Consider the following 144,179-nt stretch of genomic DNA (forward strand, 5'->3'; position numbering starts at 1 on the left):
CGTTGGTCACAATAGGTAAAGAAAAGGGTTCCAAAACTACACTGAAGTAAAGCTTTTCAAAAGGTGCTTAATGATGGGAGATTCAACAAGTTCAACTCCAGTACTGAAAAGCAATTTGGGAATTCCGTCATGTAATCTACTGAGAAACCTATTGGGAAAATCCATTCTGTGGACTGTTATAATAATTCAGGAGCAAATAGTCATGTGAAAAAAGGGATCAATGAAAGAGCACAATGGAAGATGCACAAAAGAGAGGTCCTCCCAAACCAGTCCAGGCACCTTGTGACCCAAGCTAAACACAGCCTATGTCCCATAGATGGTAGCCCAGCAAGCGTCCTCAGAAAGCTCCAGTCACTTTTGTCAAACTCCAGCAGCTCATACTGATCACATGGTTTTTACCATTCACTGAATCTCTTAAAGGTCTCTTCTGCAGCAAAAGATGACAATGTCTGCTTGAAAAAAATTATTTTATTTTCTTTAAAAATACAGTACACAGCAGTGTGTTTCTTTCCCACCCTGTTACTGCTGGTTCACAAAGATAACATGATAAATTTAACCCCAATACTAGGCTGTTATAAATCCTGAGACTGACTCAGTTACATGCTGATTTACATAAGACAATATGCTGAAAAAGAATAATCTTTCTTTTAACATAAAAGAGTCTCTTCCTGAACTTATGAATCAGATATAAAATTTGCAGAATTACTGTGCTGCAATGAACCAACCAAGGATTTCCCTGAAATCCTCATTGTGAATAATTTTACGTAAGGTGGATTCTAAATTGCTATATCAAGAAGTGGAAACATACTAAGTATAATGAGCACATGAGATATGGTATGATTTACCAAACATATCCGATACTTGAATACAGTGTTTCTCAACCTCAGCGAAGATGTGTGCATTCCAACTCCCGGAATATCCCAGCCAACATGCTGGCTGGGGAATTCTGGGAGTTGAAGTCCACACATCTTAAAAGTTACCAAGTTAGAAACTGCTTTAATAGGTGGTGGTGGTGGTTGTAACACCTGTTGAACTTTCATAGTTAAAGGGCTCAATTCTTCCATTTGTATAAGCACTTCCATAAATGTGCTTGCTTCATTTAAATTATCCAGTCTTACATAATCTTTGGGAAATATCCATATGTCAGCTGCATATGCTCATTAATAGTACTTGGTATCACACATCCAGCAGTGTGGAATTTTTTATATCCCTAGAAAAGACAAGAAATGTAAACCACCTCAGTTGTGTACATGAGTGCCTGCATTCCCTGTTGGCAGTATGTTGCAAAGGTGTATTTTGAGCCAAGCGACGTGATCCGCAGAATCACTGATCTAAACATTCAGCAGAGCCAGGCTTCCTTCATTTCAGGTTGCAGGCAGGCATTCACTTAAATGAGTAAGAAAGAAAGGAATTGTAGCTATGTTGGTTGACTAGGGGGGAAAAATTCACACTTGAGACTTTTGTCAGGATTAACCCAAACGATGCAAGGGTTTGCAAGCTTTCAAGCCAGTGTGTTTTGCTAGCGGAGAAGACAGATTGGGAACGGGGGTTTTGTTTTTAGAGTTGGGAGGCACCATATTTGTTTCTGATACTAATTGCATTGCTAACAATTTAGTCTACAAACAGCAGTTTGAGATGGCGTCTATAACAGCTAGCGTAATCTTGGGATTTTCTCATTTCTTTTCCAGACTCTGCTTTCTGTAACATCCTATCTGAAGTTCAGGAGAACTCAAAAGCATGCATGTTTTTGTGCTGTTCTGTTCAGTCTTAATGCCGTTATTACCAAATTGATTGAAAAATCTTTCTTAAATAAAGAACCCTATGCATGTCAGGAATAATGTAGCAACTCTTTTTTGTGACATTTGTTTCTTGTATGCAGAGAGGTTTTAATTTACAAGAAATACAAATGATACTTGCACCCATATATATTCTGTGGTATCAGTATCAGGAAAAGCCGCATCATGATTTTGCTAACACTGTAGCTTTTTCCTCTTTTTTTTTTAATGCTTGGGGTAACATTTAACTGGCTGTGTTCTATTGAAGATAATGAAATTTGGGTGTGTTTCTGCTGGAACACACCCAAAAGTCTACATAATTTTGTAAATGTAAATTACATGGGTGATACCCTGCATTTCCCCCCACATCTTAGACTTCCACGGTGACTTAGGTATTATTATTTGATTTTTAATAACACTGGTGACACACTGTAAACATGTGTTGAACTTTATAATCATTGGGTCTTCAGGAGGAGGAGGAGGAGGAGGAGGAGGAATGCAGTTATACATTAGGCTTATTTTCCTTTCCCTCTTAATTCTGTCTGATGCTTTCCTGGCATATCCAATAAATTTCCTGAGATATAGAATAAATAATTGGAAAGATGGTAGTACTTTGGTTCAACTTTGTACCATTTTGAAGACCACTTTTCAAGAAACCTTCAAAAGACCTCTCACCACCTACAGAACCCAAACTAAAGCAGTTATAAAACACTGAATCTCCTGGCTGTCAAGCTGTAAAACAGCCTAGCTTAATTTTTCCTACTGTTTGAAACATCATGTGGAAATAACCTTATTTAGGAGCCTTTATCTCATTTTCAAGAGACACAAGCAAGTTTTAGCCATTCATATCATTCTATACATTGGAGTTAGATTAGGCTAGAGAATTTTCCATGTATTAGTAGAAGAGATGACTTTGGGATCTTGCCATGGTAAAATTCAATCTTCATTCATGTCAATAAAGCAGGGAACTGGTGTTACAGAACACCTGTTTGCAGCTATTGCACTAAAAGTGACCACTGCACCATGACCAGATATAAGGTGGTTCACAACAATGGAACTTCTTTTTTTCAGGGGTGGGGAGGAAGTGGGAGAAATGAAATGGAAGCAGATATATCAAGAGATGGTGTTCAAATTCTGAGTGTGGGCTACTAAAAGGTGAACCAATTCTCAAAAATCACACTCTTTTATATTATTTGAGGCCAATAGGATGCTTTCACTGTACATGATCTGTGACTTATTCTTGTCCCTACATCTAATGTAGCTACGGTAGAGACTATATAGATAGCCTAGGTCAGTGTTGTCCAAACTTGGCCACTTTAAGATGAGTGGACTTCAACTCCCAGAATTCCCCAGCCAGCCATGCTGGCTGGGGAATTCTGGGAGTTGAAGTCCACTCATCTTAAAGTGGCCAAGTTTGGACAACACTGTCCTAGGTGATGCAAACAAAACAATGCTGCACAACTCTAATTCATCTGCTGCTCAAAGAGGAACCCTTTGTTACAAGATAGGAATGTTTGGCATTCTTTTCACCTACCACCCTTCTCTTTTGCTCTGTGAATCTTCCTTCTCTGAAGTTTAAAAAACAATGGCGGTGATTGCTGTTTCAGCACTAAGCCGGGGAGGGGGGGAGATGTCACTAGCTGAAATAAAAACATACAGTGGGGCAAAAAAATATTTAGTCAGCCACCAATTGTGCAAGTTCTCCCACTTAAAAAGATGAGAGAGGCCTGTAATTTTCATCATAGGTATACCTCAACTATGAGAGACAAAATGGGGAAAAAAATCCAGAAAATCACATTGTCTGATTTTTAAAGAATTTATTTGCAAATCATGGTGGAAAATAAGTATTTGGTCACCTACAAACAAGCAAGATGTCTGGCTCTCACAGACCTGTAACTACTTCTTTAAGAGGCTCCTCTGTCCTCCACTTGTTACCTGTAGTAATGGCACCTGTTTGACCTTGTTATCAGTATAAAAGACACCTGTCCACAACCTCAAACAGTCACACTCCAAACTCCATTATGGCCAAGACCAAAGAGCTGTTGAAGGACACCAGAAACAAAATTGTAGACTTGCACCAGGCTGGGAAGACTGAATCTGCAATAGGCAAGCAGCTTGGTGTGAAGAAATCAACTGTGGGAGCAATAATTAGAAAATGGAAGACATACAAGACCACTGATAATCTCCCTCGATCTGGGGCTCCATGCAAGATCTCACCCCATGGGGTCAAAATGATCACAAGAACGGTGAGCAAAAATCTCAGAACTGGGCCTGCCTGAAGTTTGCTAGAGAGCATTTGGATGATCCAGAAGAGGATTGGGAGAATGTCATATGGTCAGATGAAACCAAAGTAAAACGTTTTGGTCTAAACTCAACTTGTTGTGTTTGGAGGAGAGAGAATGCTGAGTTGTATCCAAAGAACACCGTACCTACTGTGAAGCATGGGGGTGGAAACATCATGCTTTGGGGCTGTTTTTCTGCAAAGGGACCAGGACGACTGATCCGTGTAAAGGAAAGAATGAATGGGGCCATGTATCGTGAGATTTTGAGTGAACACCTCCTTCCATCAGCAAGGGCATTGAAGATGAAATGTGGCTGGGTCTTTCAGCATGACAATGATCCCAAACACATCGCCCGGGCAACGAAGGAGTGGCTTGGTAAGAAGCATTTCAAGGTCCTGGAGTGGCCTAGCCAGTCTCCAGATCTCAACCCCATGGAAAACCTTTGGAGGGAGTTGAAAGTCCGTGTTGCCCAGCGACAGCCCCAAAACATCACTGCTCTAGAGGAGATCTGCATGGAGGAATGGGCCAAAATATCAGCAACAGTGTGTGAAAACCTTGTGAAGACTTACAGAAAATGTTTGACCTCTGTCATTGCCAACAAAGGATATATAACAAAGTATTGAGATGAACTTTTGATATTGACCAAATACTTATTTTCCACCATGATTTACAAATAAATTCTTTAAAAATCAGACAATGTGATTTTCTGGATTTTTTCCCCCCATTTTGTCTCTCCTAGTTGAGGTATACCTATGATGAAAATTACAGGCCTCTCTCATCTTTTTAAGTGGGAGAACTTGCACAATTGGTGGTTGACTAAATACTTTTTTGCCCCACTGTATAGTCTCCTGCCCCCATTGGGAACAAAGAATATTCTATTTGTTGCTCCCAATATGTAAAGGACAGAATCAAAGGCTTTGAAACTACTTTTACAAATGTGTTTTCTAAGTCCCTGTAACCTTTAGGTACTATCAGTGAATAGCAATAATTTTATGTAATGAATGAGTAGGTATATGAATATGCTGGCGATAGGTTTGGAGCTATAACCCTTCAGTTAGTGATTGATAATAAAATAATAATCTATCCCAAGGTCTATATATTCTCATTTCTAATCCTAACTACAGGGTACATTGAAGACATTGAAGAACTACAAAATCAACTATTCAACCACATGAAGTCAGGAAAATATCGAAATAAATAATTTGTTTTAAAATAACAATAGAATACTTATTACAGTATAAATGGCATTTTTTTTCCTTCAAAAACAGAAGCACCAGTCTTAAGAAATGTGGTATGAGAAATATATAATATGAAGTGCCAGTGGCATTTGAGTTCTGGATATGATTGTTTTAGAAAAGTGTACATTGAAATCTGCTTAAATGGGAGTAAGTGTCATGCTGAATTTTAAAAACCCGATTTCCCTGGAATACAGTCTAATACTTACATGACCATGTTAGGAAATAAATATGCCAAAACAGGGGAAATGGTATGTTTATGTGCCATGCTTAGGTTCACTCTTCCCCCACCCACAGTCCCTAAATGGTACAATGCTTTTGATTGGAGTTGGAAAATATTCTTAACTCAGGCATATTCCTCATAGGTTGCTGTAAATTTTAATGCTGCTAGATCAGATTCTAAAACCAAATAAGTTTTTTTTTTTTAATACTGAAATTGTTTCAGTCATTACGAGTGAACTGTGAAAAGAGACGACGTCCAATGTAGTGAATAGACATCCATTTCTCCATCATGTGACTTCTGCAAAGGCTGTGATGTGGTTCTACAAAGATGAAAAGAAGAAAGCATGGGAGTCATTCATCTATAAAAATGAGATGTGCATTTTTCCACCTTCACCTACCACAGAAGATCCCACATTTTCAACTTTGATGGCACTCTGGAGATTCAACCATACATGTCTCTAGAAAATCTAAAATGCTTTACAGAATACTCCACATATGTTAAGGCAGAATTATAACTCAGTTATAACTCAATTTATTAATGATAAATTGACATGCGAACTAAAATATAAAAAGGGTCTGGTGAAAAGGAATGATTTTGATGTTATATGGGGTGAATTTCTGGAATATGTTTTTGTTAAAGGGAAAGGAGTAAAACCAGATCAATATATATCATCCTTTTGGAGAGGAGGGCTTATTAAAAATTATTAATAATAAAAATTCATGATAACAAAAAGTAAAGAGATAAGGAGGGTTATAAGTCCCACGGGTAATGGGTGCACGTAGAGATTAAGTTATATGTGTTTTATTTTGGTTGTTTGAATTATTTTACGTTTTTGTTATTACTGGTTTTGTGTTTTGTAGTTTGTATTTTAAAATTTTAAAAAATTTAAAAAAAGAATTATAACTCAGTTTATTATTGCTTTTGCAATAATACTCAATTCAGTCACCATTCTCAAATGACTGAGTTCTTCATGCACTTAAACTGAAGCCTAATTCTATAATCATTTTATAATAAGTAATTACAATATAAATTCTGAGAACAAACATGGAAAAATCTGATAAATCATACTATGTTTCACTGTTGATACTATTTTAATTCTGCATTTGTTCCTTATTTTTTTTCTTTAATAAAAAGCTTCATAACTTTTGAAAATGGTGTAACATGAAACAAAAGAAACTTAAATGAAAATTATAGTTACTATTAATGCAATAGAATGCAAAAAAGTCCTTTTTCATTAATTAAAATGTCTTTATTTAAGCTACTCTCCTCTGCTTCCTTCAACAGGATGCCTCTATATATCTCTTGTGTAATCACATTAATAGGCAAATACATGCATGTATACAAAATATGATCTTGCATCTGATAGTAATCGTCACATTAGCCTGAAGCCCATAATCCCTGATTTGCAATGAGTATGTGTGTATGGTTTACAATCTTGTTCTCAATGACAACTATAACATTAAAATTTATTTATGTATTTATATTTCGGATTTAGACACCGCCCATCTCACGAGGAAGTGACTCATGTTATTTGTTTTGTTAACTAGAGAGGCTGAAGTAATAATGAAATCCCCCTTAATTCTATTAAAATGAACAGGATGTCCCACTAATTACAACTGGACTTCAGTTATTATTTTTCTTTGATTGGGACAAGGGGCGCTATGACTTCAGTCTCCCTATGACAGAAATAGAGAGTAAATGTCTCGACTCTGGTGGGGTTACCCTTTGCTGTTTCTTGGCCCTAAGTTATTTCACCTCAATGTTATTTATGTTTATTTATTAAATTTATAAGGCTGCCCAACTCCATAACAGCTCTGTTTTGCCGGTATTTGTTACTGGAAAAAAAGAGAAGAGCTTGCTCTTTAAAAATACAGGAAGGTAATAGATCGCTCTTTATAAGGGCCAAGCATAAGCTTAGAAAGGCATAAAGCATAGTATGTGGCATGCAGGCAGGTAACTTTCATAACTGCTTAAACTACTAAATTCTGTGTGAACAGGGGATTTGATCTGAATTGGAATCCCTAGCAAGAGACTTTAACCTGTTGCTCTTTGATAGAATTCCAGTCCAGATCAGTGGACTCTAATGTACATTTATAAGAACATTCATAGAAATATCTACTAATTTCAATGAATCCTGTTTTCATAATGCAGATAAAGGCCCTATGGGAGCCAGAGATAAAGTCCTGATTAACCAACCTCCAGTGGGGATCCTAATTCATTTCTGGTCCCTGTATATTTTGGTGTAAAGAAAAAAAAAATCTGCTAGCTATGTCTCTGAATTGTGGTAAGCAATCTAGTGCTCTTCAAAGGTGTTGGGTGTTATTCCATAGCAGCAAAGCTATTAAAACATTTGAGGGGCACCAGATTTTATAATCTTGCTCTAAAGAAACATTTTATTTGATCATATGAGGCTGAACAGCAGCAGGAAAAAGCCCCTTTAGATCTCACGGAATCATATGGAATTGCGGGAGTGTGTGTGGGGGGGTGTCTTGTAAATCATTTAGTTCAGCTTTGTTCAGACTATGCTTGAAGACCTTCAGTGAATGATAGCCACTCATCTCAAATAACTGGTCCTCTGACTGAACAACTTCTACAGTTACTTGTAAAATCTATCCACTTCTGTAAGTTAGTCCTCATTAAATCACATCTTGCCCTTTAGAACTACACAGAATATATCTTTTCCCTCTTCCATGTGATAGCTCTTAGGTATCTGAAGAGTACTTCGAATAATCATTTCCATGGTTATTCCTGAGAAACACTGGTTATTGCTGTTTATTTATGAAAGATAAAAATCCCAATTAAAATGATAGCTTTTGAAATGTAAGTTTCATTCCACCTGGCAGGAGGGGAAAAAAAAATTCAAGATGGCACCTGCAACCTCGTGATTTTTTACATGTGCTGCACATATAAAAAAGACAGGGCTTCAATTTTGGCTATCTGGACTTTTGGGGGGGCATACCTTCTAACCTACGCTATATGCCTTCAACCACTCTTCCATGCTTGAAGCCCTATGTCTCAGTCTACAAAGAACTGTTTTGTGGACACCCATTTCAGGAAATCTGAAGACAACTACTGATCTAGGATTAAAATCCCCCAAAATGCTAATGTCCTTATCCTTAGGATTCCATTAATATCTAATAGTCTTAATTGTTTAGTCCTAAAAGGAGCATGCCTAAATGTTCCTGAACATGTAACACAATAGAGAGCAGTGTAAATGAGATGTAGATTTCTATTGTTTTAATTGGAGTTGATAGTGACCATAATGCTACCTGAACAATAGATCAGGCAGTATAAACCTTTTTCTGGTCATATACTTGACTTATTGATATATAAGCCAACAAGTACTGCAACAGACACAACCCTTATATAATGAAGTCACTGGAGTGGTGGATGGAATTTTCAGCCTGAGTTTTTCACTTTCAGAAGTTCAGAGATTGGGAGACCCCCTTATTTTTAAATCCATCTATTACATCTGTGGCCAGCATGTCCCTTTTTTTTTTTTTAAACGGATGAAAAACTGCATCTGTTACTTTCTTCTTGACAGTAAACTCTGTGCTACATTTTTGTGGAGCAGCCACTGGATTATGTTTTCTGAAGAACAGGAGGCTCCACTCTTGCATCAAATGCACACCTTTGAGAAATGGGGGAAGAAGTGCTGAGCAAAGCACTCAAAAGGGACACTGCAGTAAATACATTAATAGAAGCAAAGTACTCTTCCTCCTTAAATCTCCAAAAGGCTCAGTGCAGCTTCTTCAAGGGCTTTCCCAGGACATCGATGTATACATGGGTGTGCAGAGCTGTTTTGCTTCACAGAAAGTCCTGGGTGCAGACAACCTGGGAAAGCCCCTGAAGCAGCTGTTTTGAGCCTTCTGGAGAATGTAACTGCCTTTACTTCGAACAAAAGTGCTTTTTTGTACCAATGTGTTTTATGAAGCACCCTTTCAAATGCTTTGCACAGACCTATTGGGGAGATTCAAGGAATCCATTTTTAAGTCAGACATTCCTCATTCAACAACTGTGATGGGGGAATTCCAGATGTGCTACAAAGCCAATGACAAAAGTGGGCAGGAATGTAAAAATGTGTATATCTAGGGCACAAGGCAGAGCTTGTTGGAATCTTCTGAGTACAAAACCTTTAGCAGCGCCTTAAGATCTAGCACCCAGTCAGAGCAGACACACTGAAACCCATGCAAGGAAACAGGATACATTATCAAATTCCACAGTGAATGTTTGTTGGCACAAGCATTCATCATTAATGCACATCAATGTTGTGTTTGGTTTTGTGAAAAACAATGCATAAGTTTGTATTTTTGCAATATCAGAGGCAGTTACAAGTAAAAGCAACAGAAAAAAGCACGCACAGCATGGCAATAGTTATTTCCAACCAATATATCATTGGAGGTGATCCAGTGATCTACTGGCATTAAGAGCAAACCAGAAGAGGTCAAACCATGAAACACCACCATTTAAACAACAGAATGTATTAAGATTGAACCTTAAGTGCAGGTTTCTGTTAAAAAAAAGGGAGACCATACTTAGCAATATGGAAAATAATGATGATTCTTGCTGTTTTAAATAGCATGTCATTTGCTACATGAGCATTTCACTCATTTAAAGAACATTTTGACAACATCAGTAATTTATAATATAAATCTTCAGTAATGTACAATTTACTAATAATTTTGAATATGGGCAAGAACAGAAATACAGAATACAAGGTAAAATTACCTTGTATTTCTAATCACATTTCAGTCTATGCACTTGATTAAAATAACGTATTAAACTGTAGCTTTGACCCTACATATCATCTGTTTTTAAAACATTTTTCTCCTTACTACACAGAAGATAAATAGCAGCATAGCATACAGTACAAATGCAGATTCACAAACTTCTACTTCTCTGCCTGCACTGAAGGTTAAGGTATGTCCCTTGCAAGACAACATTTAAACACACCAGTGCGCTTGTTTGCGCACATAACTTTACTGCCTTATATGAAGATGTTCAAACTGGTCAATTCCTGTTATCCAAGAGAATAGCCTAAAGAGCTGTGCTTTAAAAGAGTGTTGTTGCAAAGGTTCTTCTTGGCCAAGATTAGCACCTTGGTTCTGCAATATGTACAATAATTGCATCACTTGAATCACATTAGGAAAACTTTCATTTTTCTTTCATCTTATCAGCATAGCTACTAACACGAAAGAGGTTTTTTAGTTTTAACTGAAATAAAGAGAATATATAGGCTACTCTCTCAGGGTCAGTATTGAAGAAGGACAGAAATATTTGACAAGAACAACAGTCTAAGAGCTATGTATAAGCAACACAATTATCTTGTACTTGGCTTGTAAAACATTTGTTTTCAGGAAAATAACAATAAAAACTGAATTTCACCTTTAAAAAATGCTGATAAAAAGATTTTTTACTGATTCATATGCACCAAGATCCAAATATGTCTGAGAATTACATGCTTCATCAGTATAACACATTTTAATTTTAAAACAACAGACTTGGTATGACTAAGATGGCACTCAGGGCTCCAAAGTCCCTGTGGACTTTTCCTTTAGCCATGCTGCCAGCCCCACCTGATCTTTTCCATACATGCATATAAATCCTCCTCCTCCTGAATCCATTCACTGCAGGATGAAAGCTTTTTCACTGAAGGTTACAGACTGTAATCTGTTATGCTGGTCCAGTGCAGGTTGGTAGACAAGTGTTTTTTAACTTCCTACTCTAGACCTGCATCTTGCAAAACTAATGTACCTTTATTTCCAAGAATTTCCCTGGATTAGGAAAAATCCCAAATCATATGTATGCCTTCAAGTCAACCTACAGATGAGAGCCAGTTTAGTATATCAGTTAAGGCATCAGGATAGAAACCGGGAGACTGTGAGTTCTAGTCCTACCTTAGGCACAAAGCCAGCTGGGTGACCACGGCCAGTCACCTCTCTCTCAGCCCTGGGAAGGAGACAATGGCCAACCACTTCCAAAATCTTGCCAAGAAAACTGCAGGGACTTACCAAGGCAGTCGCCAGGAGTCAACACTGACTAGAAAGCACAAAAAAAAAGGGGGGGGCTGAGAAAGAGTGACTGGCCCAAAGTCGCCCAGCTGGCTTTGTGCCTAAGGCAGGACTAAAACTCACAGTCTCCTGGTTTCCAGCCCAGTTCCTTTAATCACTACACCAAAGTGGCTTTCATTTAACTACTCAGAAAATTATAAAAGATGGGTGAATGTAGCCCACATGTTCAAGAAATATTAATTGTTAATCTTAAAGAGAGTGGAGGGTAGGGAACCAATAGGATTCTGATAAAGTTATACCTTACTATGCTGTGCTACTATATATTGTGAGATAAGACATATACACACACAAATATTATTATATATTATGTTACTTTATATTATATATTATTTCTATGCTGCAGCATCTCCCTGCTTGAGAACATTTTGTGAGAGAGGTCTCAAAATGTCAAAAATATTCACCAGCCCAAAAATATTGGTACCCCTGTATTAGACTGTTCATGTTGCTATGAGCTAGCTGCTCTATGAATTGAACCATGCTGAAAACCAAGATCATAAACTAATTCTGTCAATTCATACATGTCTATAATATACACTTTAGGGCAGATTTTGATGCCTGAGTCATTATTTTTTTATTTTTATGTCAGTTTATAGTTGCTGCTTTCGACACCATTGTTTTATTGTCTTTAAGCCAGCTAGAGCATCAGATGAGGCAGTATACAAATGGATGTTAAATAATAAATAGATAACCAAGTTAATACAGTGGTTTTATATCAGTTATAAACCAAACAACATACAATTAAGTACAGGTGGTCCTTGTTTAATGACCACTCATTAAGCGCCTGTTTGAACTTGTGATGACGCTGAATGAGTGGTAGTTATAACCAGTCCTCAAAGTTCTGGCCATCGCAGCACCTCCACATTCATGTGATCACAATCTGGAAGCTTGGCAACCAGCCCAGATTTCTGACCATCGCAACATCCCAAGGTCACCTGATCACAATTTGTGACCTTCCCTGCTGGATTCCCCATTGAAGCCCCGCACAATCCTCACTTAATGACGATAACCAGAGACCACCAAAACTGCTGTCACTAAGCAGTGCATTCACATAATGTCATGCGTTATAACCACATTGCTTAGCGACGGAAATTCTGGCCCCAATTACCATTGTTAAGCAAGGACTACCTGTAACAGCATACAGCATGCAAAGAAAACAAAGCTATATTGGAAAATGCAAAAACATATACTGAAATAAGAGCACAATCTCAGCTAAATGATGGTTTTCAGCTTGGCTAGAGATCTCAAATCATATCTTTTTCCAGTTCTTTGAGAAACAGCAGCACAGTTGAATGCATGTTTTCTAATAAATAAATCCATCCCACTCTGTTTCATGGGCAGTGGGCTTTCTCCCTAACACAAAAGTCAGGATTGTAGCCAAATGCATGCAGAGGTCTGCAACAGTATAAATGGCTGTTTAGGCAATCCACTATAGTTTCAGAGATATAACAATTTCTTCAAGGCAAAGTTGTTGCTTTTTTTTTTTTTTTAATAGGTGCTGTAGAGGACATAGAGAATGGCCTTGAAGGACAGTGGGAAGATCTGTTACCAAGGCAACGATCAGACAAGCATGGCTTAAGTCCATTCCAAGAAACAAAACTGAGAAAATGTCTCAGACAGGCCCCTCCCTAATCTATATGTAGATAAAGCGAGGGAGGAGGGAAACCCACTCAGACTTGCAAGGTCCTGCTACTATAGCTTACCTTACCATACCACCTTGTATGGTGGGTGGTATGGCGGGCCCCTTAAGTTGGAGGCCTGGAGGGGGGGGTACCTCGGGCGGTTTAGGGCAGGCATTCAGGTGGTGACGGGCATGGGGCGGTATGACAGGAGCCAGAGGGCAGGCCGTTTCAGGGGAAGACATCTCCGATGCATTATACCGGTGACATGTTCCGGCCCTCAGAGCTCAAGCCCAGACCCTGGTCAGCAGGCCTACAGAGGCCCGGGCTTTCGATTGTTGCTGCTGAACGCCAGGTCAGTCAATAATAGGGCCCCCCTTATTCACGACCTTATTGGGGAGGAGCAGGCTGACCTGGTGTGCATTACCAAGACCTGGCTGGCACCAGAGGGGGGAGTAGCCCCTTCGGAATTGTGTCCAGCTAGGTTTAGGGTTTGGCACCAGCCGAGACCCCAGGGCAGGGGAGGGGGAGTGGCAGTGGTCATCAGGGAATCCCTGCTGGCCTTCAGGGGTCCTGCTCCACAGGTTGCTGGTTGTGAGATCCTGTTTCTGAGGTTGGGCACACGGGATCAGTTGGGAGTGCTGCTAATGTACCAGCCTCCCTGCTGCATAGCATCCTCCCTGCCTGAGCTGCTGGAGGCCATCTCGGGGTTGGCAGTGGAGTTCCCCAGACTTATGGTCTTGGGGGACTTCAATCTGCCATCCCTGGGGTTGGCCTCGGAGGCAGCTCGGGAGTTCATGGCTACCATGGCAGCCATGGGCCTATCCCAAATCATCTGTGGCCTGACCCGGGACAGTGGTCACACTCCAGACATTGTTTTCTTGTCAGAGCAGTGGCAGCGTGATTTTATATTATCCCCCCTGTCATGGTCAGATCACTCCCTGGTGGCGGTGGGATTCTCCTATGCTGCCCCCCTCTGCAGGGAGGTGGGACCTATTCGAACGGTCTGCCCCCGGTGACTGATGGACCTACACAGGTTCCAAAGGGAGCTGGGGGTTGTTCCTGAGGCCTTGCTGCATGGCCCAGCAGAGACTCTGGCCGCAGTCTGGAACAAGGAGGCAGCTGGGGCCTTGGACAGGATCGTGCCTGTGCGTCCTCTCTTGGCCCATCACCCCCAGCACTCCCCATGGTTCAAGGAAGAGTTGAGGGAGCTGAAAAGGGCTAAGAGACGTCTAGAGCACCGCTGGCAGAAAATTAAAGACGAATCTGACCGAACAAGGGTTAGAGCCGCTATTAAGGCCTACCTAGTGGCGGTAAGGGCGGCAAAACATCAACATTTCTCCGCTCTTATTGCATCCTCAGAGTGTCGCCCTGCAGCCCTGTTTAGGGTCACTAGGTCCCTCCTGGGAAAAGGGGGGGGGCAGAGGACTATTTGCAGGGTTGTGCAGAGGAATTTGCTGAACACCTGATGGACAAAATCGCTCAGATCCGTTCTCACTTGGAAGCCAAGTGTGGAGCAGGTCCAGGGGAGTTGCCCAGGGAGCATTCTTACCCAGTTATCTGGGAACAGTTTGATCCTGTTGCCCCTGAGAAAGTGGACAGGGTCCTCGGGGCTGTCAGTGCGACTACCTGTGGTTTAGATCCTTGTCCCTCCTGGCTAATTAAAGCTACCAAGGAGGTGAACTTACGGTGGGTTCTGGCGGTGGTCAATTCATCCTTGCAGGAGGGGGTGTTTCCGAAGCCTTCCAAAGAGGCTTTGGTCTGCCCATTCCTCAAGAAACCGTCGCTAGACCCCACCCTTCTGGACATTTTCGTCCAGTCTCCCACCTCCCCTTTTTAGGGAAGATGGTGGAAAAGGTGGTCGCACAGCAGCTTCAGAGGATCCTGGAGGAAACGGATTATCTGGACCCCTATCAGTCAGGGTTCAGGCCTGGTTATGGGACAGAAACAGCATTGGTTGCACTTTTAGATGATCTCTGGCAAGAGCGGAATGGGGGGAGTGCATCTATCCTTGCTCTTCTTGACCTCTTTGTGGCTTTCGATACCATCGACCATGGTATCCTTTTGGGTCAGCTGCAGGAGTTGGGGCTGGGTGGCACAGTGTTGTGCTGGTTTAGCTCCTTTCTCCAAGGTCGAACCCAATCAGTGTTGATAGGGAGCAAGAGGTCCAGCCCCCGGCCCCTACTTTGTGGGGTGCCTCAGGGTTCGGTGCTTTCACCGCTCCTATTTAACATCTACATGAAACCGTTGGGTGAGATCATCTGGCACCATGGGATGAGGTAGCATACTGATGATACCCAATTATGCATCTCCATCCCAGGTGTCCTAAGTGACGCTATGACTGCCCTCTCACAGTGCCTGGAGGCTGTGGGGGCCTGGATGGGGGACAACAGGCTTTGACTGAACCCTGGTAAGACAGAGTGGCTGTGGGTACGGGGAGCCTCAAGATCTAGAAGTTTGTTGTCTTTGGTTCTTCACCAGGTCGCACTACCCCAGACAGACCCGGTGCGTAATCTGGAGGTCCTCCTGGACTCACAACTCCTGCTCGAAGAGCAGGTGGCAGTTGTGGCTAGGAGGGCCTTTGCACGACTTCGTGTTGTGCAGCAGTTATGTCCCTTCCTGGATCAGGAGGTCCTCCACATGGTCACTCATGCCATGGTCACCTCCGGGTTGGACTACTGTAACGCGCTCTACATGGGGCTACCCTTGAAGAGTATCCGGAGCTACAGCTGGTGCAAAATGTGGCCGCGTGGACAGTTCTCAATGCCCCTAGGAGGGCACATATAACACCACTGTTGCATGAGCTGCATTGGTTGCCAGTTTCTTTTCGGGTCCAATTCAAGGTGTTGGTCATCACCTTTAAAGTCCTTCATGGCACAGGACCAGGTTATCTGAGGAACCGCTTCGCCCCGGTTATTTCAGCCCGCCTCACTCGGTCCAGCAGAAGGAGCAGGTTGCAGACCCCACCAGTCAAGGAATTTCAATTGGTGGAGTCTAGGCAGAGGGCCTTTTCTGCTGTGGCTTCCGCCCCATGGAACATCTTGCCTCCCAAGGTCCGGTGTGCCCCCTCCCTCATGGCCTTCAGAAAAGGGGTTAAATCCTGGCTTTGCCAGAAGGCCTGGGGGCCGGATGGGGGCTCGCATCTGTGGAAATGGCTGGTGGGGTGATGGGTTTGGCTCCCCCCCCAGCATCTTGAAGGTTTTAAGGCTAAATTTATAGGGGGGGGGTTAGGACATTTTTAATGTATGTTTTTATTTTAATTATTTATGGATTTTAGCCATTGTTGGAGGGATTGGTGTTTTTTCCTTTTTTGTTATTGTGAGCCGCCCAGAGTCACCCGTTGGGGGAGATGGGTGGCATACAAGTTTAATAATAAATAAATAAATAAATAAATAAATAGCTGTTCTAATAAAAGTAATTTTAGACCTATATGGCATTGGTTTCTTAGTGTGGTCCACCCTACAGGGCTGACGGTTTTGCTATGGTTTTATGTGAAACGCTAAAATAATAATAAATAATAAAAGAAACATAGTTATTTCCAGTTTGAAACTGTTCCAAAATGTGTACAACTTCCTGTTTCAAATGTAAAATGACAGTTTCAAGCTTGAAGTGAGGCATTTTAACTTCAGAAAAGTTCAGATTTGAAATGTTTTTGCATACTATTCCCAGACTCCTAATATTTATACCAGCACTCCCTGTTCTCTCCATGTTCAAGAGAGTTTTTGCACAAGAAGCATTTAGACAAAAATGTCAATCATGATTTAAAATCAAGATTTCATTTCACTTGACTAACGATTTACAAAGCAGTGCCTCCTCCAGTTTCTTGTCACCCTAACTTTTTTCTTGTTCATCTTCTATTGTCCTGTGTCCATGACCTGGTGGAGAAGGGGGAAAAGCTCAACTCTTCAGATGTTAGATCTGGGGGGGAGGATACTGATCCTCATCAGGCTAGGTGCTATAGATATCTTATTGGGGCAGAATATGAGCTTCCAGAAAGAATTATTACTTGGCTTACAAGCTTCAACCTTTCTCCAACTTCCTACTCTTTACTAGCTTATTAACTAATTCACATTCACATATTTAGACCCTAAATAATTAGGAGGGAAGTCCTTGGGTAGAGAATACTGAAGCAAATTCTTCTTGGGAAGAAGAAAAAGGCTCCTTCCCACTCCTCACCTAGATTAGTCTTTAAATATAGATATAGATCTATAGATATAGACAACAGAGGGTATGCATGACCCTCATCACATATTTATCCACTCATTTATCCAATGTGGTGGTTAATCTGGCGTTCCTGGCATGCTCACCAACCAGAGTTTATTGACTGCATTTGCCTGGGATGAAGTGATCTATATATTCATAGAATGCCTTCATGTAAGAGGATGGTTTGAGCCAATCTTTCTTTGTATGACAACAAACTACACTGCTGAACACACTGGGCTTCTTCACAGGCACATGGAGCATGCAGTCAGATGGGGGCTGGACTAGAGTACAGGGGCTCCTGTATGCTTTGAACATGCTAATGTTTAATCGTTAAAATCTAGATTTTTCTCCCCAAATATTTTCTTTCCATTTTCCACATATATAGCCTTATCCGATTTTAGCTCCAACAAACATGGGGTTCTACACTAGGGCCAAACCAACACAAGAAGAAACGTTCATTTTCTTTAGGCTGAAGAGGATAGTTTGATATTTATCTCTTCCATACTAAAATTTATGATTTGCTCATATTGCCAGCTAGGCAGAGTTATAGCCTTTACATAAACTGTATTATCCAGGGTGCAGAATGAATTTGTAAACATTAAAAATAGAATGTAGATGAACTCGTCTGCTGTTCCCATGCTCCCCTGCCAGTTAACAGTTTTCTCCCTGCTCAGCTTTGACACTGAAAATCAGTGCAGTGCAGTGGTTGAGACGTAAAATTAGGATTGAGAAAACCCAGATTTGAATCCACTCTCAGCCACAGAAGCTCACTGAACCAGTTCCTATCTCTCAGCCTAGGCTATATTAAGGATTGTTGTGGGGAACATTTGGAGGAGCACGTATATCACTCTTGAGATCCTAGAAGAAAGATGGGATAGCAATCTAACAAATAATAATAATAACAACAATAATAACAACAGCAGCAGCAGCAGCAGCAACAGCAGCAGCAACAACAACAGAACTGAACTGGATTCTGGATAAAGTGCCTGATGAATAATACCTAAGTAGGGAAGGCAGACAATGAATTGGTTCCCCTTATCCATGCATTTTTTAAATGGAACATTTAGCTGTCCCACCAATGTTAATTTGAGGCAAACGAAAGCTTTTATTTTGACATCTCACAGGAAACTAACAAAATGGATTACACGAACGTTATACATCCATCAAGCAGATGCTTGCTTGAGCAAATGAGATGGTGACCCCCTTACAACAAAGGGTCAGAGAGGCTTATTCTGGGCTTCAAAAAGCATGATGAAGAATTCCAAAAGGAAATAGGTTGATTTGGAGATGAAACTGAATAGAATACATAAAGACAACGATTCATACTCTGCTGTAACTGCCATGGTTTTCAGTTACTAAATTGAGGGGGTTATGTGGAGTCCTTGATGCTCTCTGAGCTTGGTTGTTTGCTTGCAGATGTTTCATTACCTGGCTAGGTAGCACCATCAGTGCTAATGAGTGTGGGGTTTGTTCCCAGTTTATATACAACTGTCTTTCTATGACACCACTTCACAAAATTAACATCCCAGCCCTATACCTTTTACACACAGACACTCTCATACGTGCATGCAGGATGTCTACATCCACTATACACCAAGCACTCAACCCTGTCATACTGCCAGGGGTATTTTTGGATAGAAACCAAAGTGCATATCAGCGTTCAAAGCAATCACTAATTTTATGCAAATAGCCTCCTGCAAATACTGCTCAAACAGAAGACTTCTAGTTAAATGTACGGCTAGGATGTTTTACGGCACGCCTCACTATGTTAAGTGTAAATTTAAGGGTAAAGGGAAACAAGTTAAAGAGAGAGCCCATATTTCTAATCTGTGGTAAAATCGCATATATTTCTTTATCAGTTCTTTCCACGTAAGTTCCACGTCGTTCAAACAATTAAGTACATGCCCATATAAAATGTGCATTTGTTTTTACATGCAGTTTTTCCTATGTATGTATACAGCCACAAAACTATCACTGGGCAACCAATGTATCCCTTGGGCTGAGAAGTTCTGACAGAAAAAACAATTTTAATTAACTTAAAAATTGAAGAGAATGTTTCGGTCCCCTCTTCATAGTGTTGTGAGAGGAAGAAGGAAAGTGCGTAAGTCAACACTTATTACGGCTTGTGATAAACTGTGATTTAACACCACAAGTACAATTAGCCTCTTTTCTTTCAACAATGTACTGCATTTTCTTCATGGCCTCCTACAATCCCTGAGAAGGTATAAAAGTGTTCCTAGTCTTCTGTCAACCATAGTTTATGACGTGGACCTGAAGATTCACTTCTATTATTAAAATTGAGTAAGGCAGCCATTCTACCTCAGATTCACCACAGAAGTTATCAATTCATAATAGACATTACCTTTACTAAGGAGGTTTCTACCCGAGGGATGCTGATCATAGGCATTTGTGCCAGATTGTCCATGTGCGAATGTTCATTTTCTGGTTGTCTACCTCTAAAATTATTAACCACGCATACCACCTAGAAGGAGAAGGAAGTTGTTAGATACTATGAAACAATTATGACATCTAGGTCTCAAATATGATTTGATAGAAATACCATTAAAATTAAACTGAATGATTTTCAAAATATCTCCACACCAAAAAAGTCGTAATTTAATACACTGCTACTTTATGTAATTGTAAACCCAGTGTAGTTGAAGGGGAGGTTGCCATGTTATTCCTGGTACTTAAAACAATGTTTTTAAATACTTTGGTGATATTTCCAAACTAATATAGTTGCAGGGGTTGCAGCTTGATAGAATATGACCTTAAAATTTAATCACCTTCTTTAAATTAAAATGGAATCATGTCAGTGTAAGAGTTGATGCTGATGAGGCTGGAATCTCAGATTCTCATGACTGAGAAAGTCATTTTGTAAACAAGGGACAGATAACCTTGGAAAGAAGCAGCCCAGTGACTGCAGACTCAAAAATGCAGGAGAAAGAAGCCCAGGAGATCCACATCTACATGGAATGTGGGGATTCAAAATGGCAATGACTGTAATAAAAGAAGCTCTGGGTAAACTAGAGTCTTAAAAAAATTACTCTCTGAACAGAATAGGCTAACAGTAAAAAGCTCATAGATGGAATAACACAATATCATGTGATTGCTTAGGTAATAAACCTTGGGTAGGGTAATAAACAGTTGTGTTTATTGAAATGCATACAGCATATGATTTTATATATTTATTTAATTAGGTAGGGTTATAAATGCTTGTCATTCAGGCAAATGTATCCTGATGGATTAATGAAATGATGGATCTTTCCAAACAGGCAGACATAGAACAGGTAGAATAATGTGTAGCTTATACATACCAAAAACACAGCTATTGAAATACCGACTAGAAATCCTGCTATCACATCTGACCAATGATTTCGATATTCTGCTACTCTGTTGATACCAGTAAGAAATGCCATACACATTAAGCTCAAGCAAAGAACTGGTTTTGCCAGCCTGGTTCCTCTGGCCTTTATTGTGTGGGTGATGTACATCTAGGGACAAAAAAAAAAAAAAAAGGAAGCAAGGAAAATAAATGTTACATGATATCCATCAGTTTTCATTCAGTTATTAACAAATTTGAATCCCTCTCCCACTTTTGAAGAGTAATGATTTTAAAAATCACATAAAGTAACATTTATGCCATGATCCAAATAAGTTATTGATTTATTTTCTGGATTTATATCCTGCTTTTGGACTGAAATCATTTGCAATGGACATCCTGAAAATTACATAAAAGTTGGAAGAAAACAAAACCAGCCCAGGAATCAATGCCTGGTATCTTTATTTTCTTCTCTCATTCCTTTTTTCCCCCCTGGTCAAGACTGGTGATAAACAGTCCTATAGAAGACGGTACAGTCCATGATGGGCCAGAACCAGATGTGGTTTTCACATTCCTCATTTATATCCCTTAAAACTCCCCCCCTTCCAACAGTGCACTTGGTGGCACATTTCTCAGTGCATAGATAGAGATTAAGAGTTATTGCTGGACTCATTTCTATATAAGGCCAAAATGGTACCACACATATAACACACACAGAATTTTCTTGAAAGTTTCAACCACATAAACTAACAAGGAATTCTGAAGATGACAAGAAAAACTAATACTCCTTTTATATCTAATATATTTAAGCATTTTTAAAAATATTGGACAGCAAAGGGAACTCTACTACTTGCATTTTCATGTACCCTCAGTGCAATGAACATTAAGCAACCATGTTGTGTGCAGAGAAGTGCAACTGAAATAATTCCGTTAATTAAAAAATATATTTATGCTGGCTAAATATCTTGCAAGACATAATCTAGCTGGCAATCTTGTCACAGTTTGTGGCTACCACCTAACACTGCTGCATTTTAAAGTGAAATAAATGGATTGAGTGCTTAGAATTCTATTAAACCAGAACTTACTATTTTCTTCATTGTTTGGCAAAATATGTTCACTGTATGCAAGAATCAAAAACAAGCAACAAAATACTACAAGGTGCATGTTTGATGGTTCTGTTTCCAGTCACGAGATGAAACATATGTACAAAACTTGTCTTTCTTGCCCCTGATATATATTTTTTACACCCAGAGATACCTGATTCATTCTAATAAAAACCCAAGAAGACACCAATTTTATATCTGGTGAAATGAAAACAAGCTATAGATGTATTTAGTGTCTTAATAACAACAACAATATCTATATCATACTTAAAAACTAAACATGGAACAGAAATAAGGGAATATCAATTAAATTAGAATATACACAAAGCAGATATATTAAAAACCTAGGCAGCTCTCATTAAGGAAGTAATGGAATACCAAATAGATAACTGCTTTATAATAAAAAGAACAAACTTGATATATATAACCTACTAATAGTATATGCCTAATTAAATCAGGTAAAATTAAGCAATACACAAGCCACAAGTCCCTAGCATTGAAGGTAAATTAACAGAGAACTCTGGTGAAGAAATATTTAGCTTTTGTGGTGAAGATCCTGAATTCCTGAAAAAACCTGTTCGCCCAGGGGTGGCAGACAAAACATGCGATCAAACACTGCTTGTTCACCCACTTTTAAGGGTTTTTTTTTAAAAAAATGATCTGACACCTTATTAAAATATGTTTTACCAAGGATGTGCAAGATTTGGGGCATTTATTATGTAAATTGCTCCTGACCTATGTTAATGCTGGCTTAACTCTAAGCTGGCTTTAAAAAGTCCTGTCCAGACTGAGACTCTTTGACAACAGCTTGGAAGGTATTCAGTCCAGACCACTGGCTACCACATCTTCCCATTGAACAAATCCCCTGCTTCTATGTGCTTCCACCTTTCTGTATAGAAAAGCAATGACCCATTGTTTTCCTTCCTGGATATATATACTTTTATATGCGTGTGTGTGTATATGTATGTACTGTATGTACATTCACACACACACAAAGTTAAATTATATTTACAAGGCTAAAGCATGAAAGGTAGACGGCTTTTTCTCTCCAGATCCCAAACAGCTCCAAGGTTATTTGAAAGCTGAGGGTGAACGCCTTCTGTCTCAAGCCACTGAAAAACTGGTGAACTAGTAGAACTGCACTATTAGAAAAAAAAGGAGGAAAGGGGGAAGCTTGGAAAGAAAAGTGGTAATTAAAAAACCAAAACAAGTTCCTATTAAGTTTCAAACCAGCCACATTTGGGTTATAAAGCAAAAGGGCTGTTGATTATGCCAGTCTTCCTGTCAGGATAAAAGGGAGTTCTAAGACTGGCTCAGATGAAGAGGTGGTCCTTCCACTGCAAAGTAGCCAATCCCCTACAGAAGTTAAGGGGCAACAGATTGAAAGTGCTCTAGGAGAACTCAAGCCAATGCAGGGAGGGAAAGTGTACTTCTGAACCAGACCAGGGAAATGGGTGTGGAAGTTGCTTTCCAAGTGAGGGGGAGATCAATAGAGGGTGACATCCATTTCTACCCTCCAGAAATGGCTGCCAGCCACTTTGCCAAGGGGTTAAGAAGTCTGGATCTGCTAAGAATGAGAATTTGAAGCAAGGTCTTCCAGCTCCATGACTGACAGCAGTCATAATATACTCCTGAGATTACAGTTACTCACTAGTGGGCCAAGTAGCAAACCTGAAATACTAATAGAGACGCATTAATGTCCATTTCAGACCTGTTTCTTTTTTCCTATTTTGCTTGAGAAAAGGACATATCATTGGACCCAGTCCTTACAGCAACTTATTATTGCTTGCTATGCAGAGCAGTCCCAGCCCTTGTTCTTCAATATTTTTATCTTTATTGCAAGGCTGTTTTAAACATGTGCATGAGAAAGAGAGGGAGGGGGGAAAAAGTAATGAATGTTAAAATAAACATAACAATGTTAAAATTTCAGTCCTTTATAGAGCAGGACACCTAATCCCTTTGCTTATAACATTTATATAAGAAAAAGAGGAGAGAGAAAAATTAGGTGTATCTTGCTGGAAAATCTTGCAGCTCATCACCTGCTTATGAAATAAGGTTTTTTATGAACAGCAAGCTAACAAAAGTACTTCTGCCTAAAATTGCCAGAATAAATCAGTGGTTAAAAAAAGACTGCATCCTAAATCACACCCATCCGTCTTTCTCCCCTCATTTGGGAAGCAATGTGATTTTCACTTCACAGCTCTCCTTTCATCTGCTCTGTTCAAATTGCAGCAGACACTCTTCTCTGTAGTGTAAGTTCTCATATTAGGTTAGAATACAGATGAGTCAAGAAGGAATTCAGCTTCTACCTGTTTTCCATCCCCACGAGCATTAATACTGAGATACTAATAAACTCCCAAACTCCTTTGGAGATGGGTTCCTCAAGGCCTGTATTTAAGACTACTCCATACTTTAAGGAGCCATCATACCAGCTAAGATTCACCATGGTGTTCTGCAGCAAGGTAAACAAGTGTGAAAATAAATGTTTGTTCTTGAACATTCTCTGCATAAAGCTGAAACCCTTGGCTGATACGTGTTCTTGGTCGCTCAGGAATTACTGTCCGTGCCTTAAAGGAGAAAACAAATTTGCTACATAATGTGGGCTTGATACTCAATGACCTCTAGTAGAAGTAATGGAGAAGTAATCGCCACTCAATACAGGAAAGCAACACCAGGTGAAAGTGTCTTTTGCAGATGCTGACTATCCAGTTGTATGAGACCCTTCATACTTGCAAATAAGCAAAGGCTTATTTTCTCACTATTAAATTCTACTCTAAGGTTTGCTACATAGATGGGCCTGCAAACTGCAGAAAACAATCTCTAAAGGTTTGTCTGTCCTCAGTTTAACTACTTTTTAGTTTTATTGCAATTAAACTCACCTTCTATCTCTATGCATCTGATAAACAGTTCATCCAAAGAAATGGCAAGATAAGCTGCTTCACTTCTGTGCCCTAATTCATTCATCTCTCAAAATTCTAAGTTTAGTTCTCATCTAAATTATGATTGCATTTGATCTCCATATGTTTGTTCTAAGCACTGTTCATCTGTGATCACAGTTAATACTGTAAAAATGTTCCTTTATCTTTACATTTTATCAAATAATAGATAATGGTTGCTGTAATCCAAGAAAGATTTTGACAATGTCCAGTACCTCTCACCATTAGTTATGCTAACTGCAGCTGTCAGGATTTCTAGTTAGGCAGCTACTTTTCCCCACTTTGGGTTGGATGGACAAAATTTCTTTTTTAGAGAAAATACAATTATGATTAAATGATTCAGTGAACAAAACATTGGAACTTGAAGATGTCTGAGGGCTTCAGCTGGCCAGCCAGGCTCCATTATATTCTTCTCCTTTCCATTCTGCCTTCTTCCACAGTGTTTCATTTTTATTTTTTCCCCCCCCTAAAGATCTGGTCTGAATCAGCAGACTTACTCTCAGCGGTTTTGGTGGTTTTTGTTTTGCCCACATGACAAAGAAAAATGCTTTGGTTATTTTCCTGTTTAAAAATGCCTTTAAACCACGAGGTTCACCAGGTATGCTGATAACTCCCACAAGCACAAATCCATTCCAGCATATTTCCACAAAAAAATCATCTTTGTACTTTTGTGCACATTTTTGTGTGAAAATTCCTACCCATTTTTATACACAAATTTCGCAAAGAGACAAATGGTTGAGAGCACTTTTGATGCTAATCCTCTCTCTGAATGGAGAAAGATTTAAACAACTCAAAACTAAGTTCTCTGTGATCTTCTCATAAACACCTGGTTTGTCATTTTAGAAAAGATGCTGATCTAGATAGGACTATAATCTGCCCCAGGTCTTACCTTCTTATAAACTTCAACTAAATAATCTATAGAAAATGTCTCTCCTAATCTGTACAATATGTCAGAGTATAGCTTCCACCTCAGCTCTACATCTGGGATACACAGAGATTAAGTGTTTGTGTATTGCCAAAGCCTTGTCTTTTAGAAGTATAACTGTGTAGAATATGGATAGTTGAACACACCAAAATGTGGCAGTCCAGGATCCTGTGCAATCAGGGATCCAGATCACACAGAAAACTATATTCTCACCCTGTGAGTGTAAGTTCAGCTCCTACTAAAGAAGTCAGAGAAAGGGACAGAACAGACAGCACACAGCTCATAGGGCAACTCAGTGTGGACAATCTCATCTTCTGCACAGTTTAGCCAGCACATGTCTTTGAGAATACCAAAGGAACCCTATTGCCTACTTTGTCTAGTGATGGCTCTTTAGACTCTCACATTTTCATATCTTCTGCTACAGAATCTTTTATTTAGAGATGCCAGGCAATGAAGCTGACATTTTCTGTATGACAGTGATGTGATCTTCCACTGACATACAATCCCTCCTTTAAAGATTTGGTTTTCTATAATGCAGAGCAATAGAAGAGTTGAAAATCTGGCTGCAATCTAACTGCAAGTCAAAACTTTAGGTCAACATAGTTAAACAGATGTATTATTTTCACCTTTGATTTTGAAACAGTGTATATTAAAACAACTGAAAGAAAGAAGATACAGAAAGAATCAGAAAATTGGAATGTTCCAAAAATACTTTTCAACATTATAGAAACTGAATTATATTAGTGGGGAAACAGCTATTTAAATCTATTTCATTAATCAAGATGAATAATTTTGGCAGAAAACTAATCCAACTGAACAAGCCTTTTTTTATTTTATATTAGGCTAGTTTAAAATTATGGAAGATTGGAGAAATGATATGAGTGAAGAACCAACATTTTGGAGAGTTCTTATAAGTTAGATTTTCAGATAAAGTTACTGTGAGCTTCATTTCTGTGTGTGTTTCACATGTAGAACCCTCATTCTAGATATGTTATTCACTGATGGTACTAACTTCTACAATGTCACATCTTTCTTGAGTTAAGAAATAATCTGTCTCCATTATTGTTGCTGTTCTTAAACTTGATCTTTCTTGAATTTGTTTCTGATGTGTAGGCTACAGATAAATTGACAAAAACACCAGCAATGTGATATTGTGAATTTTTAGAAGGAAACCATTCACAGAAGGTTCCGAAAATCATAACTATTTTCAAAAATGGAATTCAAATGCAATTTCCTAGTAAAAATATGCATCACAAACTCAGGGGAGATTTGTTTTTAGATATGACTTTGGCAACAGGAATCAAGAATATTATTTTAAATTTTGGCACATTCAGATAAAAAGGCAGATTATTAAGAAACTGCAAATGCTGTTGCATTCTGGACCAGCTGTGGCTTCAAGAGCACATCCACATACAACATGTTTTAGCAATCCAGGCACAAGGTAAGCAAGGCATGAATGACTGTAAGTAGAGCTTCCTGATCCAGGAAGAGGTGCAAGTGGCACACAAGACTGATCTGTGCAAAGGTCTCCCTTGACACAGCTGCCACTCTTCTTTGACCTCCAAAATGTGCACTGATTCAATCTGGGGCAGTGCAACCCCATCCAAGCCCTAAGATGGAAGATCTCCAGATCCAAGTGGCCCAGAATTCCACAGCTACTTGGTCTTGCTAAGTTTGAGCCTAAGCCTGTTCTTCCCCATGCAGACCTCCACAGCCTCCAGGCACTGAGAGAGTATCTTAACAGCACTGCTTGACCAGCCTAAGACTGAGATATATAACTCCACACTAATGCTTTGCTGGACTTTGCCCAGAGGCTTCAGGTAGGTGTTAAATAGGAGTAGGAAGAGAATTGAGCCCTAAGGCATACCACAAAGCAATCAGAAAACAATCTGACTATGTCAGGGGACAAATATTAACACCTCTCAACTCCAGATCATGTCACTACTTCCCTGAGACAGAGATAAAATCCAGCATGTGACCCCAACTGTAAAACAGTTGATGATTGTGTTGCTGTGTTGATTATGTTGCTATGGTGGCCACGAGCTTCCAAGCCACTTCAGACTCCGTACCCAGGGAAGTCTCCAGGCTGGGAAATTCCACTGCCAACCTGTCTACACCATTGAGCAACTCAGGCTGGGAAGCCTCACCACAGCAGGCAGGCTTGGTACAGTAGAAGCAATCCCATTTATTCCCTAGGCCTAGTGTCACAAACAGAATCTCACATCCAGTTATCTGTGAGGCAGTGGCTCTGAAAGCCACAGGATTCTTCTGGGTGATAATAGCCACATTCCCACTATTGTTCTGGATTCACAGCAGGTGCCACATTTAAAACCCAGGTGGGCATATTTTCAAGAGGGGAACCCACATCTTCATCCAGATCTCAGCTGTACTCCCCAGGTCAGCCCTCTTATCCACAATAAGATCATGGATGAGGAAAGCCTTATTAAGCTGAGCTGGTATTTAACAACAACAGCCTGAGACCAGAGCCACTGAGGATCTGATGATCAGCCATTGGGGTTTAGTTCAGGGGGCTGGAAAGCAAAATCAGTACAAGTATAGCTTCCCCCAGAGTGACCTACCCCATCTTTTGCCATATTTCTCTTTGCCCATCACCACCAAGATGTTACTGCCTGCCCTTTCTCCCCACCCTCCTTCAGACCAAATCCCCTTTATCCCTGGCTTCTCCTCCTAATTTAGATATTGAGTTGCATGCCTGGATATTGCTGTCCTGATGGAAGGAAAAACATAAGCAGCCTTACTGGCAGACCTACACTTGATTAGTTTCTCAATTCCAGGCTAGAAGCTCACCGTTTCTCTTCTGAACGCCTAAATCTAGGTGATCCCAAGATCCCAACTAGATTATACTCAGTCTCACTAATCTTGAGCTCCCTGGTTTTTTTCTACACTTGAATGACCAAGGCCAGTTAAATTTTGCTACAGTTGAGTAAGATTTTAAAAAAATGTTTGGGGAAGAGGATTTACACAGATATTAATATTTCTCATTGATCTCTCCCTGCACTGGACATATTGTAAGAATATATATAAAGAACTCTCTTGATATCCCCTTGAGCCTCCATGGCTGGCAGTCAATTTACCCTTCATTTTCCCAAACCTCTTATTCCGTTCAACTAATAAGCTGGCAATTTTCTCTGGAAAATATATGAACTTGAATTGGGTGCTCCCTCAAGTACTGGTGACACAATCAGTCCAATATGATCCACTCATCCCATAGGATCATACCCATATTTCCCATTCATCCCCAACTGAGATAGACTCCCATGGTTCTGAAGAATTCAGCAGTATTGCTGGGTGGTTTCCATTCTGATTTGGTTGATCAATACTTTACTGCAGTAAGTGGCTCTTAGGGAAAGGTTATGATCTGGAAACTCACAAAGAATCTACAGTATTTTATGATGCCAGGTAGTGGCTTTCTTTTATTTTTTTTTAAATTTTCATCTTGTTAATTCATAATATCTTGTTCTATGCATAACACAGGAGAGGCTACACCAATTTTCATAGAATATACTTATGCAGAGTGAATTTGGTCGCTATGAACTAGCCATCAGTTACTGAAAATCAAAGGAATTTCCAAACGTGAATCTTAAGTTCAAGATTACATTAATGTACTTGGTGCATATAAAGATGGTAGTTAAATTTATCAAAGTGTGTGATAGGGTATAATTTTATTCTTATTTTTTTGGAGTAAGTTTCAGTAACTTTTATTTCTGAGTTGCATATACTAGCAGTGACATATACTCACTTAACTTGATTTAGGAGACACTAAAAACATTGATTCATAATTAATTTTCACTTAGATGTTTCAACTGCCACCACACTATGTTAACCAGATTGTCCTGGCCAGGACATGTTCACCTTTGATTTTGATCAAGATGTAATGAGTAGAGCCAAGGATAAGGCATTGTTGGAAACATCCTAGGAGAGAAGCATTCCTAGGATCTTACCTCCAAATACAGTAAATATTCAAAACCATCTTACAGCTTTGTAAGTGAAAAGGCAGATTTAAAATGAAGATCAAGTGACTGAATATAAGGCATCTTTGGTAGAAGCCGCAACGGCATCATGTCTATCATGATGCGATCACACAAATAATGCAAATTATGAATTTGTGTCATGACTTGTATGTTGTCGCTTCCCTCTCCTGCAGACACATCTCATCTCATCTCTTATACAGAACCTACACTTGGGCAAAGAAACAAGCCTTTCATACTCTCTATTTAAAAATAGTATCATATTGGTATCATTTAAAGGGTGGTTAGGCTACGTTAAATATGATATATTACATTATGTTATATATTTATAATGTATAATGTAACTTCTCCTTATAAATTTATGGTAGTTGACCATAATCATAACGCAGTATTTTAGACAAGAAAAAACTTATCTAAAAACAAACAAAAAAAAACAAAAAAAAAACCCAAAAAACAAAAAAAAAAGAAAAAAGAAAAAGCAATATGAAGATGACTGAGTGACTGGGAACAGTCAAGATAAAATGAGGGCTGTTAAAAAGACACTTAAAATATGACTGGGATTTGGGTCCATGGTAAGACAAGAAAGCACCACTTTCTTGTTGTCAAGCCTATCAACTACCTCCAGCTGACAATTCTCAGCTGCCACATCCAACTTTAATTTGTGCCTTTGAGTCAGTTTTTGACACCTAGTGACTGCCTGGACTAGTCCCTGCAATTTTCTTGGCAAGATTTCAGAAATGGTTTGCCCTTGCCTCCTTCCTAGGGCTGAGAGAAAGTGACTGGCACAAGGTCACCCAGCTGGGGCTAGAACTCATGCTCTCCTGCTTTCTAGATTGGTGCCTTAACCACTACAATCCAACTTTAGTGAATATGAATTCTCTCCCCTTGTATAAGGAAGGGCCTTGCACCTAACAGCCCCAGCCCCAGCTGCCAAATCTTAGCACTCTAAGATCATTTACACTGATGGATAAAAGAAGCAGAAAACTGTTGTTTCTTTCATGTTTTTGAGAGTCAACTGACCACTGTGTGTTTAATTAGAAAATCACCTCTTAAGGGAGGAAAGGAGGTTAAAGGGATGAAGAGTAAAAGAGTATCTTTTCTGTTACGTAAAATATTTTAAATGCTTGGAAAACCTTAGTAAAATATAGGTTAATTATATTCTTAATTAAAATGGATTAGAAAAGAAGGAATAAAAATACAACTGAAATTGGACTAGTTTTCCAGTTTAGCAGATATTGCAGGAACATCCATGTACCATGATACATAGAAAATGACCATTTTATCCAATGACATATTAAGGAATGAATGCACTATTTTTTCCCAAACATATTAACATCAGTTTATAAAATTGGAGAAAACTAATTAGTTTTCATAATATTATGATAATTTTTGATAAATGCCACTAGAGGTCAGAAAAATCTTGATGACTTATATCGGAAGATTGGAAATGACAAGTTATCTGCTGAAAAAAATGGCTTGTAAAATAAAAACTAGGAAAATGTTGTTTCCTAGCATGATGATTTAAATCAAGGCAACTTAAATGAGCAAGAAAAAAATGTTGTTATTATTATTATTTGGTCCTTTGAGTCATTGTTGACTCCTGGCGGCTGCCTGGAAAAGTCCCTGTAGTTTTCTTGGCAAGATTTCAGAAGTGCTTTGCTTCATCCTAGGGCTGAGAGAGAGTGACTGGCCCCAGGTCACCCAGCTTGTTTAGTACCTCCATAGGGAGAAAGAGCCAATTAATATGACCCATCCCAGGTATCTGATGGATTGAGAGGGTTTCTGGACATTTGGGGAATTTCCCAGTAACTTCTTTTCTTGGGTTCTATGCTGACCTCTGAAACACAGAGGTAACCAGATGTTAGATAGGATTATCCCTTAGTGACCTCTCCCTTCCTGCTGATCTCAAGCTATCCCCTGGTTTTCTGAGAAGTTCTGGGAAATGAAATGAACAAAGAGACATCTCAAGTGATACTAACAGAAAAACAGAAGTGAGTTTAACCAGACATAGGTATGGATTCAAATTGGAATCTTTCCTATGGTGGTAAGGGCAGTGAAGTGTGCTCACTTCTCCACCCTTACTGTGTCTGCAGAATGTCAGCTGGCTGCACTATTTAGAATGTCTTTTTACCATATAAAGGAAAGATGGACTGAAAGACCTATTCAGTATAAATCTGGCTGAACATTTCATGGATGAAATACCTCATATTAACTCTGACTTGAAAGCCAGGTGGACAAAATCCAATGAGGTAACAGAGACAATGTCTTGCAATGGTATCTGGGAAGTTCCTAAAGCTGCAGACTTTGAGGAAGTTGACAGGGTTCTCTGTGATATTAGCTCCACCACATGTGAACTAGGTAGTTCATAACAGAACAGATGATTCTGCAGATAGTCAGGTTCTAGATGGTTTAGAGCTTTAAAGATTAGTATTATGTATTATATATGAATTATGCCCGGTAAGTAATTTGTAGCCAGTGCAAATCAAGAATCATACGATCCTAGTATTCTATATCAGTTAGCAGCACCAAAAGTTTCCAGGCACTTTTCCAGGGCAGCCCTAGGTACTGTACATTGCAATAATAAAGATGGGGTTAATACTATATATGCAACTTAAACAATAAATGGCAATGACTTACTTTGTATATATGCAACTAAATACTATGTGAGATTATAATATTAATGCTAGATAGGAGTAGTATACATGAACACTACTTGGGGAAGAAGCCAAATTCAAATTATGGTCAATGACCATAGCTTTGCCTTTAAATTTCATGTGTAAATTTCATTAACACAACTCTTCGTTAAACAAAACTAGAATGGTGGCTGATTTTGCACTCATTCCAACCTTCATAATTCTTATGGAAGAAATGTTGTTGCACATACTGAAAAAGTCATGAATTTCCAAACACACAGCAGACAAGCCAATGACCCATTCCCTGTCTCTACTCTGCTCTTCCCTAGACTAATGAGAGTTTGGTGACCTGCAGAGTATAACTACCCTATGGTGTATTCAGATGTAGCCGTGCTACCTGGTCCCTCTTGCTCAGCTGGTTGGTGAAAAACATTCAAACAGCAGGAAAGAAGAGACTTGGCTGCAGAGTCCTTCTGCTCAGCTGATAGATGGGAACAGCTGAAAAATGAGACTCTACAGCCATGCCCCCTTTTTAGGGCAAATACTCTTCGGGTATTTTCCTTAATCAGGTGAGCATTTGGGATAACAATTCACAGGGCACTGTGAGGGAAGGAAGATAAGACTTTTTGCTTCTTTCAGTTGTAATTAAATTTTTCCCATCTTTCTTCCCTTCTTCTGCTACTATTAACCCTGAAACCCAGCATACTTGGGTTCCATGCAGGTTAAGGGAGGAGGCAGAAGAGATCTTGTGCCATCAGTGGGAGAGAAGCAAGAGGAAAAGGTAAAATGGGAACAGCTGGGACTGCACAAGCAACTGTGTTATCATAAAGTGGAAGCCACTCATTCCCTGCCTGAAATTTGGGAGCTAGTAGGAAGAATGGGGTTGCCGCTTTATTTCAAAGGGAGACAGAAAAGGGCTTTTAGAGAATAGCAATGGTAGAACTTGTAAATGGAGCTGATTTTGTTGCAGTTCTGTTCAGAACTAAACCCAAACATCTGGAACTTGATGTTGGCCCTTGATGCTGAAATAACTCCTTCTACCTATGCCAGCAATTCCATTCTCTCTCTCTTTTTAAAAAAATAATGTATATATTAAAACCTTCAAAGGAACAGAATACATAGCTACATAAAAGGGAAAAAAAGATAGAAAATGACATAGTGGATAAAGAATAAAATATCAATAAATAAATAGTTTACAATTATTATAAAACTTAAAATTCATTATTTCATTCAATATATAGAACTAAGTTCATTGTATCTTAAGAAATAACTAGAAATCTTATAAAACTCAAAGCATGATATTATTATTGCTATCACCACTATTTGTCACTGTTCAAAAAAACCCAGATGCATGTAATCATTTAATGAGAAAGAAAAAAAGGGGGGGGGAAGATAAAAATCAGTAAAAATATTGGGAGATGTCATCGTTTTAGATTCCATCTAGCAATTCCATTCTCTTATTCCCCTTGCTCTCAATTTCTTTCTCTTCCCTCTCTCTTTCACTCTTAGAACACACATACTGGCTACAATGAAAGATGCACAAAGAATGCAAGAATGGTTTTGGCTTTGGCCCTCCCCACCATCAATATGAAGTCCTCATAGCAGGAAAGGTGGCCCATAAAAGTAAAGAAAACCACAATGCTCTGTATTAGAAGAATGTATTGTATTTTTTCTTTCTACTTTAAATGTACAGATGAGAAAACACATGAGTGTGCAGCAAATATGAATATTATATAAATCATGAATGTGTCTCTAGGACAAGACATTTGGGCACCAGCACAATCTGAAAGGTGGTTTCCCAAGAATGGAGTTGACCTGTGATGACAGGCAGGCATCTCGGCCAATTAAAAGTTCTGAAGGGGAAGTCACTTCATTATTGTGCACTATATAAGATAGCTGCACACACTGGCTGCTTTGTGACTTAGCTGAAAACAGCTGTGAATACAAAAAAAGTCCATGCCTAAACATGTAAGACATGTCTGTCTATCTTAAATGTACAGTCCTATTTCCAAGGGGCACATGTGAAGGCATAGCATAGTGTGCTGTTTTGTGTGCTTTTATAGTTTTTTATTTGTAATTGTTTTTATGTATTTATTCTTTTTAATTGTTGTACGCTGCCCAGAGTCACTGTATGTGATATGGGTGGCTATATAAATATGTTAAATAAATAAATAAATAGTTTCTCAATGTTTCCCATGGGACCACCTCCATCTGTATTTGGATCGATAGCCCACCACCAGCTATTCATCACCCAGCCACACACACGCACTCAGAAAGTGGGAAAGGCAGCATGGCTGAAAGATTCATCATCTGAAATTGAGGGAGAAGGCAGTTCTGGCATCATTGTACTGATTAAACTGTAGCTGAGATGGTCCTGCAACGTCCCCCCCATATTTGAGACAAGGAGAATGTAGAAGGACTTTGCACAACTGGACAAAATATCAATTGCTTGGTGGTATAAGCCAATTAGTGTAACACCTTCTGCTGTTGTCAAAAATCACAGCCGTGGCAATATTTCATACTGAAGAGAAGCAGCTAATAGGGAAAGGAGTCCAATAATAATAATAATAATAATAACAACAACAACAACAACATCATCATCATCATCATCATCATCATCATCATCATCATCATCATCATCATCATCGTCATGGGTTTCAGAAAAGAAGCAAACCCAGTAGAAAAAGACCAGGTTATGTGTATATCTGCTCATGTCCCATCTGCTTTACTTCTCTTATGAATATGCAGGGAGACTGGGAGCAAGACTTTTAACTATCCCTCTGACAGCCTTGCAAGGTAGATTAGACAGGAAGCACAGCCAGATAACCTCATTCTCTTTATTGTAAGGTTACATTCACAGAATCTTGCAAGTCTGAAAGTACATTTCTCCCCCCCCACCCCCCCATCCCCTTTACAACCCAAGAAACTAGGGAGGGTCCCTTCTGAGCCACTTGACCATCCACATTCCTGCTGTGGGCTAAGTTGTCTTTAACCATTCCCATAAGTCAAGATGAGAGAATTATGAGACTTAAGATTAAAAAAGAAACTTATAAGTTAAGGGCATTTGTGGATGATTCGGTGTCAGTTTTGGAAGATCCACTAGAGGGAGTAGAAACATTAATGTGAAAATTAAAAGATTTTGGAATGTTAGCAGGCTGGAGATGATGGAATGGAATTATGAAGGCCACACTCAGGGAGGGAAACATCCTCTTTCGTCTCCTGAGGGGCGAGGAAGAGATAAGAGGATGAGGCTGGCACCTCCCTGAGGAATTCACTCTGTTTTCACTGGCTGACTGTGGGAACTAAGTTTCAGTCTGGGAAGATTCTTGCTAGAGGTCATAGCTAATAAACATTGCTGAACTGAATCTGCATGGTCTCCTGGAGTTCCTTGGGCTAGGCCTGACATCAATCTTCCCAGACTCATACTACCTTCCAGAAGAAGGAGTTACATCATGGCAATAGATCCACAGGGAGCTAATTTGACACTACAGTTATTGGCAGCAGCCCTACTACAGCATCAGCAGCAAGTGGATGCACAGATTAATAACCTGCAACCAGCTCAACAACTGTTGCGGGATCACTTAGCAAAGGCGAAAGAGGCGTACAAGAGGACTGTTGATACCCTCAGGCAGGCAGGTCCACTGATTTCAGTGGGGGACAAAGTGTGGTTGTCTGCTAAGTTTCTAGCTTCCAACAGGCCATCCAGAAAATTGAATGACCGGTTCGTCGGACCATACAAAGTCTTGCAGCAGGTGAATAACTTAGCCTTTCGATTGCAGCTGCCTTCATTGATGAAGGTCCATCCGGTTTTTCACCACTCCTTATTAGTTAAGGAGGCCCCACCAAGTCCCTTGAGAATGCACTCATCCCCACCCCCTCCGGTTGTGGTCGAAGGAGAGCAGGAATACGAGGTGGAGGCAATATTGGACTCTCACAGGAGAGGAAAGGGAATTCAATATTTGATTCATTGGAGGGGTTACCCCGAAGCAGACCGTTCTTGGGAGAATGCAAAGAACGTTCATGCCCCGGAGCTGGTCATTGACTTCCATAGGTGTTTCCCTAGCAAGCCGAAGCCTCGAGCGCTGCCCGGAACACCAGCAGTTAATCAGCAAGAAGAATGCTTGGTGGGGAATTTAAGGGAGGAGCAGACTCAAGCTGGCAGCCCACAGCCTTCTACTTCAGGTTTGCAGATGGTAGGAGGGAGGGGGGCTGATTCTGCTAATGTTGTAGCTGTTTTTCAGGACCCATCGGAAGGCTGTATGGAGGAGGCAGGAGGTACTGAAAGACCATCATCACCTGACATGTCGTCCCTCCTGCCTTTGCCAAGTTCTGCTGAGAACTCCAAGGGGGAGGATGAAGATGGAGGGAGGGGTGATGTGATGGAATGGAATTATGAAGGCCACACTCAGGGAGGGAAACATCCTCTTTCATCTCCTGAGGGGCGAGGAAGAGATAAGAGGATGAAGCTGGCACCTCCCTGAGGAATTCACTCTGTTTTCACTGGCTGACTGTGGGAACTAAGTTTCAGTCTGGGAAGATTCTTGCTAGAGGTCGTAGCTAATAAACATTGCTGAACTGAATCTGCATGGTCTCCTGGAATTCCTTGGGCTAGGCCTGACACTTTAAGATTAATAATCAGAAGACAAAAGATGTTCACAAAAATATGACATTAGAAAATCAAATAGAACTGATGGAGAAATCTGGTTTTAAGATTGAGAAATAAAATAAAATACTTGGGTATTACTATGACAAATATGAATTGTATATTATTTCAAAATAATTATGTTAAGACATGGAATGAAATTAAGAAGGACGTGTTAAGATGGAGAAATTAAAATTGTCACTGTTGGAGAGAATCTCTGTGATAAAAATTAATGTTTTGCCAAGAATGATGTTTTTGTTTCAGACAATACCTGTTTTGACAACTGATGTACCATTTAAACAATGGCAAAAAGATATATCTAAATTTATATGGCACGGGAAAAAAACACAAGTTAAATATAAAGTGTTACAAGATGCAAAGGTAAGAGAAGGAGGAGGTTTACTGGATTTGAAGTTGTATTTTGCAGCTTGTTGTTTGGTCTGGATGAAAGAATGGATGTTGTTGAGAAACAAGAGATTTTTAGAGTTAGACAGCTTGGATGGCATGGATATTTATGGTACAATAAAGTTAATGCGGATTTCAGAAATTGTTGTATTAGACATCCCATATTGAAAATATGGAATAGATATAAACCCAGGTTGTGCCCAAAAACACCTTTGTGTATCTCAGCTCAAGAAGCATATCACAGAAGAGAAACAGCAGGCAAAGACAAATGGTCGACGTACCAGGAATTACTGGAAAACTATCAAGGGGAATTTAAAATTAAATCAAGAGAGCAATTAATAGCAGAAGGATATAGTTGTCAATGGTCTTCCCATATACAGTTATTGAAAGATTCAAAATGAACAAAAAGATTTATGGAATAGAGCAAAGTAAGACAGAATTTGAAATACAATTGTGCACTGATGATGAACATGTAATTGCTAAAATGTATACATTTTGGTTGAAATTTGAAACAGAGGAAGAAGAGGTTAAAGAATGTATGATAAAGTGGACTAAGAATTTTGGTTATAACATACAGATATATCAATGGGAAAATATGTGGTTAAAACAGTTGAAATTTACATTACACTATCATCTTAAAGAGAATTTTTATAAAATGATGTATCGTTAGTACATGACACCAGCGAAATTATCTAGAATGTATAAAGGCATTTCAAATGTTCAAAATGTGAACAATGTGAAGGGACATTTTATCATGCTTGGTGTACATGTAAAAAAGCTTAAAAAAAACTGGATTCAAATACACACATTGATATAGGGATTTTAAAGATTAATATTCAATCGAAGCCAGAACTTTTCCTTTTAGGATTGATGGATACAGAGTTAGAAAAAACTCATAGATTATTATTTCAATATAGGATTATTGCGGCAAGACTATTATATGCACAAAGATGAAAAGATTCAACACTACTCTTTATGGAGGAATGGTTGGTGAAGTTGACAGACCTTGCTCAGATGGACAAACTAACTTCTTTGATTAAAGAAAAGACAATATCTACATTTACTGGTGACTGGAATCCCCTTATGGACCTTCTGTGTAAAAATGAAAAAAATGAACTTGTGATTTATGGCTTTATTAGACAGGATAGATTATAGAAAGATGAGAAGTATGATGTAACTTTAGAGAGATAAATTAAAATATAATTGTACTTATAACTGCTGTGAAAAATGTCGGAAGCCACTTCTTAGTATCTTTCTTTGGCTGTGTCTCTCCTCCCTGTCTCCCAAGGTCATTCCCACATACCATTACACCCTCTGGACCTCTGGCCTGGTGCTTCTGTCCTTATAATAATGATTACCATATTTTGGCTACAAAAATATGGATGGCTACCAGATGGCAGCAAAGAGATACAGGAAGCTCTAACTTTCAGCTACCATCTAGTAGTTGCCCAGATCTGGTAGCCCTACTTTTAACACTGTCAAACAAAAAGAAAGACAGTTGCTGCACCTTCCAATCTGTTGATTTACTAATCCTTTGTAAGAGGATGCAAATCCTCACTTTTTGAGAATGTTTGAAGTGGGGGTGTCTGTTAAGGACATTTTCACATAGAGATAACCGGACTGGGGGACATTAGCTGGCAGTGGGAGAAGCTGAAGCAAGAAGAGTATTTTTCTTTATCCCATTCTCTTCCTCTCCTTTTTTGTCACCCCATACTGTCACTTTTCTCTTTCCCGCTAAGCATCCTATGGAAGGAGGGACAGAGCCCTATTGCCAGGTTTTTGATCATTTTCTGATTCCTCTTTCTTCCTCTTTCATTATTTTTTCTTCTGCCAGAGGTATGAACTGATCAGTTTCCAAGATTCTTCCCTTATTTCCTTACATCTATTTCAGCTTTCCACTCCATTTACTCTCTCCTTGCTGCAGAAGCAGTTGTAAAGCCTGCAATGGCTATGCATGTAAAAGGGTAGATGGGTGGGAGGGATATAAGTTATGTGTATGAAATTGGACAACTTGAAAATCTGTAGGCCCTCAAATTACTAAACTGCATTGTTGGACAAGATCATTCAAGTTTAAAAAAATGTTGGCTGGGATGAAAACTTTGATAAGACACATTAGAGGGGAAAAAACCCAAAGACTGATCTAACTCAGATTTGATGAGGGCAAGATTCATATTTCAGATTGCTAAATGCATTTTGTTAGTGTATCAACTTACTGAAAGAAAGAGATTTAGAGCGTTCTTTATGTGAAACCAGATAGAGAAGTAACCTAAATGTAAGCAACAGTTCCATCTTTTCTAAGAAGTACTTGGTTAAAATAACAGTGTGAAACATTCTTCTTCAATGTGGAACCTCTCGATATATTGGCCTGTAGCTTCCAGGAATCCCACCCAGCATGGCCAGTGTACTGGATGGACTAAAGAGAACTGCAGCCCAATACATGTGAGGGCACCAGGTGGGGAAGGCTAGTGTAAAATAATAATAAAGTTTCACAAATAGGCAACACCCAAGCTGTTGGGAAAAGGCTGACTAGCAGGTGAAAAAAAAAGTTTCCATAGCAGCAGCCACCCACACTAAGCAGCCACAAAAAAGGGGAGAATCTATTGTTAATAAAACAATATGCTAAGATATTTTAAAAGTTTAAGAGTTAGAACAGATGCTGGAAACAGTTAAGAAGGACAAAGGCACATGAAACATAACATTAATCATATCTCTTAATCTGAAGGCCATATAGATTTGGGGGGAAAGCAGACAAAAGTCTGGGCAGGGAAGAGAAAGAGAAGGTGTGTATTTATTTTCACTACTATCACACTCATGGTACAAAAAGCTTCAGGGTGACTCATCCCATAACAGCTCTGAGATTAGCTAGGGTGAAAAAGTGAGTGGCCAAAGGTTTGAAATTTCAAGGCAGAGCTGGAGTCTGCTGCCAGATCTCCCAAGCTCATCCACTGTTGGGTGCTCACGTCCCCTTTGTACAGTTCCAGATTCTAGCAGACTCCAGATTCCTCTAAAAGGCTAAGAGGCCAGGCACACCCTATCTACTTCAACTCATATCAGTCTTCAAGTTCCCTGTTCTCTCCAAAGTATTTCTGGCAGCCCAGGAGAATTGATGACCAAGTGACTCTTCTCTCCCTACATATGTAGGACTACTAGCTGGTCTCACCCAACTTCCTATCATTTAAACAGACCATTTTTGTATGTTGCAACACTTTCCCTCTAGAACAGCATCCCTCTGGAGACTCAGAAGACCCCAACCCTATTTGTCTTTCATAAGGCATTGATGACCTGGCTGTCCCTCCAGGCATTTGAATGAGGAGGTTAAGTAAGCTCTGCTGGCTAGTATGATTCTGTTTGTTGACCTTGCACAATAGTTTAAATAAAATAAATGTGTATCTTTACCTAGCTCTCCAGTATTCCCATGAAGCCAAATACACGTTCTAAACAACCCCTGGTTTACTGTTTTGTTTCAGCTAGAGGTAGTGAGCAAAAATAGGATATTCACTTAACGTTTATAGGACCATTGTATATGATCAATGGGCCATGTCTGGCAGTAATTCAGGCCTACAGGAAGTATTTCATGTCACATTTGATGCAATTTTGTAACACTGTTAGCAATAACATAAAACTGGAACATCAGAAGCACTAAAGATATCAAAGAACAAATACAGTACAGCGCTTTTTGGAAAAATATCACATGAATTAAATAACTCTTCAAGCCATTCCAGTTTTCTTAAATATTAGAGAATACACTACTGAGAAAACAAAACCAAACAAAAAATCCTTGCCACTTTATCCTGTCCACCCATCTTAACATTTGGAATAATTAATTTATAAGGGGGATTTAGACCACAAAAGAATATATGATGAATCTGCTTTGTTAGATCTGACTCGTCATTCATTCTTACTTTTACTTGAACTCAGAAGAGGGAAAATATTTTCACTGTAACATTCTTCCTTAAATAACCAGTAGTAAAGACCTGTCGAGTATGAGGAAAATGGGTTGACAGGATAAAAGCAGTTGTAGCACAGTTAGATTAGTGGGACTGTAGTTCTGTGGACAGGGCCATACAGAAATTAATGCCATTTATTTAAAGACTGCATTGTTTGATGTTCTCTTCAATGAGAGAAACACATTTTGGGGAAGAGGAGTTCCCATCCTCCTGATGTTCAGGAAGTTATTAAAGACCTGGCTATTCTCTCAGGCTTTGGGGCAAGATGATGGTTGAGTCCCTAATAGATGGGGTTTTCTTTGTTTATAGGTTTGTCTTTGGGTCACTCATGGTTTCTTCTCTATTATGTTGTATTTTTCTTTCCTTTTTCAACTGTAAGGTGCCCAGAGTCATTAGAAGCCAGGGAGACTCTAAATAGTAGTATGTACAGTATGTATGTATGAATGAATGCCAGTAACTCTTTTCACTATCCACAGCAGGAGCAGATAGATTTTACTGGACTACAACTCTTACTACCTCTCACCACTGGTCATTGCAAAGGCTGATAGGAGTGTATTTTCTCCATCCTTGATTTATATAAAGGTGTTAGTTTAATTCAGATAAGATGGAAACACTTCTGATCTGGGTAAAGACCTATATAAATATAGAATGAGGGAACTTAGAAGTCCTTTTGGATTCAAAACTGTGGTGTGGAAACAAAACTTTGCTTCAACAACTTTGAATAACACATCACCTGTAAACTTATAACCAGGAAAGAGATCTATTCCCAGTTATGTGTGCATTATGCACTCTAGTAACATTAGACACTCTGCATATTTGGAAACATTGGCTGATACTCACTTGGGGATACACAGTAAGATTATGGTTCTCCAATTTTGTGCCAGTTGTACTGACTAGTGGTGTGTTTTCAGGGTCACTTCAAAATTCTGGAATAAACTTTAATCAAGAGCCCATGATACCTGAAGGACCACCTATACCCTTATTAACCTGCCATACATTTATTCTATTCATGCTGTTATTACTGAATATTTCAGTTTTAATGTGGCTTATTTTCATTAGTTCTTTAAACAAATTTAAGTATTATTTATGATTCTATGGACTTGAAATCAATGATTATGTGTTTTATATTAGCCACCTTAAGATATGAAAAATGGCTAAGCAATATATTGAATATATACTGTATGTGAATTACATTCACAGAGCTTTCAGTGCCACTCTGTTCCCTAGATTTGGAACAACTGAGCAGGAACAATCTAGTTTTATACAACAAAAATCGAATTGTAATTATCTACAATACAGATTTCAATTTGTTTGAACTAAGGAAGTAATATACTTCTGAAAGTACCTTTTAAAAGACAATTTGGTAGTCATGTACCAAATGACTACCAAATTTGGGGTTCAGTTGCAATACTGACTAGCATGGGAGATATAATTACTCATATATTTTAACTATCTGCTAAGGATGCTATAAATAAATCCTACATTGTAAATCCTGACTCGAACAGGGATTGGACTAGATTACCTTCATGCGTCTTCCAACTCTATGATTTTGTGAAAGTCTTTGGGAAGGGCAGAATTCAAGCCTAAAGTATGGGGTCTGTGATTGCCTACCTCTCATTCATTACACCCTAAGCCATGTAAAGAGCATATGAAAGTACTGTTCCATGTGCACAAACGTACTTCCATTTGTGGCACAGCCAAGAGAAAGGGATTGATCCAGACATCTGGCCTTTATGTATACTGGCCAGATAATACAGCAACTGTGATGAACTGAGTGAAGGGGTGAACCAGGACATGGATACATCACAATGTAAATGGACATCGAATTAGCCAACCAACATAATGTGCTGCAAATGAAGATGGTCTTGTGATGCAAGTAGGAATTAATATTATCCATCATTCACTCTAATATGGATATTACAAATAACTCTGTATCAGAGTTGTCATTAACTATCCCAAATAATTCTGATTGCTCTGTTGATAAGTATAAAGTGACTTCTAAGAGCCAAACTATTTTTCTTTGTTAAGACATTACCCGTTATCTTTCATTTTAACAGGGCATTAGATGTTGCTTTGATTTTACCTCCTGTCCTAAACTATCAAGTCAGGATAGCTTTTGTTTTTATTCTCTCTCTCAAAGGGGGGGGGGACTTTATGTGTAGACATAAAAGCATATGGATCATTCTAAATGTAGTCTGTGTTAACGTCACAGGTACTATAGTATTTCTTCCATTACATTCTCTGCAAATTGTTTTTTCTTTAAAAGGAATTCAAAACATTACAAAATCCACATCTATTGTCATCTATAACTTTCATTTCCCTTTACAACCTTCTCTAATAAATGTATTTTAATACAACTTTTAATATATGGCTTTTGTATGATTTTTGAACAGAGAACCACAGAAGCTAGCATGTACTATTTATCGCTTTTCAACCATGTTTTGGTTGTTTATGCCATTTCAATCCCAAAGTGGCCACTGCTTTTATATCCCTAAGTAATTATATATAGAGATACAGCTTTACATATTGATGTATGCATCTAATTTAATACGCAGATCTCTCTTTCTCTCTCTGGAATTATCATCTGCTAACTAATTCAGATGTATGATTTTCAACTTACAAACCTAAATGAAGCATGTATCAAACTAATGACGTGTAATCATGTTGCTCTGGATGTTTAAAAGACCCCCTGATGTCAACATCAATGTGGTCAAGTCAGCCTGCCAAGGCTGTTTTTCACTCATGCAGAAGAATTAGATGATAACTGGGACTCCACATAAAACCACATCAGCAGAAAAAAGGAAAAGATGTGTATCTTTCTTTCTGCTAACCAAGCGTGAGCATTAATGGGGCAGCAAGAAGAAAATTCTTTTTGACAGGATAAAATATTCCCCTGCTTAATTTGCAACAAATGCATGATCTTATCTCTCCTTATGTATTTTAGTCAATTATTTAAATTCATATGAAAAACTAATTCAAAAATGAACCTAGGTGCAATGATAAGTAATTTAAGCAAGATTTGCATGTTGTTATAATCACAGCAGATTTAATTACAAGTGATCCAGCATACTATGCCAAATCCAGTCCTTGAAATAAACTGAGTATTTTCTGCCTGCTTCTGGTATACAAGCCACAGACTTAAGATAACAGATACCTGCTACAGAGGGCTTATGCTCTGAAACAGGAACATCTACATTTGTCAGAATTGCACAGAATAGATCTGGCTGGAATTTCTTGAGCAAAGGATTGTTCTAATGCCAGGGATCTCAAAAGCTTTTATTACATGCACTCACTCTCCCTCAGCAAACGGTCACAGGCATCAAAGATTTTTTACTTTATATATCCAAGATATGACCTCCCATTCTATATCTTTACAGACTATATACCCATAGAAATTGAAATGAGAAAAACATTAGTAGCGAGTTTATTACCAACTGTGCATATTTTTATCAGTCTTTATTTATTATAGTTATATCCTGTGGTTCTTTCACCAAGCTTTTGCAGAAGTTTCCGAAATATTAGTTATTGACAAAATCAGACTTGTTTTACATCTGCAAGGTTGTTACAGCATGGATTTTCAGATCATACCCTTGGACTTAACATAGTCTTATTCATCCATTATTCTGCTTATAGTGAATTCAATAATGTAGCTGTTAGTGAAGCGTCAAGAGCTTCTCTGTATGAATTGTGACCTGTTCTGTCACACTATCAATCATTCTGATAGGCTGCCAAGGACTCCACAAATCTCCTGTAGAACTTCAGCCTTCCTTTCAACCTTGAGAATGCCCAGATAGGTGGGTCAGAATAATCTCAGCAGGCTCCTTCTCCTACTTCCAAGACTGCAAAGAAGTCTTCCTAAGCTGATACTTGATTGCCAACTTAGCCAACGTAGCGGTCAAACACCCACACACACCCACACACCAGTTCTTTACTCCTTTGGAATAGGAAAGAAAAATAACAAGTTTCCTTGCCTACAGTGCAGTTGAAAGGGTACACTTAAGCCAAAGTGTATCTTGTTTGCCCAGATTAAGTGAATGGCCTGATAGCCAGACCACCAAGATTAGATCCCACCAATGACAATAATTTGCTTAGATACCAATGCCAGCCAAAATCATAAATCCCAATTGTTAAAAAATAAAAAGTAAACAAGTGGCTTGATTAAAGATTTGTAGTTTACCTTTATGTAGAAATGTAAGAACAAAGGGAAGAACAATGATATTTATCCTTAACATTTTAACGAAAGTAAGGAACAGGATATGATAATACATGTAACTGAACTTTCAGTATTTTATATATACGCACACAGATATACACATAGCCTTTCACCACATTCACTTTGTCAGCTGACTGATCTGTTCATTGACAGGCTACCTTCTATCATGGTGGGGAAGCTTCTCTCCTCAACACTACAATGCTATCAGGCAGGCTGCCATGAAGTTGGGATGACTGTACTGTATCTGCAATAGGACACAGAGCCAACTGCAAGGGGCCACACACAGCCCATGAGTCAGATATGAGAAATGCTCAGCTCCACTATACCAGGATTTTTTAACAGTGGATAGAGAAATATTCACAGGAGATTCTTCCTTCTCTGGATATCAAGCACAGGGCTGGGTGAGATTGCGATCAAGGTGCCCTCTAGGTATGCTTCTTCCTTATCTTTATAACATTTATTGGATTCTTGCAGCAATGCTGTGCAACCCTCTGGAAGGATAACAATATGCAAAGCTTTGAAGCCACTTTCTGAACCTCCTTCACAAAGCAACATGGCTGTCTCCTTCAAAAAAAGCAAAATGAAATTGTTGCAATGTTTTTGAAGCCTCCCCTGCTATCTGCCTATTGTATGGGTTGGAGGAAGCTGTCAGGGAGAAACAAAGCACTCAGCGAGAAGAACATCACCTTGATGTCCCACCAGAGTGAGTAAGACTGCTTCAGTGCATCCTCAAGGCAAACAGCATTGCTTCTGTGCCTCGCTGAGCCCAACATCGCCTCCCCAATGCAAAGTGCCTCACTGAGACAAACAAAGGCCACTTTACACAGGGTTAATTATTACATATCATTTGAAGTTGAAACAGCAGGCAGTGCTATCAAAAAGTAATATTTAGCCCTTTGCAGCTGTTTGAGATTTTAAGTGGTAAGTGGAGTGGTATTGCCCTCATTCTCTTCTCCAAAGAGCATGCATTGGAAATTAAGATTTTAAAAGAGAAAACGTCATATGAAAAAAAAAAAACGTGGTCATTCGGCTCTTAAGACATCTTGAGTTACCTAAGCGATGAATCTGGAGAGCTGAACACTGAAAGAGCCATGCGTGAACCCAAAGTAGGGTCAAAGATTCTGTGGATGACATAAACTACAGAATGTGCAAACCCTGGAGGAGAGAAATACATAGCCATAATGTCAATCACATCACCATCCCCAGTCTGGAACATCTGCACAAGTGAAACCGACTTAAACTGTTCCAAAGTCAATATGCCTGATACAGGCCATTTCTTCACAAGTGACTTATATCATCATCTGGCCACTGCTGCACCTATGTAACAAGAATGAAGGCAGGTTTCCCACTGCTGCAATGATGGCTGGGCAAAGCTTGTGGGAATTGTCTACAACAAGTTGAAGTCAACTGGGGAAAAGGCCAACAACCTGAACACAATTGCCTGATTTACTTACAGCCACGTATGTTGCTGCATATATACTCAGAGCTGCTTCTTTGGATGGAAAAGTTTTTCGGGCTCTCATGATAAGATCAGGATTTCCAGAGCAAGCCTCTGCACCACTGATGAACTGTGTAAACTGCTGACATCCCAGAGCTGTGTAGTTGGGTTTGCAAAGTGCAAGGAAATGAGGCGCAAGATTCCCAGTTACTACTTGTCCAGCATTTACAAATATGTCTGTGGCAAAAAGTCCAAATGCATAAATGCCTAAAGAAAGGGAAGAAAAAGAAATAAGTAATTTGCTATTAGTACAATAAAATATTTTGCAAATAAGCATGGTGAAAGGGCTATTGCTAAGTGAAAATAAGAATACAGAACCTTGCCCTGTCATTCAACATATCAGTGCAGACATGCTAACCATAATCTTGATTTATTTTTATGCATGTTCTGTTTGTAACAGATAGAATCATTGCTCCTCTCTCTTCCAGATTCTCCTGCCACAGCAGTAGGCTGGTGAATCGGGGGAGGCTGATTCTTTACTGGCAGGACTCTGATCCTATGAAACTGTCTCTGCCCTACCCATGGCCCTGTGCCGTGAAGGACTATAGATGATAACTAGTGTCTGAAATCACATCCAGAATCTTACTGGTAGCCAATTCAGTTCATGGTACAGAAAAGTTATGTTGGCATACTGTGGTATGCACGCCCATAATTCCCTTAGCCACTGCATTCAGTACCAGCTGCAGCTTCCAAGTGATCTTCAGTCCACACATGAGGTGACCAAGCATGTGTGATTATCCTGGTCCAAATATCGGTGCAACTGGTATGCTAGATGAATTTGTACAAAGGCTTTCCTGGCCTCCTCTGAACAGTATCTGTGAGTCCAAAGAGACCCTCAAATTGTGCACCAGTCCCAAAGGGGGAAGCACAAGCATTCAGGATTAAAGATGGAACCCTTTATTTCTCTCCCCAGACTCAGGTGATCCAAATTCCCACAACTACTCAATCTTGCCATAGCTCAGCTTGCACCTGTACCTCCTCATCCATACCTGCACAGCCTCCAAACACTGGGATAAGACCCTGATAGCATGACCTGGTTGGCCTGAGATCGAGATATCATCAGTGTATTGATGATAGCTGATCCAAACTGTTGAATGGCCTCACCTGGTAGCCTCATGCAAATGTTAAACAGGAGGGGTGACAGCATCAAATCCTGAGACACCCCACATATCAGGGGTCTCTGGCTTGATTCTTCTCCCCCCCAACACTGCCTGGATCCAACTACAAAGGAAGGAGGAGAACTGCAATACTGCACCTTCCACTCATAATTCCCATAAATGGTCCAGAAGGGTACCATGGTTAATAATATTGAAAACCACTTAGAGATTAAGGTGAACCTGGATGGTTGCACTATGCCATCCCAGTTCCACCAGAGGTCAGTAACAAATGTAACCAATGCTATCTCAATACTATGTCCCAGTCTGAAACCCCACTGAAATGGGTCTAGATAATCTGTTTCCTCCAGAGTGCTCTGATGGCCACTTTCTCAACGTTCTCCCAGAAGGGGAAGGTTAGAAACTGTATGAAAACGGCCAGGACTGTCAAACCCAGCAGTCTCTAACTTTAATAAGGTAGAGAAGCTCTGGACTAGTTGCCAGCCTTAACTATCACCATGCCTGCACATTCTCTGGTAACAGTAAATAAAATATCAGTCATTTCTGGCACATTTAGCCAGTGTGCCACAAATGCAACCAAAATCCACATTTGCTTCAACCGTGGTCATGCTCTTCTATGTAAGCTGGGATCTCTACTCCAGAGACCACCTTGCTAGCCAACATATTGTTGCTTGAATCTCAGAAGTAGATGCAATGAACTGACACAAACTGTGAATGCTAGTTTTTCAGCAGCATCATTTTGGCTTCAATCCTATAAGCACTCAAGAGCAGGGTTTGCTATTAGAGGGAGTGATAAGAGTTAAGACTATAGTTTTACATTTATATGGGAGCCACAAGAACCCAGAAAAACATTCATTTGAATAGGAGGTTTATATAACTGAATTACACTCCCTAATGCATCAAAATTAGAAAGTAACACCCAATATTCTTACCAAGGAACCTGACAGTCCTGCGCACAAGTGGGTTTATATAGCAACAGTCTCCAGTTAATATTGTTTTTTCTTGGTTTTCAAAATCCCGTGTGGCCATCTGTAAGCAAAACACTGCAGTTTCTCCAACAATAATCTTGAAAGGAAACAATAAAAAGAAAAAGGAGGCATTAGATTCCATAAATACAAGGCAACACTAGAATACAGATAACATTTAAATCCATTCGCAGGGGAAAGATGCCATAAGGCTCATTTCATTTTCCAGAAAAGAACTAAAGCAAGACCAAAGCCTAACATTAGCCTTGAAAGGGGCTGTGCACAATACACAGAAAAGCTCAAGTTGTGAGATACTGGATTGTAAGTTACTCTCTGGGCCAGCCTTTCTCAACTGGGGTTCTATGGAACCCTGGCATTTCATGATAGACTGTGATTGAGAAAAATAAATGTTGCTTGAACTTTGTACACTGCATAATGCTAGCGCTTACAGTGGTGGGAATTTTTAGATACCATGACTCAGCTGCTCTGCTGTTGTTGTAAACATTGTAATGTGGATAGTGTAGGTTAGAAATGAATTGTACAGGTAGACCTTGCTTAGCAACTGCCTCATTCAGCAACTGTTTGAAGTTATGACAGTGCTGAAAAAATAACTTGATGAACAATGCCTGCATTTACGACCTTTGCAGTGTCCCTCATTCACTTGATTGCCATTACAGTCAGTATGCGTTGTCCTGTGCCTGACCTGTTGTTTTTCCTTTTTTCCCCCCTTGCAGAGTGGAGAAATTGGGGAGGAAAGGATTACAAGAGACTAAGCAGGCACACAATGGGGAATACACTTTGAAAGGAATGTGGCGGCACCAGCAACCCTGAGTATGCTTGGGGCTGGGAGCCACAAGCACACTATGCAAAGATCTCAGTGTATTCCCCATTGTATGCCTGCTTATTCTCTTATAATCCCCTCCTCTCCAATGAATGTAAATACAAACATTCGTTTTCCTTCTTGCTAATTATCCCAGCACCGGGGTGAGCATTCCAAAGGACATGGGAGTGGGGAAAAGGAAAGCACAGTCACGGTCATGTGATTTCCCAGTGAGCAACCACTTCACTTAGCAATGGAATTGTTGGTCTCAATTGTGGTTGCTAAATGAGGAGTACCTGTAAATGTGTCATGCCCCCAGTTGATGAGAGATCCTCAGAAGAGGAAGAAGACCAAAGCAGCTGGGAATAAGGCTGTGCAATGATTCAATTCCACTGAGATGTTTTAGCACATGGAGGAGCATGGTAGCAGCTGCACCTTTTCCTAGGATCACTCAGGTGTTGCAGGGAGGCTTCTGCTGCAGCTGCATGATTGTGGAAGCAAATACAGCTGCTTTAATGAGTCACTGCCAGATCTGTTTTCATGCTTCCGTGTGTTCTGGAGCATCTCTTCTCAGTTGAAATGCAAAGCACTGTGCAGACCCAATGGGGATAGTTCCAGGTCTAGATAGTCCACCAGCCCCAACTCTAGCCCTTGTGGCTGAAACCACAGTCTCATCGTCCAGCCCACAAGGACACCCCTGTCTTCATGTGAAGAGTGAAACAGCAGGAAAGCAAAGGAGTGCTCAGTTGCATTGAAGAGCAACTGGCATAAGCATATCTACTTAGGAGCAATCTGGTGCTGACACTCAGGACTGATCAGTGGCCACTGTGCTCACACAGGAATTGCAAACTTCCTCTATTTAAGACCCAGGTGAATGCAGTTTACTGTCAAAACAACTTATGCAACAGCCCACCTTGCACTTTCCTTTGAACTATGTAGTAGCTGACTCTTGATTATCTACTCTTGCTGTGAAGCTTCCTTGAAACCTTAACCCGTTTGACCCTGCCTTGCCCCATGAACTCTGGTTGCAACAGGGACATGCTTCCCTTTGAACTCAAACTATATTTGCAATTATGTCCATCCCTGCTGGGCTTAGGAGTCTAAAATTGTTAATTACCCAACTCTAGCTGGGATGGGGGTGAGGGAGAAAGTAGGTACTGCTTTATAAAAATCTAGGCACCTTACATTGCATGTTAATCTGTCCAAATGTGATCATTTTCTCTGGCAGCAACAAAAGGAAGGGAGGCACAACAGAAAGGCCACAACTTTAACTGTTGATATGAGATCTTTCACAGGCTGTGGATCTCCATTCCATCCTTGGCCAGCCTCTTAGCTGACTACTTAATCTTTCTGCAATCACCTGGCTAGGAAAATTCCAGGAGGAAACAGGAGAAGAGCACTGGCATAGCACGAACCAATCATGGGCTTCCTGGCCATCATCGGGAGTGGATGGATTGAGCGCCTTAGAGCCCTTGAACTGCTTGAGACCTCCCCTCTACTTTGGTCCCTTTCTGCACATCATTACCAATCTGCTTCCCACCATTACAGACTGGCCTAATTCCCCATATGCCAAGGCTGTTCCTTTCACCACCATCCCGGTGACGAAAGTGATTTTATAAAGGTGCACGTGTTAACATAAATACAACAAAGGATGAGTGGATAGAAAAGCACTGCACCTGACTAAGGATGAGGGGACCCTGTGAAGACTCCATTTAAATAATTTGGGGATAGATTTGAATGAAGACCAAATGCCCAAGTCCATCCCAGCAGCCCTGTCCTCCCCAAACTTGGTTTGGTTCTCCAAACAACTTCTTTTAGCACAGAGGGCCCTAGTCTCCTTACATTCAGACATTCATAGCCTGGATACCTGCCTGCTGCCTCTCACCAAGTAAAAAGAGATCTCTTAGTTAAGTCATGGTTCAGTATACCATTTGCTTGTTTTGCTCAAAAAAAAAAAAAAAATTATAGAAACTACTTTGGTGATATATTTGCCAGAGAGACTAGGAGAATGTCTATAAAGCATTCTGTTTTTCCCACATTACTGAACACTCGATATTTCTATGTGGCTAAAATAAGCATTAGGGATATTGACAGACATATGAAGTCATATCCAGGGAACTAACATCTCAAGACCAAAGTTAAGTTTCATTCCCAGTTAATGAGATTCACTCCCTGTATTTCCCTTTTTCCCAAAGAACAAGGTGTGACTCAGACAACCCTTTCTGATATTTCTTGCTTGCAATAAGGATGAGGAGCAACACTGAGAAAGTCATAAGTCTAAGCCTGCATAAGTCATAGAAAAAAATCAGAATTTTATATGAGGACAATACCTTTATTAGGTACAAACTTCAAGTTTTCCAGAACTCTTCATCAGGCAAGATGGTAAACCAAGCTAGTAAACAAAATAGTAAACAAATGGGCAGAGAGAGGAAAAGAACAACCATCACTGAAGCCATCATGTCTTCATTTAATTACACTCTTAAAAATTCATGTGGAAGGAGATTATTAGAGTCCACCTGATGGTGAGATCATTTTTGAATGTCACCCACATCTATCCCTGTTTTAAAGTGAAGAGGGTGATAAAGAACTATGTGGGAGTAGAGCAAAAAATGTTGATTGAACTGTCATGGCTACTGGCACTTTACAGATGCCATGGCAGAATGGAGGTGACAGCACAGAGTACAATGAGAGACAGCATCATTTCATCATGGATCTGTTATAGAAGAGGATATCATTGGCAGAACACTCTATGGGGCCCCACCATAACCAACCCACTGGTGTCCCTGAGGGGCAGTAATTGTAGCTACACACCACTGCTAGAAGACTACTGGAATAAAAGAAGAAAGGAATAATGCTCCCCTATTTCTGAAACGATATAATTAATGTTTCTTGGAACTTTATCCATCACACATCAGTGTAAAAAATAATCACTCTCAGACACTTGCAGAGAAATTTGAGAACTTCGGTTAGATATAGTGTAATACTTTTTTTATAGCATGTCAGTATAATGGGAATAATGCAACACTGAACATGATTAAAATAGAAGAATGTGACAATAAAACTCAATAGAGTAATACAGGTAAATGACTAAAAGGAATAAAATAGGTACCACACTGTACTTAAAAGTGAAAGCATTTTTTAAAAATGAAACCAACAGCTTAAAGAGATTTATAAAGGAAATTATTCTGAGGATACAGACAGTGGGCAGGGCAGTGTTTTTCAACCAGATGCCCTCTAGATGTGTTGGCCATGGTGGTAGGAATGTGCAAGTTAGAGTCCAACACATCTGAAGGGCACCAATTTCAAGAATCTTAAGTCTATCTGGCCTACAGGCTGCATGCAGCCCACCAAGCAGCCTTGTGTGGCCCGCTGGTGTTTTTAAAAAGTAAAAAATTCACCACCACCCCAAAAGACACACTGCCAAGTGCCTCCAAGCTTCATCACCACCACCAGCTCCAGCACTGCCTCTGCCCCACTAGCTGCAGAACAGCTGATCTGCATGCCAGGTATTCTTTTGCAGCCCGTGAGGATTTTTAATTTATCAATATGCCCCTTTCACCTCTACAAGTTGTGCAGGCTTGGTCTACAGCTGTGTTTCTCAACCTTAGCCATTTTAAGATGTGTGGACTTCAACTCCCAGAGTTCCGCAGCCAGCATGCTGGCTGGGGAACTCTGGGAGTTGAAGTCCACACACCTTAAAATGGCCAAGGTTGAGAAACACTGGTCTAGAATATTACATATTTATAGTATATTCCAAGCATACTGTACAATGTGGTGTTCTCAAAAAGAATCTAAACAGTTCTTTCTTGGCCTGTACTTTTCCTTCACTTTTCAGGTTTAAAAAGATTAGCTGATTTGTTTTTAAAATGTTCTGAATTAGATTCAGGTCACTTCTGCATGTGCATGCATGCACAGTTACTTTGCTTTGCTGGCTGTTCCAGCAGCAGCTTTCCCTCTGCTTACACATGATGTGCAGAGACCTGGAGAAAGCTTTTGATGCAGCTGTGCCAAGCCTTCCAGATGACACAGCTGCCTTGGCACTCAGAGGAAAAGCCATTCATTCATGCCAGCATGCTTTGCAAAGGGCTAACAGATAGATTGCTGGATCATCACATATGTAAAGCATCTTTACATTTATTGTGCAGTGCTATAAACTGTCCAGAAAGGACGGTGAACCCTGAGACAATTACACACTTTTCTATGTAAGCCAAGCTATCTAGAAACTATATATTTATGGTTGGTCGCATAGTCAGCCAGATGTTTAGACTGGATTTGACATTTCTATCCACCTATCGAGTCCTTCCCAAGGACCTGGGATAGACAGATGTTTAATAATGTTAAAGGTATCACCGCAGGATATAACACACACACATAAAAATAAAGAAATTGGGTAATACATGCTTCACTGACAGCAGATTAATATTCTGATTCATAATCCCAGTTATAGCCAGAAAAAAAATCCTCTGAATTCCTAACTAGTACATGCACACATTCAAAACCCAAAGGCTTTTGCTGCATATAAGTACAAAGAACCATTTAATTTTATAATCAGTTTACCTATATTTGGATAACTTCTTTTATCTCCTGTCTAACCTCAATGATTTGAAAGATGTAGCTTCTCTACTTGAAACCCTTCTATAGAATAGTATTCAAACAAGGTACATAAATTGGACTTAACCTGGAGGGAATGATAATCAAAATGATTTGACAGTAACAGCTTTGTTTGCCAATCCTAGATTTTCATAAAGAATAACTAAAGTATTATTTATTGTTACTTTGAACCTTTCACGTTACTATATAGTACAGAGATAAACATGTCCTCCATCAATACTACTCTGCCAACTAGACGACTTAGATTCTTTCCATGTTGGCATCATTTTTACCTCCTACTTCTCAGAAACAATTTCAAACCAATCTACCACTGACCTTGAAATGTAGAGTGAGATCATCAGTGGTGTCCACAAAGTGAGTTAGTACAGCATTGCATCCCCAAATCTGTTTCTTCTGTATGTGTACTGACACCCAAGCACAAAAGAGGTGAGGCTCAAATCACAATATCACACTGACACCTTGCACATTATGACACACACCCCATGGACACCCTTGAAGACAATGAAGCACCTTCCAGCTGACAATAGGAAGGTGGGGGGAAAAAAACCCAATATCCAACCCCTTCTTCACCCTCATCAAATCTGGAACTTTGCAAAACACCTGAGTGTTTTCAGTTGAGGGACACCAAAAGCAATAGCATGCTATTCCTGTGTTCAATGTGGGTCAGCCCAGGAGCTGAAAAACTGGGTAATGTAAGAGTTTCCATTAATGGGAAAGTGGCTGTCCTCAAAGCTAACCCGATCTGTAGCATACCCATTGCAAAACAGCTTCAGTGCAATTCTTGACAAACTGTAGCCAGAAATTAGACAGCAGCACATGAACACAGAGCCAATCTGGAGGCAGTGCAAACACTGCCTGCAGATAGGTATTTATGTATTTATTTATCACATTTCTATAGCCACCCATCTCACACAGTGACGCCAGGCAGCATACATAGTAAAAACAGTCCAAATACATAAAAACCATTAAAAACAACCAATTTAAATTTAAAAGATTAAAAACAAGATAAAAAACAAAATGGCAGAAAAGCATACAAAAGAGTGCATTCAAATAACTCTCATACAGCCACCTACCAGGCTCCATTCTGTCAAGGGATCCCCAAGCTGGTTGGTAGAACCATGTTTTGAGGGCCTTCTGGAAAGCCCACAGGGTTGGGGCCAGCCTCACCTCGGGGGGAAGGATGTTCCACAGAGCAGGGACCATGGCAGAAAAGACTTTCCTCCTAGGTCTCACCCAATGCAATTCCCTGGCCAACAGGACCCACAACATGCCTTTCCTGCTGGACCTGATGGGATGAGTAGATGTAACTAGAGAGAGGCGGTCCCTCAAATATCCTGGCCCCATGCCATGTAGGGCTTAACAGGTCATAACCAGCCCCTTTGAATTGAACCTGGAAGCATACTGGCAACCAGTACAGCTCATGGAGCAAAGGTGTCACATGTGCTGAATGACAGGCACTCATAATTGTCTCTGCTGCTGCATTCTGCGCCAGCTGAAGCTTCCAGACACTCTTCAAGGGCAGCTGCATGTAGAGAACATTACAATAGGCCATTTGAGAGGTGATTAGGGCATGAGTGACTGAGAGTAGAAGAAACATCTTCTAGGAATACCTTGAAGACTTGATCTCAGGTTAACCAAAATGGGCAAGGAGAAGTTTGCCCCTCTTTGGCAACTCTTGCCACCTCAAAGAAATCCACTTTGCATGCTGACAGGTATTGACTGGAAGAAAAACCCACCAGCGTATGCCATGGCTCCTTGTGTTCTTGCAAATGAGAATTAAGCTTTCTGTAAAATGAAACTAATTTGTGAGGTGAGAGCACTGAGAAGTCAGAAGAGTAACAAAGCAACTATCAATAGAAGCGAATATGTGTAGCTCAGGGTTGAACTCTGGAGTCCTTGGGGTTCTCTGAGCTTGGTTGCACTGAAGATGTTACCTAGCCAGGCAACGAAATGTTTGCAAGGAAACAACCAAGCTCAGAGAACCCCAAGCACTCCAAAGCAACTAACCATGGCAATTTCAAGGGCATTATGCTGAGCCTTCCCTTAGGGCCATTCCTGTGGCACTTCCTTGTTCATCCTTCCTTGAACAGACACAGAAAGCCTTGCTTAATTTCCTCATAAGCACTTATTTTCCTCCTATTGAGGGAAAAGAACACAATACCTTTGTGGGTGAATTTAACTGGTTATGTTACTGATTAGAATACATACTACGACCGAAACTAGAATCTGTTTCAGTCAGACTGAAACTGGGAACTGTTCCATTTTGAGGTAAAACACATTATACAGAAGACAGAAAAGTTGTAATCTACTATGCTTCTACCAGCATTTGCACACCTTAAGATTTCTCCATTTCCCATATTTAGAAAATAACGTATACTAATCCATCTGCTTGCTCTAGTTCTTGTTACTCATGTGCAACCTGCAATTGTTCTCACTCTTTTCCTTGTCAAACATACATTCCTTGCAGTTTGATACCTTAATTTTCAGATCCATTCTCCTCATTGCATCAAACTAACATTTGCTGCAAATCATTCAGACCCTCAGCCAACAGCTTGGCAGTGTCTGAACTAAAAATATATGCAAATTATTGGTTCTAATTTCTTTGTCTCTACATCAAAGACAATAAACATTACCGTGCAAATCTAGGAGCATGCTCATGCCATTTAAAATCAACCTTGGTACTGAAGGGAGCAGAGAATTTCATATTCCCTTCACTACTCAACCCTGCAAATTTAATGGTAAACTGCAGATCTTGATGAGTTGCAACAGTTAGCATGAAAACTTACAGAATGTAATGCCAAATAGTCAACTACAGGCAATTCACAAAGTATCTGATAGCACAAATGTAACTGACATTAGAGTTAGATATCATTCTACCCACAAAACTGCACATTTTCACTGCATTTGTAAAATATGGGTACTGTATATATACCTGCCATTATCTAACATTCATATATAGAAGATGTTGCATGGTGTATTGTAAAATCCTACTGTTGCACAAAATTTCCATCAAGATACCCTCTATTTTAATTAATCTCCATTTTACAGACAGATCTCATACTGTTTTTTGTAGTCAAATATAAATGAATGAATACAGAGTAAGGATTCTGCTAACTGCACAAGCACCACAAATCACATTATAACTGCATCTCAAATTTCTATAAACAATATCTCCAATTTTGTTACATCGGTAGTTTCTCAACAGAAATCAAACAATGATTTTTTTAAAAAAAGGGAGTACAAAATTTTTAAGGTTTAGTTATGATAGAAAAAATATCACTGCTACTTAAAACTGCTATGGTGCTTATTTTTGTGACATTAAAACAAGGTTACACAATGCATATAATAAATTAGCATAACTCCATAAAACCAAATTCACAGCTGCTGTATTAAAATTAATATAGTGTAGAAACTACACTAGTGTTTCTATCACCTCTTTGATCTACTTCTAAATATGAATCTGACAAACGACAACATATATTTGCTGCTATTTCATCTTTCAGATAAATCTCCAGCAGATTAACCAACTAGATTTAATGGAAATATAATTATTACTTTTAATAGGGTGGCATGTACATTCTTTTTAACATTTTACGGAGTCGGAAATCTCAAAGTTTGCCTAAATACACAAAAATACATCATTTGCTATATTTATTGATTTAAAACACACACACACCAGCCCTTATTTTATGTAAACAACAGCTGATTCAGTGAAGCCCAATTTTACCAGGCTTAGATTTCATGCACATTGCGTGTGGTGGACCAAAATTCTACTGTGATTTATGACATTTGTGAAATGCCATAATTCAAATGACATAAATTGATGCAAGTGATGTAATCTGCATAGTGTGCATAATAACCTAAACATGCAAATTAAATAAATCCCCACAACATCCTATTTGGTGATTTGTTTGTTACAGACAGACTTCCCTGTTAGTGCCAAACAGTCCTAACGACCTAATGTGCTCTATTGTCTTATGTAAGTTATTTCAGGATTACTGCAAACTGTTGTGAGGGAGTAAACAGCAACTCCAATACTTCTAAGCCTTATACAAAAAGAGAAAATAGTTGATAACAGACATTTTAAAAAGAATCCCCCAAATTCTAACTTTCCAATTGAAAAATTGTTTAGTGACATTTCAGAAAAAAGATGGGGAAGAATTCCCTTCCCCATCTTTCTTTCAAATCTCCATTTACATCTAATCCATAACATAAATTACACTTAGCAATAAAACAGATCTGATGAGTGAGTAGGAAATGTTGCAGGGTATTGCTTCCCCAACTCAAGAAACTTCAGAGCATCTCTTCTTGACATACAGTGGGGCAAAAAAGTATTTAGTCAGCCACCAATTGTGCAAGTTCTCCCACTTAAAAAGATGAGAGAGGCCTGTAATTTTCATCATAGGTATACCTCAACTATGAGAGACAAAGTGGGGGAAAAAAATCCAGAAAATCACATTGTCTGATTTTTAAAGAATTTATTTGTAAATCATGGTGGAAAATAAGTATTTGGTCAATATCAAAAGTTCATCTCAATACTTTGTTATATATCCTTTGTTGGCAATGACAGAGGTCAAACGTTTTCTGTAAGTCTTCACAAGGTTTTCACACACTGTTGCTGGTATTTTGGCCCATTCCTCCATGCAGATCTCCTCTAGAGCAGTGATGTTTTGGGGCTGTCGCTGGGCAACACGGACTTTCAACTCCCTCCAAAGGTTTTCCATGGGGTTGAGATCTGGAGACTGGCTAGGCCACTCCAGGACCTTGAAATGCTTCTTACAAAGCCACTCCTTTGTCGCCCGGGCGGTGTGTTTGGGATCATTGTCATGCTGAAAGACCCAGCCACGTTTCATCTTCAATGCCCTTGCTGATGGAAGGAGGTGTTCACTCAAAATCTCACGATACATGGCCCCATTCATTCTTTCCTTTACACGGATCAGTCGTCCTGGTCCCTTTGCAGAAAAACAGCCCCAAAGCATGATGTTTCCACCCCATGCTTCACAGTAGGTATGGTGTTCTTTGGATGCAACTCAGCATTCTCTCTCCTCCAAACACGACAAGTTGAGTTTAGACCAAAACGTTCTACTTTGGTTTCATCTGACCATATGACATTCTCCCAATCCTCTTCTGGATCATCCAAATGCTCTCTAGCAAACTTCAGACGGGCCCGGACATGTACTGGCTTAAGCAGGGGGACACGTCTGGCACTGCAGGATTTGAGTCCCTGGCAGCGTAGTGTGTTACTGATGGTAGCCTTTGTTACTTTGGTCCCAGCTCTCTGCAGGTCATTCACTAGGTGCCCCCATGTGGTTCTGGGATTTTTGCTCACCGTTCTTGTGATCATTTTGACCCCATGGGGTGAGATCTTGCATGGAGCCCCAGATCAAGGGAGATTATCAGTGGTCTTGTATGTCTTCCATTTGCTAATTATTGCTCCCACAGTTGATTTCTTCACACCAAGCTGCTTGCCTATTGCAGATTCAGTCTTCCCAGCCTGGTGCAGGTCTACAATTTTGTTTCTGGTGTCCTTCGACAGCCCTTTGGTCTTGGCCATAGTGGAGTTTGGAGTGTGACTGTTTGAGGTTGTGGACAGGTGTCTTTTATACTGATAACAAGGTCAAACAGGTGCCATTACTACAGGTAACGAGTGGAGGACAGAGGAGCCTCTTAAAGTAGTTGTTACAGGTCTGTGAGAGCCAGACATCTTGCTTGTTTGTAGGTGACCAAATACTTATTTTCCACCATGATTTGCAAATAAATTCTTTAAAAATCAGACAATGTGATTTTCTGGATTTTTTTTCCCATTTTGTCTCTCATAGTTGAGGTATACCTATGATGGAAATTACAGGCCTCTCTCATCTTTTTAAGTGGGAGAACTTGCACAATTGGTGGCTGACTAAATACTTTTTTGCCCCACTGTAAAGCTACTGAGGCTTCAGTCTATTGCATGAGGCAGTGTTACCTAGCCCTTCTGTAACCATGCCTTCAGACTTAAACAGAGAGTGAACATCACACAAACACTATGCAGCCACCAAATTTTTAAACATGTCCAAGCTGAAAGTTGTTGTTCCCCACTAGAATAATTTGGTAAGTCCTAATAATCTTTATCTTATTATCTAAAACAATCAGAATCTTATTGACACTGTATAAATTGTAATTCTTCTTAGCATGTGTACTATGACTTTTCTATAAATAATAAAATAAGCATTTGGTGATCACGAACACGAGTTCCTGGTATCCGTTCATCCACAGTTCCAGTCCCACAAGATGCCTACACACTGATTCCATCTGCTCCTTAGACGACATGCTATATCATGGAGATTCACTTGTATCATTAGTAATAATGGGCTTAATTATGAAGTCCCAGTTTGCTGCCACAGCATTGTGAATTGTAACATATGATCCTATTCAAAATAGAACATTTTGAATATTGCATTATCTTATTTAGTTATGGGGTTGACATCAGTCAGTGGAATCAAACTCAGCATGTCCAGAAGGAAATGCTGGACATTTTTATACTCCTTTCACTGCACAGGCAATGTCTATGATTAGAAACAAAAAATGTCCATAGACCATGTTTCAATATGAACAGACTGGAACATCCATCAGCTCTCCTTAAACAGGCGAAACTATCATTACATCCTGCAAAGCTGAATGCCAAGTCAAACAGATGGAAACTCATTACGTTCCTTTTCCCTTGGCATATGCTTACCCATCATTTCACTGCATAAAAATAATACACACGTGGTACTCTGTTTTCAAGGAACAGAGCCCTTTGTATTTCATCTATAAAAAGACATTTCACTGGTTACATCATATGGCCCATTGAGGAACGTAACTACTGAACAGCATAGCTACTGCATAAAGCAAGCTAGGCTCTACAAAGTTCTCAATTTCCAGTGAAAAGTTTTGTCTTCTGTTTTATTACAGCTGATCTTATTTTCCTCTTAAAATAGTGCTAAGCCCAGATATACTTAAGTATATACATACAGTATGTATAGTTTTTATATACCACCAGTCTCCCAAGAGAGACTCCCAGGTAAATCTTTACTGTTTCATTATGTGTATAGGTTGTCACTTCTATAGAGACCATCATCCATATTACTTATGAATAAGAACCTCTGATGCACAAGGATCACTAAATGGAGTTTAGAACTCGCTTTATTGCTCAGTTTTCAGGTCTTTATTATGTCAGTAAAGTGAGGGTGTCAAACTTGAGATTATTGCTGAGCCTCAGTTTCATACCTACTGGAATCCAGACAATGAAGGCCATGATCTTTGGGTGATAGTAACATTGATTGTTCTCAGACTTCTCTCTATAGTTTTTCTGTAAAGTTGGTTTGACGCTTACTTTATGGTGAAAATGGCTTTTAGGTGAGCTACAAAACCTTCTGACTTTTCCTTTGTTGAATGCATTGATAAAATTTATCTTAAATATGCCTAGCTATTTCTGGTTGATTGAAGTCACAAAAGGGTTTTTGTTACTTTGTAATTCACTATCATGCACCTCTTTGTTCTCAAGGATTCATTGGCTCTCTTGTAGCATTTTATAGAATTCCGCTTCTTGTCTATCAGAGCAATTATAATATGAATTTTAATCAAAAAGATTTTTGAATCAGTGGATTCCTAAAGCAAATATGGCACCACAGAGGATCAAGAATAATACATTTGACATATTTGGTCACTGGGAAATATTTCAATATCTGTTTCAAAGGTCAAGGGTCACAGGCATTTTTAATATAACCAAGAAAATAATCTACTGATATTAATGACTTTTAAGTGAAATTCAGAGCCTCTCTAGCTGTTTATAAGCTATGTGCTCAGATTATATTGCAGCTCTGATATGAGCTATAGCATCTTATCCATTTTATTTCTCTGCCAATCTGTGAGATAATTTAGACTGTGTATTATTGTGTTGTGGATATCAGCTGTACCATTCCAGGTCATAGAACATGTGACTAAATAGTCACATGGACTAAATAGTCAAATTAAAAAAAAATGAAAACAAAATATTCTCCTTGTATCACAGAGAAGAGTAGGTTTGAATCCAGTTGGTGTAATTCCATATGGGCACATTTTTGTTGTTCTTGTGTGAAGAACATCCAATGATATAAGCATCTGCTTGGAGGCTGAAATGGTGCTGTCTAGGACTAGGTGCAATGTTAGATTATAAAACATTTTTATACAATCTTAAGGTATCACTATTTTTCTTAATTCATTTTTCTAGGAACCCACAACTGAGAAATCGGAAAATGTAGGTTTGACAAAATATTCCAGCAGTTGGATCACAAAAATAATATGTTCAGCAGGGTGGCTGGTAGAGACCCACAGAAACTAGGCTCCCCATCTGAGTGTGTGTGGGCCAGTGCACCCCAAAAATGTTGGAGAGTTGGGGAGCTGCAGGGCCATGTTGAGAGTGAATGTTACTTGGGAGCCACCATTTGAATTTGGGTAACCCATTGGAAGTAGTCACTTGAGATCTAAGAGACTGCCTTTTCCAAACTGCTTCTGCTCACCCAATCTGAACAATCAGAGAAAACCTACTAAGGGTACCTACCTACCTGGAGGTGTGGCAGTGGGCGTTCTCTGTAGAGTCTTCCTTCCTATGGAATGGCTTGTCCATAAGGTGAGGCTGGCTCTCATTCTCATGGCCTTCTAAGAACTCGTAAAAAACTGACTTTTCCAGAAGGCCTTTGTGGATTAAGCTTAGTTGCTAGCACCAAGTTTAGTTTAAATTATTATTGTAATCTGATGTATTAATGTAATTTTCTAATTATAATTATTGTTTTATTTGTATTAGTATCTTTAACTGCCTTGAGCTTATTAAGGACTAAGGTGGGGATAAATCTCATAACTAACTAACTAACTAACTAACTAACAAACACTGTTTTATAATAGCCAATTTGGTCTAGTGGTTAAGGTGCCAGGCTAGAAACCAGGAGACTGAGTTCTAGTACCACATGAAAACTGGCTAGGTGACTTTGGGCCAGTCACTCTCTCTCAGCCCACAACGTCAGGCTCCGGCGAGAAGCTGGTTGGTCAATTCCTGTTGAAATGGATCAATACTCGGTTGTTCTGAAAAAAGTGGACCCTGCACCTGCGGGAAAAACACAGCAGGATGGAAAACCCTCCCTTTTTAAAAATACTGTTATTGAATATTTTAGGAAATAATATATAATAAAAAAAGAACAAGAACAAGGGGTGAAAGAGTTGGGTGCAGGTAAATAAACAGATTTACAAATTAATTTTTTTCAGTATTTTATTTCATTAATTCATTAAGAATAACTGAGTATATCTTTCAACAACCTGAAAATCACTATTAAACTCTAAATAGTAACAGTAACCAGCACAATTTGATTATAAAATGAAATTTTAGACAATAAATTTTGTCTATACTACTAAATGTCTGTTCCAATTTAAGATGCCCCATAAAACTGAAATATTAAGACTTGAGGTAAAGAGAAACTAAAATTTTTATAAGGTACAAGTGTTTTAAATTATAATCTAGGAATGGTTTCCAAACTGTATTAAATTCTATGTCAGTTTTACATTAAGATACGAAGTTATTCTGGGCATCGAACCAGACTCCCATAACTTGACTGGGCATTCTTCTAATGAGGGGATCAAATGCCCTTTCCAATAAGAGACATAAAGTATCCATGCAGCAGTTAACATGTACAACACAAATTCAGTATACTTTCCAGGGATAGATAGTTTAGTAAAGTTTAATAAGAATATTGCAAATTGAAAAGAAAAATTCAACTTTTAACATATAAATCATTTTCCAGTATTGTTGAGCTTTATAACATTGCCACCTGATATCAAAGAACATTCTGACCTAGTCATTAAATTTCCAACAATTTTTAGAAAATGAACTATCCATTTTAGTTAGATATATAATATTCAATGAAAATTCAATATTCTTCTTCCATTAGAATCCCCACTGTTGCATATCTATTCCTATTCATTATTTGCTTGTCACACTTGTTTACAATATTTACTGGAATCATTTGGAAGGCAAAATTAAGTCTTAGTACAATATTCATTTTAATGGCTGCTATTTTTCCTAAACAAGATAATTTTAGTTTAGTTAGTCTCCATCTTGAAAAGTCAACTGTTCCATTTTACAAACCTGCAAATGATTATTTTTATAGAGATCTATTATTATTGGTCAAATAAATTCCTATCTATGTTACCTTCTTTGCAGTAGTGCCTATTAAGTATAGGTGTTGCATTTCTTCCTCTGTTAAGTTCCATGACAACATTTCAATTTTATCTTTACTGTTCTGAAAACCTGATACAGAGCCATATTGCTGTATATATTCTATATATATTATACCAAAGAGTTCTTCAGCTGGGTAACTGTCAGTACAATATTATCTCTACATAGTTCATCTTATAGTCGCTAGTTTGAGTCCTGAAATTTTATTTTCTTGATGTATCTTCATTGCCAAGTGGCTCTAGTGCCAACAAAAATAAGGAGGGAGAAAGGGCAGTCTAGTCTTGTGCACAAAGGGCACTGTTAGGATAGAGAATCATTTACTATTATTTTGGCTGCTTGTTTTCTGTAAATTCTCTGTATCCATGTAAACAAATTAGAGCTACAATTCACCTTTTGCAAAACTGCAAGCATGAAAGACCATTCTACGTTTTCAAAGGCTTTCTGTGGATCAAATAAAATAGTAACAGCTTTCTTGTTTTTTGGTTTTCTGATTTATCTTGTTGATAATATTCATGATATATCTGATATTGTTTCTCATGTATCTCTTTGGAACAAATCCAGTTTGATCATGATGTATCAAATCCATTTTAAAAACCCTTTATTCTCTTTGCAAGTATTGCTGTAAATCAAACAGATAAAGGGTTCTTACTGTGATGCACGTTCTTCACATTCCTGAATCTCATGCATTACCTGAGTAATGATTTAACCATTTTTTTTGGGAAAGTCTTATAGTATATTGCAAAAATATTGTCAGGTCTTAGAGTTTCATTCAACTTCAATTTTTAATAAGATACCACTCTTCAAATACCTCATAGGATATCACACAGAAGAAAGTCCAGACCCATTCTCTTTCATTTTGAAACGCAGGATGCAGGATAATGAATTTGAATTGTAGGAAGGCAGATTCTGAATGAACGCTAGAAAAATGTCCCTCATACTAACCTTTCCTGTATACTACCTTTCCTGTTCAAGTGTTCAAGTTTTATATGTTCAAATAGAGACTATATGTCACCCTGTGTAGGATGCCTTAATTTAAATTCCTACACTGGGCAGGAGATTGGAGTCAACGGGCTAAGTTGTCTCTCCTACTCTATGATTCTGTTAGCAGTTTGAGGTAGTCCAGAAAAGAAGCACAACCAGGAGCATCAGCACTATCTCTATTGCTAGGTTACAATAAACAGAATCTTGCAAGACTGAAAGTATTTCTCCCCTCCATTCTTTTTAGTCTCCAGAAAACTAGGGAGAATTCTGAAATTCTTCCCATGCTTTTCCCCCACCTGCGGACTGAACTGCCTCTTATCAGAACTGCCTGGACGGTGGGTCTTCCTCCCCTCCCCCAAGGTCATTCCCACATACCAACACAGATTCCATGAACCACCCAATATTAAAATAATTAAAAATACAACCTCCCAAATAAACACTCAAAACAGCAAAAACTAGCAGTAAGCACAAAACAAATGGAAAATCAGTAAAAGAAATTCTGCAAAACAACAACAAAATGACAAAGAATGGAAATCTCTAATACAGAAAACTATAGAATTCCCTTAAAAAATAATACACTGAACCCTTTTCTGTTGCCTAACACCAACGAGGAAGATGGCAAGTGTTAAGCATTATAATGCAAAGTAAATTTCTCCATGCATTTGGGCAGTGGGTGATAACACATCACATAAGCATCATTGTTAAGTGCAGAGCTCCTCCAAGGGCCAAGTTATTTGTGGGACCATCTCTCCCCAAGGATATGTGCCCATCCCACTACATACAGTAGGGGGGACATGCTTCAGGTTCTTTCCTTAAATTCTGTCCTCTGATGGGACCTTGGAGGCCTGCCTTCTCTGTAGCCACCCCAATCCTCTGAAATAGCCTCCTGAGATTTGAGAGGCCCCTGCCCTTTTAGCCTTCCAGAAGGCCATGAAGACCTGGCTCTTCCCCCAAGAGTTGAGCTAGGATGCGATTGAGTCAGGAGATGTCAGCCTTGCGAAGGGGTCCGGACAAGAAGTACCCAGGAGTACTAGCGCTATCTTTATTGTAAGGTTACATTAATAGAATCCTGCAAGTCTGAAAGTATCCCCCGCCCCCCCGGTCGCTCACTTTTACTCTCCTGAAAACTAGGGAGGGTCCCTTCTGAAATGCTTTCACCACCCCTCCTCCTTTGGACTCAAATTTTATCAGACCATTGTCTAAGCTGCCTCTCTTCCTCCTGTCTCCCAAGATCATACTCACATACTGTTACAGGAAGATAACAGTATGGTTTATCTGCCACCTGATAGAAAGGGTGTGCTCTGTTTTTATCTTATTGTTTTTGCTGGTTGTTTTGAGCCACCTAGGATTGCTATGTGAGATAGGCGGCTGTATCAGTTCTTCTAATAAAGTAAGGAGAAATGCTAGCAAAATCAGGCTCCTCGGTCATGTATGGGAACACTACATACAGTTGCAATCAAAATTATTCAACCCCCATTACAAATCAAGTTTATTGTCAAAATGTATAGACTTTCAGCTGTTTGAAATGAACAAATCAAACAAAAGCAATTGAAATAGCTCAACACAATGAATGTTTCAAGTGGTTTCCCCAAATTCAATTGAAAATGCAACCTATAATGACTTCTCCAGTCTCAACATTATTCAACCCTTTCATGGCAAGCATCTTTAGTACTTAGTAGAGCACCCTTTTGCTATTATGACCTGCTGCAAATGAGATGCATAGCCAGACACCAGCTTCTGGCAGCATTCCTGAGGAATCTTAGCCCATTCCTCATGAGCAATGGCCTCCAGTTCAGTAATATTCTTGGGTTTGCGTGCTGCAACCGCCTTCTTCAAATCCCACCAGAGATTTTCTATGGGGTTTAAGTCAGGTGACTGTGATGGCCACTGTAGAATCTTCCAGGACTTCCTCTGCAACCAAGCCTTGGTGGAATTTGAGGTATGCTTGGGATCATTGTCCTGTTGGAAGGTCCAATGACGCCCAAGCTTCAGCTTCCTCACAGACAGCATGACATTTTCTCCTAGGATTTCCTGATACTTCAATGAATCCATCTTGCTTTCCACATGCTGCAGGTTTCCAGTGCCAGAGGATGCAAAACAGCCCCAGAGCATCACCACCATGCTTAACAGAGTGTTAACTCTTAAAAAGAGTGTTCTTTTCAGTGTATGCTTCATTCTTCTTCCTCCAGACATACCGCTGATCCATCGGGCCGAACAGTTCCAGTTTTGTTTCACCGCTCCACAGAACAGAATCCCAAAACTTCTGTGGCTTATTTATATGATTTTGAGCATATTGGAGCCAACTTTTCTTGCGCTTTTGGGTCAGCAGCAGAGTTCTGGCATGGAAACCTTCTGCATTTAGTATGCTCCTTACTATGCTCACTGAGCTTACTTACTCATACTCATACTCCTTACTATCCTCAGTGCCTGTTGCCACCAAGTCTTGCTGCAGGTCTTTTGCAGTCGCTCGAGGGTTTTTCTCAGCCTGCCTTCTCAGAAATCTGGTTGCAGCCGTTGATAGTTTCCTTTTTCTGCCCCGTCCAGGTAGTGCAACCACTGCTCCTTTAACTTTGAACTTGCGAACTATGCTTCCAATGGTGTCTCTAGGAACATTCAATGCCTTCACTATCTTTTTGTATCCTGTTTCTTGTTTGTGAAGGTCGATAATCTCTTCTCTTAGCTTTTTGGACCATTCTTTTGACTTAGCCATATTAACTAATGAAGCCCTTGATTAGTTGCATCAGGTGTGCTTGAGACAACACCTGTTTTGCATATTTGTGCTGTTGTGAGGGATTATATTCAGGGGGTTGAATAATTCTGAGACTGAAGAAGTCATTATAAGTTGCATTTTCAGTTGAATTTGGGGAAACCACTTGAAGCATTCATTGCGTTGAGCTATTTCAATTGCTTTTGTTTGATTTGTTCATTGCAAACAGCTGAAAGTCTGTACATTTTGACAATAAACCTGGTTTGCAATGGGGGTTGAATAATTTTGATTGCAACTGTATACTAATATAAACATATTTCACATGGGGGAAGGCACAGGGGATGGAGTTATGGCTTTGCTGTATGTTGGGCTTTGCTGTATGTTGGAGACAGTATGCCAAGGTTCTGCTGCAAAGCAGATAGCCCTGTGGTTTATGTTCCAATTCTGAACAGTGTGAAAAGCACAAGCAGGGGTCAGAAAGTCAGAGGGAGATACCTTTTGGTATCCTAAGCTCCGATACACTGCTGCATGCAGCAAAAATGCTGCTTAATGAAAGAGTACCTTTTTTCATCCCCTCATGTGACAAGGGCTTCTATGTACACATCATTTTATGTGTGAACAGGCTCCCAAATGTATAAAGAGGCCTACATAAGTACAGGTAGTCCTCACTTAACAACCACAATTGGGACTGGCAACTCCATCGCTAAGCAAAGCAGTTGTTAAGCAAAACATCACATGACCATGACTTGTGATTTTACAGCCGACTTCTCCATTGACCTTGCTTGCTGGAAGCTGGCTGTGAAGCTCACAACTGGTGATCACATGACCATGGGACACTGTGATGGTCTTAAGTTCAAGGGCCTGTGGTAAAGTTACTTTTTCAGTGCCGTTGTAACTTCAAACAGTCGCTAAACAGAGCAGCTGTTAACCAAGGACTCCCTGTAGATTATTCATATTAAGTCTGTCCACACTTGAATACATATGCAGGGCAGAGCTGAGCCAAACCAATGGGCACAATTTCACTTTCCTTCCATATGTCAGAAATTGATAGTTACAGCAGGGAAAATAACTGAATAGAACTTTTACCTTTTAAAAAGTTTTCACTTTAATGTACATGTTAATTATATACTATGTATTATTTTGTTAATAATAAAATTATTAATTTTACCAGGAGTAAAGGACATCAGAAGGGTTATGTGTTATATCCCATGATTATTAAAAGTAATTAAATTTAAGAACGAACGTCAGGAAAAGTACTGCAAACTGAAAAACATATTCACTGAATGGACTGATGGGTTTCCAGATATTTGGTGGGAGACATCTTATTTATTTCTTTATCCATAAAAAAAAATCTTCAATTTTTAGTTTACAATAAAAGTTGCCAAGCAGTTTACCATCTTTACCAGCAAACACAAAACTAAGCTAAAAGGATATCTGCAATTAATTCAAAGAAGAAATAAAAGCTGAGACGCCATCAACTTAACTTCTAATTTCATTCTGCCATATCCAGTTGACTGAAGACACAGGCAAAAAGCTTGCTTATGGTTACAAAGTGAATACAGGACACTAGCGGAACCTGAATTGAAAGCATCAACTGCCACCAGTTCCATTTCCCCATCAATTTATCCTCTTGCCTAAGGATATAAATTAAACTGGACACAGATAAACATACCAACTGGAAGTTCCTTATCCTGATAAACTAGAAATTGCCCTCTTTGGAGCAACATGGTCTTGGCTTATGTAGGAGTTAAGTGATATTTCTAGATTTCTAAATTAATTTTTTTGTTTTAGAAAATATGAACTATTGTTTTACAGAGCAACTTGTACAAAATTTTATTCTGAATTATCAAAAAACAATGGAATTGAGTGAGTCATCTCCTATTAAATGACAATTTCTCCAACAAGCTCTCAAAACTGCAGAAAGAAAGAAAGAAAGAAAGAAAGAAAGAAAGAAAGAGAGAGAGAGAGAGAGAGAGAGAGAAAGAGAAAGAGAAAGAGAAAGAGAAAGAGAAAGAGAAAGAGAAAGAGAAAGAGAAAGAGAAAGAAAGAAAGAAAGAAAGAAAGAAAGAAAGAAAGAAAGAAAGAAAGAAAGAAAGAAAGAAAGAAAGAAAGAATTATGCAGACTTCAATACAAGTGGTGATGCATCCAGAAATGAACAGGTTTTATTGTTACTTCAGATTATAAACATAAATCCTAATGTTCATAAATTTATAATAAAATACATTCTGAAACATGGATATATCATCTGCACTGAATGGTGGGTTTTCTTTGGTTAGCTATGCTTGAATTTCATAGAGAATGCATTATATTACCTGTCATGAAAGCAGGTCAAAGAACCATAACTCAGAGGTAAAATAAAATCATGCTCTGCATTCAAAAGATCCCAGATTTCTAGTTGGAAAACCCAAGAGAGCTGCTGCTATCCTGAATTATAAACTAATGATACAGGCCGGGTCCTTAACACATGCTAAGCTAAAATGTACTTTGTTCATTTGTGGTTCAGTATGTCATACAAAGACAACTAGTACAGACTATAACAATAATCTGCAATTGCAAAACACAACTTGCAAATATGCACATATTTGTACGATTGATTGATTGATTGATTGATTCAATTTATATAACCACCCATCTTGCAATTATGACTCTAGGTGGCAAAGGCAAGATTAAAAACCAACAGAACAAGAACAAATAATAAGAGACAACACTACCACAATAATACCACAATGGTACTCAGCCTGAAAAGGGAGTGGGCAAAACATCAATTTGAATCGCTCTACACTTTCTTCTCACAATTGTGTGTAAACAGGACTGTGTGGGTATACACAAGGTACTGAAATAATTCTTAAAACTCTATTTTAATTGATTAATTTTACTGCCTTAAAAGAAAAATATGGAATTATTTGATTATTTCAGACTGAAATCATGCTTTGGAAAAGACACCATCATCATAGGTGACTGTTCCTAAACCTGATGATGCCACGATGACACAACAGGCATCATGTCAACATGACAGAAGTACATAAGGAATAGGGTGTGCACTGTGGCATCATAATGCATATTTCATCACTTGCCCACCCCCCAGCCTCTCCTGCTGAAATCCATGTCTATCATTTGTGGAGTCCAGAACTAGTGCCTCTTTTCAGAAAAAGCATGGCTAGATACCAACAATATGTGTCGCAGGATGGTTGGTGTTATCAGCCAAGGATGGAATAATTCATGTCTTGTTCTATTTCCTTCTCTTGCCTACTTTCTTTCATAAAGATCACTAAAGTCTAACTCAGTGATGGCAAACCTTTTGGGCTCAGCGTATCCAAAATTCAGAAAATGCCTAGCTTGACTCTGCTGGCATATCTCTCTCACACACACACACACAAAAGAGAAACAATTCTTTACATATTCATTTATTTACCAAAAAAAAAAAAATACAGTCCAAACATGTGTGGTGCTATGTATTATATAAAGAAACATCAAATAATTACAAAAATGAAATACAAGTAAAAACAAACTCAATTTCTTTGGTAACTCAAACAGAGAGAATAGTTGTTGGGCGTTGGTGAACACTGGTGTGTCACCCAAAACGTTGTGGCATGTCACCTCTGACACGTGTGTTATAGGTTCGCCATCACTGGTCTAAGTAGTAGAATTTAAATTCAGAGATTCTGTCCAATCATTTTAAAGGTAACTGGATTATGGAACATGATTAATTTCCCAGACTTCAAAATGAATAGTAAATGTTTAGTTTTCTATAAAAGGTCAATCATTTCCCATCCTGAGTATGAGCTGGATTTATCAGCTAGTTGCTTCAGTAATGAGGCTGTGCTGGTTCCTACCATTATTAACTTTGTCAATCCATGCTATTTTTTGGTCATCTTATGTCTATTCAATTAACACAGCTGCTATTTTGAATTATACTAGGGTAGGCCTATACAGGAAGAAATCAACTGCAATTCAAAGTGCTAGTTTGGACTTATAAGCCTTACATGGCCTGGTTCCTAGACACTTACCAAACCACACCTACTCTAACCAGATTTAATCTATCCAAGCAGGCCCTCCTTGGAAAAATTGCTTGTGATACCCCACTTTTGTGAGGTGAGGAGAGCTGAGGCCAGACATCTGCTTTTCTATCACGGTGACTACATTATAGAGCAGTCTCTCTCTAGATATTAGGCTGACCTCCTCTGTGACAGCCTTATGGAACTTTATGTTGGAATAAAATGCTTGCTTATCAGAAACTTGATTCAGGCTTCTGCAGTGTGGCCAGGCCAGTGGCCGACACACGAACCAGAAACCTAGGATGAGGGAAGGTACCAGATAATAAAAGCACCTAAAAGCACGATAAGGCGATCACTGCTTGAAAAATACCTGATGCTACGTAAGCAAGTAGGGAAACGTATAACCATGACAGGCTATACAGGAAACATAGAATAAACCAATAGTGTTGCTTAAAGCTGTTGCATGACTATAAAAGGCTATATGCCCCCACAACCTGCCCCCACCACCTGCTTCCTGATTTGTAATACCCAATAAAAGAGTAGTTCAGAACACGCTTTGGGCTCACTCACCTCGAGGAAAACCTGCGTGTTTGTCTTCACCCTCGCCTGTCGAGACCCCATGAGTGGCCCACCCTGATGCGGACAGCAAAACCGCAACTTTAAAAAAAAAAATTTTTTGGAGGGCTTTTGGGCAATGATTATCTGCTATTTCTGCTTGGAAGAGTCTTCATCTATCATTAGGCATTAGAATTATTGTCTTGTTTTTCTTGAGTACTATGTTTTACCTTTTATCTTATTGTGGAACTTTTACGGTAGTTTTTAAAAATTTTACCATAAGCTTCAGAGAGCCTAGAAAATTCAGTAGTGTACAAAACAAACAAATAAACCACCAAAACAAATTCCATGTGTCAAAAGAATTCTAATGAGGTTCAGAGGTAAGTTATAAAACTTCCCTCGGTGACATCTTCCTTATATAAACTGTCCCAATATGAAAGTTAGAAGTAATCTTTGGCAGCATTCCCCTCCCTGTCCATCATGTTAATAAAAGTCTCTGCAATATAAAGTGATTTCCATTAATTAAGGGACACTGCCTGAATACAACTCTGCCTTTTTTTCAAATATGATGAAAAACAAAATGCTACTAGCACTGCGCCTTTATCCATGCAGATTCAATCTACTGAATCAGTTCCTAAACAGCAGAGTATCAACGATCATTTTACAGGAAACAAACAAGAAAAATGACCGTGCTGATCAACGTAAGACATTCAGAACAATGTCTCTATAATGTTAGAATCAGGCACTGTTTTTATTTACAATAAACTTTTGCTTAGAGAGTAGCTGGTTTATTGTGGCATAAACTCTCATATGTTGTTACTTGGAAGAACTTAGGTTACCACAGATCATTTCAGCTGAAATTAAGGAAACATCCCATTGACAGTTCCACTAGCCTATATGCAAAGTCAACTGGCCAGTTAGCTATGTGAGGTATGCCTTCATGAGAAGGAAATTCTTGGCATGCAACTTGATCTTCTTCCACAAGTTTCCTGAATTAAGAAAACCAGATGGCCATTTATGCATAAACCTGATGGCAAAGAGAAGTGGTTCCCTTGATAGGAGAATGAAGATGCCTTGCAGGTTCTAAACAAATAATGAGGCAGGATGATTTAGAGATTTTTGTGCTTCCTCTCTTCTCATTTCATTTAAGATAATGGTAGCTGAATGCTGTGAAGGTAGAAAATCTGTCTTCCCATAGAGACATCACATCATTCCAACACAAGTGATGGGAGAGCAAATATGCCTACCTCATAATTCATGTCTCTTTTCTGGAAAGCATAAGATAGGTCATAGCCTCTAAGATATGTCAACCAATACAGTTATCCTTCAGCAATCTGTATATAATGAAGAGATAATAACTCATCAGATCACACAGAAATGTATAAACATTTCAATGTTCCACAGCAAAAGCACATTTCACTGAATCGTTTACACTGAGATTTCTAATGTCACTTATATATGGTACATATCAAGAAAAGCACTTTCTGTTGTAAGTATTTTTTACTTGATATGTTTCCAAGGGGAAGGAGAATGCATACATCTTTTCTTAATCAGAAATGCTGCATTATTGTCAAAAGCATTAGAGTAACGTTCAGTTGTTGCAAAGAATTCTTATCTTGATTCATTGGTAATTCAAACTCTGATCTTACGATAATGCTGCAGGAATATTTGTGGGAAACTGGGATTCACAGTAGCATGTGTATGCAATAATGTTTGTTATTGCAGGATTAGATTTGTGAACCAGATATTTTGGGCAGTATACTCATAACGAAAATGATGTCAATCTTTTCTTCGGGCTTTCAAACTTGATAGAACTTTTCCAGGCTAACAAGGTTCCCAAGGAATTCTTTTTTATCTTCTGTAGAGACTCTGTATATACCAGAAGTTCCTAGCTATACTCAAGAGCATCTACAGCCTCTGTTCTTTTATACTCACACATGGCAGGAGAAATGTGGTTCTTCAGAGAAGTTCTCTGTTTCTTATTTGTCCACTAAAAAAATCCCCATCACCTTCTGGGAAGGCCAGGGTTTCTCAGGGTACACTTTTAAGCTGGGGGAGATAATAGAGACAGAGCAAGAAATACTGAGCAGATGCACTGATTCATAAGAAAAATCTGAAAGCTCAAAAGATAAATGCATCCAGCTTGTGAATTCCAAATTATTGATATTAATGGCACCTAGACATGACAATTTTTCTGAAAAAGGATTTAAGAAAATCTCTGCCTCCTGACCTGTACCTGCTTAACAGACAGTAATGTGTCTCATGAAACATCTGCATGGTATCTAGCCAGCAAGATGATTTTTCTATTATGGTAGGTTAGGAATAAAATTATAATGTTGTGTTCAGTCAAAACTGCAAAAGTTACCTACTGTCTCCTTTTAGAAAAACAATTTATTTGGCAGACAACCTTCTCTCTCTCCCCCCCCCTTCTTTTCCCCTGTGTCACTCACATACACACATCTCCCATTCAATTCTTTAAGGAACTACAGTAATTTTTCTTTGCATAGTGCTTGAAGCAACTGGACCCATAAGAGATGGATGTTAACATTAAGGTAGGTTGTTAATCAAATTCTAGCTATTCAAAACACCTGTTTCTTTGACATAAGGAAGACAAAAATAAAAAAAATCAGTTATAATAACTAATCATAGCAAATTCATTCACTTTAGTAGAACAAAGTTGAGTTGAACTAAATCTAGGGGAACAAATTAAGTATTTTACTGAAGACTGCTCTGAATTATGTATTTGGAGGACTGCATTGAATCTCAATGCAATTACTAATGCAATTGGGTTAAGTCTCCCATTTTCTTTACACGGATGTAGATGGATCAACTAAAGAATCATATTGTATTATGGATATCATTCACTTAATTTATGACAAGAAATCTTGTCATACTATGAACACAGACTATACACTTCTACATTGTCTAGAACAGGGTTTTTCTGGATCCACAAGATTTGATGGAGTTCTGTGAGAGACTAAGGGCAAAAAAAAGAAAGTTCACTCAAACACAGGAAAAAAAAATCCATAACAATTTTTCTAAGGTACAATGGAAAGAACAGGGCTTGTTCTCCCATGAAGAAATGGTAGAGCTGCTGTTTTGCAGACCCCAGGTTCTGAGAAAATTTTTCTAACAGGTTCCACAGACCGAAAACCTTTGAAAACCTCTGGTCTGGGACACCCCTCTTTCATAAATTTAGAACTACAATTGTCATAATCCTCTGAGAGAAAGGTCTCTAAGTATTATGGTAAGAGCTGTGGGAGTTGTAGGAATGCACGAGGCTGGGGAAGATCAGCTTATACAACTAGCTTATCCTTGTACTAACTTCTCACCCAAAAGAATATAATGCTCCTGTTGGGAAATTACATCCTAAAGGTATAACAGACAGGGAAGGCATGAGAAATGGGCTATAAAAAGCAGCAAAATAGCTGTCAGTATAAATTATGGTGCCCATTTGGCCTGCTTAATGATTGACATTCTAAAAACATTTCTGAAAATATTGTCCAAATGAAAATTGACATGGCTTGAAAACAGCACATTACAGTGCATAAAAATAATGGTTCACTGGCAGAAACTTGTGTCTTCCATAATACATTCATCAACTAGTACCTGAAAGTGTGAACTATCTCCACTGAGATATTATGTGAACTGGCCTGAGCAACTATAACAATTCTGGCTAATCAAAGGCATCCATTCCTAACCACAATGATGCCAAAATGATGAGTGCGCCTCATGACATCACAATGCAAACTCTGTCCTCCATACTTGTACTGCAATGTTGTACACAGGTATGTAAAGAATGGGATTTGTATCACAATGTCATAATGTACATTTTGTCACTTGTCCCCTTTGCCTGCTCCCACTGACACCTATGCCTAGAGTCTTTGCTCTATGGATCCCTGTTTCACACAAGAAAATTATCCTAATCCTGAAATCATTGTTTATATATTTCATGAAACAGGAAATATACTTTTTAATATTATTTACACCAAGGGGACTTCTGGAATACTCTCTCTGGTATCAGTGGGCTATTCAGGATACATGAAGATTGCAAGGTAAGGGTTGTTGCATTTACAGCTTTTCTAACTTGTAACATAGATAAAGCATACTTGTTTGTTCAGAAGCCCGTAAACTTAGTCCTTCGTATTTAGCCTTGCAGCCTTGATTTTTATATAATCTGTTCAAGAAAAAACAAATACCAAGAGTTTTTACAGTGTAAATAAAGTATGAAACTTGCATGAGAATCACATGTGAATTTATTGCTTCTGCTGTTTTATGAAAACAGTTAACCTTGAGAATTGCGATTTGCAAAAGATGGAACTAGTCTGGGGAAAGTAATTACCTCATTTTCCTCAGCTGCCAAACAAGCAAATTCCTCCTTTTTTTCTCCTGTAAATACAAGCCAAGCCTTATGTACTCCGGCACTAATCACAGTGAAGTATAATTCCTCCATGAACACTGTATAATTCCTTCATGAATCACAATGAAATATAATTCCTTCATTACACATAATCTCTAATGATATTTGCTTGCTTTTAGCACAGTATGATGGGTAAACCCAGCCACTAGAGTTTATTAACTATGGTTTATAGCTCATCTTTATGTATGAATCAGGCTACTGTATCTTGCTCAACAAATCATGGTTAAAACAAAACACGACTTAAAGCTATATGTGAACTCAAGCATCACTTTCAGAATGTGGCTTGAAGAGGTTTTGCAGACCATAGGTACAAGAGATATCATTTATAATTATGGTGGTGTAAGTGTACTTATTAACCATGTTTAACACTGCAAAGAGAATGGAGGGAAGAAATCATTCAACAAAGGGGGAGGGGGAATCCACAACCCAGAAACGAGACTGTGATTTCCAAAATCATACATCTGCCAGCTCTACTTCTGAATTATCAAGTAACACACTACTCAATAAATTCTACTCAAGAAGACATTAACTGGCAAATCTAACCTTAACCTCAAAATATGAGCTAAAATTTTCCAGTACCATCTTAGATATTCTGAGCACATCCTTTTACAAGAAAGTTATTGCTAAACCAGCCTTACACAGATTATTGTGGAGTTATCTTTTTCTGTGCCTTTTCGTTCTTTCCATGTAAAGAATGAAGAAGTATATGCAGTAGTAGCTAATAAATCATGCATCATCAAGGACAGGCCAAAGGATGAGAGAGATGAGGAAGGTATTTTTTACATCTTGGCTGGGAGAAAAAGTCTTCAATGTAAGAAGCTGATGGATTTCCCAGGTTCTAAGGACAACGATGCTCTCCTTGAGTCATAATAGTTTTTTTCTAGCATCTTGAATGGCCTACAAATGTTATTATGGCAACTTCCCCCAGTCTAAAAGCTACATCCCTAACACATATGATGATGATGATGATGATGATGATGATGATGATGATGATGATGATGATGATGATCCCACATCCTTTACATGGACAATCTGAAGCTGTATGGAAAAACACCATCTGATATGGAATCACTGCTCAACACTATCCAGATATACAGGCAAGATATTACAATGGAGTTTGGACTGGATAAATGTGCCACCCTTACCATCAACAGGGGGAAAATAGTGAAAACTGAGGGAATCAAGATGCCCTATGGAAATAACATCAAGAGTCTGGATGAAGAAGATCACTACAAATACCTGGGCATCCTTCAGGCTGACATCAAACACACTGAAGTCAAGAAGAAGGTTAGTAGAGAATACATCAGAAGAGTGAAGAAGATCTTAAAATCCAAGATCCTTAATGGTGGAAATAGCATCAAGGTGATTAACATCTGGGCAATTCCAGACTTTATATCTGGAATAGTGGATTGGACTCAAGCTGAACTAAAAGCCCTGGATAGGAAGACCAGAAAAATAAAGAAAATCAATCATGCTCTTCATCCATGCAGCAATGTTGACAGACTCTACCTACCAAGGAGCATAGGTGGGCATGGAATGTTACAAATACACCAGACAGTTGAAGCAGAGAGAAGGGCATTAGAAGAATATCCGAAGGACAGTGAAGAAGATGCACTGAAGCTAGTACACCATGAAGGCTTACCGAATACCAAAGAAACCAAACTGGCCTATAAGAAAGACCACATGAAGAATAGAAAAGAGACATGCAAGGCAAAGTATTACATGGCAGTACACAAAAAAACTAGCAGGCAAAGCAGATAACAAGAAGACCTGGCAATGGCTAAGAGCAGGAAAGCTGAAGAAAGAGACAGAGGGGCTCATTCTGACTGCACAAGACCAAGCTTTAAGAACAAATGCATACAAAGCCAGAATCAAGAAGACAGCAACAAACAAGTAATGTCACCTCTGCAAAGAAGCTGAAGAAACAGTGGACCATCTAGTCAGCTGCTGCAAGAAGATCACGCAGACTGACTACAAACAACAGCATGACAAAGTAGCAACAATGGTGCATTGGAATGGTGCATCTGCAAGAAATATCATTTGCCTGCAAGCAAGAACTGGTGGGACCACAAAACAGACAAAGTAATAGAAAACGAAGAAGCTAAAAGGCTCTGGGACTTTAGAATTCAGACAGACAAGCAGCTGCCACACAACACGCAGACTTAACAATTGTTGATAAGACAGACAAAAAAGTCTGGATAGTGGACATTGCAATACCTAGAGACAGCAGAATAGAAAAGAAAGAACTGGAGAAAAATCACAAAATATAAAGACAAAAGAAAGCAAAGGTAATACCAACAGTTATAGGCACCTTAGGTGCAATCCCAAAACATCTGGAGCACCACTTGAATACCACTAGCATTGACAAAATCACCATCAGTCAGTTGCAAAAGGCAGCTTTACTTGGAATAGCTTTCATCCTGAGACAATACCTTTAACCCCATCAAACAACAACATCTGCCTATCCCAGGTCCTTGGGAAGGACTCAATAGGTGGATAAAAATGCCAAATCCAGTCTAAACAACTGGCTGACTGTGCAACCAACAACAACAACAATAATAATGTTATTATGGCTTAAAGGATTATCCTTTAGAGAACATAAAGCCATTTACCAGGATGCAATTATTACAACTGGGTCAAGACATGTACAGTGGGGCAAAAAAGTATTTAGTCAGCCACCAATTGTGCAAGTTCTCCCACTTAAAAAGATGAGAGAGGCCTGTAATTTTCATCATAGGTATACCTCAACTATGAGAGACAAAATGAGAAAAAAAATCCAGAAAATCACATTGTCTGATTTTTAAAGAATTTATTTGCAAATCATGGTGGAAAATAAGTATTTGGTCACCTACAAACAAGCAAGATGTCTGGCCCTCACAGACCTGTAACTACTTCTTTAAGAGGCTCCTCTGTCCTCCACTCGTTACCTGTAGTAATGGCACCTGTTTGACCTTGTTATCAGTATAAAAGACACCTGTCCACAACCTCAAACAGTCACACTCCAAACTCCACTATGGCCAAGACCAAAGAGCTGTTGAAGGACACCAGAAACAAAACTAGACCTGCACCAGGCTGGGAAGACTGAATCTGCAATAGGCAAACAGCTTGGTGTGAAGAAATCAACTGTGGGAGCAATAATTAGCAAATGGAAGACATACAAGACCACTGATAGTCTCCCTTGATCTGGGGCTCCATGCAAGATCTCACCCTGTGGGGTCAAAATGATCACAAGAATGGTGAGCAAAAATCCCAGAACCACATGGGGGCACCTAGTGAATGACCTGCAGAGAGCTGGGACCAAAGTAACAAAGGCTACCATCAGTAACACACTACGCTGCCAGGGACTCAAATCCTGCAGTGCCAGATGTGTCCCCCTGCTTAAGCCAGTACATGTCCGGGCCCGTCTGAAGTTTGCTAGAGAGCATTTGGATGATCCAGAAGAGGATTGGGAGAATGTCATATGGTCAGATGAAACCAAAGTAGAACGTTTTGGTCTAAACTCAACTCGTCGTGTTTGGAGGAGAGAGAATGCTGAGTTGCATCCAAAGAACACCATACCTACTGTGAAGCATGGGGGTGGAAACATCATGCTTTGGGGCTGTTTTTCTGCAAAGGGACCAGGACGACTGATCCGTGTAAAGGAAAGAATGAATGGGGCCATGTATCGTGAGATTTTGAGTGAACACCTCCTTCCATCAGCAAGGGCATTGAAGATGAAATGTGGCTGGGTCTTTCAGCATGACAATGATCCCAAACTCACCGCCTGGGCAACGAAGGAGGGCTTCGTAAGAAGCATTTCAAGGTCCTGGAGTGGCCTAGCCAGTCTCCAGATCTCAACCCCATGGAAAACCTTTGGAGGGAGTTGAAAGTCCGTGTTGCCCAGCGACAGCCCCAAAACATCACTGCTCTAGAGGAGATCTGCATGGAGGAATGGGCCAAAATACCAGCAACAGTGTGTGAAAACCTTGTGAAGACTTACAGAAAACGTTTGACCTCTGTCATTGCCAACAAAGGATATATAACAAAGTATTGAGATGAACTTTTGATATTGACAAAATACTTATTTTCCACCATGATTTGCAAATAAATTCTTTAAAAATCAGACAATGTGATTTTCTGGATTTTTTTCCCCACTTTGTCTCTCATAGTTGAGGTATACCTATGATGAAAATTACAGGCCTCTCTCATCTTTTTAAGTGGGAGAACTTGCACAATTGGTGGCTGACTAAATACTTTTTTGCCCCATTGTAGTTCCAAAATTAAAGAGTTCTATTTTTTATGAAAGGGACTATGATTTAATAGAGGCTTGATTTCCCCTTCTTCTTCCAGCAATAAGCACCACTTCTCATGCTGGAAGATCTCCCAGTCCTCCAAATCAGCTCACATGACTGGGGGGGGGGGGGTGGCAGGGGATGTTAAGAAACCAGCAAAAATCACCACTTCACTTCCACTAACTGAGCAGCTCCTAAGTAGAGCTTCTGAAAATTCTGAATACAACCCAGAATCTTTAAATTACTAAAAGATTTTCTGTTGGTTTTCTGCAACAGGTTTAGATTTTGTTTTGTTTGGTGCCTTGGAGTCAGTTTTTTTGACTCCTGGCAACTGACTGGACCAGCCCTGCAGTTTTCTTGGCAAGGTTTTTCTGAAGTGGTTTGCCATTGCCTTCTTTCTAAGGCTGAGAGAGAGGGACTGGCCCAAGTTCACCCAGCCGGCTTCGTGCCTAAGGCAGGACTATAGAACTAATGGTCTCCTGGTTTGCAGCCTGATGTCTTAACCACTATACCAAACTGGCTACTCTTCTCAAAACTGTCCTTAAAAACACATTTTTGCTGCAAAGAGAGATGTGGGGCAAAAACAACTCTTTTCTCTAAGTTATGAAGGCTAGATAGGTAATTTGTAATTTTAAGGGGGAAAAAGAATATAATCATTCTTTGCTGACGTTTCTGAAAATATAGTATGTTAAATAATAGTGGTCTAGAGGACCAGTAACAAAATAAATGAATCAAAGAGAAAAAATCATAACATAATGAAATAATTCTGAAACCAAAGAAGACAAAATATATTCTTCCCCCTTCCACAATTGCTGTGTTAAGGAAAAGCGCCATTCAGAGGGACGGTAACACTGGTAAAATCTTTACTTGTATTTTTGTTTCCAAGCTGTATTTTTAAAATTATTCCAAATAAGTAGATAAGGCATTTGAAGGAAAGGACTACATAGGTAGTGCCAATATATAGAAGGAACAAAATAGCACTGATTCTTATGAAAAATGAAATCTCACTTTATGATCTTTATGTTATTGATAGCTCTTTGAAAGCCACACTGTTCATATTAGTCAAATCATAATCCAAACCCTGAAGGCTACAGCATAGATCTAGAAGTCCTGAAAAATCTGAAATAGCACACAGCTGAAACACTAATTTATAAAAACCCTGTGCTACAAGAAATCTGTCCAGGCAAGAAAAACTGTGTATACTTAGCTAATGAAGACCATAATCCAGTGTTCATTATCTCAACATAAAACAATGACTGCTTCAACATAAAACATAATCATAACTGTTTTTAAGCAATGTTGATGGAATGTGAAATACAGTAGCTACAGTGTATGAGGGTATAGGTTTTGGCAGCTAATGATACAGAAACCTAGCTTAACCTGGTCTGGTGCTGTCTGCCATCTGAAAGGGAAACCCTTATATGCCATTCAAGTTCCACTAGACCAACCTTCCCCAAGATGGTATCTTCCAAATATGCTAGACATCACTGCCCATAATTCCTAGCCTATAGAGCCAAACAGAAAGATTTTGCCTAGGAATTATGAAACCATCTGGAAGGTACCAGCTTGGGGAATAAGAGAAAATAAGACATATCTGTAAAATACAAATCATGCACATAATTCCTCTCCCTGTCTTCAAGATCAGCCACTGCTAATTTACAATTAGCAAATGCTAGACAGCTCCATCTAGGATTTCAGGAACTAGGTAAGATTCAAAATATACTCAATGTTGTGGTATAACGTGCTCTTGTTCAGGATTTGGGCCAGCCTTTCAGTGTGCTATTCTATTCTCCCACCCATCTCCACCACATCCTTACACAGGCACTTAATAAGTCGTCAATATTCCATGGTGCCTAGATACTCCCAATAGTCATTGTACTTCTTAGCTTCTCTCTCCTCACCCCCGCCCACTCACCCAAATTTTGTACTTCAAATTCTCTTACTTCTGTAAACCCCATGATTCTCTCCAGCTTATCAACATCTCCCTGATATACCTGCAGGTGATCTTTGAGCGTAATAAGTAATGGCACTCACTCCTAAACTTAAGGGAATGATGGAACATCTGTGATCAAACCTGCCATCTCTTTCATATAGTTTAATTTCTTTTCAAAACAGCTTCAGGTAAGATAGAGATTGCTACCAAGGAGAGAGAAGTTTAATTTTTCATCCATAATTGATGATTGCGGCTTCCAAATTGCAACTTACTCCCCTAAAAAAATCTACTGGCATATGCGTAATTTATGTTTGGAGCAGCAGCACAACATGGAGAGACACAGAAACAGAGAAAATCATTCAAGCTTGATTGGCTGCAGGCTATCTCATCTTGGGGGAGTGGGGTTATTCTCTCAAATGTAGATTTCTAGGTCCCTCAATCAAAATCTCTTCAAACCATGTTCTCTGACAGGTCCTACTCCAATTAGCAATACAAGCTACCCATTCTTGCTGTACTCCTCAGCAACCAAGTTGTTTGGAGGATATTTGCAGAAGTTTGGCATGTAGAAGATTTTAATGCAAATGCATTTTTTCTCCTTTACATACTGAACCAAAGTAAGCATGACAGTATAACTCTGCGTTAGGCTCAGTCTATGCCCACGGCTGGAATAGAAACCTTGAGAGTTTTATCTAAGGTATGGAAGACCTCAACAGGAAAATGGTCCTGCACCCTTGCTTTTAAGGTTAGGAGAAGTCACCAAGAGCCACTAACCTTGTACTTGCCAATACGTATACTAATTCCTGCAAAGTAACAAATCATACACTAACAAAATTGCAATATTTTACCAAGACTCCGCTTAATGGCTTTGAGGCATCAGATGGACTAATAATTAAGTATTTCTTGTATTTTGGCTACTATTAGCTGCCTTGAGTTTAGTGGAATATAAATTCAGTAAGTACAAATTAACTAAATCAATTTGCCTTTTACTTCAGATAAAATAATTGCCCATAAATTGGTTCAATTTTGAAATCTAATGAACATACAAATACAGTGGTACCTCGGGATACGAACGTAATCCGTTCCGTGACTCTGGGCGTATCCCGAGTTGGTCGTAACCCGACGCAAATTTCCCCATAGGGTTCAATGTAAATCCGGTTAATCCGTTCCGCCCTCCGAATTTGGTCGCACTCCGGAGCAAATTTTCCCATAAGGTTCAATGTAATTACCGTTAATCCGTTCTGGCGTCCGCGGACCACACATCAGGGGCGGGAAAACGGCTGGGCGCGGTGCGGTGGGAAAATGACCGGGTGCGGCGCGGCGGGAAAACGGCCGGGCGCAGCGCGGCGCGGCAGGAAAACGGCCCAGTGCGGCACAGAGCGGCAGGAAAATGGCCCGGTGCGGCGCAGAGCGGCAGGAAAATGGCCCAGCCCGGCGCAAAAACAGCCGGGCGCGGCGCAGCAGGAAAACGGCCGGGTGCGGCGCAGCGGGAAAACGGCCAGGCGCTGCATGGCGCGGCAGGAAAACGGCCGCGGACCACGTGTCAGGGGCGGGAAAATGGCCGTGGACCACATGTCAGGGCGGGAAAATGGCCATACCCTGAGGCGGAGTTCGCACGAGGTAAATTTTTGCAGCCGGAGCTGGTCGTAACCCGAAAAGTTCGTTAGTAGAGGTGTTCGTATCCCAAGGTACCACTGTATAAGAACCTTGCCAGATCAATGTCAAAAACAACCCATCACACTTTTCCTTGTTGTGCCCATTCAACTGCCTCTAAGACATTCACATTAGGACCTAGAGTCAGTAAGCCCTCCCATAACATTGTTTGAAGTCAGTTTATACTAGAAGAGATAAAAGTACGTATTAATTATGGGGTGGAGCAGAACCCAAGCAAATACACTGTTTCAGATGTCTACCATGATGTCAGCCCCACTAGGTAGACCAGGCCAGGAAATCAACTCCACAAGAAGGCTAAAATCACTTTTATTGAGATTGGTTTTAATCATAGAATCTTGCAAGTCTGATTGTGCTGTATCTCCTCCTGCTTCTTATACTCCAGTGAATCAAGAGGTATAAGAGCCATATCCGAATGGTATCTTGTTCTGGACTTTAAAAAAAACGCTTCAGCTCCTTTTGCCTAGATAACAGTTCCTGAATATCTCCGTCAAGGTCATCTTCCTTACCCTCTACAGATGATGACAGACTGTCACCAACACTGAGCTTCGTTCCTAGACAAGATTGGACTGTGGGGCTCTGAAGGAAGAGAGGGAATACAATTAAGGCAGCTGGGAAACAGGACTGTGCCAATTTGGTGGGGGAGTTGTTGTATTAGCTCAGTTAGACTGTAGCAATGAGCTAACTATGGCCAATCTCAAAAATGCTAAACATGTCAGACATGATAGTACTTGGCTGGAAGACAACTAAGATGTCCCAGGGTTGCAGACCACACTGGGAATTAAGAGAAAAATCCCAGAAAGTAATAAACCACTCATGCAATGTAACATATGAACTTGCATCAAACACCAGAACACAAATATGCAACGGTCATTATGTGCATATCATTTTGGTATCACTACTTCGCCATGGATGCTGTTGGTGGCTTGTCAACATCTGGAGGGCTGCATGGTATGTTCCAAGCCAGGAGTAAGATCCATGCAGTCTTTGAAATCTGGCCCCCTTTTGCAGCCTTCAGAGGACCTCCTGACCATAATTGCTGAAAACTGACTACATAGTTCCCCCCCTTTTGAGGTGGGAAACAGATGAAAACCAATACAAGCTTTAAAATAGGCACATCAGTTAAAAAGCAAAACAATTCAGAAGAATCCCAGCCCTGCCCACATGTGTTACGTGTCCATAGCTGCTTTCTGACTTTTGCTCCTATTCCCAAAGTTAACTGTGGTCCTTGTCTATGAGAGATGTAGTGGTCTGAAAATGCTTGTAAAATATAGTTTTTCCCCATTAGGGGATGTGTCCCATTCTGCACTACAACTACAGTTTAATTATGCATTCTCTGAAGAAATAATCTACAAATCATTATAATGGCATGTAGGTATCTGAGTATGCTAAATATTTATTTCTAAGCTATCAAAAAAGCTTTAAAAGCTCTCAGTGCTACTGAAGGGATGGAGTGTGGGGTGGTAGAACTATAGTCCATTTTTTTCCTCTACATTTTCCATTAAAATAAATACCTGGGAATCAAGGGAGAACATGCTTCTTCTCTATATATAAATTTAAAGATGTGGTAGAGACAAGTATCTTGACATGTCCGTGACTTTTGGATATTAAGCAAATATTATGCTGATTGGATATTCAATCAGCAAAGAAAGTTCTCAGCTATTTTTTCTGCACATTCTGACTGAGCTCCACAGCCTATTGGAGAGAATTCAGGGAGAACATTTTCATCCAGAATAAGCAGTACAAGGTGAGAGCTTTCCCCCATTCATACCTAAGAAACTGATTTTATTCTTACTTCCAGTCAGGATCTCTAACTCTGACTGTGAGGCACCATTCCGATGTTTCTACCAGTGTACAAAAACGCAAGCAAGGAAGAAGCAGAGAGTCATTCTCAGCAACTCCTCATCAAATGTACAAGTCTTTCCTTCTGTTTTTATTTCCAAATAGAGCAATGCCAGAGTGGATTTTAAACCAATACAATCTACAGATTGTCAATGTTACTCTTTCATACGCTGAAAAATGCTCATGTATTGTATTCAAATGACCTTTCTAAACTATGACTGTGCTCATGAATTGACAGCCAGCTGACTAAGGGAGGGTGTCATATCATTACCATTGTCATTAGATTTTTCTACAGCTGCCACCAATTACTGATAGATAAATTAAGATTAAACACCATGGGCTGAAGGTCAAACAAGAGACACTCGAGGCCAAACAACTTAGGTGGGAAAAAGTGGATTTTTAAAACTGTTCTTTTTAAAATTTTGTACATAATCAAGTTTTATTTTATTTATTTATTACATTTATATGCCTCCTGTCTCCCCCCAGAGGGTGACTCTGGGCAGCTCACAATTAAAATCCAAAACAGTAAAAACAATGAAAATATAAATATCCATATAAAATTAGCTAATAAATAATAATAATTTTAGAATGCCCACTCTTGTGGTGTAACTTATCTGGCTTCTGTTCCAGGTGCTGGATGCTGATACTGGATGAGACTTCACATGGCTCACCTGGTGGTCTCTTTTCTCCCAGAGCGACACCTGAAAGATGCTTCCTGTGCACAGGACTCTGTACTGGCCTTCTAGTTCCAGAACCATATGTCCTGCAGTAGAATTCATCCACCATCCCTCCCATGGCCTGCCCCCCTTCACACCCAATAAATGATTATGTAGCCTGCACTGATCTGCCAGGGCCAAACTGGGTGTGCTAGTTTAGACGCCATTTACATGCTACACGCTGCACACATTGCTCTAGTCAGCAGCAAACCACATTGCTCAGACAGAAGAGGACAGTTGTATTGATCTTGCTTCAAGGGTCTTAAAGATAAACTATTTCCTGTTTTTTTTTTTTTTTTTAAAAGGGAAAGATCAATCTCTGATATAGGGAACTGTACTTTAAGTGGGTAAAAAAGCAGGTAGTTGAAAGTAGAATGCTGGCAATCTCTAAGGTGAGTGTGTGAATGCACATGCTCTACTGTTCTTCAGTTCAATACAAGGTGCGGGTGTGCTATAATCTTAAATGTAAATCTATTTGCATAAATGGACTGGGATTTACTTTGTTCCTGGCTGTCCAGATTTTCTTCTGATGGAACCCTGGAGGCACTTTGAGTTTTATCTGCTGGAATATAACCAACTCCAAAGGAACATTCTTGGTGGAGCTATTTCATTCTGAGCTCCAAAGGGAATACTTAATTTCACTCAGATTTTTAATAACTAAACAATATATTTATATCTTTAGATCTGTGCTCCTATCCTTCAGGTGCAGATGCATTTATCACATTTTCTACTGTATTTATGGCCAGTGATATGTATTTCTGCTACAAACCCTAATAAGAAAGCATATTATATTTCAAACTCCTACTTCTTCCATTGCACCACTAGTCAATTATTTTATGCAATATGACTGCATTATATGTACAGCAGATGATACTCTGTATTTATTAATATGTGGCTACATTTCAGCAATTGTATCATATAGCATTTGAGTACCATGCTAGTTATATGTGGGCTGGTTAACGTGACAATGAAGGGGATCAATGGCTGACTTAAAAAGAATGCTCATTAATCATTCCTCTTCAAACTGGAATGAAGGATTGACTGGTGCCAATCTTGGGGCTTATATTCTTCAACATGTGTATTAATTATATAGATGAAGAAGAGGAAATATTTATCAAATTTGCAAATGACACAAAATTGGGTTGGCTAGCAAATAAACTAGAAGACCAAAATAAAATTCAAAATAATGTTGGTAAGACTGTAGAAATTGAGTGAATGTAACAGAGTGAGGTTTAATAAAGACAAATGAAAAATTCTTCACTTGGGAAACACAGTTCAAGGGCATAGGTATGGAGGATATCTGGCTTGGTAACAGTACTTGTGAAAAAGATCTGCAATTGTAACTGAATACAAACTGAACAAGCTATATCAACAGAAGTATGGTTTCTCAAGCATAGAAAGAGACTTGATACAAAAGGGAACACCAAGTCCTATTTCATTCTGAATTGGTCAGAACGTTCATCCATTATTGTGTCCAGTTCCAGACACCACACTGTATGAAGGGTTCAGAGAAACTAAGAGAGCTTCAGAGAAGGGCAACAAGTACCTAAAAATAAATTCTACATAGAGAGACTGAAGAAACTGGAATATTAAGAAGACTGATATAATAGCTCTCTCCAAATACCTGAAATATATAATGTAGATGGTCAAGATGGTATTCTCTAGCACACCAGAGTACCGGACATGAAACAACAGATTTAAGTTTAGGCAGGCAGATTCTGGTTCAGTGTTGGAAACAGCTGTCTAACTATCAGATGAGTTTGATAGTAGAAACAATTACTCAGGGAAGTGGTAGGCTCCCCTTCACCAAAAGTGGTCAATGGTAGTTTAATTTGGATTCCTGCACTGAACAGGAGGTTGGACTCGGTGGCCTAAATGGCCCCCTCCAACTCTGTTATTTTAATTGCCATGTAAAAAATCCAGAGTTCTGCCTTTGAACCAAAGAGACATTCTACCTGTGTTGCTTTTACTAGCATAAATAAGAACATTTGCAACATTAAATCACTTTCTAATGTGATCAGTCTGGGCTTGCCCCAAACTTTGAGCCTAAGGCAAGAGACAAATTGAGATTCCTTCCCTTGTTCTACCTATAGAAACTGATTAGAGAATCCAGACTGGCAGTGAGTCATGCAATGGCCAGTCTTCCCCTACCCACCCCAAAAACTAGGGGGAATAGCTAGAAGTTAGAGTCAAAGGATTGTCACTGCTAGCACCTGCTACCTGAAGGTGGTGCTTCACACTGCCTTTATGGCCAATAAACAAAATAGAAAATGGGACTCTGCTAGGCAGAGAGTAGTGGGCTTGGTACTTAGGGGAGAAAAACACCAGGAAGAGACTTAACCGTAACCCTCACAGTGTCCTTTAGTGTAGTCTTTTACCATTTCTGTCGTTTATTTTCTTGGGAGAAAAGACTGAACTTGAGAACAGCATTTTGTTGGAGCCAAAAACCTTTCAATCATATCTCCCATTATAGACCCTGAAAGAGTCACTGTGCAGAGCAAGGCAGGTAACCTTTTGGGTGGGGGAGGGGGTGCTGAGGACTGTCCTTTTATCTTTTCCCAAAGACCATGGGACAAGATGATGACATCAGTGGATGGGAAGGGTGTCTCAGATTTTTTTTCCCCTCTCTTAGACAGTTTTACTTTCATAGGTTAGTTGGACTGTAAGAGTCTTTATCCAGATTCCTATAGGGATACAAATCCCACAAAAATAACACTTAAGGTCTACCTGTGGTCTTTGGAATGTGGGTTACCCTTCCTAATGTGAACATCATAGCAAGTTTACTTGCAGCCAGCAAAATTATAGACATCTACTAACAGTTCATCACTCCCTGAGAGAAAGAAGTTTGGCCATGCTGTCTGCTCCAGGAATGAGTATGAAAGATTCCATGGATACTGTGGCTGGGTCTGAAGAAAAAAAAACTGAAGGGCTCCATCCTTCCTTCCTCCCTCTATGAGGACTGGTAAAGGCCTCTATCTTGTAAATATAAATGAGTCAGCTGGCACTGAAAAGGAATGCTTTGAGAGAGCATACTTCAAATTAGATAATCTATTGCATTCCAAGCTCCTCTGGACTACTGATCATATTAATGATGGAAGCTCTTCCAAAGCAATTTCATTGTATTCATAATCCTCTTCACATTGTATAGAGCAGTCTGTTTAATATATACGAGGCATAAATAATGTAGCTACCTATTTGCAATGTAACATTTCAGGGGATAAATAAAAAAAAGTATTTTAATGGCCATTTTAAAATAATATTGCCAGAGCAGCATGTTATTAATATTTCACTTGGCCACAAATCATCCTAAGAATTAATATCTTATATCTTTGGAAACAGCCTGCCAGCAACCAACACGTTTGGGATGTGATGATTTAACCATGTGAAAAAACTGATTAAGAAGAAGCTCTTCTCCATGCATCTTTCTTCTCTTCTACTGTGAACACTCCATGGCCTAAGACACCAATTCAAGGAGCAACATCTCTGTGGCCAAAGAGGTCAACCCATATAAAGAGCAGGAAAAAGCCAGCTTTGGAATAATCAAGAACTTTCAGCTATATGGTAGGCATATAGCTATGGCTAAAGCAATGTTTGTCAGCCATTCTGAATCCAGGGTAAACATGAAGAGATTGGTGCAAATAATCATGGGAACACAGATTAAAAATGTAAGATTCACTCAGCGTTCAGTTTCCACAGTGGCCAAGCAGAAGCCTATGAGAAACCCACAAGTAGGATAAGAATACAATAGCACTCTTCCATTCATGTTCCCTAGCAACTAGTACTTACAGACATACCAGAGGTAATCTATAGCCATGATGACTAGATGAGATGAACTTAACATTGCTGAGAAAATCCGTGCGTTGGGGATAGTAATTTCATGCTGCCTTTACAAGAGGCACAAAACACATATCTTTAACCTTTTCTTAAAGCCATGCCTAGAGAAGCAACCACACCCACAAATCCAGTGTGAATCAGTGACCATGCACAGTTTGGTTGGAAGGAGGTTATGTATCAAGGTCTGGACTGGGGAAGTAAAGAAGTACCACTGTGACCATTCTTTGGATTCTATCTTTCCTGGAATGCACAAGTCTAAATAATTATGAAAATAATTGTTCTCTAGAAAAAACAAAAAATATTTCTTAAAAAAATAATATATTTCATAGGGAAAATAATACCAAGCTAACAAAATAACATAAAGAAGGCTCATCACCCTACATACAGTTCAGTCAATTCTGCAACAGAATATTCATCGACCAATGGAGTTGTCTACCGAAAACAAGGCTGATTAATCTAATACATATTTTGCAAAGATAAAGTACATGTCTATGTTTCTATTTGCTAACGTGTTTCTTTAAGGGCCTATATGTACCAGAAACAAGACATCTTTAAATGCAAAAGCTTTGTTCTTTTCCTGACACTGTCCAGCACCTCTCATCATAAACTCAGAGGACTAAGTTACAACACAATTTTAAGCATGTTAATGCAGAAATTGGGCCTTGGAGTTCAGTGGGGATTTTTTTCCAAGCATGAACATAGCATAGTAGCCCTCTTCATATTCTGCTTATGCTAACAAGTGTCAGCAAGAAATCATTATGTACCCATCCTTGAGCCATCATATGACCAAACTGCAATTGGTAAAAATATATTATATGCATATGTCCAAATATGGATGTGATCATTTAAAGCAATGGGAAGGACTCACTGGTTTTCCTGTTTTCCAGACATGATGTGTATTGTAAGAAAAATATTGTGATCTGAACTTATTTTTATCCCAGAGCAGGCTAAACATTTGTTCAACAGGAGAAACATTTTGTACAGTGGGAGAAAACTACCAGCTCAGCTGCAAATATTTTATCATTAGTGGCTCCATGGTTTTAAATCAATGTGAAGGGCTCCAACATTTGATAACCAATGAGATTTCTAGCAGAGCCCTGCTGGTATTAGTTCTTTGTCAGAAATTCATAGGAGAGTATGTTTATAAAACTGCACATCCAAAATATCCCTTTCCATTTTTACTGCCTTAACATTTATTGCTGGGAGGGAGAATCCCAGCAGCATCATTTTATGCAGTGTCTTGCACATCTGAGTGAGTGTGTTTGTATCTAAATATATCCCACTCTGAATGGTCACACCCTCCCCTTTTTGTTCATCAGTTCAATATGCTGAGGGGCTATTAAATGCTTTTGCCTAATGACATTACGACTTGTACACTGAGCTGTTTCAAGACAGATGCTTCTTGATGTTCTTTTCCCGGGGAACCCAGCTGAATGCCACTCAACAGCCTATTCGTGTATCTTCTTTAAAAAGATACCACAGAACCCCACATAAAGATTTTGCCTATACATCACGTTCTGGCATCTCCTAACCATGCAGAATGGGCTAAAGCAGAAGTAAGATAAATCCCTGTTCCATTACAAACAGCCTTCGACCACCAGAAACAGACAAGCTGATCATTTTTGCTAGCAGAAATATTTGCATGTGGCAAGACCACAGAGGACCAGAAACTGCCACTCATCTGTGACTAACCAGTGCACTGAAGAAAATAAAGATACGAGAGAAGCATCTTTTTTTTCAGCACTGTATCTCCTTTCCAAAACCAGTGCGGTGAGCTTCAAAAAAGGGGAGGGGGTTGAGGATACCAGCGGTCTTTAGAAAATGGCTCTTCCTGCTGAGGCAAGCCCAGAAAGGGCTCCCACCACCACCATCACCACCCTGGCCATTTAGCTGGGGATCCCAAAGTGAGATGAGATGGAAAATTCTGAGACAAGGAAAAGGCAACGGGGCTGATCCCGGCAGGCAAGAAGTTAGTGCAAATGGGAGATAATACGCCAGCAAACAAGGGAGGAAAAATCAACCCAGGCAGATATGGATGAACATCGCTCCCAAAGCGGGCCAGTATAGATTATGCACACACAAACACATATAAATATATATGGAGGCCTCTTTTCTTTCTCCCTTGCCCAACCCCGCTCGGGATTCCTGCGCCGCCTCGGGGAGACTTAGCAACAAGTTGAACAACTTGAAAGGCGGACAGCAGCACTTTCAGAGCGGTCGTGAGAAGGCGAACACCGGACCGAGAGGAAGGCTGGAAGACAGGCTCGCAAAGATGCTTACCACCAAGACTGGCACCCCCGCCGCCAGCGAGTAGAGGAGCACGGGGGGCACCGCGCTGCTCTCCTCCGGGCCCGGGTAAGGCTTGCGGTAGGCGCTCTCGTAGCAGAAGAAGCCCTGCAGGTTGACCGTGAAGGTGTCGGTGTACTCGAAGTAATAAGCCAGCATCACAGTCCCTGCCATGATCACCATCTGGAAGTAAAGCATTCTGGTAGGAAGAGGAGGAGAGGGCACTGGCATGTACTCCAGCGGCCGCGGCAGCCCCCCTCCCCGGCTGCGCGCTCCGCCCGCTTCCCGGCGGCATTCACCGGGGAAGGGGGCGGCGGCTAGTCCCAGGCAGCGGCGGCGGCGGCGGCGGCAGCTAGAGGAAAAGCAGGAGGAGGAGAAGGAGGAGGAGGAGGAGAAGTACCGGGCGTACAACCAAGTCCACGAGACGGGGAGAGGGCTGCCCAGTCCCTGGGTCTGGCAGCACGTGGAGGGGGAAGGCGGCAGGCAGGCGCGGTCCCGGGCAGCTGCCCTCGGAATGAAAGCAAGCACGTGCCCAGCGCTGGCAGCCCCCGCGCCGCTTGACGAACTGAGAGGCTCGGTCTCCGAAACTCCGCCGGATTTTAGACGCCGGAATCCAGGCGCGCGAGCGCGAGAAGGCGTCTCCGCGGGGGAAGCCAATCCAAGGCGCGGGCCCGCTGAGCGGCTCTGCGCGATCCTTCCAACGCGGACTTGAGGGGAAGTGGGGGCTGGCTTTAATTCCGCCGCCTTAGCGTGGTCCCGCCGAGGACAGAGCGGGTGCCTCGGATTCCATGGTGCGAAATCGCCTTCCTGCGGATGCCATTCGGGCAATATCAAGAAATCATGAAAGACAGACAGACAAAATCCTGGCCGTTCCTGAGATTGGGGACCCAGCAACTCTTCAAGGGCAACCGGGCCGATTATTCCCAAGCTCAGCGGCTTCTGAGGTGCTGAGAGCGCTGAGCGCGGCTTCGCCGCCGGCTTCTGCAAAGTTCCTTGTGCCCGGGCGGATTCAGCCCTTCCCACCTTGTAGCCAAGCCTCCGCGCCTCTCAGCTCTCCCCGCCCGGGATCCGCAATTCCACGCTTAAGCCCTTGGTTTGAAACGCGGCCGCGGAGGCAGCGCAAATGCCGTTTCTGAAGCTGCATGGGAGCTGAAGGGATGGGAAGAGAGGTGGGAGAGTGGTTGAGATTTCTCTCTTTCTCTCCCCTAGTAAGGGATTTTGCTTTCAGTCTTTAAAAAAAACCACACAGCGGAAGCGGTAACTCCCCCGTGCGTCAGTTGGAATGTGCGCGAGTATCTCCCCCTCCTCCTGCAATAGCTGTAAGATCCCAAGCTCTGGCCTTGAGGAGCACGCTGCTCTGCTTTAACCCAGACCTGGACTAAAGCAAGGGGTCCTCAGGAGAAAGTGGCTATTCACCCAACATCAGCCCACCCCAAAAGCCACTGCGTCTCTCCGTGGGCCACTGTTGCCACCAGTGCTGCCTTCAAGATGCTCCATGGAAAAACTGGATTTTTTTGCAAAATGTAAAATTAAAATTGCCACAAAAGCAATCAAAGTAGGAAAGGCAGCGCATCAGTAAAACAGAAACATGTTTACATCTCTGTATATAATTTACACTTAGCCACAGTGTTGTCCTGGCCTGCCCTGCCCATACTCAGTTTCTCCCCTTGATCCCATGGCAGTGCCTTTAAAGTCACCTCATCCCCAGGCCACCACATAACCTGACGCTGTCATTAGCTATAGCTGTGTAAAAGTAACATCTTCTCTCTTATTCCAACATAAATAATAGCTTTAAAGTGTGCAAAATCTGTTATACTTCCCCACTCATTACAATAGGTGACCAGCTGACCTGTTAGAGTGGGATTGCAGATAGGGTTGGTTGAGAAATGCAGAGATAGAGTAGCACTTATTAGCCACCTCTGCAGCTTTTTCTCTCCCAACCTTTGCTTTTTCCATTAGCAATTTGTTTACTAAGTTTATTTCACGTGGATCATCTCTCCTGCCCCCACTGCGCTGGATACCGCCTTCTTTCCTAGTTTCCCACAAGGAAGAGAGCAGGCCTCCAGTCTTTCCACTGGGGAAGAAGAGAGTTTTTTCACTCTTCCACTTTAACAGTATTCAGAAGGGATTTCAGGGCCATTTATAATCCTGAGAATGCAGATTGACTACTTCTGCTTATTTACATAAAGTCTACAGGTGAAACTCGAAAAATTAGAATATCATGCAAATATTCATTTATGTCAGTAAGGCAACTCAAAAGGTGAAACCAATATATGAGATAGACGCATTACATGCAAAGTGAGATATGTCAAGCCTTACTTTGGTATAATTGTGATGAGTATGGCGTACAGCTTATGAAAACCCCAAATTCACAATCTCAGAAAATTAGAATAGTGTGAAAGGTTCAATATTCTAGGCTCAAAGTGTCCCACTCTAATCAGCTAATGAATCCATAACACCTGCAAAGGGTTCCTGAGCCTTTAAATGGTGTCTCAGGCTGGTTCAGTAGGAATCACAAGCATGGGAAAGACTGCTGATCTGACAGTTGTGCAGAAAACCATCATTGACACTCTCCATAAGGAGGGAAAGCCCCAAAAGATAATTGCAAAAGAAGTTGGATGTTCCCAAAGTGCAGTATCAAAGCACATCAATAGAAGGTATGTGGAAGGGAAAAGTGTGGTAGAAAAAGGTGCACAAGCAGCAGGGATGACCGCAGCCTGGAGAGGATTGTCAGGAAAAGGCCATTCAAAAGTGTTGGGGACTTTCACAAGGAGTGGACTGAGGCTGGAGCTAGTGCATCAAGAGCCACCACACACAGACGGATCCTGGACATGGGCTTCAAATGTCGTATTCCTCTTGTCAAGCCGCTCCTGAACAACAAGCAATGTCAGAAGCATCTTACCTGGGCTACAGAAAAAAAGAACTGGTCACTGTTGCCCAGTGGTCCAAAGTCCTCTTTTCTGATGAGAGCAACTTTTGCATCTCATTTGGGAACCAAGGACCCAGAGTCTAGAGGAAGAATGGAGATGCACCCAATGCACGATGCTTAAAGTCCAGTGTGAAATTTCCACAGTCTGTTGATTTGGGGAGCCATGTCATCTGTTGGTCCACTGTGCTTCATTAAGTCCAGGGTCAATGCAGCCGTCTACCAGGAGATTTTGGAGCACTTCATGCTTCCTTCTGCAGACGAGCTTTATGGGGATGCTGACTTCATTTTCCAGCAGGACCTGGCACCTGCCCACACTGCCAAAAGTACCAAAACCTGGTTCAATGACCATGGGATTACTGTGCTTGATTGGCCAGCAAACTCGCCTGACCTGAACCCCATAGAGAATCTATGGGGCATTGCCAAGAGAAAGATGAGGGACATGAGACCGAACAATGCAGCGGAGCTGAAGGCCGCTATTGAAGCATCCTGGTCTTCCATAACACCTCAGCAGTGCCACAGGCTGATAGCATCCATGCCACGCCACATTGTGGCAATCATTGCTGCAAAAGGGGCCCAAACAAAATACTGAGTACATATGCATGCTTATACTTTGCAGAGGTCCGATATTGTTCTATTTCCAATCCTTGTGTCATTGATGTCATGTAATATTCTAATTTTCTGAGATTGTGAATTTGGGGTTTTCATAAGCTGTACGCCATAATCATCACAATTATACCAAAGTAAGGCTTGACATATCTCACTTTGCATGTAATGCGTCTATTTCATATGTTGGTTTCACTTTTCGAGTTGCCTTACTGACATAAATGAACATTTGCACGATATTCTAATTTTTCGAGTTTCACCTGTATATTGCACAGGCTCACCTTTGCATTGGTTAAGCCAGGGTTTCTCAACCTTATCAGTTTTAAGATGTGTGGACTTCAATTCCCAGAATTCCCCAGCCAGCATGCCTTATTGTGCTCAAAACCTGACATGGCCATGGCTATGTACTCTCCAGGAGAAGAACTTGACCCAGCCTTATATTGTTTCCAATCAGTGAGTTATTCAGAGGGGAAGGGGGGTCAGCTAAAGATTGTTTGATTGCTATGGAAGATTTATGGAAAACATTCAATCCAAATGTAGTGTTACCAAGACAAACAAGCTTAATAGAACAATAAAAAATAAGAAGCCCAGCACTGCCTGGTGGATATTTTATTACACAATTGCTTAATTGGCACTAGAAGATAATAAATGGGAGCAGAAATTGTTTGTGGAACTGCAATACAAATTCCAGGCAGGCCATCCTACGGATGGGCACACAGTTTCAGTTGGAAATTAAGTAGGTTCTGGAGGACTACAAATTGAGGAGGGCTGCGCTATAGCCTTATCTAGTCTTGTAAGAGATTAATCCAATGTGAAAACAAAACCAAACAACTGGTTCCTGATCGCGTATTAAATAAGGAGAGGTTACATTTTCTCTAGGCTATTTCAGGTAAGGGGGTTGGCCTTGAATCAACTTGGTGGCTTGTTTCCTAAGGAGCTGAATTCTTCCTTGGAATGGATCTGGCATTCTGAAGCAGAACACTCACAGCGGCTGCCAGAAGAATAGTGTCTCAGCTAGCTTTGTTAGGGTCTCCCACTTTACTGTGCAGCACATCTGTACTTCGAAACACAAAGGGCAAACCTGAAAATATTCAAGCTGTTGAAGTGAACTTCCATAGTGGTTAACAATTGCCTAGAGCAGTGTTGTCCAAACTTGGCCACTTTAAGATGAGTGGACTTCAACTCCCAGAATTCTGGGAGTTGAAGTCCACTCATCTTAAAGTGACCAAGTTTGGACAACACTGGCCTAGAGGAACTGGATGCTGACAAATAGACACTGGGCGCTTTGCTTATGTGTGCTTGAGAAAGCAATGAAGTTTTCATGCAGAAGAAAAGAATGCATCGAGGCAGGTACAGCAAATATTTCTAAAAAAATAAATGTTCTTAATTAACTTACGAATACTTACAGGGGAAGTCATGCTTTCACCAAAAAGAAGCTTGAAGGACCCAAGCAAAACTCTGATTTGCTTAAACAGTGTTCTGGATTATTTTACTCATCCTTCTAGACCAGGGATTCCTGATATTTTTAGGTCATTGACCCCTTTGAGACTCTGGTGAAACCTATGGACCCTTCTCAGAAAAAAAAAAGTATTTTATTGCATATAATAAAGTATCTAGATAGGGACTGTATTGCAAAGAAAATCAATTATGCAAAAATGCAATGATCAAAATATTAAAAATAACATATGTAATTAGTAATATGGGTGCTTCTTTACTCACACATACAATAATTTTAAATAGTGAGATTTATTGTTTTGGAGTCTACAGGCCATAAATTACTTTGTTGCCTGTATTCATTATTAAATGAAAAGCTAAATTTCAGTGTGAAGTTAGTGAAAAGAAGTTATTTTTTTTTTTGCCCATCCAAGTTCCTGGACCCCCTGAAATCTATCCATGGACCCCCAAGGGTGCTTAAGGGTATGATTTGTCAGCATCCAGTTCTTCTGCATGATTATTAAGCACGTGTGCATACAACACGCACACACACACGCAAGACCCCAAGCATTTTATCCAGGAGCAAGTAAATGAGGACTGGGGAACATGCTTCCACATATACAGGCTTAGCAGAGATAGCGAAGGGCCCAGTGTAAAAGATGTCCCCAGCATGTCTGAAACAAAGGATCCAAGTTCTTGCACTACCTTCCTTGGAGTCACCTGGCAAAGATTAGCCCTAGAATCCTAAAGAAAGGGGGGAAGTCTGCAAATGCAATCACACAAACAGACAAAATCTTTTTTTAAAAAGTACATGCATATAAATAAACATAAAATGCTATCATAAACATTCAGGTCTTAAAATAATGCTGCCTTGTTTTTTTACATGCATCAAATATAAATCCACAATGAAGAAGCATTGCAAATTGCTTTGATTCCTTTATATCATCCTTCCCCAGCCTGACAGCCTCCAGATATCCAGCAATAAATAAAGGATGGTTTCAATATAAAACTAAGCCATAAACCAACAAATGTGAGTTGAATCATTTAAATCAACTGTTGTTTCTAACAAGCTATCTTGGAGACTCCTTTGCCAAGCAGAGGAATGGCATAAAAATCAAACTACACTTTATTTATTTCCTGCATTTAAAATATTTGTAAGCCTGCCATACAGCTAGTGGATCCCACATCAAGAGAAAACAAGTATGATAAATATTTGCAGCATAAAACTTGAAAACACACAAGAGAATCATAAGGCTAACAGTAATATGAAACAGCAGCTACAAGATAAAACTAATACTTGGAAAAATAAAAATATAGCTTGGTACATCTCCTTAAAGAAGACATACTGCAAGTTGGGGGGCAGGGGGTGCAACCAAGTCCTTTGCTCTGTTTGCATTTCTGTCAAGGCAGAGGTTTGGAGTTCTTCCCTAGAAGAACTCAAAACATAAGAATGGAAATGCAGAAAAAGGCAATGTTGTCCTCTGGGATGATGAACCACCAAATATCTATATATTTAGTGTGCTCCCCAGTATCCAAAGTTTTTTTCCCCTGTAAAAAGGGGGTTCTGTTTTTGTCTCCAGGCCCACGTGCTTTAGAATGTCTTTCAATTGATTTGGAATTTTCTTTAATGTAGTGTGGTGGTGATGGTGGTATGATACAGATGTTGATATTCTAGTTTCCTTATGGAAAGCACAGGAAGCCAGCGAGGTTGCAAGCTGCTGGAGAGGCAATCGTCCAGTGAAAGACAGGACTTTTTTTGCATCCCTCAGCCACCTCATAATTAAATAAATGGAAAAAGCATTTCAACACATTAGTAATCATGATGGCTTTAAAATTACATTATCACTGTTCTCTTCTGTTAGAAAACCTACCAATTTAAGGACTTTTAATATCCATAATATGGAATTGAAAATAAAGCTCTGTTTTTCAGCTGAAGGGCAGCTGTTATCCCAAATTAAGGACGTGAAATTATTTATTTTCCTTTCTAATGGCGTTTAGCTGAAAAGAATGATGTGCTTCCTCCGTATTGACATTTGTGCAGTCTTTAAAGGGAGATTTAAAGTGGCAGTTCTTAAGATATTTAAAGCTGATATTCCATTAATTGAGATCTTAAGTGATGCCCATTAAAATCCAAGATTGGCCTAGGAGCATAGATACCACCAAAAAAACCCCAAAAAACCTTAATTGCCTGTTGCCTAAGTATTTGAATTTCAAGTAAGTTGTTCCTCCTTTCCTTTCCTTTCCTTTTTTCGCCCCCAGAGTTCAAATTGTTATAACAAAATTAAGTATGTCAGGATCTAAGAGTTGGCAGCCACACAAGTTAACATTGATCTAACAGTCTTCAGCCACTCAGAAAAAACAAAATCTTGTATCTGGGAGTGGAGGAATCTAATTGCTCATGATGTGGGGAAAGCAAAACCCTAGAAGGAAAAGTTGAAGATGAAGAATCAAAGGAGGACATTAGGGAAAACAATAAAATTGGAAGCTTCCTTAGTTTTTTGATAACTTGATATGATGTCATAGAACATTCTAGGAGAGAAAGCTACCACATGACTTAGGGACAGACTTGTCCAGATGCAAAATGACCCTTTTCTCCATTTCCCTCGGGGCATCACTCTGATTTTGTGTGTGGACTGCTTATTCAGCAGCAACTGAACAGTTGAGTTCTTGGAGCACTTCCTCATCTGCAAATATATGCTCTTAGGGGATAGATGGCACTGAACTTCCAATGCACAGACTAGCAGAAAAGTAAGCAACTTGGGGGGGGGGGGTTGGTCAATTTGGCATTTTAAGAGAATATCAGGGTGCTCCCACTAAGCCGACAAGTCTTGCCTATTGAAAATATGGCTGCCAAGTTATCTGTTATCTGTGGTCAGCCCCAAAGCATCCATTTAACATTTATGAGAAAGCTAACTGTCCCAATATATCCCCTCCTACCACAGGATGCTCCTTAAGCATCTTGGAAATAAAAATGATGCAAGAAAATGGTACTTTACTCTGCAGCAGGCCAGCTACCTGTTAGCTAACTTATTTTTAAATAAAATAATCTAAAAATAAAATGGTTTTAGACATGTCTAGGAGACCAGTAGAAGCCCCAGGAGGAGTTTCAGATACATTGGCATAAGCTTTTTGTTTGTTTGTTTGTTTGTTTGTTTTGTTTTTCAGTTTCTACCTCTGGTATTATTGCCTCTGAAAATCTTGTGTAGAAGGCCTTCAATAAAGTTGGAGTAAAATATGAGAAAATAGCAAGTAGGAGAAAACAGGAGGGGAGGACAAGGTCGCTGTGAACTGAATTGAAGTTGTGTGTGTAATCTCGGCCTATTGGCAGTTTAACACTTAATTAAATGACTAAAGGAATTAACACTTTAAAATATCCCAAAGCTGCTTAGATGATCAAGAAGCAAAGAGTAACAACAGGAAAATACATGCATTTATTTATAAAGAGCAAGTGAACCACCATTGAGGCTATCGTTCTTTTATTCTTTTAAAACGAATAAAACCTATGACTTAAGGGGATTTGCACACAGCTGCTGGTGTCATGGAAAGGAGCAAAGTATAAAAATGCTGGTGCAAAAAATATTAAAGAGCAAAGGCAGTGGACCATTCACCTATAAGGTAAGTTACATTGTTCATTGCACTGGCTAAACAAGCTGGTGCTGGTGGGAATTCTAGCCCCAAAACCACTAACAAATGGTTACAATCATTCCCAAAGTTGCTGGGAATGTGTACATATGTCAGCTATGAAAAGAATCAGAGATCATCAACACTGTAGTAAAACAAAGAGAGTTCTGGATTTTGGCCTCTACTGTAGCAACTAGAGACAGCACTAGTTTTCACAAAAACCTGAGAAAAAGGATGAAGGGGGTCAGAATACACATTTTGCCACCTATGACTTTGTTCAATCAATCTCATTTTCTGAGTCTGAAATACTGTCACTTTCCATATTTCTCCTTCTTCTGATCCTTTTCACAAACTTCTTTAAACTAAAAATTTACCTGTATTGTGACAGGTTTCTATACCGTTCCACATGTTTATTACTTGGTGTGAATATTTTCCAATATTCAGCTGTTTCTTTCACATCAAAATAACTTTATGTATTATTTTAAAAAGGAAAATTTTCATAGCTTTGTTTTTTCAATGTTTCCAGTTTTTCAGGGGGGGAAAAATCCAAAAACCAAAAAGGTATGTAAAAAATATATATTTTTCCCCTCCCCCCAAAAAATATATCAATTTTTTTCCAGATATCACATTTGTAGGGATACCTTACTCTTGCATGGCCCAAACTGACACAGTGGTACATGCTACATAATAAAAATCAGCACCTTCAATTTCCTATGAGCAGCTCCTCCTGACATCTAAATAGGAAAGAGAGATAATAACAGGAGCTGTGTATTCATATATTTTTCCAACCAACTGTTCCATATCGTCATCTAACAGCACCAAATACCTTTCTCTCAGAAAAAAGCCATAATTTAATGTTAGAGCATATGTTTGTAAGTCAGGTCTGAGATTCATACCCTGGCAGTTATAAATGGAACTGATAGCTCCCCAGCTAAAAGAACTAGGCAGTTGTGTACATCAGCTTCCTCCAGATTTGCTGGAATTCAGGGAAGTTGTAATCTCAAACATGTCTTCTGAGTATCAAGTTGGGGAAAGCTGGTACAAGCTGCAAAACGGGTGGACAACCTTCAGACCATACACCATCTGAACATTGGCGAGGCCCCCAGCCCCTTTCTGAAGCTCCTAGAATCTCAGACTGCCTCACCAACATTTAGCAACAATGGGACATGATTTGTCTTTTTTTTTTTCCTCCCCTAGGAGGAATAAGAAGCAAAATGGGTATGTTAAATCTTGAACAGGCTGAGCATTACTTTATTTATAAAAATCCCAAGTACCCTCCCACAAAAGAACAAGCTGCTACACAGGGAAAAAGGATCCCTCTGAATGTCCTTCAGAGCTCCAATAAAAGAGAATATCTGTAGCTCAGGGTTGAATTGTGGAGTCCTTGGTGTTCCCTGAGCTTGGTTGTTTGCTTGAAGATGTTTCATTAGCCAACTAGATAAAATCATCAGTGCGAGTGAGTATAGGATTTGCTCTCTGTCTATTAACAGTACCTTGAGCTATTGTATATAAACAGGGAGCAAACCCCATACTCACTCGCACTGATGATGTTACCTAGCTGGATAATGAAATGTCTGCAAGCAAACAACCAAGCTCAGAGAGCACCAAGGACCCCACAGTCCTTCAGAGTTTCCCAGGACCAAACTCTGCTATACTGAATTAGGTGGACTAAAAGTGTTCTCTAGACCCTTCTAAGTAGCAGAGAAATAGAAAACCCTAGCCAGCACTAAGCCATCAAGAGTAAGCTATCTCTGGACTGCTTCTTGTCTTCTGCACACCCTGACTCGAAGCAGACAGTGTTTCATCTGATATAAGGAAAAAGTAGAAAATTAATTAGAACATTATCGCTACTCCCATCCAATCACTGACATGTTGGGTGAATATAATATTGAATCACATTCAGAAATTGGCATTAGACTTAAAACTGTAAATTGCTTTGCATTTATCAAAGTCTAGCTCTTTTTGGCACTGCTTGTTAGATAGAAATTGAATTTTCAGTCAGTGCAATTAAAAAGAAATGGCCCAATCTCATCAGCTTTGAATAAACATATAAGTACTTTAACTTGAATAATTTGCCCCTTGGGATTCAGGAAATAGCCTGGGGATTGTTCATATTATCTGGGCTTGAAGAGATAGCATACTAGCAACGAAGCTGACATAGGAAGAATTCTTGCCTTATTCAATAAAATGAGCATAACTGAAAAGATAATGGGTGGGACCTATCTGTTGCCTACAGGACTATCCAATAAACCTTGGGTTTATTCCTGCTGGCAAGTGTCACTGCTCTTTACTATTTTTTTAGCACCAACAGTGTGAAAAACAAGATGGAATCATTCTGCTTTCCATCAAAGAGGGTGAAAAAATTACTGTACTAAATTTTGCAGATAATCCCTTGGTATGACTACTTCAAAAACTTGTTTTCCCCAACAGGTGTCCCTTGCTTCTCTAAATTCCAATATGATGTTGAATTCAGCTAAGTTTCTGACCTTCACTTGGCTGAGTAATAAATGTGCACCTAACAGAGTATTTTACCATTACCACCTAGTGTATACAGTGGGGCAAAAAAGTATTTAGTCAGCCACCAATTGTGCAAGTTCTCCCACTTAAAAAGATGAGAGGGGCCTGTAATTTTCATCATAGGTATACCTCAACTATGAGAGACAAAATGAGAAAAAAAATCCAGAAAATCACATTATCTGATTTTTAAAGAATTTATTTGCAAATCATGGTGGAAAATAAGTATTTGGTCACCTACAAACAAGCAAGATGTCTGGCTCTCACAGACCTGTAACTACTTCTTTAAGAGGCTCCTCTGTCCTCCACTCGTTACCTGTAGTAATGGCACCTGTTTGACCTTGTTATCAGTATAAAAGACACCTGTCCACAACCTCAAACAGTCACACTCCAAACTCCACTATGGCCAAGACCAAAGAGCTGTCGATGGACACCAGAAACAAAATTGTAGACCTGCACCAGGCTGGGAAGACTGAATCTGCAATAGGCAAGCAGCTTGGTGTGAAGAAATCAACTGTGGGAGCAATAATTAGCAAATGGAAGACATACAAGACCACTGATAATCTCCCTTGATCTGGGGCTCCATGCAAGATCTCACCCTGTGGGGTCAAAATGATCACAAGAATGGTGAGCAAAAATCCCAGAACCACATGGGGGCACCTAGTGAATGACCTGCAGAGAGCTGGGACCAAAGTAACAAAGGCTACCATCAGTAACACACTACGCTGCCAGGGACTCAAATCCTGCAGTGCCAGACGTGTCCCCCTGCTTAAGCCAGTACATGTCTGGGCCTGTCTGAAGTTTGCTAGAGAGCATTTGGATGATCCAGAAGAGGATTGGGAGAATGTCATATGGTCAGATGAAACCAAAGTAGAACGTTTTGGTCTAAACTCAACTCGTTGTGTTTGGAGGAGAGAGAATGCTGAGTTGCATCCAAAGAACACCATACCTACTGTGAAGCATGGGGGTGGAAACATCATGCTTTGGGGCTGTTTTTCTGCAAAGGGACCAGGACGACAGATCTGTGTAAAGGAAAGAATGAATGGGGCCATGTATCGTGAGATTTTGAGTGAACACCTCCTTTCATCAGCAAGGGCATTGAAGATGAAACGTGGCTGGGTCTTTCAGCATGACAATGATCCCAAACTCACCGCCTGGGCAACGAAGGAGGGCTTCGTAAGAAGCATTTCAAGGTCCTGGAGTGGCCTAGCCAGTCTCCAGATCTCAACCCCATGGAAAACCTTTGGGAGTTGAAAGTCTGTGTTGCCCAGCGACAGCCCCAAAACATCACTGCTCTAGAGGAGATCTGCATGGAGGAATGGGCCAAAATACCAGCAACAGTGTGTGAAAACCTTGTGAAGACTTACAGAAAACGTTTGACCTCTGTCATTGCCAACAAAGGATATATAACAAAGTATTGAGATGAACTTTTGATATTGACAAAATACTTATTTTCCACCATGATTTGCAAATAAATTCTTTAAAAATCAGACAATGTGATTTTCTGGATTTTTTTCCCCACTTTGTCTCTCATAGTTGAGGTATACCTATGATGAAAATTACAGGCCTCTCTCATCTTTTTAAGTGGGAGAACTTGCACAATTGGTGGCTGACTAAATACTTTTTTGCCCCATTGTAAATGGTCATCTTGTACTCTTGAACACATGTAGTACCACTATATTAAGTTCAACTGGTTTAACAGTGATCCATATGCTTATTAAGAAAGAAGAATCCCAGGAATTCATTTCAAAAGTGACTGTTTCGATTTATGGGTACCAGATAGGGAGGGATGGGGAATCTGTGGCCATTCAGACATTGGACTTCAGCACTATCGCCATACTCAGTGGCCAGGCTAGGTGGCAATTAGTAGAATTGGGAGTCTAAAAATATTCTGCCTTTAAGGTAGATCATTTTTGACCTTCAGACACTAGAGTATTTCCCCTTATTCATAGACACAAAGGCAGATATTAATGCAACAAGTAGTTTAATCAACTTATATAGTTACAATAAAGATGAATATAAATGGGTTGCAGCTATCACTTTATCATGGTGACAAAAATAGAATCAGTTTTTTCTAAAAATATATATATATATCCCTGAAACTTCCAGTGAGTGAAGAATTGGTCCCCATAATAGCTGCACAGATTTACGTTCTTTCTCAGAATGTAGCCATCTATGGGTACATATTAACTTTCTATTCCTGACACCTACATAGAGGTCTGAAGCCCTCTGCCTGAAAATTGATACCTAAGCTTAACCAATTATAAGAAAAATGAAGAAAAATGTCTGAGACCAAACTAGCTGTAACTAAGGAAACTGGATTCATTATTTCTGGGAAGATGTGTGAACACCATTTTCCGTCACTTCACAGAAATCTTTCTGGTATCTAACAGTCTTCTCATACTCAGTCACAGCCACTGAACCCTTTATGGCTTTGCTCATACAGAAGCAGGCAGGAAACAAGAGGTCTAAAACTTGTACCACCTCTACAATTAGGCTCTAAAGTGCCTTATCTTCATTTCAAAAAGAAATTCAAGTATCCTGTTATTTAAAAATGCTGAATATTTGACTGAGGCTTACATAGGAGGGAAGAGATGTTTGCTCACCATTGAGGTTTTATACTTCTGTTTAAGTCAGAGTAAACCCTACAAAATTGCATCTTTGGGTAGCACATGCCAATTCACGCAGCCTTGTATCCTTTTTCATCTTCTCTTTTGGTGAAGTGTAAGTGGCAAACCTACGCTTTGCAGGAAGATGCATACAGTGCCCAAGCCACCAAGTGACCTTGTATATTTCTCAGTTTGGTGTAATAGTACTTACGTTGCTCATCTGCTTTGCTCAGAGCACAGTATGTTCAGGACACTCATTTCTGCTGAATCAGTCGAAAACTTGGTTGGATTATTTTTTAAAGTGGGTGATTTTTATTATTTTTTTTTAATCAGTGATGGACCTTGAAACCCGCCTTTTTCTTTTCACTTTTTATTACAAACTGCTTCTGTGGGAGGGAGGTGACATGAAGACAGATTAGACCATGTGCATTTTGTTCAAAGTAGCAATTCTAAGTGGAAAAAAAGGCCTTTTTCACACAGGATAGAGTACAGGCAGTCCAGTTATGCACTATATTGGTAAATAAGGAATCTGGGAAGAAAGGGCAACCATTTTGTGTATGAAAATGTTTGGAGTGCCATATGAGGCAAGGCTGCATTTATTAGCAAAATTTTGATAAATTGTCACAATATGTCTATTTGTACAACAGCTTTATGGTTTTTCTTGCTAACTCTGCAGTATACACATTTGCGATTCGACAGATTGTTAGCCTTAATATCCACTGCAGAGCATCATTCTTATCGTAATTCACCAAACAACTCTGACTTTTTGATTTAGGCTGCTTGACACTATTAGAGTTTTGTCAGTAAATTGCAAAATTAGACTATCTGTTGGTATAGCAGATAAACGGCACAAAACAAGTAGCTATCCATTTTAATGCTGAACTGAAATTTTCTCAGATTTTCCTCTCAGAAGGATGGAGTTTTATGGAGAAAAGAGGAAAGGGGGAGGGAGGGAGGGAGGGAGGGAGGGAGGGAGCCGGGAAGAAAGTCTCAACATTTAAGAGGAAGACGTCCTTCTAGGAAAGAAGCAGCAGTGTTGTTCTTTTGCCAACAAAATTCTTACGTCCTTTATTATATAGGACAGCTCTTTATTTCAGAAAGCTGTCCTTTAGATTAATTTAATTATTTCTTTTCTTGGTTTTGCTCTTGAATTTTCCTTTGTAAGGCAAAGTTATAAACATAAACAGTTAAACTTTTTTATCCTTATAAACCTCTTTCAGATTTGCATCTTTTTCAGATTTGTCCTTTATTTTTTCCAGTAAAATATGGTAGCTATGTTTAACAGGGATCCTTTCTGGCACCCTTATTTTTTAATTTTTATGTTAATTGTATTATTTATTTATCATTTGTTCTCCTTTTCCTCCTTCTACTAGGCCTAGAAAAACTTCTACTTTTTATGTAGATGAAGTTTATCCTTCTCTCATTACTATGAGTTGGACTGAACAGAATGTTATCCAAATTCCCCAGTATGGCAAAGAAAATAAAACATCAACCGCACCAAAATGAAAGTTATTTTGGAAAAGAGCTGAAAAGTTAGAAGTAATTTGTCACACAATCTTCCACGCTTTAAATACTTGGACTCTTGTTTTAGTGAAACAGTGCTTGCATGTTCATGTAGATTATGTTAAAATGCTAGCAGCAAAGATAATGGGGCTTATTTTAACATTTTATTAGGTAACGGGTACAGTTTGTTGTCCTAATTTTAAAACTCTACTGCAGCACTATTATACCTTAGATGATATATAGGATTTAAATCTGGGCTACAATAATCGTTTCGTCCAGGCTCTAGAAATTACACAGAACCAATTCTTTAAAAAACAATTGCCACTCCACACTGTAGTAGGCTAAAAAACAAACACCAGACAAAAGGTTATTTGGTTAATACTACTTCGTATGAACGTTTCCAACATTATAGTCCTAATATTTCAAACTACCCAATAGAAGTGATTGATGGGGGATCATTGGGCTTTACTCTCTATTATATTCACTGACACAGGGAAAAGAAAAAAAAACCCTTAAAGCGCTAAATGCTAGATTGTAATAAGGACAGAATGAAGTGTTTGTTTTCAACGTGGCCTAGATCTCTGAATGTTTCACTGCTTTTGCAATGGCGGCCTTCAAAGTTACAGGCCACCATCTGAAGGCCATGGCAACTGATTGCAAAAAGGCTTCCCTCACACAAGAGATATTCCTTTGTATTAATTTTATGGTTTTGCATCTTGCTCTGCTTAAACAATGAGTGACAGGCTATAGTTAATAAGTTTGGTTTAGAACTGTGTTTTTCAACATTAGCAACTTGAAGATGTGTGGACTTCAACTCCCAGAATTCCCCAGCCAGCTTGTTAATTCTAGCAACACGTAATGGACTTTTGCTGACACCGAGACTGAACTGACGATGCTTTATGGGTTTGTTTATAGATAAGAGATGGGATATGGGATGAAGAGATCATTCATTTTAAATTAAGAGGAGGTGAAAAGTTACTAAAATTGTTTATACTTGTTGTGATAAAGGTTGGAAATAATTTCTTTATATTTTTTTCTTACTATATTCCTTCCTTCCTTCCTTCCTTCCTTCCTTCCTTCCTTCCTTCCTTCCTTCCTTCCTTCCTTCCTTCCTTCCTTTTTTCTACATTTTTTCTTTTCCTTTGCACTTTTTACTCTTTCTTTCTACTCTTTTTTCTTTTAGTTTGTATTAGTTTTTACTATTGCTATTATCATCTTTAATAAAATTCTTTTTAAAAAAAAGTTGCCAAGGTTGAAAAACACTGATTTAGAATTAAGTTAAATCTTAAATCTGAATTCTGTATTAGAATAAAACAGAATTCATTTTTGTCCTGCCCACTTCTTTTTCTTGGCTTTATCTTTTGGGATACAGCCCTGGCAAGTCATTCAAAAATCAGGTGTGACTCACCTCTCTTCTAATGTTTATTCACCTCAATATTTTTCTCAAAAGACTTTTCACTGAAAATCATAAGGAAAAGCACCAAGCACAACCGATTCCATTTTTAGTCACGTTTCCTAGTATTTCTGTGTCCGAGATCATTGTTCATTGTTTTCTTTCTTTTTCTTCTTTAGCTCAGAGCTGTATCCTTGGGGTCTACAACAGTGTGTTCCTGGACATCTCCTCTAGTACTCCACATGACTTTTTACATTAAAAAATGTAAGTGATATCTATCTTAATAAAAGAAAAAACAGGAAGCTCACATTCTGCAGTGCAAACTGCTGGTCCAATTAGCACCTTTATTCCGAGATTTCCTCTGCATCCCAAATGGACCTCATAAGGTTTCTCTGAAGATTTAAAAAATAATAATAATAATGGGCACTTGCAGTCCTCAGCCTTGTTTGGAAGACTGCCCACCTGCCCAGAAAAAAGGAGAAGCATATGTAGGGACAGTAAGGGAAATTCTGCCATAGGGAAACTAGAAGGGTGGGAGTTAACATTATAGTGCATTGGTGCTTTTTAACTGATGATATCCCCCTGGCAATCATTTTGAAAGAGTGCCTACAACATCTCAAAATTTGAAACATTCTGACTGCCTAAAATGTTTGAGGACTTCTACTATATCTCATTTTAAAAGTGTCATTCTGCCTTTATCCTCATTTTGGGCAGGGGCACTTATTATGTGCGGTCTCTGTATCCAGCCATTATGCCACTCCTTTTTTCTTGATTTTGGAACTTCTTCTTTCTTTCTACATTGTTTTGAAACAAAAGTCAAGATTTTAACTCTACTTGTATCAGATATCGAAACCATCTGGTCTCCTCCAGCAGTCAGCAACCTTTTTGGTTCTGTATAATGAAGTCAGCCTAATCATCAGGTTGATTTTTTTTTTTTTTTTACATTCTATTATGTGATCTTTTCTTGGTGGAGGATGGGCAAGTAGATTTACGTGATCCAGTATTTGGGGAAAATGGTAATATTTTTAGTTCACATGGTTTCCCTTTATCTATTCCTCTCCCAAAATGTACACAAATTATTCCTACATGGATTTGGTATGATGTGGTCAATGTTAGTTACTGTCCTGAAAGTACAGCTGGTGACACATACATGTGAAAAATAATTCAATTTCTTTTTAAAAGCTCTAGCATCATAAGCTGTATAGAGAAAAGAGGATGGGCTTGACAGAGAGAGGGAAGATCAGTTACTAGAGCAAGGAGGAGGGAAACATTGCTTAAGCCCAAACAGTGAAGAAGATGTGCAGAAACATCTCAGACCCAGTTCACATGAGTATAAGAAAGGAAGGAAGTAAAGCATAATCACACTTTCAATATTAAGTTACTATAGCCAATAATCTTAATAAAAGTAGTTTTAGTTTTAATGTGGCATTAATTTCTTGGTCTGACCTACATCTTGGGGCTGACATCAATCTATCGACTGCTTTGGACATAAATTAATGTATTGAAATTGAGAACCTCCTTAGAGTGGCAACAAAGCCTCCTTGAGGCTCTGGGTTTCTGCCTCTATTGTAAGAGACTTTTTTGGAATGTCTCTCTATAGCCTCATGTCTTCCACTGTGGACACCTCAAAGTAATGTTCTGAGAACCAAAGAACTCCCTCTAATATGATATTCCTGACCGATGTCATACTGAACTTGGGCAGTGTCTCTGATGCAATATAAGGTAAATCAGTTTGAGCTTGTTAGGTCTGTTTCTAAAAAGTATGAAAAACAGAATTCAACTGACTTTATTTCTTGTAAGGCATTTCAGATCAGAAGAGGAAAGGTCAATTTTGGTTAGCAAAGATCAGCTGTCCTCAACTTGGTGCCCTCTAAATAGGATTTCAAGTCCCATAATCTTATGATTTAGGAGCTGGAGTCTGGAAAATGCTAGTTTATGAAACATAGGCTCTTGAACTAAAATTTTGCTGAGTTCTGGTTCTCACTATGGTGCTAGATAGTATGCTTAGACCTTTCTTGTGGCTGTAACTTTCACTAAATCTAGCCTTAGCCTCTAGCCAATACTTTGCTCTCTGACTAGGCAGTTTTTGGGCCTTCAGACCCAAAGCCAGGACCCATGGTTATTTCTGCCTCCTTCTTACCTTTCTTGTGAATCCAACAGTTCTTTCAAGCTCCCTGTTCTTCATCTCTCTCATGCTTGACCATTTTGGACCTAGGGCTGACAACAATGCCCCCTATAGACAAAACAATTCATGACAGTCTTTGCAGGTTCAGGTTGCCCATTAAAACTGAAAACTGGAGACTGCCATTTAATTACTTTGTAATACTTGATTCAGGATTGTAGAGACTGAGGAGATGTAGAGGATGAGTAGATCAAAGGCAGGGGGAAAACCCCGTTGTTTGTAAGCAGCACAAGCTTTGCCTCAGCAGAAGAGAAGAGTTTCTCTGGCACTGCTGCAGGAGACCAACATGAATCAGATCAGCTCCTGGCTGTCACATTATTCACAAGCACAGTGGACTATCTAAGGAGGTTGTAGTAATCCTGCTGCAAACATTAGCTTCAAATATGGTCCTTATCTACAGGAGCCAAATTGTGCCAGGGATGATGCTGGTTTATTTCTCTTCCCATTTTGAAAACAGATTACTTCTACTGCTGGTCTTATCAATAGAAACTTGATAAAAGAATTGGGTCTGGATAATCTTGCTTATTGTTTCAGAAATATTCTGACATCAGAGCCTCCGATTATCCAAACTTCCCTGGGATCCTGTTGGCAGACTGATAATAAAGTAGGAGCAGAACCTTCCTTCCTTCCTTCCTTCCTTCCTTCCTTCCTTCCTTCCTTCCTTCCTTCCTTCCTTCCTTCCTTCCTTCTTCTTATTCTTCTTATTCTCTCCCATTAAACATTAAAATAATAGAAATGATTCATCTTAGTCAGAAATGTCTACTGATTTTTTTTCTACTATGCTTATTCAATTTGATGGAAGAGGATTTTTTTTTTTAAGCACACAAGACTAACATTTTGGTGCAATTCTCAAGTTGTAGGGTTCTTGCACTTAGCTGTGAAACAGCCAAAGGCTGTATATGAGTGGTCCTGTCTGTCATTATACAATTGACTCTCCATAAGTCTGCATCTTGCCTGACCTTCATCCCTTACTCAAAGCCCAAGGGAAGCCATAATGAGGAGGTATTTTCAGATCAGAAAATAGGGGCAGCCAGAGAAGGTTACCCCCTCCTCAAAAGTACCAATACTATGTACTTAGGCTTCTGTGCTGCTCTGATCAACCAAACACTGCACCACCTTGCCAAAATAAAGTAAATTCCAAAGTACCACCAAAAATAAAATGTAAATAAAACGTCCTGAGAATTAACAACATTAACAACATAAGCTTCTTCACAAAGGGAGAAAGGTTTGGGGAATACTAGAGGATCAGTTTACCAAAGAATTCATTATAATGTATCTAGGACAAGCACAAATTAAACATTGGTTCAAGGACACATCTGGGGACCAGGATTACTTTGGACTTTGTTGATCTGTGATTCTTATCCAACTACGAGAATGCCTCTTTTCTTTCCTCCAGCCTCTAAAGTGCAACATCAGAATGAAATGGCCTCAGAAACTTCCATAAGAGCTGGAGGAGGATTTCTCATTTGATTTTTCTCCCTGAAATTAGGAGCTTGCACTTAGGAGCAGCTCTCACTGCTTTTGAATAGGAGAACTGAAGGCTTGGGATGGCCCTTAGGGTCTGTCGGATTGCAATCATAAAGAATTTTTGTAAACTGTCCAGAGTCATTCAATGAGATGGGCAGTGACAAATTTGATATATAAATAAATAAACAAACAAACAAACTTTCACCCATCCTCCATAGTTCTGCTCTCCACAAGGAGCCAGCCTTGATACTGTCCTCTAAAATATGTGTTGCTGTTTTAACCATGCTTCAAAGCTGATTTTTTTTTCAGTTCCTTGCCACTAATAATTTGCCTTCATTCTTAAAGTTGAAATATCTGGGGAGATACAAAGAGCTTCACATTTTCTAATACTGTCTTGTTCTGTTCAGCAATGACTAACAAGAATAGCTGCTGCCATATATAACTTTCAAAATGTAAATACATTAAAATGAATGTTGGAGTGACTCATCCAGAAAATGCTCGCTTCCTTAAGTTCATCCACCTATAAGTTCAAATGACACAACCCACAAACAGTCCTTATAATTAGTTCAATATCAGCACATGGCTGTGCTATTCAAAAACAGACCAGGGTCCTAACAATCTGGAAAGGAAGACCTAAAGAGGAAAGATGTGAGTTATCAAAATAAATTTATTTCCTAAATTCTTTCTACGTACTGCATATTCAATGAGCAGGTGGCAGCCATGGATAGGAGGACCTTTGCACAGATCTATGTTGTGTGCCAGTTGTACCCCTTCCTGGACCAGGAGGCCTTGTTCACTGTCATTCATGCCTTGGTCACTTCCCATTTGGATTTCTGCAATGCACTCTACATGGCGCTGCCCTTGAAGACTGCTCAGTTATAACTGATCCAAACTGCAAATGTGTGTGCAATTGTGGGCGCTCCTAGATTTGCCTGTGTTACATCTCTGCTGTGTTAGCTGCACTGGCTCCCAGTTTCCTTCTGGGTGCAATTCAAGATGGTAATTAGCACCTTTAAAGCCCTACATGGCACGGGACCAGGTTATTTGCAGGACTGCCTCTCCCTGAGGGTATCTGCCCATCCCACCAGAGCAGATAGGATAGGCACATTCCAGGTCCCTTCCCTTAAACATTGTCACCTTGTGTGTCCTTGGAAGCATGCCTTTACCATTGCAGCCCCTGCCCTATAGAATATTCTCCCCTTGGAGGTCCAACAGGCCCCCACCTTTTAACCTTCCAGAGAGCACTCAAGACCTGACTCTTCCCCCAGGTGCTGGAATAGTGAGCTCAGAGCAGGATGAGAACACAAGGGGCTGTATCAGGAACGTGTGGCTGCGGCACCAGGTTTTTCTGCTTTTCTTGTTTTGGTTTTCTTTCTTTTTTTTAGCTGTACATGCTGCTTTTATGGTTAGGTTGTAAGCAGTCCAGCATTTGGTTTTAAGATGGATGGCTACACAAATGTAGGTAGGTAGGTAGGTAGGTAAGAAGGAGGGAGGGAGGGAGGGAGGGAGGGAGGGAGGGAGGGAGGGAGGGAGGGAGGGAGAAAATTATGACCAGCATCCAGATCTGTTATTTTCTTTTTTAAAATTTAATAAAGCTATTATTAAAAAAAAAAGTCTGTTATTTTCTAAAGGGCCATATTGCTTGAATTAGATTATAACTTTTAGAGGAACTGTCCAGTCTGTTCATAGCAGAGGGCTTTGGCAGAGATGAGCATTGACATTCCTGCTCCAAACCAAAAGTTATCATGAGTTACAGATCATAACTCTTATGTAATACAGTGATGATGGCTCCAGATAGTTTCCATCTTTGGATTTGGTAGAAAGGATAATTGTGCCATATAGGAACCCTCCCAGCTTCATTTGAAATTGTTCTGATGTCAACATTTGGTCAGATATGAGGCCTTATTTGTGAAGTTGGGCCAAAGGGATAAGCTAGAGGTGCTGCTATTTTAGTTCTTACAGTAAGATTCTGTTACTATAACCTTACAATAAAGGTAGTGTTAGTACTCATGGTTTGTGCTTCCTGTCTGGACTACCTCAAAAGGCTGACAACAGGCTCAAAAACCTTCTAGGTAACACCACAAGATGTCACCTGTGTCATCTCCATAGATTCTGTCCATCCAGCTTCTAACTCAGAGTGAAAAGTCTGTTTTCATGGACAGATCACTTCTTTAGGGTTGTTGTGGTTAACTGGAGCCACCAAACTCTTCAGGGAGGAAGGACCTGTTAAAATGGTTTGCCAAGATCCAGACATCTGATGGATTTGGTATGTTTCCTAATTGTACTTGAGGAGTTTTCCAGAGATCTGGAAGATAATGCTGTTGGACACTGTGTTGACCTCTGGAACACAGGCAGCTATGCCACTTAAGAGGATCTCCTCTAAATGGCCTTTTCCCCACCTACTATCAAATGCAGCTCCTTGGCTGGAGTGACACCCCATAAGTAACAACCCAGATTCAATAAAGGTGTAAAGCATCATGACTTCTCTACCTTTATTGCATCTGTGGAATGTCAGCCAACTGCATTGTTCAAAGTGTCCCAGGCCCTGTTGTGAAATGTCAGCCTGTTGCGGGTGGCCAGGTCAGGAAACATAGACTAGAAGAAATACTAGAACTCTAAATTGATGTAGGCTATAGTAACAGAATCTTGAAAGCCTGACAGGTAATGGATGGGCCAGAAGATCCAATCAATGTTAACTGTGATTATTTGGCTGAGCATTTCTTGGATAAAATCACTCAAATTCACTCTGAGTTAGAAGCTGGATAGACAGAATCTATAGAGATGACATAGGTCTTTGAGGGAAGGGGAGATGCCAGATGTCCTTAAAAGGCCCAGCTAGAATAGGACAAAATTGAACAACTACCATCCTTTCTGTGGAAGGTTATTGAGATAGTAGTCAGATAGGGAATATCTTAGACATCCAGCAGTCAGGGTTTAGATCTGGACATGGGACAGAAACTGCATCAGTTGTCTATGGCAGGACTTGGAGAGGGGGGTATGACCATCTTTGTCCTCTTAGATTTCTCAGCAGCTTTTGATACTGTCCACCACAGTATCCTTCCAGACTATCTGCAGGGGTTGGGAGTTGAGGGCATGGCATTACTGTAGTTCTGTTTGTACCTGAGCAGGTGGATCCAGATTGTGTTAGAGATTGGTCAGTCCCATGGGCATTTTGCTATGGAGTGCCTCAAAGTTCAGTTCTTTTCCCCATCTTATTTAATATCTACATGAAATGGCTGGAGGAGGTCATTTGCCAATTTGGGGTGAGGTATCATCACTATGCAGATAATACCCAGTTATACATCTCTACCCCAGGCTCTGCAGGAGATGTGGTAGAAGTCATGGCCTATTTTCTGGATGCTGTCAGGGTCTGGATGGAGAAAAACTGACTCAGACTCAACTCAAAGAAGATGGAATGGCTGCTGATTCAAGGCCAACTGATCCCAGGAGTGTTCCATATTTGTCTCTTAATGGGACTGTTCTCCTCCAGAAAAAGCAGGCTCAAAATTCAGGGGTCCTCCTGGACTCACATCTCCAGTTTGAAGAGCAGATGGAGACTGTGGTCAGGATGGCTTTTGCAGAGCTGCAGCTGGTGTGCCAGTTGCAGCTTTACTTGGAACAGAATGCACTGAAGACAGCACCTATCCCTTGTCATCCTTACATTAGATTATTGTAACTCACTGTACATGAGTTGCAGACCACCTGAAAACTTCAGCTGGTCCAGAATGCAGCTTTACACATGCTCAGTGATCAGTCACTATACTGCCACTTTACACCACTGCTGTGGGAGCTACAATGGCTACCAGTAATTTCCAAGTACAGTTCAAGGTACTGGTCACTACCTATAAAGCCCTATATGACTCAGGTCCTGGATATCTTAGAAACTGCCTTTCTCCCAGTAGTTTCTGCCCATCCTACCCAAACAACTAGGAGTACCTGCTAAGGAGATATGGTGGAGGAGGGGAAAACACTGGATATTTTCTGTAGCAGCTCCCCCCTCTTGGAATAGCTTGCCCCCAGAAACATGCTTGGCCCCCACTCTTATGGACTTCCAGAAGCAGGTGAAAACATACCTCTTCCAGGAGACCTTTGGAGATTAACTACAAGCAATAGTGCCATCGTAGATATCAAAATAATTTTAACTGTTACTCTTATTATTGAATTGTGAGTTAGATTTTAGTTTTTTTAATTAACTATTAAGACTGTTTTGTATTGTAAATTCTGTAAGCTATCAGATTTCAGGTGGCAAATAAATTGTAGAAATAAATAAATAAATACATTGCAGAAATACATAAATAAATAAAATCTTATGCTTACTCAATCCAGGAGGGTAGGGAAGACACATTATTTGGCACATTCAAACATCATGCCAGTTTTAGCAATGAATACAACTACAGATTAACATCTGATTGGAAAACTCACATTTGAACACACTGAAAACAATAGGATAAAAAATAGTTTACATAGTTATGTTGTGTACTACTAGCTTCCTTCTTTGTGCACCAATTTCTATCTCCAATATTGGTCATTCCTCTGCTATGCTTTTTGATTCTACCTTCCATAATCTGATGTGTTAGGATTATAACCCCCAACATGTTTGAGAGTTTTGGGAATTGCAGCCCCAATACAGTTGAAGGATACTAGTTTGGAAAGGTAATATAAGAATTACATTAGTATTAATTCATTCTTCCCCTATAATATGTAATAATATGAAAATATCTATGCCATGACAAATCCATATTCCAAACCATGAAGTAGTTTGCAGGATTATGGAAAATAAAATATGGAGCCACATCCACTCCCCCAACATCAATTTCTAGCTTGAGAAAAAGGGAGATAATCCAAGAGTAGAAACCAAAAAGAAAACATATCTAAATTGTTCTGCCCAGCTATCATTCACCAGGAGAAAAATTCAGAGTAACTAAAAATTAAATCAAGGACAATATTGCCTTACATACTGTTGAATCAGCCATAGGTTGCCCAAGTTAATTTCATTCTTGGCATGGGAAAAGAAAACTTTAAGATTCAATGAAAAATGGATGCATAAAAAAATCTAAGTGCAGCAGAGAGATGGCCTTTCAGTTTTTTCTTGAAAACATTAACATCTCAATCTGGCAGTCGTTTCCCACATTTGGTAAGGATAACAAGGGTGTGAAACATCTGCTCCTCATGTTCCTACAGCAACCAGCTACACATAGAGCACAGGAATAAATGCCAGTGTACCTCCTTCTAAACATGAAAACAGCATGGAGTCTTGCTTTGCATGGGAGAATTTATGCAGTTCAGCAGCAGTAGCGCAAGATTTCATATGTGCACAGAATGATAGAGCAGTAGAAGTCAAATAAGTCTGTTTACCTTCCCTGCATCTTAGCGTGGGTACATATCTGTCTCCTTTTAAGTGTGCATTATTAAACAAGTGAAACAACCTTTGCAGAGAGGTATCTATAAGGACTGTACTGAGACTGACTCAGTCATTCTGAGGCCAGATCTGAGATTCTAGTATAGCTCAACCTGCCCTAGATTGATCCAGGGTTAATACATGCTACATCGTACCTAGGTCAAGAGAGCTATTCAGAAAATGGAGCTGCTTTCTCACAAGGAGATTCTCCTTGATTTATTTAAAAAAGCCCTAATTCCCTCTTTCTATTCTATACCTAGAAAAAGATCAGGGCCCAGTTGCTGCAGTTATTTTTTTTGGCTAGCACCGGTAATCTCAAATGTACAGTTAATATATCCAAACTAATAGTAGTTTTCTTAATCAGATTCCCTATTTCAAAATATGATGTCCTGTCCTTTTGAATATTTCTTACATGTATTGTATAGTGCCTACAGCAAATGAACAAAAACGTGCAGTAAACAGATGTGCTTTTCATAAATGAACCCTACATTTTCATTCAAATTTACCCTCCCTGATTCCCTTTTATTGACTTTCTAATTTCACATCAATATGTTGGGATGAGTAATAATGTACCAGATGGTTGGAAACTATTGGCATGCACTAATTCCACTCCATGAGATGGTTTGGATTGGAAGATTGATGCTGTCTGAGCCTGCTCTAGTTTTAGCAGAACAATCTGGTTCATTCACACATGCAAGCTGGCATTTCATAATCATTTGTCAATGAATAAATTGAGTGTGTGAACTATGCTCTGACGACAGAACTTTCCAATGTTCTTCCCTGGAGTGTATTATAGATATCAGAAAAATTCAAATATGATTTGCCCAGTAGTTCAAGGACTTCATTGCAAATATAATCAATAGATCCAGAATTGTTTACATAAAATCTGGTCAATTTAATATGTATTTCAGCACCATAATGATAACTGAAAGAAAAGGAAGGTGCTGAAGATTTCTTCAAGGGACCGAAATATGGAATGAATGAATGAATGAATGAATGAATGAATGAATGAATGAATGAATGAATGAATGGAGTTTATCAATAACTCAAAGAGCAGCAGCAGCAGCAGCAGCATTCAGAACCTACTTTGATGTAATTACAAGGAAGACAAATTGCAAGGTATATTATCAGAGGCCGTTTGTGCTCCTCAATGTGGGCATTGCTGAACCATTTTTCTTCTGGAACTGGATGGCTCTGGAAATGAGAAGTCATTACCACTTGTCGTTGATTGAGGCAGAGGATACAGCAGTGGAATGTCATGATGTTCAGAAGGAAAAAATACAGTGAAATAACCATTCTCTCCCATTTGGCCATTAGTAACATAGGATGCCAGTCAAGCTCAGTTATAAAATCATGGGGGGGGGGGTGTACATGCATGTATTTCTCCAAGATACTCTCCTTAGAAGGCACTGGCAAATCATCATTTCTGTATTGTTGTCCCAAAAGCTATATGTAGCTGAGCTCCACTTGTGGGAGGATTTTAACTTTTCTGAGAACAAAAGCATGGAGTTGCATAATTCATGTTGCACTTGAAACAGCAGAAAGAAGAAATGATGGTGCAATCTTTTGCTTGAGTTACGCCATATAGCTAAGAATAGGATTACTAGTTATATAATTTGTTTGGACGGGCTTTTCTGTCTTGGGTTCCAATATAAGGTGGCTGGCTTTTTGTACCATGGATCTTACCATGGGAGAAAGATGCTTGACTCTTCCACCTCAGGTACCCCCATATCTTGGGTGAGCCCCACCCACTGGAGGATCTAACTTTTCCCGGGCTTCATTTGAATAGCAGAGCAGTTCAGGGAAGAGGAGAGGGATGATTTCATAGGGAAAGGCCAGCAATTCACATTCCCCTCTTGCTTGCCCCTAACAAGGTTAAAAAATAACTAGGGTGAGTACAACCAACCCCTTCCTCTCAACACATGCATTAGAATTTCACCATTTTCTTCTCCCTTGGGGAAAGAAATGCAAATCCTTTCTTTTTCATCAAATCAGATGAGAATGGTTAGAAAGATAAAGAATAACCTCTACTAAGTATGATACCTGACATCTCAAGGCATTGAGATTCTCAGATAGACAACTGACTGAATATACATAAAGCTTCTCCAGCCAAGGCAAGAAATGTTGTGCCAGCTGTACAAATGGATTGGTGATCTCTCTTGTATCACAGGTTTGGATTCTATGCTATCATATATGCCTTTGCGTATAAACAAACACACTTAATCTAATTTTCAGAAGGCTATGTTTTGAAAATGGACAAATAGTATTGTTTCCCAATTCCCAAGATAACAAACCCTAATCTGGGATCTGAATGTGATCTAACAAGGTTCTCCATCCAGATCTAAAACCTTAACCAAGGATTCCACTCTTTTCCCCAAACCCAACCTCCTCCATTCTCTCATTTGTCCTTGTGTGCAAGAGAAGATGGAGACCAAATGTTCTTTGCATTCTTCAAGGGGAGAAGGTAATCTTGTGCATGGAGAAAGACACTGTTCCTCCATTTGTCAGAGGAAGCTTGGAACAATCACTCCCTTTAACCATGAGAACACAGAAAAGAACTGCTTCTTTCAGCAGGGAATACTTCCAGATTTTCCTTGAGCAGGACAGCCAAAGAACATGGGCTGGGGAAAGAAAAGGGATATCTGGCCCCTTTAAGTCTAACCACTGGTCTCCTTAGGTCAGATTCAGTGTCCCCTCCCTGCTATATATTCTTAATCAAACAACTTGAACCATACTTCCTGTTATAGGATAAATTGCTGTTTTGGGAAGAGAGGGCAGACAAGTTGCAAGTCTGTTGTAGTGCTTTGCAGGCATTTTGCTATTTGATGGCAGGGCTTTGCAGGCTGTCTACAGCCAGGCAGCTCTGAATGTCTACTACAAAATCCCTACAAAGAGCAGCGGATTTGAAGCACATGTCCTAGCCTTGTTGCCAGGCCAGTCAGGACTGCTTTAAACCTCTCTGTAGCTCGCTGTGGGCTTACATGGAACAAAGAATGATGAAAAACACATACAACACAATGTTTTTCTGTTACTGCTCATTTCTTTAGAAAGATAATGGAGTACAAGCTGGTTGCCCACAGGCTATTTGCTGAGAATGTTCATCTGGCATTTACTGATAAATACTGTTTTGTAAGCACCTGAGAAGATCCCTAGAACATAGCTTGAAAAATCATGTCTGGAGTGGAAACTAATAATGCATGTTTATAGGAGCATCAAAATACACATTTTTCTGATCTAATAGAAAATGGGCAAATATTCAATTGTTTTTGTTTTGAGTTTTTTAAACAAATATACAGTACTGTGCAAAAGTTTTAGGTGGGTGTGAAAAAATGCTGTACAGTAAGAATGCTTTCAAAAATATATATTGTAATTGTTTATGTTTATCAATTTACAAAATGCAAAGTGAGTGAACAGAAGAGAAATCTAAATCAAATCAATATTTGGGGTAACTACCCTTTGGCTTCAAACCAGCATCAGTTCTTACACTTGCACACTTTGTACACTTGCACAAAGTCAGGGATCTTGTAGGATTAGAGTCAGGTGTATGATTAACCAGTTATACCAAGCAGGTGCTAATGATCATCAATTTCATATGTAGGTTGAAACACAGTCATTAGCTGAAACAGAAACAGCTATGTAGGAGGCTTAAAACTGGGTGAGGAACAGCCAAACTCTGCTACTAAGGTGAGGTTGTGGAAGACCGTTTCATGTCACAGGTCATACACCATGGCAAGACGGAGCACAGCAACAAGACACAAGGTAGTTATACTGCATCAGCAAGGTCTCTCCCAGGCAAAAATTTCAAAGTAGACTGGTGCTGTTCAAGATGTACTGTTCAAGCTCTTTTGAAGAAGCACAAAGAAACGAGCAACGTTGAGGACCGTAGATGCAGTGGTCAGCCAAGGAAACTTAATGCAGCAGATGGAAGACACATCATGCTTGTTTCCCTTCAACATCGGAAGATGTCCAGCAGTGCCATCAGCACAAAAATGGCGGAAACCAGTGGGACTCAGGTACACCCATCTACTGTCTGGAGAAGTCTGGCCAGAAGTGGTCTTCATGGAAGAATTCCGGCCAAAAAGCCATACCTCCGACATGGAAACAAGGCTAAGCAACTCAACTATGCATGAAAACATAGGCACTGGGGTGCAGAAAAATGGCAGCAAGTGCTCTAGACTGGTGAGTCAGAATTTGAAATATTTGGCTATAGTAGGAGGCAGTTTGTTTGCCGAAGGGTTGGAGAACGGTACAATAATGAGTGTCTGCAGGCAACAGTGAAGCATGGTGGAGGTTCCTTGCAAGTTTGGGGCTGCATTTCTGCAAATGGAGTTGGAGATTTGGTCAAGATCAATGGTGTCCTGAATGCTGAGAAATACAGGCAGATCCTTATCCATCATGCCATACCATCAGGGAGGCGTGTGATTGGCCCCAAATTTATTTTGCAGCAGGACAATGACCCCAAACATACAGCCAATGTCATTAAGAACTCTCTTCAGCATAAAGAAGAACAAGGAGTCCTGGAAGTGATGGCTTGGCCCCCACAGAGCCCTGATCTCAACATCATCGAGTCTGTCTGGGATTACATGAAGAGACAGAAGGATTTGAGGCAGCCTACATCCACAGAAGATCTGTGGTTAATTCTCCAAGATGTTTGGAACAACCTACCTGCCGAGTTCCTTCAAAAACTGTGTGCAAGTGTATCTAGAAGAATTGATGCTGTTTTGAAGGCAAAGGATGGTCACACCAAATATTGATTTGATTTGGGTTTTTCTTCTGTTCGCTCACTTTGCATTTTGTAAATTGATAAACGTAAGCAATTACAATATATATTTTTGAAAGCATTCTTACTTTACAGCATTTTTTCACACCTGCCTAAAACTTTTGCACAGTACTGCATGTATTGCATACTGGCTGTCTTCTCATAGAATGAAATGCCAGAGTTATTAAGAGCAATGTCTTACCTAAGAGATATTACTCTGTGCTGCCTTGAGCTCCTGGAAAAAAGGCTTGATGTCAAGCCATCAGACAAATGAATGATTCCCTAGTACTTGGCTCCTCCTGTCAGTGGGAGTGGCTAAACAAACCCAGATGCCTCCATCCATGGTTTGGTTGGCATTATGAGCATACCAAGATAAACAAGATAAACCCAGATGGCAAAGTTTGCTCAAAGTGTAATAAGCTGTAGTTCCTAACTTGTATTATAGAGGAGTACAGGGATGGCCTTGAAGAAGGAATTCATCAATTGTTATGTACACATCAGACTGAAAGCAGAAGGTGAGGAAAAAACTGGAGATTGCCCCATCTTGATTCTCTTTAGTATAAAGAGGGATGAGACAGAATTTCTGTCAGGCTTTCAAGATTCTATTATTATATCCTATAACAATAAAATAGTGTACAGTAGTTTAGGTGGTGTCTCTTCTTGACCTGGTCTACCTTGAAGGGCTGACATATACATATACATAGCCACAGATGGAGTTAGCCAGGTTTCTGTAGCAACTAATTAACATGAAGAATCAAGTTTGGGTAGGCCAGAATTTTTTGAAATTTTAGCTTTGCACAGTGCTAATATTTTAATATCTTAAAGCTATTGTTTTTGCGCTACTTAAGTAACTTCCTTAATTATTACCATGCTACTGGTCACAACTGGGCGGTGCAACATTCCCACAATGAATCACGTATGAATCTACCTGCTACACCTGTCCTTTTCTGTGATGATTCTGCTTCCCTGCAGTTGATTTCAAGAACTTCAGAAACATTACAGTTAACACCGCCTTCCACCACCACTAATGAAAAATTGCCAGTGGGCAATCCCAGTGAACAAAGCTTACTTGTTTCTCATTCCTGTAAAGAATGCAACATAAGGCATGAATGATAACATTTATAGCTGTGGAAGGTGATTACAGCACATAGATAGTCCTCTATAATAGCAGACAAATAGCTGTTCCAGTTCACAAAGAACACAGAGATAAATAACAATGTGCTCCTTTTACGGGAATCCCCCTCCCTCCTCCCCCCACCAAAATATAAATGGGCAATTCCACAAAAGCATTTCAATCTTTTTCTTACCTCAACTAACATAAAGCATGGTAAAAATGTGTTGATCCGCTGAGGCTGCATCTTACTATAGGAAAGCATATTCACCTGTGAGGAAAAGAGGGAGAAAACCTCCTATTATGTAGGCCAGCATAAAAAGTGACAATATTTATTCGGAATTTAAAACTGTTCTACACAGAGCAAAATGATCAAAGTCTTCTGCCCGATTGTAAAATCCTTTGTATTGCACTGATTCTGGTGATTGTTATTTTAGGCCACTGAACAACAACAAATTCCCGATAATATTTCTTGGAGGTCTGTGGGTCTTCTTGGGTTGACAGCTCCTGCTCAATGAGCAGGTGGCAGCTGTAGCCAGGAAGGCTTTTGCCCAGCTTCATATGATATGCCAGTTGGGTCCTTTCCTAGATCAGGAGGCTCTTCAGTCAGTCAGTCATGGCCTGGTCATCTTGTGGGCTTGACTACTGCAATGGACTCAACATGGGTGTCTGCCCTTGAAGACCATCCAGAAGCTTCATCTGGCATAGGCAGTGATGAGTATGACTCAAAATCCCCCTGTAACGTCCTTATCTTGTGAGCTGCACTGGTTGCCAGTTTGCTTCTGGGTACGATTCAAGGTGTTGGCCATTACCTCTAAAGCCCCACCTGGCATAAGGCCTGGTTACTTGAGAAACCACTTATCTCCCATAGTATCTGCCTGGCCGATTTGATCCAGCAGGGTTGGTGTGCTCTGGGTTCCTTTGATTAAATAATGCAATCAATCAGTATTGTCGAAGGCTTTCATGGCCAGCATACGATGGCTGGTGTGGGTCTTCCGGGCTGTGTGGACGTGTTCTGGAAGTTTTGTTTCCTAACGTTTCGCCAGCACCTGTGACCGGCATCTTCAGAATGCAGGAGCACAAACAGGAGCAGTTCTCTCTGTGCCCCAGACTGCTCCTGTCTGTGCTCCTGCACTCTGAAGATGCCGGTCACAGGTGCTGGCAAAACGTTAGGAAACAAAACTTCCAGAACACGGCCACACAGCCCGGAAGACCCACATCAGCCAATCAATCAGTACTTTGGAAGTGTGCCTTCTCTGTCACAGCATCTGCTTTTTGGAATGAGGTTCCCCCCAAAATCTGGGCAACTCCCATTCTACTGGTGTTCTGGAGGGCCTTGAAGACATGGCTCATTGCCCAGGCCTTTGACTAGGATAGTTGAAGCCCCTTCTGAGTTGCATGGGTATGTCTTTTGCTATTGCCCAGTTTTGCCATCTTTTGTTCCTTTGGTCTTTTATTTTTTGGTGTTTTTATTTTGTGAACTGCCCAAAGTCACTGGGAATTAGGCAGTATGCAAACTAACTAACTAACTAACTAACTAACTATCTATCTATGCATTATTTCTGTAGCTAGTTAGTGCAAGCACCTTTTGTCACAATGCTGAAGGTATGGAGAGCTACATAGCAGTAGATTCAATACCTGGACCTTATTAGGAAATGTGGAGGAGCAGGAAGGAGATGAATTTAGTCTCATCAAACTGCTTCCCTTGAGTTCCCTTAGAAGATTTGCCAGAAGCTATCACTCTAATTTCCTTTAAATTTTGCTTTGGGTTAAAATCCAGTGACCCCCCCCCCCCCCTTAGGGACTGTGACAGATACTTTCTTAGATGTTTTGTCCTGAAGGAATTCTAAGGGTGACCCTTAAGGTTGCCCAGATGATTCACCTAAGGAGACCTTCTTTGTTTTGTTTTAATGTTTGTAGATAGGCAAAATTCAGTGGTGATCTATATATGTATGGAAGCCTTTCTGGACAAATGTATGTACTTCAATTTATATACAGTTTTATAGTCCCATATACTATCTTTTAATAGAAATGCATTTTCTAAAACACACGGCAGTTCACAGTTTAAATGGAGTGCGACCTAAGAAACAATACAATACGCAATGAGAATAGGGAAAATGAGGAAGATAAAAGCAGATTTAGACACAATGGCATCTTTATGAGATAGTTCTAGAACAGGAAGCAAGAATGGCAATTAAATATAACTGGTCCAATAGAGGGAATAGTACTAGTTTTATTTATTGTACAGAAACTTTTCAGCATGATCTTTGGCTTCTTTGAATGACTGCCTGAAAAGCAACCCCCAAATTCACTCTGAATATCTTCTTATGCAAAAAAGAAAAAAAAAACATGTTGACAGCCTACTTCTGAAAAGAGAAAACAGAAAAGAGATGGGAGTAACAATTCGCTCCACTCTGCTTCGTGCATTACTTCCTCGCGTGCTTTCTTATACTTCTTGGACTTCCTCAGATCTATTGAATCTGCAAATGTCAAATGATTTGCTCCTTCTGTAAAGAACAATTGTTCTACAGATTGCATACATTGTTAATCCATGGGATGCTAGTTAGTAATTGAAAACCATCTGTTGTTGGCCTTTTATACCATAATGATTAGATTAGCATATCAGCTCTTCACTCTAAACAACCACTTCACTTTTACATTCAGTATGCATGTGTATGTACATGTATGTGTATTCTCTCTCTCTCTCTCTCTCTCTCTCATATATATATATTCAATCTCTGGAGCACACTGTAAAGGTTATAAAGAGATTTTAATTCCAGAGTTTTTTATTAATATGTAAACTGTTGCAACAGGGAGATCTTCTGATGTGCTACCAAAGCCAGGCAAGAATTCACAAGAGGTTGCTTCTTACAAACTGATTTGTTAGTTAATTAGTCTATAAATTCTATACCAAACTATTAGTATGGTTAGTATAGTGTGGTTAACTATCTAAATTAATTATATATAAAATTATAACCTTCATCAGTCTTATTCTAAAAAGAAACATTGCTAGCTCAGTCAACAGATGATTCATAGGGCTTTCCTACGATAAATAGGTAGGTCCTTAAATGTGGTGGATCCATGCTAGAGGGCCAGGGCCAATGCAGGTTCTCAGTGCATGACCCTGAATATCAATGAATGGATCAGCCTTTTTCATCTTCTTAAGTTATTGATATATGTTCTTTGTCAATATCTGAAATGGTTCTTTTCTGACAGAGAAGTAATGATGACAACTTTCCAAAAATTAGATCATTTTTCGTAGTCTGCGCAGGTAGCCCTCGACTTACGAATGCAACTGGGACTGGAATTTCCATCACTAAGCAATGTAGTCATAAAGCTCAACTGCCTCGTTTAGCGATGGCAATCCCTGCAGTCCCGGTTGCCATCATTAACTGAATCCCACTGTCGTTAGGCAAGGCAACTTCCTGCCAGCTTCCAAAGTTGCAAGTCCCAGGACTGCAGGCAGGTAAGTGGCTGCTGCTGAGTGGGGGAAGGAGCAAGGGGGTGCACGGGTAGGCAGGGGAGGGTCAGGGAGGGTGTGTGAGGGTGCAAGGAAGGGTTGGGGAGGGCGTGTGAGAGGTGCCACATGGCTCAGGGAGGGTGTGCAAGGGTGCAAGGGTGTGTGCAAGAGGTGCAGTGTGGGTTGGGGAGGGTGCGCAAAGGTACACAAGGGTGCGAGGGGGGTGCAAGAGGCACCTTGTGGGTCAGGAAGGGTGCATGCGGATGCAGTGTGGATCAGGGAAGGTACACAGGGATGCACGAGTGGCCGGCATGACATGAGCTGAGGAAGGGTGTGCGGGTGAGGGAGACTTACCCCAGTGACTTGCAATCTTCCCTGCTGGCTTCCCCATTGACTTTCTGGGGAAGCTGGCATGGAAGGTTGCAAATGGCAATCACGTAATTATGGAGTGCTTGGCATCTGGTCGTAAGTGTGAAGTGTGAAGTCGTAAGGTTGCCATGCATCCAGATTACGATCACGTGATTGCAGGGATGCTGGGACAGCTGGAACTCTGAGGACCAGTTGCAACCACCATTCATTCAGTGCTGTTGTAACTTGGAATGGTCACTGACTGAATGGCCATAGATTGAGGACTACCTGTAATACATTTTAGATGTCCATCCTTTTTCTTTCCTTTTTTCATTAATATTGTATTTATCTGTCAATATTTGAAATGTATAATAATATTGACTTACAGTCTGAAATGTTATTTTCTTTTGTTTTTCTCATTTTAAGAATGGGTTATATTAACTATAGGAAAGAGAGATCTCTGGACATTTTTAAGAAGTGGCTGGACAGCCACCTCTCAAGGATGATCTAATTGATTTTTATATTCATTGCAGAAGATTGAGCTAGATGATTCTCACTGTACCTTCCAATTCCACAGTCCTGTGATTGCATGATTCTAGTGCAACACATCTGTAGTGATGAGAAACTTCAGCCATTCTAAAAGTGGGAAGCATCTCTAAGCCATCCAGTATAATTGCTACGTACCACATAAAACAGTTGCATAGACGCTATTAAGAAGTGACTGAGAAATCAGATGCATTGCTGGCTTCTCTCTTTCCAACTCATCCTCTTCCAAAACAGTGTCACACTGATCAACACACCTCCAAATATCATAGATGTTCTATGCCCCAAAATTGTGCATAACTGGGGATATTTGATCTCTCTAATTCTTATAATGCAGACAGCTAAGAGAATGCAACCTGATTGGGAGGAGAGGAATTGGGGAATTCTGTCAATATCCTAAGTTATTGAACTTTGTGTTCTTTTACCTTCTTTCTATTGGTGAACTAGTAAGAGAGGCTGTAGCTGGAACAGGCATCTCTTGAGAGTGATGGAACTCAATGGGACCCAGAGCACAGACCAAAAACTTAAAGCAGCCACTCAGAATGAAGGAATGACTGTAGTCTACACACTGCCGAAGAAGTGGCATCTAGTAGCTCCAAGCCTATTCTTCTCAGTGCTAAACCAATGATGATTAAGGCAAGGCTGTGTGGTCTGCTCAAGTTCTCCCCTGTCTCTCCCTGAGACCCACTGCCCTCTGGCCATTCCATTCTGCTATAGTCCAATCATTTATTATTCACATTTGGAACATAATGACATCTATTGGCTTGCTGCTCATGTTCAGAGCAAGAGCAATGAACAGGAAAATGGCTCATAAAACTGGGAACAGGACAGGTTCCTCAAATTGTCTGATGATGACTAAGGCCCTGAACAAATGTAATGTCCTGGTTTAAAAATGATAGCTCTTTTATAAAACAATAATTTATACTTGGATCTTGAAGACTAACTCCCAAATCTTTTCTCCATTTTTTTACTCACCCAAATTTCCCTAGAATCCTCTTTTGCACATAACCCTATAAAAAATGCAGTTACATAACATAAGCTATTAATATTGCACATAGCAGCAAAAATGCCATACTAAACTGAGAGGCACAGTTCACTGAAGGGAGAAATTTGCTATTATTATAATGTATTATTCATTATGGGCTGACAAAATTCTAGAAAGAAAAAAGAGATTTTGAAGTCACAGTGAGCCTGAAAGTTTACAGCATTTTTCCAAATGAATTCAAGAACAGGGTATGTAGATTATTCCATTTCTGGTCTGACTGTGTGTGTGTGTGCATGTTAATCCATAGAAAAAACTCATATTCTTTTATGCTTGCAACATCTTCTACCATTCAGAGCCAATGTATGTATTTTCCCCAATTTACAAAACTATTAAACAAAAATTGCCAAAGAACCTTTTTTAAAAAAATTAAAATTACCCTAATTTTTTGCTTTGATACATCCTTTTTTTTCCTGCTGCCAGTGTTCTTAGTGTAAATTTCTTCAGTGTGAGGTCTTCTTTAAAAGGTAAGTACCGCTGTTAGTAGATCAAGATTAGTACTTCTGCAGAGAGGGGAGTATTTCATCATGGAAAGATGAGGGCTAGTCAACTCCATTTGATGCTAGTTTTCGAGTACTTACTGCAAAATCCAGTGGGAGCCAAACATCCAAATTCACTCAATAGAATCTGTGATAGGACTCTTTTCATTCTTATTCAATGCTTAGGTGGGATGTTAATGCTATCTTTGCTCAGAGATTAGTGCCATTCTCAAAGAAAAAGATGTGCAACTCCACACCCCAGTACAGTCATGATAATTACGGGAAGAAATAACTCATTTCTCACAATTTAAGAACCTGAGGATATCTAAAGAAGCTAGCTGCTGGAGATCCCTGACAGGCAAAAGGAAGTTCTTTTACAGAGAGTTATAATGCATAGAATGGGCCAAGACACAAAATTTGCCATCATTTATGATAGCTTTAAAAAGGGATTAAATGCATTAATGGTTACCGTAAGATGCCCATTTGGGTTACTGTACAATATGCCTCTGAGTAGAGTAACTGAAAAACAGCAACATGAGAAGGATGTTACGTTCTTGTTCTGTCTTTGCAAAGTCAGGCAGAGCTCCTGATGGTGGGCTTCATCAAATGCTAGAGAAGCTGCAAAGCTTGTCAGAAGACCACAGAGTGCTACAGGAGTGCAAAGTTCTGAATGAAGTTCTGCCTTCTTAAGGATATATCCTTAAGAGGGTGTGGCCAGTTGGTCTATATGTAGATAATAAAATACTCTGGCTATGACTATGTTGATAGTTTTAGAATAGCCTGGTGATGCTTTTCAGAATGAGTATAAAATGAGTGGAATTTGCAAGAACATGTTACAGGATGGAGTATTCTTGTTCAGAGTTTCAACTGATCAGCCCCTCTTCTTGAGTATTCCTTCCCCCTCTTTAGCTTGTTAAGGCTATTTCAAGCCTGCTGATACCTCCCTCTGAAAAGGAAAGATTTGGCTACATAAGAATAGACATTCAGAGAATCAGTTTACTGTTAGTATAAATTATACTGGTTTGGCAGTCAGGCAGAGCAATCCTATCCGATGTTATGGAATGCTCCAACATCAGAGCATCAGATGAATACAGTACTTGCCCAGGAAAGCAGAACAAAGGAAAGATTTCATTTGGGTTTCTTTTTCTCCCTCTGAGGCCATCTGAAATATTTATTTACCCAATGCACTGCAATTATTTTCAGTCCCCAAACAATCAGAAACAATTTCACATTGTCCCACTGTGGTCTTCATCATCACCAGCTTTGAAGTGCTGAGAACTCCAGGGTGAGCCAATCAAGGCTCCTTCCAGCTAACCAATGGGAAAGCATAAAAAATGCGACCATCCAATACCCTACCTTCCTACTTCACTGTAATCATTTGTTTGGTAATTTGTAAAGAAATCATCATAACAGCAATTATAGGGAAAAGCTGTCATGGCAACTATCCCTCGGCTGACAATTTAAAAAGCAAATACCATCTTGTCATAATGCTGCTGTGGCTCTACAGGAAGATGCAATACCCCAAGAGTCACGTTTTGTGAGATGTATGTCTGTATAAATATGATTGATTGGAAAGAAAGCAAGCAAGCAAGAAAGAGGGAGAGATGGAAGGCAGGAATGAGCAAATGAGCTGGTCCCTAACCTCATATTACAGTCCAACATTTAGATGAGATAGTATTGACAGACTGTGGTCATTCACCATAGCACCACCATTTGTCTTGCTGCAATTTCTGACTGAGCTTGATCTCAGCCCTGGGAAAGTCGATGTCAATAATTCATTGAAACCAAAGACAAGTAATGTCATCTAATCAAATGTATTTAAACATTATCCATTCTCATTATGGGTTGGTGTGGGTTTTGAAAGTCCCTAGAGAGGTATGAATGTAAAATGCTGGCTGAAGGTAAGTAAAGAAATACAGCTATGGAATGCTGAGTTTATCTTCTTAATAATAAAAGCGAGAAAATCAATGGGTGTGGGTGGGTGCACATGCACGCTCCGTGATCGTGGAGCTAAGCAAACACTATCTTTGCCTCTCAAAAAAAAATTAAAAAATCAAAATTACGATTTAAAAAAATATTTTAACAGTTTAACAATTGCTTGTTTTCAAACATGCCATCCATTTATTTTTAAACATCAATTAACATTTTACCTGAAGCAGGTGCACAGTAAAATGGAAAGAAGTTGCCATTGCAAAGCAAAGAATGATCAGAAATTACATAGAAACACAGAGAAGCCCCAGCAGCACAGTAATTATTTAAATTAGGGTTTTTTGGCCATATAATGTCTCTAGCAGCTAGAAGAATGCAACTTCCTTGAACTCAAGGGCTACCCCAAGCACTGCAGAGCAGACAGACCAAAACCCATTATGTGGAGGTTTCTGGGTGATTAAGCATGTCCAACGTGTCCTTTAATCCCCAAATATAAAATAAAAATCAAACACAAAAAGTGGCTCCTGAATCATTTGAAGCAAGGAAAATTTCCACTGATGAATGTATAATTTGAGTGTAGATGAGAGGATGAAATCATGGCAAAACTAAAGAGTAAAATAGCAAAAATTCAGAATTCTAGTCATTTTGAATACTGTATGACAACCCAATTGTAGACAATGCAAATAACATTAGGAAAAACTTGACATTATTAGCAGGAATGGTTCCCTCACGTAAAACATATTACACAGCTAGGAAAACTAAGACACTTAGAATGAGCTTTTTGAAGGAAAAAGAGAAACTGTTCAAAAATAATTAAATTATCCAAATGGAAATGAGAAATAATCATAGATGTCTAAAGTAAGTATAAAATAGTTGAGTACCAATTAGTGGTTTAGAAAAGGAAAGAAGGGAGAAAAAAGAGAGGGGGGCTACTAGAGTGCTTTTCTTTGTTATTTTGTTTTGTTTTGCCTTTAATTTTTTTTTAATAATCATATTTTCACTTCAACCTTTGCTCTAGTATAGAGCTTATTTTATGTATGCATATGTATTCCTTTCTCTCTCTTTCTTTTTCTTTTTGTTTTTGCATTGTCATCATTGTTTTACCTAATTAATAAAACAAACAATCAAACCAGGGGGAAAAAACTTGATACTGTTAATATTTTAAAAAACAGAATACTGAACAAGAACTTAACTTCCATCTTTCTGAATGCTGCGTGATCTGCAAAAGTCTTCCTGAGTCTTTCTCCCTGAATTCCTTTTCATTTGAAGTTGCTAGGGGTTGAACCAACATATAAATCTTGCCTTTGAACATTGCCTGATATTATTAAATTTCAGGGGGGGGGGGAACCTGGTCTGGACATTCTTTAGGAAACAAGCTCTGATCTTAAGGTAAGCTTAATTCAAGAAAGTCTGAGAAGGAAAATTGCCCATCTTCTCCTTATCATTGCTGTTGTCAACAGTAAGAAACTGGTCTGTCACTGCTTTATTCCAGGATGTTTTTTCACCTCAGTGACAAAGGTGGCCTTAAACAGTTTAGAGGCTAGTGCTATGGGAGAAGGTCCTCTCAGCCTCAGAGGGGGCTTTGGGACTGGCCACTGACTCAGAGCCACGCAGCCTGAAAGACTTCCATGATAAAAGGAGGAGACTTCAACTTGATCTTCACCTCATGCACCATGGGATTACTCATTCTCAGGTGGGAAAGGACATTTAAAACCTTTTCTGTCACAGCACCTCACCCTCTGGGACGCATTCCTCCTCCTCCCCCTCCTCTCCCCTTCCCCCTCCCTCAGGTTCTGGCCTTGCTGGCTTTTCACAAAGCCTTAAAAAATGTGGGTGTTTTCCTTGGGCATGGGGGCTGGGAAGCTAGTGGATCCTGTGAAGTTGATGTTGTCCTCATTATCCATTCCGTATTTTTTTGTTCTGTAATTTACTTTGTATTATGAGGTCTTTTTCTATTTCATGTTAGCTGGCCAGAGTCACTGTTATGAAATGGGCAGCTGTATAAATCAATAAGTAACCCTATTGTTTTGCAAAAAGAAAAAAAAAAGGCTTGTTTTAAAAAAAAGTGTTCAATTTGTCAAAAGTTTGGGAGAGTTAAAGGGGTCCCCTTCATCATCTAGGGATCCTTAGGCTTAAGAAGGCTTTGGCTGGAATTCCTTCCTGGATCGGATATTGATGATTGGAGAACAGCTATTGTCAGGTGGCATAAAGCAGTGACTCCATAAAGGAAGTCAGGTCACATCTGTTCTGCCTCCTACCAAACTTCACGGAGAGTTTATCGATTAAGACTTCAGGAAGAATTTTACCCCAGAATTGAATTCCTTCCAGTTGCCTTATTTTGTATCAACACTTCAGGTAGAAGAGAGTTTCCTTATAAAGGAAGACAGTGATCTAAATGAAACCAAATTCCGTTAAATGGAAAACGGCAGGCGAAAAAGAAAGCAAGAAAAGATCTCTGTAGGGAGAGGAAATGCAGCTGGGAAATCTCATATTATATCTGACAGGCCGGATTATATCCACTCCAATTTATATCCCTTTAGCTTTTAGGATTGTTTGCTTTAATAGTGTACAAAAAATGTTTTCCTTAGAGTTTATTCCAGTGTTTCTCAATCTCAGCAACTTTAAGATGTGTGGACTTCACCTCCCAGAATTCCCCAGCCAGCTAGGGAATTCTGGGAGTTGAAATCCACACATCTTAAAGTTGCTGAGATTGAGAAACACTGGTTTAATCAGTCTGCATAAGCATTTCATGGCGCGCTCTCAACAAAATGATCATCTTCAATAATTCCCTTGTCCCCAGACAGAGGATCTTGAATGTGGCTCTGTGTACAAATTTGCTTTTTGTTTGTTTGGTTACACCTGTATCTTTAAACTAATGTGGTTAGATTTATATTGGGTTGATTATGGTCGTATGCATCAGAAAATCTTTGACCACAGTGCTTTAGATCAACATTCAGAACAAGCCATAGCTCCCTCTTCCTCTGTGGTATTAAAAGGTTTCACCAGTTAGAGAGCACTAGAAAAGCACACCAGCTGGAAGTCCTTTGTAGTGCAGTGAAATGTATTATTAGATTCTGAGCATCATTTTTTAAATTGGTAACATAATTTACTTACCTGAAGATCTAATAAGCCAGCCCTCCTTTATCTGGAGTCTCTGTTTCTGAGGTTTGATTTCTCTCCCAAAGCCCCACTGCACTGCACCAAGGAGAACCATGATTTCATGGACGATTTGATTCCAGCTTGTCTGCATTTGTACTTGTGCACTTATATTAATAGGCCATATTATAATATTATGGTTCTCCATTGCCTGTGGAGGCCATATAACACAGTTCATAGGGCCCTCGCAAAAAAAGATGTCTGGCCATTATTCAAACATTACTAAGTATTGTTCTTTACATATTTACATTATAGATGTTGAAAGATTCAGGACAAAACCAGACACTAGTGCTATTTTACCTCTTTGTAAAATAATCTAAAATAATATTTTCATATACTAAGTTCTATTCTGTGGCAGAATTACTGTTTCATGTAAAGATTCAAGTAGGTTAGGGATCAATTATGGATCACTTGACTAATGTTTTAAACCTTGTGATGGTAGTTCTCCCAATGCCATTGTTAAGAGCACAGTGTACCAGAAAGACATCCATCACAAATATCTATAAGTAAATCCACTGTAAATGGATTGTGGATCTATTTAATTTCTGCCTGATCTCTTTTTTCCTGAATTATGAAAAATGTTCTTACTATAGCCTCTTCCAGGGTATGTGAGTCATTTGTTGTTTTTTAAGAACACCTAAAAAAAACCTAATGAGTATCTAAAAAGCCCCTTTCATCAATAACTATGTTCAAACATCAATCACAAAATCTCTAGATTACACCTGGAGAGGCAATCAGTACACTAAAAAATGCTTCTAATATTCTGTTTATTGTTTTTATGAAGCATTTTAGCGGCTTGCCAGTGTTATAAATTGCTCTAAGCAATATAAGTCATTACTTTTCGTTCCTTGCATCAAAACATTATTTTAGGGGTAAGAAAACCCAGTTGTGTTTTGAAAAGCAATAAGCTAAGAATACTATTCCTGACCTCCACTGTAACTCAAAACTTTTTAGGCAAGTGTTGCTGAGAATTATTCCAATACTTTGAAAAAGATACAAAGTGAAATGGGATAGTCTCCTCCATGAAGATGTAACTTAAACGGGGGTGTAGATAGTTACAAACAAAAATTCACAGAAATTACCAGGTGATCGCCCGTTGCTTAAGCTTAAATGTTCTTTGGTCTAATGCTTTCTAGTGGCTTGCTATTTGGGGGTTTATGATAGTTGTAGTCCAACATATTTGATGGGAATAGTTGGGGAAAGCAGCTAAATGCAGCCCCAGAAATGACGGCTTCAAATTTAGCTGTCAGGTTTGATAAGAAGTATCACCAGGATCAATGGCCTTTTGAACTTAATGGTGAACATGATATTACAAATGGGCTAGAAACTTTGCAAAGCATATTACCTTGCTGGCTTTTACTTTCTCCCTCTCTCTCACTTTGGATGAAATAAAAGACCAAGAGGACATTGTAAAGCACAAAATATTTTCTTTCAAAGCTTCCCCTGCAAAAAAGTAGTTTAAGTTATGAATAGGAAACATTATACAATAGTAGATCAGCCACAGAAATTTACATATAAGAAGTAGGCCTTGCTGTTTTGCCTTGCCTTCTGAATAGTGAAGGATTTTTTTTTTTTCTCTTGTCATTCATACCATGCCCTTGAACATTTTTCAGATGAAATCAGGAATATTTTTTTTAATTTCAAAGAGCAGTTTTTCATAAGAATATAGATGATGATAACTGAAAACAAGCTATTTCCAGTAGGAAGTGATCTTCTATTGAGAAATTGATGCATAAACATTATTGCTGGGTAGAAATGCATGTAGTCCTCGACTTACAACTGTTTGTTCAGTGACCGAAGTTACGATAGTGCTGAAAAAGGAGACTTACGACCGGTCCTCAAAGTTGTGGCCATCCCAGCACCCCCACGGTCACGTGATCATGATCTGAGTGTTTGGCAACCCATTCGCACTTATGACTGGTTACCAAGCATCCCATGATCACCATTTGCAAATTTCCATGCCAGCTTCCCCAAAAAGTCAAAGGGGAAGCCAGCAGGGAAGATCACAAGTTGCTGGGCTAAGTCTCCTCCACCTGTGTACCCTCCCCAACCTGCGCAACACCTCTTGCATATCCCCATGCATTGCCACACACCCTCCCCAGCCCATGTGGCACCTCTCATGCACTGGTGCACACCCTCCCCAGCTCGCACAGCACTTGTTGAGCACCCCCGTGCCCACACACACACTGTCCCTGACCTACACATCACCTCTTACGTACCCCACACACTCTCCCCAACCTGCATGGCATCTCTTGTGCATTGTCACGCTCCCTGTGCACCCTCCCTGACCCACATAAACTCTCTCATGCACCACTGCACATCCTCTCCCACACACCCTCTCCAACCCACACCACACTTCTCATGCACTGTGGCACACCCCCACACATCCTCCCTGACTTGCGCCACACCCTCACACACCCTCTTTGACCTGCATGGCACCTTTCATGCACCCACTTGCACCCTTGTACTCCCTCCCTGACCCGCATAGCGCCTCTCATGCACTGCCGTGCACCCTCCCCAACCTATGTCACACCATCATGCACTCTCCCTGACCCATGCAGTGCCTCTAGAACACCCCCTTGCACCCTTGCACACCCTCCCCAACCCTCCCCTGCACCTACCCACACCCCCTCACTCCCTCCCCCACCTGGCAGCAGCTACCTACCAGCCTGCCAGCCTGGTACTTGCAACTTCCTGCTGGCTTCCTCATTGACTTTGGTGGTGGGAAGCTGACAGGAAGTTGCCCTGCCTAACGACTGTGGGATTCAGTTAACGATGGCAACCAGGACTGCAGGGATTGCCACTGCTAAGTGATGCAGTTGTGCTTTACAACCGCATCCCTTAGCGACAGAAATTCCAGTCTCAATTGTCATTGTAAGTCAAGGACTACCTGTATTTGTGTAAAGCAAAATGTGAAATATTACGTGTGACAACCAAACATTCCTGTATTTGCTGTATTTCCGAGTAGCGTACAATTGCTGGAAAGCAACTACCAAGTCATTGCAAGATATAAGCATATATATGCATGGACATGCTGTGCAAAAATTTTTACATACTCTATAAAAGTCTGGTTGCATACAGATTCTTGTGTTGAAGAACTTATTTGGAGGACTTTGAAATACTGGAAATACAAATAATTAACTTCTGGGGAATGCTGGAAACCTTCATTTTATATACAGGTAGTCCTAGTTTAGTGGCCACAATTAGGACCAGCAGCTCTGTCATTAAGTGAAGCAGTCACTAAGTGGGAAATCATGTGAGCACAACTATGCTACCCTACTCCCCTGCCCTTTGGAATGCTCACCCCAGCATGGGATAATTAGCAAGAAGGAAATTAATGTTTGTATTTACATTCATTGGTGAGGAACGGAATACAAGAGAGGAAGCAGGCATACAATGGGGAATACATATTGAAAGGAATGCAGTGGTGCTGGCAGCCCCAAGCACATTTGGGAATTGGAGCCATGAGCAGGCTACACAAACAGCTCTACAATCTCTCCATTCGGGGGGGCGGGGGGGGCGGGAATGGGTCAGGTATAGGAAAGATTGCCTAAAGAGATCACTTGATTTTTTTCTTTCTCTCCTATCTCAAAGAGCAGAGAGATTGCTTGAACAAACGAAGCGGGGGGAGGAAAAAAGTGATCTTTGTAGGCTATCTTTCCTGTGCCTGACCAGTTTTTTCTTACTCCCCCCCCCAAGAGATTGGAGAGGAAGGGATTACAAGAGAGTAAGCAGGCATACAATAGAGAATACATTTCCTGCTTGCCAGTGTGCTTGGGGCTGCTGGCGCCACTGCATTCCTTTTGATGTGTATTCCCCATTGTGTGCCTGCTTACTCTCTTGTAATCCCTTCCTCTCCAATCTCTCCACTCTGCAAGGGGGGAAAAAAGAAAAACAACAGGTAAGGCACAGGACAGCCATACTGACTGTAATGACAATCATGTGATACTGAGGTACACTGTGAAGGTCGTAAAATGTGTTATTTTTTCAGCAACATTGTAACTTTGAACAGCCGCTGAACAAGGCAGTCGGTAAGCAAGGTCGACCTGTATGTATTTCTCTTTCCTGCAAAATAAAAGATATCCAGTAGAAGAGAATGCAGGTAGTCCCTGGGTTAAGAAAGCCTGGTTTAAGGATGACCCATAGTTAAGAACAGAGCCTATTGTAGCAAAATTCGAGTGAATACACAATGATTCAGGTTAAATACACAACGGTTCAAGTTAATTACACAATACTATTTATACAGTATTATATAATAATACTGTCCAAGCTTACATACAAATTCAACTTAAGGACAGATTTTGGGAACGGAACACGTTCTTAAACTGGGGACTACCTGTATCTGTAGCTCAGGATTGAATGTGGAGTTCTTGGTGCCCTCTGAGCTTGGTTGCTTGCTTGCAGATGTTTCATTGCCCAACTAGGCAACATCATCAGTGTGAATGAGTGTGGGGTTTGCTACCTGGTTATATATAGTAGCTTGCCCTGCCAGTTTGGTGGAGTGGTGATTTCCTCCTTGGTGGTTCCTTGATTAGAATATTGTTTTCTGCCTAATTGTTTGTCTGATAAGAATCTTCCTTCTTATCTGAATGTTGGCTGCTGGAGAGGATGTTTCTACTCTTTTTGTTTCCTTCCTAGGTTCTTTATTGTCTCTTTTGAATGGTATATACATCTCTAGGTGTCTATTGAAGGGTGATTTATCTGAATGCCAAGCTTCCAGGAATTCCCTAGCACTCTCAGCCACAGTTTCAACTGGGATACTACTAGCATCTTAGACCAAGCCATATCCAAAAATGCTATTCTAATATGCAGAAGGATGTAACTGACATGTGGCAACCCTTTTTTTTTTCAGAAGAATCTTGAATTATTAATAATCTTTCAGGATTAAGATTCAAAAGGATGCACCTGTCATGACACCTTCTATGGCCATGTTAATGTCCTGTCCTTCTCTCCTTCAGCCTAGAGCAGTGTTTCTTAAAGTGTGCTCTGAGGACTGCTGGGGGGTCCTCCAAGACCATCTCAGGAGTCCACAAAATCAAAATTATTTGCCAGATATTGAAGATATTTACCAAAAAATTTAAAAAGTCACTCTTTATTATTTTTGTTTAAAAAATATAGGATTTTTTACTGAAAAATATTTTATTTATATCTAACGGGTTTAATATTGGTATTTTTACATCATTCAATAAATAAATATTCTACAAATGCATCAGTAATGAGGCTGGGCAGTGTTGCTCCCCTCATACAGTACAATGTAATGTGGGAGAGTTTTAAGGCAGTGATTGGTGGATTCCATCCCATTTCTCTATTCCCATTCAACATCTCCTATTGGCAGGAAAACCAATTACCAATCACCCTTCTAAATACTTGGCTAGGAAGAGTTGGGATTCAAGTCTTAATGTTTATGATTTACTGCATTGCTCTTACGATAGGACTATATTGGAGGGCTAAACCATGACTGTATAACCTAGCTTTCTGTTGCCATAGATCAGAAGAGAAGACAGGAGAAGCAAGTAGGAAGTACTGTTCATGAACATTTTAGGCAGCATATAATTTGCCGGGGAGGGGAGGACAGGATTTTTTTTAAAAAAACTTCTTGCCTCCTATTCATGGGGAAACAAATAGCTTTTGTTAACTTTTTATTTAGTTATAGAATGAAATTTGCAGGCACCAGTGTCAGAGAAGTTGTATAGTAATTTCGGACCTAGGCTCATATGAATTTATTCAAATCGTTTTTGGTTTGTTTGGGGATAGAATTAAGTGACATGTGCAGGAAGAGACATTTCTTCTGTGCAGATCAAGACTGCTCCATTTCAAACTAAGAGACATAGGAAGGCACTGGACCTTAGCAGATCTGAATGGAGAATATTTGCTAATCTCGCTGTTGTTTGCTGAGTAATATCCAATTAAAAGGAATAGATGTAGATATTTTGGAGCCATGCTCCCTTAAACTCTTATTCATTATTTTTTTAAAAAGAGAAAGTATCTATACTTTTTTCATTGGGCCCAAAATTAGATTATGTTGCAAAACAAGGAATGATGTAAAACACAATATCCCTTTTCCAAAGCACTACAAGAACCAGTGATGAATTAAGCTTTGTGATGGGAAGACAGACATCTTAATCATACAAGTCTTCTTTTCTTTCCAGTCTGACATTTTACAGAGAAACAAAACCTTAAATAGGTTTGAGTTTCTTGCCTTTTTTTTGTTGTTGTTGTTGTGGGAAGGGTAGGGATGGGGGGAAGTTTGAGATCCGGTGCCTGATTTTCCATAGCGCTGTGCAACTTCAATTAGCAGAGGTCATCTTATGATGGTCCTAATTTGGTTTTAGTCATTTTGGAGGGCATTTCGCTCTGAGTTCAAGGAGCCACAAAAACTGGCTCAAAGCAACTCCATTTCCCTTAAAAGGTATCTAGTGGGGATATTAAAATATTGCATTCCAGACATGCTAGATGCAGAACTTTGGAGGAGAATGTAAGTATATACTAAGAGCTGCCCTTAATCTGAAGCAAATGAAACTAGACAGCTGATAAGGCAAGGTTTCCTGTGACAGCTTGACTCCTGGTGACAGCATGGACACAATCATGCAGTTTTCTTGGCAACAGCTCAGATGTGATTTGTCACTGCCTATTTCTGGAAAGTTTTTTGACTTCCTAGTCTAGTTTTATAGACTCTTATCTGGAGGAATCACATCCAAACACTAACCAGGTGTGACCCTGCTTAGTTTCTGGGTTCCAGCAAGTTCGACTAAGTGTTGTCACCTGTTGACGGTAACAGCTGATGCTTCACATCAAATCTGAACCGTGGGGGAAAGCATCCAGGGCTGAGAGGGTTCTATGCTAGAATAAATCATCCCTTATGGTAGGGATCAGTGCCCCAAACTAAGGAAAGGACGTAAGTTCATAAGAAAGATACAGAAGGAATGGAAGACTAACAAGTGACCAAACACAAAGAATGCCACCAGCAAGGCACTCTGAAGATCTTCTAGAAAGGGCTACAGTTACAATGTTTAAACTAATTAAACCCTATCTGATCAACTGAATCTGTCCCTTGGCACTTAAAATTTCACTTTGTCCCAGTTAGTTCTAGTTTCTGTGGGTCAGGTTTGCTGCAGATGAGGAACATCATTGAAGCAATTGCATAACACTGGCTTCTCTTGGATAGGGTGATCTCTACAGTAATGGAGGGAGATACCTGCCTCAGCCTCACCCTATCTCCCCAGTCCTGTAATCTCAGCATGATGGCTGAATGACGGGCTTGATAAACTCATTATCAGCAAGGGTTTATTATTTATTTATTTATTTATATTTATTTATATATCAAATTTCTCACCACCCATCTCATTAAAAATTACTCTTCATAGACCCATACATAAGTAATTCACGCCTGTACCAGGTAATTTAAGAAGTCAACCTGCTTAAGCCCTGCCTCATTTAAATTGTGAAGCATCAGACACCCAGAAGTGCCTCGAATGTGAAGGAAGGGATCTGGATCTGGAACGGTTGTTATATTGCAAGGTCTTTGAATCTTTATGAGGCACAAACTAAGATGGTGTGATGGAATGGTTTGGTGAAGGCTGCGTTCGAGGAGATAAGCATTTCCTTAGCCCCCAGCAGGAGTGTGGGAAGGTTAAGAGAACGAGACTGGCACCAACCTAAGGAATTCGCAGTGTTTGTTTGCTGGCTTGAGAAGTTTAGATTCAGTCTGGCAGGATTCTGTCTTGTGGGTGAAAGCTAAT

At 39.8% G+C, this 144,179-nt stretch overlaps 1 protein-coding gene across 3 annotated transcripts; it reads right to left on the bottom strand.

Moving 5' to 3' along the window:
- Nucleotides 1-4,850: 4,850 nt before the first annotated feature.
- PLPPR5 (phospholipid phosphatase related 5) lies at nucleotides 4,851-95,204 on the bottom strand. 3 transcript variants are annotated; one of them, XM_088153988.1, is made up of 7 exons: nucleotides 93,955-95,204; nucleotides 49,066-49,198; nucleotides 46,975-47,225; nucleotides 20,723-20,899; nucleotides 19,768-19,887; nucleotides 11,413-11,554; nucleotides 4,851-5,834 (listed from the first exon to the last, which is right to left on the bottom strand). In XM_088153988.1, exons 1-6 carry the CDS (start codon nucleotides 94,189-94,191, stop codon nucleotides 11,459-11,461), a joined length of 1,014 nt encoding a protein of 337 aa, XP_088010114.1. In that variant the 5' UTR covers nucleotides 94,192-95,204; the 3' UTR covers nucleotides 4,851-5,834; nucleotides 11,413-11,458. The 3 variants fall into 3 exon arrangements, with proteins under 3 accessions (XP_088010114.1, XP_088010115.1, XP_007422046.2); XM_088153989.1 differs by lacking the exon at nucleotides 93,955-95,204 and adding an exon at nucleotides 50,215-50,347; XM_007421984.3 differs by lacking the exon at nucleotides 11,413-11,554 and having other exon boundaries at nucleotides 93,955-94,968.
- Nucleotides 95,205-144,179: the final 48,975 nt, after the last annotated feature.

Source organism: Python bivittatus, unplaced genomic scaffold, assembly GCF_059951505.1.
Source record: "Python bivittatus isolate LINGU-HERP-01145 unplaced genomic scaffold, Pbiv_v1 ctg000700_np1212, whole genome shotgun sequence".
Taxonomy (NCBI): Eukaryota; Metazoa; Chordata; class Lepidosauria; order Squamata; family Pythonidae; genus Python; species Python bivittatus.

Bases quoted from the DNA above. Each gene is read 5' to 3' on its own strand.
- PLPPR5 (XM_088153988.1), bottom strand. From the start codon at position 94,191: ATGCCAGTGCCCTCTCCTCCTCTTCCTACCAGAATGCTTTACTTCCAG. The intron at 47,226-49,065 runs GTAAGAATATTG...CCCTTTCTTTAG, and splicing joins CAGGACTGTCAGGTTCCTTG to GCATTTATGCATTTGGACTT. The intron at 19,888-20,722 runs GTATGTATAAGC...TTCTCCTTCTAG, and splicing joins TTTCAATAGCTGTGTTTTTG to GTGGTATGCGTGGTTAATAA.